At 42.1% G+C, this 144,179-nt stretch overlaps 3 protein-coding genes across 5 annotated transcripts; 2 read left to right on the top strand and 1 right to left on the bottom strand.

Moving 5' to 3' along the window:
• The first annotated feature begins 16,573 nt into the window (after positions 1-16,573).
• MAL (mal, T cell differentiation protein (MAL blood group)) lies at positions 16,574-21,067 on the top strand. 3 transcript variants are annotated; one of them, XM_072857276.1, is made up of 4 exons: positions 16,574-16,757; positions 20,270-20,437; positions 20,623-20,742; positions 20,993-21,067. In XM_072857276.1, the coding sequence occupies exons 1-4, from the start codon at positions 16,671-16,673 to the stop codon at positions 21,065-21,067; spliced, it is 450 nt and encodes a 149-aa protein (XP_072713377.1). In that variant the 5' UTR covers positions 16,574-16,670. The 3 variants fall into 3 exon arrangements, with proteins under 3 accessions (XP_072713377.1, XP_072713378.1, XP_072713379.1); XM_072857277.1 differs by lacking the exon at positions 20,623-20,742 and having other exon boundaries at positions 16,671-16,757; XM_072857278.1 differs by lacking the exons at positions 20,270-20,437; positions 20,623-20,742 and having other exon boundaries at positions 16,671-16,757.
• A 7,017-nt stretch (positions 21,068-28,084) lies between these two features.
• Positions 28,085-120,677, bottom strand: MRPS5 (mitochondrial ribosomal protein S5). Its single transcript, XM_072857275.1, has 11 exons — positions 120,533-120,677; positions 89,433-89,570; positions 72,903-73,028; positions 72,380-72,613; positions 67,282-67,316; positions 47,126-47,216; positions 45,474-45,520; positions 44,295-44,352; positions 42,090-42,152; positions 30,097-30,233; positions 28,085-28,655 (listed from the first exon to the last, which is right to left on the bottom strand). The coding sequence occupies exons 1-11, from the start codon at positions 120,591-120,593 to the stop codon at positions 28,431-28,433; spliced, it is 1,215 nt and encodes a 404-aa protein (XP_072713376.1). The 5' UTR covers positions 120,594-120,677; the 3' UTR covers positions 28,085-28,430.
• Positions 114,944-115,730, top strand: LOC140648921 (endogenous retrovirus group V member 2 Env polyprotein-like; the record flags this gene model as incomplete). Its single annotated transcript, XM_072855404.1, is given in 2 exon segments — positions 114,944-115,267; positions 115,269-115,730. Coding segments are annotated over 2 exon segments (786 nt in total), but the record flags the coding sequence as incomplete, so codon positions are not given.
• Positions 120,678-144,179: the final 23,502 nt, after the last annotated feature.

Genomic DNA, 144,179 nt, shown 5'->3' with positions numbered 1-144,179 from the left:
ACGCATTGCGGGATCCACAAAGACCACATCCTTGTGGATGCATTATTGAAGAAACATATTAATAACCAGTCACAGTGAGATAGGAAAAAATACATATCCGGAAGCCTTCTGTTAATCTCCAAAACACCCCACATATATAAATGATGATCTTTGTGGAGCACTTTGAGCTTTGCCGATTACAAGTGCAATGCAAAAGTTCAGCATTTCACCATTTCAGCAATGCATCTGAGTCCTTGAGCACTGATACGGGGAAAATACTACTCAAAACTCCCACTGATGTGCAGGGTTTGCTTCAGCTTCTTGCAGAACTGGATCATCAGTTCTTCCAGAAACAGCTCTGGAAAGCTCCCATGTTCTGGTATTTCCCAGTTTTTGATCTTGCACAGCACAGACATGTCTTTTGGCAGGGCCAAGTGTAGAACAGCCCTGAAGAAAAGCCGGGAGCAAACCCCAGCTGTCCGAGGGGTTGCCACAAAGAGCATGGCCTTTCCTCAGGGCTGAATTTAACAGTGTGACTTTATGGCAGTTTGGCTAGTAGTTACTACAGGCATGGGTGGTAGGGAAGTGTGGCCAGAAGGGCTTCTGCCAAACTGGGAAAGGATGCACAACAAAGTGGAAATCATGGATATTCTCTTCTTTTGAGAGCGCAAGCATAACTTGTGTTGAATCTTGCTAAACTCGAGGCTATTGTACCTGGAAGAGCTGGGTGGAGCTGGTTAAAACTTCCAGCCTCTTGAGAGAGAGACGCAGGTCTGGCTCTGTGGTGGAGGAGTTTAGGGCATCAGCATCCCTGTGGGAAGACACAAAATGCAACACTCACCTCTCGCCCTCCTCCCAACTGCTGGAGGTGCCTGATGAGGGCAGCAGCGGGGCCGGGCACTCAACTGTGAGGTCATCTGACATATGAATGACTGTCTCTAATGTCAGGCGTTTGTTTCTTGCCTGACCACCACAAAGGGAGAGAGAGCCCAGTTTGATAACTGTGGCCCTCACTAAACACAGATGAGAATAGGCACAACAAAAGCTGCAGGAATCCTGAAAACAAATTCTCATGCTGAACGCAATCAGGCTGGTTTCCGAAAAGGAAAGTGTGTCTGTGGTCAGAGAACGTGCACCAGCCCCACCGGCCCTGCACGGTTCACCCATGTCCCCAGAGCAACATGATTTGTCACAGCAGGATGGTGAAGAATTGATAATAAGAGGGAGGAGGAGCAAAGCAAAATTGAATCAACTTGAAAATTCATTAATTTAATTTAAAATTGAAATAATGATTTTAACTAGTGAGTTAAATTTCCACTCCCACCCACAACAGTACTCAAGAAAAGAAATTATCCAATAGTTAATGTGTATTCAGGCAACCGCAACAAAAAATGACAACAAAGTGGGGGCTGTGCGAAAGGAGCAACAAATCGGTTTCCTTCTCTGACAGCGTAACGCTTGTCAAGGGCAGGTACCTGGATGTGGGCTCCAGAACGTCTCCACACCCTCACACCTGATGTTCCTGTAAGCAGGCTAACGGAGGTTAGTCTCAATGAAATTACTGACAGCTGATGGAAAACCGCTCCCAGAGTCATGCCTGGGCTGGGATGTCCTGTTATTTCTCCGCTGACACAGTGTCCATTTCTGAGGATACCGAAAGATCGTTTAAGAAAGATACATGCCTATTAGAGGCACCTGGAGAATATGACCAAGAAGGTTTTGCAAAACATGGTCTCTGAAGAAGGATTAATCATAGGGTGAATGGAGTTGTTTAACGTCAGGAAGAGGAGGCAGAAGAGAGCTGTGTCAGGCCTTTAAATATCTAAAAGGATGCTGCAAAGAAAAAGGGAATTGACTTCTCCCTGTGCATCCGCTTGAGGACAAGGAGTAATGGACTTGAAATGAAGCAAAGGAAATGCAGTTGAGGTGTTATGGAAGGAAAATTCAGAGGCAGTTCGAAAGAGATCTATGGTATTATGAATGAAGAGAACAAGAAGAAGGAATTACGGTTTGCACCTTATAATGCAAGGAAGAGAGAACTTTAAAGGAAATTCTCAGTTGGCAGACAGAAAAGAAGCAAAGGGATGTGCTTCTTCATACCTCATGGAGTTGAGCTGTGGAATGGACTGCAGATGATGTAGGTGCCAAGGGCAGGTAGACATCCTGTGCCTTTAAAAGGCTGGACTGCCTAGTGTGAATTACAGAATCACTTAAGTCATGCGTTTCTGAGCTCTTTACTTTCCACAGTAATTAAATCTGGCCTGCCTACCTGGCAGATGTGAAAATCTCTCTGCAAGTTTGCCAGAAATGGTCTTGTGACACAAGAGGTTCTTTTTTGGAAGACTTGTGGGCAGTACCCTGAGGCTGGGCTTACCCTGAACTGAGCCCTGTTGCTCTCCTGGGGGACCCCATGTGGTCCCCAACATTTTCAGACAAATTCAGAAGCATAAGCAACTTGAAAATAAAGCCCCAGAGGTGCCTTAACCATTTCATAGTAGGTTTTCAGAAGAACCCTTCCCAAATGGGAGAGGGTGCCATTTGGAGCAAATACGCCAGTGTGCACTGTGACTCGATTCTAATGGAAGCTGGCAGGAGATATAAAGGAGATGGTACTGAACTCAGTATTGCATGTAGGAGTGAGCACATAGTGCAACTCTTACTGAATAATGACAAATTGCATGCCGAGCCATCTCTGACACATGCTGTCACACAACTGCGGCAGCAACCCAACACATCTTAGCCCTGTTTTATTAAAATCGATTGGGACCCTCTAAGGCGACAGCTGAAGAAAAGCACTTCTTATTCACCTCATTTGAAGTACAGTGTTTCAAAATACTTATGTTGAGGGGGTAAAGAATGCACCAGTCTATTTTTTCAGAGCTAATAAGCATAGATTAGGGGGTAATTTGATGCAGAGACTATGTGGTGAAAGGTTATTTTTATGTTACTTTCCACTGGTAGTAAGCAGGTTTAGAAGCTACAGGTGAGGCTGATGGGTGAAACAGAGCTTCTTCTTAGCCTTTGTAAACACCTAATTTGAGGGGATTTTAGTCAAGTACTTAGTCTCAGGAGTGTGTACTACTACAGCTCTGTCTCCTTCAGCTTACAACTCCACAAGCTTTTACCAGCTAACAGCTGGTCAGGAATCCCTGTCCTTAGGAGTTCAGTCCCAGTGGAGAGACTGGTTTGGCTCTGTCTTGGAGAAAGATGCAGCGAATCCATAAATTCAGTGGAGTTCACAGGGAGGCCAGAAGGGAGAGGACAAAGGTTTATATTGATCTGAAGTTGTAAATAAAGAGCTATATTATTTCCGTGTTCACAGAATAGGGCAAGAACTTCACAGTCCGTAGCTGTGAAGAGCTGAGCGATACGGATATAGTATCACTTGGCTTTTGCTGTGAGCTGCGGGGGGGGCAGCTCTTCTAGAAGGGGACAGAGCAGTTAAAAGAGGTGTGTTATGGTAAGTTGGATGAAACAGGTGGGCAAAACAGCCTGCCCTTTTTTGGGACTAACAAGAACGAAGTGAAGCCTTCTGCTGGAGGGAGGAAAGAGCAGAAGCCCTCGGCCACAGTGTGAGGGGTTCTCTGGGAACAGAAATGCAAGAGGCTGATTTCAGGGGGCTGTGGGTAGCTGTCTGGGTAAATTAGCAACAGAGGAAAGAAATTATCGAAACCGACATAACAGGAAGACTGAATAGCTAACCCCAATGGGTACTGACAACATGGGTCACAGACCCATGTGAAGAGTAAAGAAGAAAGGAAAGGAAAAATCAAAAGATGGAGGAGCATAAACCCTACAGACTTTTTCTTATGCTCCTACTTTTAAGGTGAAAGTCAGTGTTTGCCAGCCATTCTCAAGCTAGCTGTTGTCCACCTACAATCAGACCCTTTTCAAATATCTAGCAGCTACACAAACTCTGGGCTCACAAATGCCATAAAGAAATCTAGCAGATGTCCAAAAAATCACTCTCAGCTGTGCAGATGAACTGTCTCTCTACTTGCTTGCACAGATGAAGGAAAAGGATTCAAAAGAATGTATATAAAGTACATATTAGTGATCTGTTTTGCTTGTTGGTTGTCTACAAATGGTTCAGTTCACTGTGTTCACCATTCAGACACGATTTGTGAAATAAAGTCATCATTCTCAGCCTGGAGTTTGTTCCCTGGCAATTCATTGTGAAGATGATGGTCAAATACTCAAGCTGTAGCAGTGTCTTTTCATCAGACAGGTGGAGTATTTGACAGCACAATCATTCTTCAAAAGGTGTAGGCTTTAACTAACCAGATGAAGAGGACCCAAAACTTTGTTTTGTGCATACTGCTAGAAGCAAAGACATTGCTACAGACCCTGTTCCCCAAGGAGACATTTAGATTCCTAAAATCCTCACACTCGTTCCCGGAACTAAATCCCCCAAAGTTTCTTCAGCTTAAATTGTGATACTCCTATATTTGTTACACTTCCTTGCTTCCTCACGCACATTTCAGGAATAAACATCTATGAGATTTTAGTCTGCTGGAAATCATGTGTCATGCACTTCACCTACCTCTTCTGCTAAGAGGAGGAAGTTAACTTTCAAAGAGACTTGGCAGAATTTAAACAGACTTTTTTTCTGGTTTGACTGATTTTCGACTGGTTTTGCTAAAAAGCTGGTCTACAAGGAGAAAGTCAACTGCTACAGACCAATTCTAAGAAAACTTTTCCTGGATTGAGAGCCACCAACAAAAACAGGTCACAAGTTTGCAATGGTGTAGCAACTCCCAACAGTTTTGACAGTTGCTTTTACTAACATGCTGCTTCCCAATCAACTGTTTGCTGACAGGTTTATAGGTCTGTCACTTAGGTAAGTTTTTATAGAGATACATATTTATACCTATGTAATCTTATAGCACAAGTAATCTCACTAAAGAAGCAGGAGATAAGGTAGATGCAGCAAAAACACTCTCCAACCTTGGAAGAAGAAGTCATGAGTCCGCTGCGTGGTACTTGTGGCAGAAGGAGGTCAGCATGGACTCTGCATTTACGTGAGAAAAGGTCATGAGAAAAAAAAATGTAGAATTATCCACTTAAATCGCCTTGCTTCAATTAACAATTGGGGGAGGGGGAAAAGGAGAGCTCAAGGTCTCAATACAGGGTATTGTTGTGGTTTAACCCCAGTTGTCAACTAAGCACCACACAGTCGCTCGTTCACCTTCTCTCCAAACTGCCCCCAGTGGGATGGGGGAGAGAATCGGGAAAAAAAGTAGTAAAACCCAGGGGTTGAGATAAAGACAGTTTAATAGGACAACAGAGGAAGAGAAAATAATAATACTACTAATAATGACAATAGAATGTACAAAACAAGTGATGCACCATGCGCTTGCTCACCACCCACTGACCGATGCCCAGCCTGGCCCTGAGCAGCGATCGCTACTCCCCCGGCCAACTCCCCCAGTGTATATACTGAGCATGATGTCATATGGTATGGAATAGCCCTTTGGCCAGTTTGGGTCAGTAGATGCTTGGAATGAGAACTTGTATTATAATGCGATTCAGATGATAGCGAATGCCGCAGGGGCTAAGGATTGTTGGATTTGTACTGCCCTACCGAGAGGTAACATTCATTAACTCCCTTTGTATGGCATAGGGTCGACTCATTGGAATTGTGACAATAATACTGGGCCTGAGTCTTGGAAAAGACAAGATGGAGGATATTGTAGTTATGATAATTCAAGCTATGAGATCGGACCAAGATTCGACCTGCAGATACTAATTAGGGGAACAAAATTCCATAGCTTTGTTAGATGGTTCTTACCGTGGCTAGGAGTAAGCAAGCTAGAAAAGGCCATAGTAAATACTTCCGCAGTTCTAGAGCAGATGGAAAATTTAACCATAAATACTATAAAAAAATTTACAGACAGAAGTATCTTCCCTCAGTGAGGTTGTGTTGCAAAATCGAATGGCATTAGATTTATTGACTACCAAAGAAGGAGGTGTATGTATGATCATTAATACCAGTTGCTGTGCATATATCAATAAAGACAAACAGGTAGAAGCCGATCTAAATGCACTCTGAGAGAAAGCACAAATATTCCAGGAAGTATCTTCGGATGATACTTCATTGGGGCTTCGAGATTTATGGGATAAATTGACTTCTTGGCTTCCCAACTTTGGATGGTTGAAACAATTATTAATTGGATTGATTACTTTGGCGATTTTAGGAATATTTGTTTGTGTATTTCTTAAGTGTTTTCTTTGGTGTTACCGGAATTCAGCAGAGACATATAGTGATTGGAAAAGAAACAAGATCAGGCATCAGGTAGAAAGGGGAAAGGTATTTTACTCAGACCCTTGAAAAGGATGAACTATTATGAATTTTGCAAACGTAAAATAATTAAGGATAACACCCTTTTAGGCCTAAAAGATTTGAAATATTTTACTAGTCGTAGTTAAAGAGCCTTACTAATTTAATAGTAATTTTATTGATTTTATTGTAGTTTTTGTAATAAGCTTCGTTTCAGATGTAATAAGACTGTATATTGAGGACTGTAGCAAGTAAGCTACAAGCCCTCAAAAGAAAAGGGGGGAATGAAAGGGTTAAATCCCTGACAGTCCCTGACTAAGACCTTACTGTGATACACAGACTTGCATTTTTTTAGTTTCACTTGCATCCTCATTCTCTTTTGTTCTCTTCCCCTGCAAAGATAGTTTTGGTTACCTGCTGAGCAGAGTTGATGGTGGGACATTTCCTGTAACTTCATACCTGATAGGACTAAACAGGCCTTGAGCAAGCTCGTTAGGCTTCCTAATTAAATCACTGATAACAGGAACTCAGGAGGTTTGTGCCAAAGATAAGCACCAAAGAACTAGTTTAAATCGACCCCCTAATGACATTCTGAGGCCAAAGGACTGATGAGCTAATTCAATGACTATATATGGACAAAGAAAGCCCAAAGTTCAACTAGTGGACAACGTGAGGAAGACTATGGAAGACCACCGCGAGGGTGAAAAGACCCTAACCCTAATTTTACTGCACATGCTTGGACTATGTAAATGAATTCCAGGAACTCATCACCATAAAACTGCCCTTTTCAGGAAATCTGATGAATATGTATGATCTTTCTGTATATGAACTGATGTGTTGTGCTAACCTGGCAGAGCACTTGTGGCTGAGTGATCCCCAGCGCTGCAGTAAAGAATACCTGCTTAATAGTCATCCCGACTACTGAGTCCTGATTTGGGCTTTTCATGGCAACAAGGTGTTACATAAATACAACTCTGAGAACAAATACAACAACTCCGAGAGCAAGCACATCACCATTGTGACCAGCGACTACTAAATTAATATCATGAATGCTTATGACAAATCTGTTTTAACACACTCGGGTCAGATCTGTCGTTATCTCAACCCTTCGTGCCCCATGTTGGGTGTCACAAAAGGACTGTTGTGGTTTAACCCCAGTTGTCAACTAAGCACCACACAGTCGCTCGCTCACCCTCTCCCCCCCACCCCTGGTGGGGTGGGGGAGAGAATCGGGGATAAAAAGTAGTAAAACCCATGGGTTGAGATAAAGACAGTTTAATAGGACAACAGAGGAAGAGAAAATACTACTACTAATAATAATGACAATAGAACGTACAAAACAAGTGATGCACCGTGCAATTGCTCACCACCCGCTGACCGATGCCCAGCCTGGCCCTGAGCAGCGATCGCTACCCCCCCCCGGCCAACTCCCCCGGTGTATATACTGAGCATGACGTCATATGGTATGGAATAGCCCTTTGGCCAGTTTGGGTCAGCTGTCCTGGCTGTGCCCCCTCCCAGCTTCTTGTGCACCTGGCAGAGCAGGGGAAGCTGGAAAGTCCTTGACTAGTATAAGCACTACTTAGCAACAACTGAAACAGCAGTGTGTTATCAACACTATTCTCATACTCAATCCAAAACACAGCACTAGACCAGCTACTAGGAAAAAAATTAACGCTGTCCCAGCCAAAACCAGGACAGCATCCACCCCTTATTCTATACCATCTACGTCATGCCCAGGTTCTCCGCTTTCCAATACATTCCAGTTAATCACCACCACTTGTCCTGTCTTTTGATATATACACACAGATATCATTCCCTTAGTCTATGGGCCATCCCTCTCAAATGTCCGTTGTGTTCATTTAGTCCATGACTTTGAGCTCCATCTGTCATAACAGTCTTTCAGGGCAGGAGAGATGGTGCATGGTGTTGGATTGTTGCTTGCTGAAGCCAGGTCTGGTTCTATCACCACTGCCCTTTGCTCGGTTTCATCAAAGTTCATTCTTCATTAATCTGGGTGATTCTTACTGTAATACCATTGATATGGCATACAGCAACCATAGAAGTGATGACATACAGTATTATATAGTAATTAACATCATGCAATTCAGTTCATTGGCTATTTTCACCCAAAATCAAATCCCCTTGAGGTACACATCGGACTTCCCCATCCTTCCACGTCGCCCACCAAGTGCACCCAGGTCCTTGAGCAAAAGCAGTCCCACGAATGGGTTTACCTTTTCCTGAGGCAGGAATAATCCAGACAGTCTTCCCCAGCATATTTTTATGTGCACTACAGGGACTTTATTCCCTTCTACAGTACGTAAAAGTTATGATTGGGCAGGGCCAGCCTGATTGGCAGATCCCCTAAACTTGACTAACCAGGTGGCTTTTGCTAAAAGTGTATCCCAATGTCTGAATGTCCCAGCACCCATTGCTCTCAGTGCAGTCTTTAACAGTCCATTGCATCGTTCGATTTTCCCGGAGGCTAGAGCATGGTAGGGGATGTGGTATACCCACTCACTGCCGTGCTCTTTGGCCCAGGTGTCTGAGGTTGTTTCGGAAATGAGTCCCATTGTCTGACTCAATTCTTTCTGGGGTACCATGTCGCCATTGGACTTGCTTTTCAAGGCCCAGGAGAGTGTTCCAGGCGGTGGCATGGGGCACGGGATATGTTTCCAGCCATCCAGTGGCTGCTTCCACCACTGTAAGCACATGGCGCTTGCCTTGGCAGGTTTGTGGCGGTGTGATATAATCAATCTGCCAGGCCTGCCCGTATTTATATTTCAGCCATCGTCCTCCATACCTCAGAGGCTTTAACCGCTTAGCTTGCTTGATTGCAGCGCATGTCTCTCATTCATGGATAACCTGTGCAATAGTGTCCATGGTCAAGTCCAGCCCTCGATCACGAGCCCATCTACATGTTACATCTCTTCCTTGATGGCCTGAGGTGTCATGGGCCCACTGAGCTCTAAATAATTCACCCTTATGTTGCCAGTCCAGATCCACCTGAGCCACTTCAATCTGAGCAGCCTGATGCACCTGCTGGTTGTTTTGATGTTCTTCAGTGGCCCACCTCCTGGGTACGTGAGCATCTACGTGATGTACTTGTACAACCAGGTTCTCTACCCGGGCAGCAATATCTTGCCACAATGCAGCAGCCCAGATGGGTTTGCCTCTGCGCTGCCAGTTACTCTGCTTCCATTGCTGCAACCACCCCCATAAGGCATTTGCCACCATCCATGAGTCAGTAGAGAGACAGAGCACTGGCCACTTTTCTCATTCAGCAATATCTACAGGCAGCTGGATGGCTTCAACCTCTGCAAACTGACCTGATTCACCTTCTCCTTCAGCAGTTTCTGCGACTTGTCGTATAGGACTCTGTCCTGGATTCAGCTGAGATAGAGTTAATTTCCTTTATAGTGGCTGGTATGGGGCTATGTTTGGGATTTGTGCTGAAAACAGTGTTGATAATACAGGGATGTTTTAGTTGTTGCCGCACTGGTCAAGGACTTTCCAGCTTCCCATACTCTGCCAGGTGCAGAAGAAGCTGGGAGGGGACACAGCCAGGATAGTTGATCCAAACTGACCAAAGGGCTATTCCATACCATATGACATCATGCTCAGTATATAAAGCTGGGGAAGAAGAAGGAAGGGGGGGACGTTTGGAGTGAAGGTGTTTGTCTTCCCAAGTCACCATTAGGCATGATGGAGCCCTGCTTTCCTGGAGATGGCTGAACACCTGCCTGCCCATGGGAAGGAGTGAATGAATTCCTTGCTTTGCTTCGCTTGCGTGCGCGGCTTTTGCTCTACTTATTGAACTGTCTTTATCTCAACCCACGAGTTTTCTCACTTTCTGATTCTCTCCCCCATCCCACCGGAGGGGAGTGAGCGAGCAGCTGCGTGGTGCTTAGGTGCTGGCTAGGGCTAAACCACGACAGACTCCATACAGTAGCCTTCCACCTCCGATGCTTTCCTACAAGATGACAGGATCCATCAGTGAACAGAGTATATTGCTTCTCATTTTCGGGTAGTTTATGGGGCCTCTTCAGCATGCGTCACCTCCTCCTCTGGCGATATTCCAAAATCTTTGCCTTCTGGCCAGCCCATGATCACTTCCAAGATTCCTGGGTGACTGGGGTTTCCTATTCGAGCCCATTGTGTGATTAGTGTGACCCACTTACTCCACATAGCATGATGTGTAGCGGGGACCCTCTCTTTGAACATCCAGCCCAGCACCGGCAGTCGGGGTGCCAAGAGGAGTTGTGCTTTAGTACCAACCACTTCTGAAGCAGCTCAAACCCCTTCATATGCCGCCAGTATCTCTTTTTCAGTTGGAGTATAGCAGGCCTCGGATCTTCTGTATCCCCGACTCCAAAACCCTAAGGGTCGACCTCGACTCTCCCCTGGTGCTTTCTGCCGGAGGCTCCAGGTAGGGCCATTCTCCCCAGCTGCCATGTAGAGCGCATTTTTGACATCTTGTCCTGCCCGGATTGGCCCAAGGGCTACTGCATGAACTGTTTAATTTGTTTAATTTGTTCAAAGGCTTGTTGTTGCTCAGGGCCCCATTTGAAATCATTCTTCTTCCGGGTCACTTGGTAGAGAGGGCTTACCATCAGACTGTAATTTGGAATAGGCATTCTCCAAAAACCCACAATGCCTAAGAAAGCTTGTGTTTCCTTTTTGCTAGTTGGTGGAGACATGGCTGTTGTTTTGTTGATCACATCCATTGGGATCTGGCAATGCCCATCGGGCCATTTCATTCCAAAGAACTGGATCTCCCGTGCAAGGATCTCCCTTGGCCTTACTTTGTTTTATGGCAAAACTGGCTTTCAGGAGGATTTGGACTATTTTCTTCCCTTTCTCAAAAACTTCTGCTGCTGTATTGCCCCACATGCTGATGTCATCAAGGTATTGCAGGTGTTCTGGAGCCTCACCCTGGTCCAGTGCCATCTGGATCAGTCCATGGCAAATAGTAGGGCTGTTTCCACCCCTGGGGCAGTCGATTCCGAGTGTACTGAACACCCCTCCAAGTGAAAGCAAACTGTGGCCTGCGCTCCACTGCCAAAGGGATTGAGAAAAATGTGTTAGTGATATCAGTTGTGGCATACCACTTGGCTACCTTTGACTCCAGTTTGTATTGAAGTTCTAGCATGTCCGGCAGGGCAGCACTCAGTGGTGGCGTGACTTCATTCAGGCCACGATAGTCTACTGTTACTCTCCACTCTCCATTAGACTTTTGCACTGGCCATATGGGACTGTTAAAGGGTGAGTGAGTCTTACTGATCACTCCTTGGGTCTCCAGTTGACGAGTCAGCTTACGGATAGGAATCAGGGAGTCTCGGTTGGTGCGATATTGCCTCCGGCGCACTGTTGTGGTGGCGATCGGCACCTGTTGTTCTTCAACCCTCAGCAACCCCACAACAGAAGGGTCCTCTGAGAGACCAGGCAAGGTAGATAGCTGTTTAATTTCCTCTGTCTCCAAGGCAGCTATACCAAAAGCCCACCAGTACCCTTTTGGGTCCTTGAAATACCCTCTCCTGAGGTAGTCTATGCCAAGGATGCATGGAGCCTCCAGGCCAGTCACAATGGGGTGCTTTTGCCACTCATTCCCAGTTCGGCTCACTTCAGCCTCCAATACAGTTAACTGCTGGGATCCCCCTGTCTCTCCAGAAATACAGATGGGTTCTGCCCCTGTATAGCTTGATGTGATGATAGCCTGATAATGATGATGGCATTAGGCTACACTGTGCACTGGTGTCTACTACAGCCTTATACTTCTGTGGGTCTGATGTGACAGGCCATAGAATCCACACAGTCCAGTAAACCCAGTTGTCCCTTTCCTCCACCTGGCTGGAAGCAGGGCCCCTCTAGTTCTGGTCATAGTATTCGTTACCCACTTCCTCGTATTCTTTCCGTGGTCACGCAGGTAAAACCATAGGCTGCCCCGTGCTGTGTACCCTCTATATCCTCTCTCTTGAGCACAAGAACGTTGATGCCTAGTAGCTGAGATACTGGTCCAGGTGGAGAGGAGGACCTATCCTCTTTGAGTTGCTGGACCTCCCGGGACAGTTTCTCCACAGCTGAGACGAGGGAGGAAGAGAGACTTTCTTCATATTGCCAGAGCTGGCCAGCCAATTCATCCACCATTTGTCCCACTCTGTCTTTCTGGGTCATTACTGCCAATGGGTTGGCATACGACGACAGTGCACTCCTTACAAACTTCCGCCACGTGGGTTGTGTGCACTTGACTTGATCTGGATCTTTGGATAACTACTTGTTGTCCAGGTCATCATAAATCACCTCCAGCTCAGCTAATTCCCTCAGGTACTGGATACCTCTCTCCAGGGTGGTCCACTTGCCTGGATGACATACAACAACTTCCTTGAAGGGATACCTTTCCTTCATGCTTGACAGGAGTCACCTCCAGAGGCTGAGGACTTGTGCCCCTTTTGCAATCGCTTTGTCAATGCCCCCTTCCCTAGAAAGGCATCCCAGCTGCTTGGCTTCCTTAACCTCTAATTCCAGGCTACTGGCCCCATTATCCCAGCATCGGAGCAACCAGGTGACAATGTCCTTGCCTGGACAATGGCTGAAATCCTTTTGCATATCTCACAGCTCGCTCAGGGATAGAGACTGGGTGGTTAGTGCCGTGTTTATGAGTTCTTCCTCTCCCTCCGAGGAAGAGGAGGAACCCTCCCGACGAGTTCTTCCTCAGGGGGGAAGCGGGGAATTCTTCCTCTTCCTCCTCCTGTTCTCGTGATGGCCCTGCTTTAGAGTAGTCTGCCTCCTCACCGCCAGGGCAGTATGCTTCTTCCTCCTGCTCCCTCTTAGGAGAAAGTTCTTCACCCCTTACTAAATGAGCTGACTTTTGCTTCCAAGATTTCTTGTGTATGGAGGCGAGTGATACCGCTATGGGTTGGTTCTCTGGTTCAGCTGCAGTGCCTGTCACTGGGCTTTGGGTAGCCACAGTGCCTGCTGCCGGGCTTGGAGTAGCCGCAGTATTCTTAAATAGTTGTTTAACTCTAAGCAGGACCTGACACACACATTCAGAAGACACAGCAATAGGACCATGCTGGTTTGAACATCACAAGGATATTCAAAATTCTCAAGAGCTATTGTAATTAGCCTGGAGAGGAAGGGGAATGGTGCAGCCCTCAATTCTAAAGAAGCTGCACTGGCCACAGCCCTTGGTGATAAGAAAATTCTGGAGAGAGAAATCAAGGATTTGAAAGATGAAGTTGTACAGCTTGAAGCTTCTTTAAGTGCTGCCAAGGAACAGCTTGCACATGAAACCTTAGGGAAGGTGGATCTTGAAAACCCTTGTCAGAGTCTCACTGAGGACTTGGAATTCCGTAAAAATATGTATGAGGAGGAAATCAATGAAACGAGAAGGAAACATGATTCTGGGAAGATGGAGGTAGGTGTCTCTCCCACAGGTTGGCTCTCTGAGGAGAAAAAGTAAAAAGTGTAATTACTAATAATTTTCGAGAGATGGCTCCCGAAGTACAGAGGTGATGCCAATGCTGAGTACAAATACAAGACTGATCTCACAACCAACAATTTTATCATAGCATAAGCCAGTGTTACACAGTACAGCAAAACAATAACCTTAATCCACCTCCCAGAGGCGATAAACAGTACATACAGCAAGTAAGGTGTTGCGTAATACAACTCTGAGAACAAATACAACAACTCCGAGAGCAAGCACATCACCATTGTGACCAGCGACTACTAAATTAATATCATGAATGCTTATGACAAATCTGTTTTAACACACTCGGGTCAGATCTGTCGTTATCTCAACCCTTCGTGCCCCATGTTGGGCGCCACAAAAGGACTGTTGTGGTTTAACCCCAGTTGTCAACTACGCACCACACAGTCGCTCGCTCACCCTCTCCCCCCCACCCCTGGTGGGGTGGGGGAGAGAATCGGGGATAAAAAGTAGTAAAACCCATGGGTTGAGATAAAGACAGTTTAATAGGACAACAGAGGAAGAGAAAATACTACTACTAATAATAATGACAATAGAACGTACAAAACAAGTGAGCAATTGCACGGTGCATCACCACCCGCTGACCGATGCCCAGCCTGGCCCTGAGCAGCGATCGCTACCCCCCCCCGGCCAACTCCCCCGGTGTATATACTGAGCATGACGTCATATGGTATGGAATAGCCCTTTGGCCAGTTTGGGTCAGCTGTCCTGGCTGTGCCCCCTCCCAGCTTCTTGTGCACCTGGCAGAGCAGGGGAAGCTGGAAAGTCCTTGACTAGTATAAGCACTACTTAGCAACAACTGAAACAGCAGTGTGTTATCAACACTATTCTCATACTCAATCCAAAACACAGCACTAGACCAGCTACTAGGAAAAAAATTAACGCTGTCCCAGCCAAAACCAGGACAGGTATCCATCACACCCCTTCACAGACCCACCAACATTTGGGGTCTGTGTTTGCTCTACCACCTCACCTTCACCCTCACCCTAGACAGAGTCCAGGTCCAAAACAGACACCCACCACCTAGGGAGTCTCCCACACAGATGTAGCTGGGACTGAAAGCTGTTGGCTGCCCTCACCTTCCCTCGGCAGCCCCTTCACAGCCCCATCAACACTGGGGCTCTGTACTTGCTCTACCACCTAACCCTCACCTACCCCTCAGGCCTCTTTGAGAACCGCTGGCACGTGTCGGGCACGTCCTGCCAAGGCTGCCCAGGGACACTGCAGGTGCTCATTGTCCTTGCAATGCTTTAGAGCCCGTCCTAGCAATGACTGTTTTTCAGACAGGTTTGGTACTCCAAACCACCTGGGCTCAGGCACATGCCAGAGGATCCTTCTCTTTCTGGTCATGTTCTTGTGCATGTTGTATAAAATAAGGTGGGGAGGTCCCTAAAGTGGGGACCACCCCCCTCACTTAATCTGCTTATTAAAAGCATTTGCCCAGTTCTTCTGATTTTGCAGCCTCCTCCAGCCATCTGCCCCACCGCTTCCTCTGTAAGGGAAAGTTTTCCCACTGTCTTCCTTTCTTGCACTTGATGCCCCCAGTCTCCCTGTGGCCCTTGGATTCAGAGCAGGTATTTCTTCTTTTCCTCCCTGCAGAGCTCTCCCCATTTCCTCCTGCCTGCCAGTCTGCTGCAAAATGAACCCATCATGCCCCCAGCCAGAAGGAACTGCACCAACGGTGCAGATGCCACCATTATTCCAACCTAGCTGGCTCATGTAGCCTTGCCACCACACTCAGTGCTGCCCAGGGCACCCCATTCCTGCCCTAGGGCTGGCACACCAGCTGCTGCAGTCACAGAGAGCAAAGCCACAATGCAATGGCAGCTGTGAGGAGGCTGGCTGGAGGCTCTGGGCCAGAGCTGACGGTGGCCATTATTGGAGCCACATGTGCCAGGCATGTGGGGCTGGGAACAAGGCAGTCCTACCTCCTGCTCCAGACCCTGCACCAAAGCCTTGTGCATGGGAGCAGGTGCAGAAGAGCAAGCACCATATACAGGGCCTGGCCAAAATGGGCACTTCTTCCATGGGTCACTGGTCCACAGCAATGTGCATTGCCACATTGCTCTTTTTATTTTCCTGATGTTTCATGTCTTTGGTCTTAGCTTCCAGAGTTGTATGGTTTTACTGGTTTTACCAAGTGAGCGTGTTAAAATGCTCCATATAATGATGAGAGGAATGACTCACTCCCATGGACTCCGGACTAAAACAAAGCAAAAAAAAAAAAGGAAGCCAAATGGCTTGGGAAATCTCATTGGTTTAGGTAATTTTTCTTACCTTGGCACAGCCAATCTCCTTCTGAGACAATGGAAGTGGTTTGCTCTGCAATTCGACTGCCCTTGTCTTGGGATGCATCTCCATCTGTGAGACATTTCTCAGCCCTGCTCTTTGCCAGTAGCTGGCATGTCCTGGCTTGCTCTGGCTGCCAGCTGCCCTTGTGTCTGCTGCTGTGGCCAGCTCATATGGGTGGGGGACAAGCTGACTTACTATGCAAATAGAGGGGATGAGAGGCTGCCCAGCCTGGATGGGTACAGGTTTTCCCTACTGCCCTCCGATGTAAGCCAGTGCCACTCACCACCGCTCAAGGACTTGCCCTGCGTGCTCACCTTGTGTAGAGACAGCTCTGCTCAAAATGCCTCAGGGCTGCCCACATCTCCTGAAAACCTCCTGTGCGGCTCCCATCAGCCACCAAGCGACCCCTGGTCGCAGGGTTTGGCCACACCTGTGCCATTCACAGCTGTCTTCACCTGCCAGCAGGAAGGAAGGAAGGAGGAAGAAAGGAGGGAGGGAGGAAGAAAGGAGGGAGGGAGGGAGGGAGGGAGGGAAGAAGGAAGAGCAGGAAGAAGGGGAGGGAAGGAGGCTGCATTTGGCAGCTGGAGCCAGAGCAGCTGACAGTCACCGTGGGAGAGGCTTGCAATGTCCTCCTCAACTTCCACCACTTCTTTGCCCAGTGGCCTGGCTGTCCTGACAACTTTACCAGATGTGCTCTTTATTCCTGAAATCGTGAGTGCTGGCTTTTCCCTGGGGAGGGCAGATGCTGCTTGTGGGGCATCCAGCACACTTCATGCTGCAGGTGTCTGAGGGATGAGACCTGACACAAAGTACGTGGTTCAGGAACCCTGCCAGGTCCCTGAGCCACAAGGGTCTGGAGGCAGCCCCTGATGCCTAGCTCACTCTCAAAGAAAACCACAAGCCCTAAGCTGGGGACTCTGAAGCTCTCCTTTAGTCTGCAGGGCATTTCTGTGGTGCCTCTGAAAACCTTTTGTAATTTCCTGCCTAACGAAGTTGAAGGGGTTTCTGGTGGGTTTAAACTAGGTTGCCAAATTGAGACAATTAATTAATTGGAAGATTATTTTAGCAGCTGATACAGGCAGAGGATAAACTGCTTGCTTAAAGCAGGGGGTAAAGGATAGCTGAGGTAATTGTTTGCAGCAGTAAAGAGCCTAGGCTGCCAAAGCTGTACTGCTCCACGGCGATGTTCCTGAGCTGGAGGTGCAGAGTGCTGGACCTGGGTGTGTGGAAAACAGTGGGTGAGCAAAGAGTGAACAAACACCTTGTAACTTCTTCCCATTTGTAATTTCATTGAGCAGGAGAAGGTCATAATCTTAATGGGTTTGGCACAGGTGATTCAAAGCAGTTGCTGTGAGCACTGGCTAGAAGATGGAAAGTTTCAACTAGAACCTTTTTCCTGTGTCCTCTGCCCCTGCCCATGAAACCTGCTCTTCTCACAACAGTTTGAGAGACTTTCTCCAAAGCCTGAGCACTTTCATCCAGCATTGAGGGGTTTGGTGAGTGTGGTAGGATGGCACTCAGATTACTTCATGCTAAAAACTTCTGCTTTGCCATCTGGGACCAAATCCTTCCCTATCACCCAACTCAGTCCACACTCCTGGGATTTACAGCATTCACTTCATTCTCCTAGTGATAGCAGTCAAGCAAAGAGGAATTGGGTTAAAGAAGGCATTACCGATGTGTGGAGAAAGGCTTTGCTTCAGCTCCGCCAAATATGCTCTGGGGATTTGGTCTCTGTGCCCAGGCCCTGAGAGCAAGGTCCAGGTTTCCTGCAGCTGCATGAAGGAGGGTGCAAAGTCCCTGTGGAGGTTCTGGCTGGACAGACATCTGCCAGCCACCCCTGCCACTGGGTTGTGTTAGTCTAGGTGCTGAGTGTGCTGTTGGCCTCGGCATGCTCACGGTACTGGCTGTGCCTTGAACTGTTTGTTTGTAATTCCTGTCTCCAGGGGATTTGGCAAGGCAGCTTGCTTAATGAGACAAAAATAAGCACCCTATCCTTTGGTTTGGGTAAGACCTGGAAATGTGCATCCTAAAGGCTCAGGAACTACCCGGGAAAGACAAATGCTGCACAACCGGATTTCTCCATCTCCAGAGGTGCATGACTCTAGGTTGAGCAGCTGTATTATCTCTGCTGTGTACAAAGGAGACGGCTGCCTTGAATCACAGCATTCAGAAGGGTAAAGAGTTTCTCAGTCCTTAGTGGAATCTGAGGTTGCCTGCAGTGGGTTAATAGGGTAAGTACAAAAAAAAAATTTGGCAATTCAAATGCTAAGACAGTTGTGAAAATGCCAGAAGGTCCTGCCTGCAACTCAGATGATTGCCACATCTGGATGGGCTGGTTAAGAACTACCATTTTTATTCTGTGAGGCTGAGTTTAATTCTTGTAATCTATTTTATTTGAAGAGCTTTCTGCATGTATGGACAGCCAGGCCTATGTGGAAAAGCTGACACAAGCTCAAAACAGATAGGTTTGCGGTGTAAGAGGCTATTTAAAAGATAAGTTTTTCTTAGACTGCTGTCCCCAACCTGCTGTGGGTTGTTATTGAAAGCCTCTTGACCCTTTCCTCATTTTTATGAGTCCGCTGAACAGCAGCACCACAAAACCAAAGCCAGTAATGAAACCATGTCAAACATGCTTGCCTGAGTGAGAAATCACATCCTGCAGAAAGGAGAGATGGAGAGTGGTAAGAAATGAGAAGTGATACTCCTTCCCCCAACCTCATACCTCACCCCAGTTTTGTTGCATTTTAATGGAGCAACTGTAAGGTTTTCTCCAGGATCTTAAGCTGCAGTGCACCCATAGTGTCACCACATGAATTATTACAGGGACTGGATTAATGTTCAAGTGTCAGTCTTTGGTTGTTACAAGAGGCACCAAAACAGCAGCACTCTGGACCACCTGTTTTCACTCAGGTATTTGCAAGGTCTCTACCACATCATTGATTTAATGTACCAATTTGCTTAATGTAACCAATGAATTTTCTGACAACTGTGGGGTGGCACAAATGATGTGACATTTTCTAAATATTGTAAATCAGAAACTTTTTTTCCACTTGCAAAATGCCTCCAAGGAAATGGAAATGCCAGGATTTGTACGAGCTGGCCCTTGGACGCTGGCAAAGGCTGGCCTGGGATACGCTGGCAACCAGAATGGTCTTAGAGTCAGTGAGGCTCTCTTGCCTCTCCAGAGGTAAGAGAGCCTGCAAATCCAAGACCAGTCAGTGATGAGCGATAGCTCCCCACAGCAGCACCAATCTCCGCACAGTGTGGGTTCAGCTGAGGAGCTCTTCATCGTAGGATGCTGCATAGACTACACTTTGCGCAGGTTCAAGAAACAACTGGGCTGACTTGTAGCAGAGAAAAGCTGCTGAGTGCATTTTAGTGCAAAGACACCACTTGCAGCTCGGACGCTCTGCAGCATTGGACATCGTGCTCTCATTCTCTTGTGTAGGAATCTGCTGGTGGAGAAAGGATGGAGCCTAGATATAGCTGTCCTTGTGTTCCCCACCCCACCAGAAAACCCATAGCAACCTCCCAAGGCTGGCTGAGAAGAATGGGGTCCCACCTGCCACTGGACCAGCAGCTGGTGCCTTGCACAGCTCCAGTGTAGCCAATGAAGGATGACCCAAATAGCTGGAAGAGCAATACAAGCCCCTCCTTTACAGGAGGAGCTGGGAGCCTCAACCTTATTTCCCCTACCTCAGAGAGGAAAACTGGCCATATTACCTCTCTTCAAACTGTTCTCTCTCCTTTCAGGGTGACGTTTGCACGTGGCCTTCATTAAGGCCACGTCTGTGGCCTTCACGATGCCACATGTCTGTGCTGTTTGTACATGTGAGCTGGGTTTGACAACACTCCTTTCAGGGATCTGCCACTCTGGGTGTGGAGCAAACATGCCCTACTGAAATAAGCCTCCCTGTACATCAAAACCAGCCTTCAGAAATGTCTGAACCAGCCTTCTGATCACACTGATGTGGAGAGGGCGTGAATGGCAGTGACACCAGGAGGCAGGACTACAGGCAAGACTTTTTTTGGGTCAAGATCAGAGGCAGATGCTCCCAGCTAAATACCCAGTTTCAAGTGGAGGCTGGGGAAAAACTCAAAGGCATCCCTGGGCTATTGCCATGTGCAATGCTAGTGCCAGAGCTGTGCATGGCTTTTGGCTCTGCTCTGGATAAACCAATTTATCCCATGCTTGCCTTCTCTCCCACTTTCACTTGCAGACCTTTGGGGGCCTTGTCTGGATCCTGGTGGCATCCTCGAAGGTCCCATCACCCATCCTGCAAGGCTGGGTGATGTTTGTCTCTGTGTTCTGCTTCGTCATGTCCACCACCCTCCTGTGCCTCTACATCTGTGGGGCGCATGGGGGCAGCAGCTCTTGGGTCGCCTTGGTAAGTGGATGTGACAAACCTCAGGGCCTCTCCCCTCCCTGGTATCACTGGTAGACAATTGTCTCCTTTGCTGCTACTGCACTCCACATTGCAGGCTGGGGCTTGCTTGTGTGGGTTCCTTTTTTTTTTTTCCCTTCGTAGTGTGGTGCCTCCTTGGAAATAACTGTGTGATCCTTGTTTCTTAGGATGTTATCTGCCAGGAGACAGCAGCTCTGTTCTACCTCAGTGCTGCCATGTTGGAAGCTTACTTCACCTTATCGTCTACCAACCCTCTGATAATCTACCAGGAGAACGTTGCTGCTGTGGTGAGTGCCTGGCAAGCAGGGGAAGGAAGGTGAGGAGGTGACTGTGGAGCAGCCTCAAGGGCAAATCTTTACTTGCACCAACCATTCAGGGAGGGGGGAGAGAGAAACTAGTCCTAGTCCTACTACGCATGAATGTCTCCAAACATGCAAGAGTCAATAGAAATATAATGCATCACAAGCTGTTTGCTCAGTGCAGGAACTCATACCATATAATAAAAAGTTAACTGGCTGATGTGTTTTTCCATTGTAGGTATTTGCATTCTTAGCTACCCTGATGTACGTGATCCATAAGGTGTACTCGCTCCTGCGATGGAAATCATCCTAAGAGCCTCCCCTTGCAAGTGTGTCTTCTGGTCACCCCATGAACACGAAAGTTGTTAAACAACTGCAGTTTCTAGGCTGGGTTTGGGTTTTGGTTTTTAATGTATATACTATAAACAAGCAGCTTTTTATGTGGGACCATGGCAATGAAGACAAAGAGCCTGCCAGAGAAAGCACAATCAGTTTCCTTTCAGTCTCTTCTGGGTTGGGTACAGTTTGATGCTGGTAATTTGGGCCCAAATAGAAAAACATCCAGCTTTAAAAAGAATAATATAGTTGGGTTCAAAGTGCTAAAATCTTCCTGAACCACACCTTTATGCCTCCAGGGCAGTTATTGCTATCAGGGGAAGCCTGAACAACCAGCACTAAGGAGCAGGAGTATGAAACCAGGTCATTTTAATTGGTGCCTGTCCATGTAAACCTGTTTCCCTCCCTAAACCTGCTGTGCCAAAAGAACATTTTCATGCAGTTTCTGGAAATGTCATCTCTGACTTGTGATGAGAAATGGGGACAATATTTAACTTGCCTTGGGTAATATGAGTTATTGCAACCCCTGAAGAGTATTGCTGATTATGAGGCACAACCATAATGCCAGGAATTACTGCTGTCTTTAATCCCCCTACAAAATACAATTTAGAAGGTGTGCAGTAGACTGTAGAAGTGTATGGATGATTAGAATAACACCTTGAATAAGCAGAGGCAATCAGCTCTTGTATTTGGTGCACGACTGCTCTCACATACACCAGCACTATGTTGCTAATAAGATGGGTTTGCTGTGATTTTGCAAATAGACAAGAGCCATTCCTGCTATTTTCCCTTTGCTGCACAGAGGTACACAGCCCTGCACAGCCTCAGGAGCACTGCACTGTAACAGGGCAATGCCTAAAGGAGGAGGCACAGGCTTGGGCATGAATGAGAGGGCTTTTCTGGCAAGGGAAGCCTGTGGGGCTCTGTAGCCAGGGCCAGGAGCTAAACCATCTTAGGTTAATCTCTGTGATGATGTTCATCTGAATGCTCAAATTACTCCAGAGTGTTAACTTGAGTGAGTGTACTGGTTTTGGCTGGGATAGAGTTAATTTTCTTCATAGTAGCTAGTATGGGGCTATGGTTTGGATTTGTGCTGAAAACAGTGTTGATAATACAGGGATGTTTTGGTTACTGCTGAGCAGTGCTTGCACAGAGTCAAGGCCTTTCCTGCTTCTCACCTCACCCCACCCCACCAGTGAGTAGGCTGGGGGTGCACAAGGAGCTGGGAGGGGACACAGCTGGGACAGCTGACCCCAGCTGACCAAAGGGATATCCCATGCCATACAATGCCATGCTCAGCATATAAAGCTGGGGGAAACAAGGAGGAAGAGGGGACATTTGGAGTTGTGGCATTTGTCTTCCCAAGTAACCGTTATGCATGATGGAGCCCTGCTTTCCTGGAGATGGCTGAACACCTGCCTGCCCATGGGAAGGAGTGAATGAATTCCTTGTTTTGCTTTGCTTGCGTGCGTGGCTTTTGCTTTACTTATTAAACCATCTTTATCTCAACCCACGAGTTTTCTCACTTTTACCCTTCCGATTCTCTCCCCCATCCCACTGCGGGGAGTGAGCGAGCAGCTGCATGGTGCTTTAGTTGCTGGCTGGGGTTAAACAATGACAGTGAGTTAATTTAAATGGGGTTGAGACCCAAGAAGGGGTGTTTTCACATGTTAGAAGTGCCTAATAAACAGTGGTACCAAATTAGCCCTTCCAGCTTGTGGGGCTAAAAATGCTTCCATTTTGAGTCCAAAGTTCCTGGATAATAACAAGGACTGGAGAATGGAAGGGAAAAAAAAGTTGACTTGGAGACACCTCTGTTGCTTCAGATCCAGGGGAGACTTTTGAGCTGTGACCATGGGTTTAGGTTGAAGCTTTTTAATTGCAATGTGAGGAAAACATTTGATTTTTTTTTCTTGTTTTTTTCTTGCTGAAAACCAGCCTGACCTGTTTTGCTTGTGTTAGTGTGACAAAAGCAAGCTGATTGCAACAGAGGTGGAAAAAGAAACCCCTTTTTGGAGCAGGGAGGGAACTCACAGCCACTTTGGACAATGGCACTTGGTTCTAAAGGTTTAATATGCACCTGTTGAAACTGGTTTCAACATCACGTCATCGGGGGGGGGGGGGGGGGGCAGGGTTTGGTGCCCAGATTTGCCCTGCTTCTATTAATGCCCCTGAATTTAGCATTAAAACACAAAAGACACCTTTCTGTTTGGGTTTGTTTACAAAGGCAGACATTTGTGGTCATACCCTGGACCCTGGGATGCGGTATCTCTGTCCTCCTTCTGCACCCAGGTGTGGCCAGCGCCTCTGCGCCAAGCCGTGCTGTCTGTCCCCTCACATCCATGTTCCTATGTCTTGTGGCTGTCACGTTTGCAGCCTATGTCTTGGCAGGGCTCCCATCCCTCCTCCCCAGTTCTTTCTGCCTTGCTTTGCCCTTTGCTTCTCCCTTCCCTGCCACACACCAGTTTACACCAGTCTGCACTAGTTCACCTGCTTGTCCCTTTCCTTCTGGCCCCACCTGGTTTGCTGAGATACCTCCCCCCCAGCATTAGCATAACTTTGCTGTAAAACAGCACTGGAAAAAACCAGCCAGGTGCTGCTGGCATGGGAGTGCTCATCAGCCCCAGTGCAGCTAGGGAGTGGGCTGAGACAAGGTTGTGGACGTGGCATTGGAAGGGAGGCCCTGTGGCCTCAGTGTAACCCTGGGCCAAGTCTTTGCCTGGGGAGGACTGGGCAGAGAAAAGGGCCATCACAGGGTCAAGAGCATCCAAATTAATTGATACAAAGCAGTGCTGCAACTTTGAAACCCTCCCAGTGTGGCCCCAACTTCAATCCCATGCAGCTGAACAGCTTGCAGGTGAATGAGGTGTCCCTGTTTGGCAGAGGGCTGCTGGGCCCCAGCGTAGGACAGTGACACAGTGAGGTATGGCTTTGTTGCACCAGGCTGCTGAATTGTACCTGTCAGGTGCCAGGTGAGTTGCAGCAACATGCATGTTCCCTGCATGGTGGAAAGAAGAGAAAAAAAAGAGAAAATGAAAATGAAAAAATCACCCTGAGGTCTCCATTGCCCATCATGCCCAGCCCTCCTATTGTCTCAATACAGCCGTGAAGCCCCACATATGCCCTGGAAGCTGGGCAGCCCAAGGTAGCTGCCTGGAAAATAGCATGTCTCAATGCTTCTGAAGGGAAAGATGCTGCCCAGACCTCAGAGAATCTCCCAGGACCTACAAACCACCTACCATATGTGCACCAGGTCTCATCCCCACAGAGACCCCGGAGATAGCATTGGGCTGAGAATTCACTGTCACCCCACCGGAAACATTGGGCATGATGAACACAACAGGCTTGATCCTTCTCCCGTGGAGATACTTGTCTGGGTTAAATTGCATGTTAGCATGGCTCCCCAGAATGTGAGACAGCTAGCTCTGCTGAGTGCTGCTTGCACATGGTTGGCCCTTGTAGTTTGTTGAACACAAGGCACCTGCAGTTCTTGCCTGCATAGCTGCTCCCAGCCTGGTCCAATATATGGGGCTGCTCCATCCCAGGCTCTGCATTTGCTCAGACATTTCCAGATCCCCCCAGACTGGCACCTGATCTCCAACAGCATCCTCCTCATGCCATTTCATTCATCCTCTCCATCCCTTGCAGATGTAGCTAAATGGAGCAGCCCATTTAGAAAGCCACAAATCAGCCCTTTTTTCAGAGCACTTACAAGTCCCATCACACTGTTGAAACCAGTAGGCCTATTGCATCTGCATATCCACCACCAGCTTTCAACTGGTAGTGTAACTGGAGTTTCCATCTCCGCTCTTCTCCTCCGGCTTCCTCAGCAAAACAAGGTCTGCAGGCATCTACTCTAGAGAGCAGGTAATTAGACTTTAGTTAAAACAAACTATCCACTTGAAGGCAGTCAAAACCTCAGCTCCTGTGATAAAAGCAAGATTACAGACATATCATTCATTAACTATGCCCAGATTGTAATCTTGGTTGCTCTTGCTTAATTAAATAGCTTCTTAACAATGTTAGCTGGTCCCCAAATATTTGTATATTGGATACCTTGGCTCCAGTGATGCAATGAGTTAGAAGCACTTCCATCTTCTCTTGAATTGCAGAAGAATTTGCTTTGTCTGAAAGCAAAGAAACTTAATAGAAGATTATGGCCAGCTCCATGGACAATGCAGGAGTTTCTGATGTTTCTTATTTTACAGACAGCTTTATCTGTGAGTGATGAGCAAACTGAATGCTGGGTAAAACATCTATACAAGCATCTATATTAATATGACCAAACTTGTGAAAATGGGAAAACCACAAAAGATTACTTCTATGGAGGGATCAAAGCTCCAGATGGGTCTGTGGCAGAGCCTGATTCATGGCCAGCTCAGTCTGCCTCCCCCTCTCCTGACTCAGCTATGGTCCATTCCCCACTTCTGATCTTTGCACCAAGACCACGGCCCCCTCCAGCTCCTTCGTCTCGCTTGTGCTTACAGAATCAAGCACTGAAACCCCATTTGCTTTGAGGACAGGGACGGAAATGCCTTATTCCTGATTCATGGAAATGCTCAAACATGAGTTATTCTCCTGTGGGTCTGAGAAGAGCTCTAAACCTCCTCCAGAGAGCAGAGGCAAGGCAGAGGAGTCCTGTTCCCTCATGGGAGCAGATGCAAGTATAGCTAGTGTGCACACCTCAGGGAAAGAGGGAGATTGGTGGTTACTACATTACTTTCTTTAACTTCTGAAAAGGCAAATGACATTCATCCTACCACTTCCTTACCTTGCAGCTCCTCATTTCTACTAGCACACAAGGTGGACCTGCAAGACTTGTGTGGATGCTCTTGGAGGCACCAGCCAGAAATCAGACGCTTCCCAGTGCTTCGGCTGATGGAGAAAAGATCCACTGAGAACGATGTGTTGTTTTACCCTGCACTAACACTGAGAATATAAATTACTGAGTGACCAAGAAGGGTTCAAGGGAGATGTCTGTTTGCAGATCTCTACTCACAAAAGACAGGCTGGGACCCTTGTGCCAAGTGATGACCTATGCACCTCACAAGCCGGGAAAATGTGGCGTGAGATCTGTTTGGGTTGCACAAGGAACAGTGTTCAGGTCCAGGTCAGCTGGGGAGAGATGGACTTTACAACTTGCTCTGCTTTCGGTGCTGCTAGCTAAGGACCTGTCCCTACAGCTTGTCTTTCTTCAGCCCTTCCCAAGATCACACAAAGGCCTGCCCAATTCTGCCATCTCATCCCACTACACAGATGGGGCATTGCTGGAGACCTTGAGATCAACCACATACCCAATTTTTGTGCAGCAGTGGCCTTGTATGATCTTCTGTGGCACCATCACCATTCTTAGGCCAGAATATGGGTGGCTTCTCCATATGTGTTGGGTGAGGAAATGCAAGAAGTGCAAGGAAGCAGCAGGAGATCTCCAAGTGTAGATGCAATCACCTGCTACTGACACGCACCTTATTCCTGATTCTGAGAAGAGAGAAAATGCTGGCATGATCCATCTGCTCACTGCAACACAGGGAAGCAAATGACAAACAGCTGATACAATTAGTCACTTTAGGCTCTCTACTACCCAAGAGGAGGCTGTTTTGGGTCAGTGGCAGCGCCAACTCACTTCAGCTCACTGTTTCTGCAAGGACAGAGGCAAACTGAAGGTCATCTAAATGCAGCAAGGTTTGATTCCTTTAGCCCAGGTTTATTCATTCTTGATTTTGCTCAACAGTAAGATGCAAGCTAAATGTGAGCATGCATTCTCGAACAGTAGTTTAATATGCTGCTTACAAGAAAGTTTGCAAACTGAACACTTTGCAATCCTATTGAAGGTGGATTTAGATTGAGCTGGCAAACAGGAATAAAGCCTTCAGCCAACTGCTCAGCAGGCATGGCCTTTGAATTAGAATCTTCATTACCAGAGTGAGATACAACTCAATTAAATTCACCATGCCTGTTTGTATACACGTGACTGCTGTCTTTAGAAACCTGCATTGAAATCAATGCAAAATATTGCTCTGAAATGTCTTTAACATCAGAACTTCAAATGTAAATTCCCAGGCTGGTCTTGAAGTATTTCTAAGGTATCTTCTCCTGTACTAACAAAACAGGTGGTACAAGCACCTTTTAGCACACAGAGAAATGCCACAACAAGCACTCACAGACTGGGAGGCACAGAAGTTAACTCCTGATTTGTTTTATAGCCTGGATTGCTCTAATACTTTGTGATAAAACATTGTTTTGGTTCAGTTCCACTGTTTCTTTTGCCATGTCCAAGACAAAAACATGGAGTTGCCAGGTAGAGCATGTGGATGCAGAGTCTGTTTATCTTCTGGTGGGACTTGCGTGATGGATTCTCCAAGCAGTGAGTTAATCTCGCATCTAGTACGTACCTCTGTGTGGTTCAGTTGAAGATCTGCTACATGAAGGGGTTTACTCCATCTCCAGTCAGAGGCTGGTGTGTATCATGGACTTTCTCTTTCTTCTTTAATCCTCTGACAGCTGTAGCACTTTCTGAGTTCTGGGTAGGGTCCAAGACTCTAATGTGCTCAATTGTACCAAATTGGCAGGAAATGAAGTTAGGTATTATCCCAGCACACGTGCAGAGGAGCATACCGTAAGAAAGGCTGTATTGCAGGTTTTGGACTGGACTTCCAACACCAGTCAAAACACTGCAACATCCCACAGGAGACTGTGGGGTGGCTGTCCTCAGATATTTGGGCTCTGCATCATTTGGGGAACTCCCCAACTTGCATGAATAGTGTTTGCACAACTCTAGCTGTTGCCCACCATCACCTTGCCCCCCCCCCCCAAGATACACAACTTCTACTTTCTGACTTCACAGTTCCCCCACCATAGTGAGTGAGCCTAGGGAGGGAGATAGACAGTGCACACATTAACTCCCACTACTGCTGCTTGCTTCAAGATCTTCCAGACATTGGCATTTTGCAAAAAAGACCCCAGCAAACCCATACTGAACTAATTCTGAGGATTCTTTATTGCTTTCACAATCTTATCTTTTCAGTAGTTTCCCAAGAGCTTGTGAAAGAAACATGGGGTCTGTTGATTAAACATCATCTTCAGGAATCGAGTAAACACATGCTTGAAGTCAAAGTTATGTTCACTGGCTGTTTCCACCTGAATGTCCCTAGTCAAACAGTGGTCAGAAGAATTGTGGGAAAGCAAACAGTGTTACTGAATGGTAGCAATGGGAGCAGCAATATGAATGGCATGAGAGAGCTACTGGTGCCCTCTGAAATGTAAGCCTAGACAACCTGTCCATTTGGGCTGGTCTTTCCCAGTTGCATCTCTGAGCAGAAGAGACAGAGGGACTGAAGTTTTTACCATACTGTCCGTCTGACATTCGCCCAGGGAGATTTCTTCATTCCCTGAGCTTCTTTCACCTCACTCCATTCCAGCTTTGTGTCTGGAACCTCATCTTCAGGCTCGGGATGCTCGCAGACAGCCCCCTCAGGCAGTGCCACGACGATGGGCAGAGGACCCTGCTCCTCCCGGAACTCCACTACATAGAGGCTCTTCTGGTTTGCTAACTGTTGGTGAGTCTCCTGGGAGTAGGAAAGAGAAAAGATAATCAAAGCAATCATGCCTGTTGGTTTACTTCAGGTCAAACTCTACATGGTATATGAGGTAGGAAAAAAAAGTAATTTACTAATAAACAATTTAAACACTGCGTAAATTAAATGACTCGTCAGGCTCATCCTCATGGGTTTCAAACGAGCTAACTGCATAAGCAGCAGGAATTCAGGTAGCTAGATTGCAGATATACTAGCATTATAATGTCATCCTAGAGGAACTTGCTTCTAGACAGGATCTGTCCAGAAGAGGCCCATCCTACTAATAAGGATGCACGTTGGCATGTTAGTAACGTGCAGTAATGTTTTTATGTCTTTATATGAATATAAATTTTGCTTTGACAACAGTAAAGTGCTTATTATTGCCCTGACAGGTAATATTAGCTAATATAATGATATGAATTTAACATTATTTTCAACTATACCTCTTCCTTGCATAAAAGTTGTTTTGTTAACACTCAGATTTTACAGAATAAATGTCTACTGGGAACAGGAAATTTTTCCCATTCAGGGCAGTCAAGAAAATATATCAAGTGCACATCTCTCAAAGCAATAATCTATACAGCAGGCCCTTCTTCTATTCTTCTATTCATTCTGTGGAAGACTTCTCAGAGATGATGCATTGAAAATATATGACAGACTTCCTCAACTCTGATTAACTTCAGATACTGATAAGCATCTGTAACTATCTCATTAGGCAAAGAGGATCATAACACCCTCCCTTCCTGAGGCTAAACTGAAAAAGTTGGCTAGGGTGGGGTGACAGATTTGACAACTATAGCTTTGCAGGGCTATACTGGGAATGTAAGCAGCTAAATCCTGGCAGCTACCCAGACTCTATGACCAAATGAGGTAATCATGAATTTCCAAAGGACTGACTCATCCTAAAGCTGGTGTTCAAAGAAGTCAGATGAAATGCTACATGTTGGATCTTTCCATCAACTACAGACAGCTGGCTCAGACAGAGACATCTCCGTTGTGAGCACTTTGAATTAGAGGAAATGATAACACCCCCCTGACTTATTTCAGAGATCTTAATTATACTAGCAATAGAAGCAGCTGTGACATTTGGTCCTTAGGCAATGAAAACTTAGAATGCAGACAAACAAGTAGCAGCAACCAAAGCTGGGCCACAACTTCCTCTGCCCATGATTTTTCAAATGTCACCAAAAATACTACAAATGAATGCCCAGAAATTCAGATGTCCCCTGGAGGCACTTGGCTGTGGAACAGGTAGAGTTACATACAGCTGTTTCTGACTGGACAACTTCATACAACTGCTGAGGAATTACCCACATTGATCTTTGGAAAATTACTTCATTTTAAGCCTAGAATACAAACTGTTTGACCACAAACTATTACAGTATCAAACCCATTCTGTCCCTTGACCTAAAACCACTAGAGTGCAATCTACCTGTTGTGTCAAGCCTTTAAAGAGAGCTCTGGTAATGTTAATCAAGTTTTTGGATCCAGAAACCTTGGCGTACATGTCTTTAATGCCAATTAGTTTGCAGATGGTGATGATAGCTCGGTGGCAACGAAGACCATACCCTGGGGAAAAAAAATTATAAATTAGCATTATGTGATTATTTGTAAGCATACAACTTAGCTAAGGAAGAAGAGAGAACTAAGACCTCTTCTTAATTATTTTTATTACCTAGCATGTTAGAAGACATTATATCTTAAAAATGGCAAAACCATTCCGGGAAGACCATTATTCCCAGTCTTTTCAGCCATGCTAACATAAAGATCATGTTTTTTTAAATACTAAATATACTTTACTTAACATATTGCAAAACCAAATGAAAACGTCACCACCTATAATCTCAAAACATAAAACCATAAAAATGCAACCTGAAGAATTGTTTAATGCCACAGGTTTGGGTAGTATTCTTTAGAATACTAAGTACCATTGGCAGCTTTAGAAGACTCTTCCACAAACATAACCCACCACCCTGGGAACATTAACCAAACAAAAGGCAATTTCTTTCTCACACTCAGCAGAAAAATAACAGTCAAGTACTTCCCAAAACTAACAACAACAACAACAATAATAATAATAATAATGATAATAGCAGCAGAGAAGCAAGGCAACAAGTTTACTTAAAAGAGTATTAAAAAGAAGCCATTACAAGGGGAGAGGATCTAAATGTAACTGGACCCCAACCAAGACTGTCTCTTATAAAAAGCAATACCTACATAGCTTCAAAACTGCTTTCTTTGCAATTTTACATGACCAACTGCTGAATGACAGCTTCAGTAACTCCTAATGATGGTAAATCTGACTTTAAAGTCCTGGTTCATATACATGATGGAGGCATTTAAACTGGTCTCCTATGGTGAAGTTACTGCTCAAAATAACTGGTATGGTCAAGCACTGCTGTCCTTTGGGCTTCCTTCCAGAAGGAACCTGCAGTAGAAGCAATGTCAGTGTCTCTCACTTCCAGGGAGATTGCTGCTGGATGAGAGGCCTACAGTACCTTCCTAAAGCCTGAGATTGTGTTCAAGACCTCTATCAGACACAGAGCAGGCAGAGAAATTTGGGAGGGAAGGAAAAGGGAAGTCCAAGTAAGTCTGTGGGCAATAATGCTCCAACAGAAAAGTCTGGTCTAAACGCAGAGCTGCTGGGAAAGAGGGTGAGTGCCCACTGGCACTGGTGTCTCTTGCTGCTCACAGGCCTTAGGGTAGCCAAATAAAACCTACCACATTTTTATTTTATTCAGCTCTTGGTAGGCAAAGCTTTGAGCAGTGAAACTGGGACTGAAGGTGCCTGCAAACTGAGGTAGGCACCACTGCACCCACCTATACCAAATTCACACTTTGCAGTTGATATCCAAAATGTGAACCTGTTACTTGCCTCCTGACTCAGCAACAGCAATTCACCAGCTTCACAGTCTATGCAAAATATAACAACCACTAACCACCAGCCACAAAAAAATTATGCTTGTCCTCTTCAGATTACAAAAGCTAGCAGAATGCTATGCAATACCAAGAGAGTAAGACAGCACAGATTATCAAGGTACTGCGCAGAGACATCACTTCCTTCCTCCTGGCCCAGCAACTGGCATGAATTACACTTCGTTATTACATTAGTGGCACAATGTGAAGGACGGAATGGAAATAAAGGAGGTAACAGACTCCTCAGAGCTAAAACTACATTGGAAAGACAGTAAAATACTCTCTATATTTCTAGTAAAAACAATTATTTTAATCAAGCTTAAAGAACAAATGAGTGTTGTGACACTCATTTGCTTTCAACATACTGTTCAAAGATCATCGAAAAAAGTTTGTGTGTGTCTGTGGAAACCACAGGCCAAATTACAAAAGCTTGTACAACTTGAAATTTGTAGGTGAGTGGGGAGGAGAGACAAACATATTTCAAAATCCACAAACACAACAGACGTTTGCATGTTATCTGCATCCATCTCCATCATAGAGTGTTGTATTAGCTCCAACGCATACTTATAGTACATTAGCATTAATTGCAAATGGTTTCTTAGACTTGCCAGATTTTAATGAAGGAGTTATTTTTCAAGGAGTCGAATTTTGCCCTCTCACTCCCCAGAGAGATTTGTTTCATGTGGCCTAGCTCTATTAATCTTTAAAAATTGGTTTGTGATAGTTCTAATGTATCTTACTTAAAAGCTGAAAACCCAGGTTATTGATTAGTCCACTCTGTAGGACAGTCTTACTGCTGAGTAAATGAGGAAAAAAAAAAAATCTATTCCAGTGCTGCATGTTTTATTGTGCCAATATGTCCCTTTTTCTTTTAACTTCTAATTAGAAAAGAACCTATAACCATCCAAAGCCATTTGTTCTGCCATTTGAGAAAATACTGTTTTCTGTGCTACAAGACAAAGTCAAGTTTTAGACATAATTATATGTGAATGACCTCTGAAAGGCTGTTTGTCACAGTTGCATTTTCAGCATTTAATTTCTGGTGTTTTTATTGTTGCTTTTCTCCCATCTCATCTCAATCAGGTTTCTGCAGATTGTTAATACATGAAACTCAGAAGCCAGCACACTAGTCCATCAGTCACTGAACAAAATTTATTCCAAACACAAAAGGAAAGGATTCCAACTGCAAACTCCAGCTGTGGAGACAAAGCTGTGCTCAGACGTTTTTAACTTGTGTGTGGCACTCACACTGCCTTACTGTGGTTTAATTCAATGAGGCCTATTATATAAGAGAACAGGGTCATTTAAATGTAAGAAATTTTCTCACACAGAAAAATATATAAAGGTAACCAGAAGAACTATTTAAAATGTGTCCTTCCTATAAACTAACACAAGCTGTTATGGGCAATCTACATTAGATTTTCTGGGTAGCTACTAACAAGAGTTTAGAAATAGAACAACCACTTTAAATCCACACTAAAGGACTACTCTGAGTTAAGTTCACATTCACATGTTCACACTACATTACTTTTTTAACTTGGATTTTCACTTGTCTAATATGTAATCCTGACTATGTGATGGGGTTTTTCTCCTCTTTGCAGGTATTAGGAATAAATTCAAGAAAGGAACATTTAAGTATAACAGTAACTTTACCTTTTGTACTAAAACATTAGGCTTTGTTGCGATCATTTGTTTAGATAGCTGCCTGAGTCCTCTGGACAGGAACTGGAAATAAACTTCCAGCTGTAATTATGCAAAGCGACAGGCTTCAGCATACATAACTGTACAGCTGTAATGCCATCAGAAAACAGAAGGAATCTTTTATACTTTAAGTGAAGACAGTCTACATACGCCATGGTCTAAATGTGAAAACTATGAATAATTTCTTATACCTATTAATTACAGCTACAGGGTATCAGTGCTGGGCTTCACAGCCACATAAGTGTATTTGACAAACTGTTTTTGCATTTCCCCTTATTAATTCACATTACGAACTAATTTACACTACTTAGAGATGTATCAATGTGGCTAGCAGAGTAGTCTCATGACTACTTTAACTGTAAAATCAAGTCAGAGATGAAGATTAAGAACTGTCCACACTCCAAAAGGTTGCATATTCTGCAGCACAAGCAAGCAATACCCCCAGTAGTTTCCATCCCGCTGGCACGCGTTAGAAACAGGAGTGATCTGGAATGGTGGCAGATACGAAGCCCAGAGCCTGCCTCAAGTTAAATTGTGTTCTCTAGTATGTCCACAAGTCATTTAATTGTTCTAAAATTACAGACAGCTCCTGCTGCTGCTATGAATCCTTCCCTTAGAGTTTAACACAAAAGCCTGCTAGGGACTAAGGTAAAATCAGCAAGAGCTTTATCTATACCATCCCTAAAAACTCAATTTTGCATAGACATATAATGTTACAGCTTGTTTTCAGGTCAAGAGCACATAATGAAGTCTCTCTCTCTCTCACACACACATATATATACAATTGATCTAGAAAATTTTACACACTGATCTATCGTTACACTTCTTAATAAGGCCAATGATGCCTGCTGCCCAGAGCACATTGGACATACGCACAATTTTTTCTTAGACAACATCAAACCTGTTTCAGGAAATGCACAGTCTAGTTCCATCAGTTATAAAACAGGGAAAATATTAATTAAGTGGAAAAGTGTTTCCCGGTTTTTGGACAATATTTGCATATACGTGAATGTGTTGTGTAACTGAAAAGGCTAGCAAGATACTCAGACAAGGCAAAGCACTGGCCAAAACTAGCAGCAACAAGCTACCAAGGCTAAGGTGCTAGTGTGACAGAACTGGACTTGTATTCTGACACAGTTTGGCAAGATACTCTCACAAAAAAAAGAAGGAAATAAGAGCCAAGCAAAATCATAATTAAAGTATGCATCCCCATTACCAGCAGTCTGCTGTCAGGCCAAGAGCATTTTCCAGATAGGATCCTGCTGTGGATTTGTTATGGCTTTACTACCTGCAAGTATCTTCATTAACAACTTGGATGGAAGAACAGAGATTGAAAAAAATGGGTTGAGGACATCATCTTGGGAAAGGCTGCAAGCGTATGGGTGGTCAGAAGGAAAAGTCAATGCAGGTCTGACAAACTGGAGACACAGTTTGAAACCAAAACACCAAAATTCAACAAAGACATATGCAGAGTGCTTTGCTGAGAAATCAAAAGCACAAGTACAAAATAGAGGAGACTGACTAAACAGCAACAGAAAAAGGATCTGGGGATTATAATGGACCACAAAATACCCCCCAGAGATCAACAGAATTATCCTGCTGCAGCACATTTGAAGCCTAGAACAAAATGCACACTATATATGTTTTTCCATATGGTGTTCATATGTGTGAAATGTTGCTCATTGGTGTTAAAACAGCTTTAAGAGGCCTAGACCCCACCAGCAGTGTGGACACAAGCAGAGTCCAGTAGAATGGCAAGTGCAGCCTCTGGGGAAGGTGAACAATGGAAGCTAGCGACTTCTAGCACCAAGAGGAGGGCTCCAGCTCCACCTAAAGGCTTGCCACTATGAAACAGGTTCACTGCCCTCAAGGATGAGGAGAAGTCCGATGTCTTTTCAAGCAAAGCATCTGGGCCAACTGACCCTGAACAATGCAAGACCACTGGGAGGAAGCAGTGACTGATCACAATGGGCAACTCCCTGCTGTGGGGAAGAGGCACCCATCTACTGACCTGACCTGTCATCTACAGAAGTTTGCTGCTTGCCAGGGGCCTGGATCCCAGATGTTGTGGAGAGACTGCTGAAGCTTGTCCAACCCTCTATTGCCCCTTGCTGTTCTTCCATGAGGGCACTAATGATACTGCCAGGAGCAAGCTGGAGAGTATCAAAAGCAACTACAGAGCTCTGGGGGCGATAGTCAGGGGCATGGGGGCCCAGGCAGTGTTCTCCTCAACTCTGCCAAGAAAGAAAAAGGGTGTAAGGGGAAGGGCACTGATAATGCAGGTCAAAAATTGGTTGTGGAGGTGGTGTCGGCAACAGGGTTTTGGTTTCTGACAATGGGACCTTGTTTGAGGATCAATGTGTGTTTGGGAGAGATGGGATCCACCTTGCTAAGTGGGGCAAAGGTATCTTTGCCAGTAGAATGGCTGACCTGGTAAGGATGGCTTTACACTAGGAATAACAGAGGAGGGAGAGTTATCAGCAGCCCTCGAGGGTGTGACAGACAGGGTCAACAAACAAAGGGTCTGGAGTGATGTGAACGAAAGGGAAAGCAAAAATCATCAAAACAGGGCTTGAGTGGGGTCACCTCCAGCATTTGCATGTAAGCCAGGAAGTGTCTGCAAGGCACTGTTAAGGGAAAAGTGCTTTCTGGGAAATCAGCACGCTAAGGTGCCTCTCTGAAGTACCTGTACACTAATGCATGCAGCATGGAGAATAAACATGAGGAATTTAGAGATCTGTGTGCAGTTGCAGGTCTATGGTCTTGTTGAAATCACAGAGGTGGTGGATGGCTAACATGAATGGAGTGCTGCAGTGGAGGTATAGAGGGTCTTTAGAAAGGACAGGTTGGGAAGACAAGGAGGTGGAGTTGCCCTTTACGTGAGAAAATAGCTGGAATGTGTGGAGATCTGCTCTGCTCTGGGGATGGATGATGAGCCAACTGAGAGCTTATGGGCAAGGATGAAAAAGCAGACCAATATGAGTGACATTGTAGGGCATGTCTGTCTGCTAAAGGACACCTGATCAGGAAGAACAAGTGGATGGGGCCTTCTACAGACAGAATGAGCCTCATGTTCACAGGCCCTGGTCTTCATGGAGGACTTCAACCACCCCAACAGATGCAGGAGAAACAATACAGAAGGGCATAAGCAATCCAGGAGATACCTGGAGTGCATTGATGACAACTTCCTGGCTCAAGTGACAGAGAAGCCAACAAGGAAAGGTGCTCTGCTGGACCTCATACTCACAAACAAGGAAGGGCTTGTTAGGGATGTGAAGGTTGAAGGCAGCCTTGGCTCTTCAAGGATCTGTTTGGAAGAGACCTGTGGAATAAGACCCTGCAGGGAAGAGGAGCCCAAGAAAGCCGGTCATATTCAAGGATCACCTCCTCTAAGCTCAGGAGTGGTCCATCCTAACAAGCAGGAAGTCAGGCAAAAATGCCAGTAGGCCTGCATGGATGAACAAGATGCTCCTGGCAAAACTCAAACATAAAAAGAAGATGCAAGCAGTGACAGTGGCAAAAGGAAGACGAGGAAAAATGTGGGCTCACTGCGGAATGGGGCAGGGGACCTGGTGACACAGGACATGGAAAAGGCTGAGGTACTGGAGGATCCAGGGAACTACAGGCTAGTCAGCCTCACCTATATCCCTGGGAAGCTGATGCAACAACTAATCCTAGAAACCATTTCCAGGCACATGACATACAAGAAGGTGATCAGGAGTAGTCAGCATGGATTCACCAGGGGGAAGTCACGCTTGACCAACCTTATAACCTTCTGTGATAAAATGGAGAGCTGTGGATATTATCTGTCTTGACTTCAGCAAGGCTTTTGACACTATGTCCTGTAAGATCCCCACAGAGAAGCTGATGAAGTACGGGCTGGATGAGCAGACAGTGAGGTAGACAGAAAACTGGCTGAACAACCGGGCCCAGAGGGTGGTAATCAGTGGCATGAACTCTGGAGGCCAGTAACTAGTGGTGTACCCCAGGGGTCAATACTGGGCCCAATCGTGTTCAACATCTTCACTAATCATCTGGACGGTGGGGCAGAGTGTACCCTCAAGCAAGTTTGCTGCTGATACAAAACTGGGAGGAGTGTCTGATACACCAGAGGGTCGTACTGCCATCCAGAGGGACCTTGACAGGCTGGAGAAATGGGCTGACAGGAACCTCATGAAGTTCAACAAGGGGAAGTGCAAAAGTCCTGCAGCCAGGGAGGAAGTGCATGCACCAATACATCTTGGGGGCCAAACAGCTGGAAAGCAGCTTGGCAGAAAAGGGCCTGGGTGATCCTGGTGGCCACCAAGTTGACCATGAGCCAGCAATGTGCCCTTGCAGCAAAAAAGGCCAACAGCATCCTGGGCTGCTTTAGAAGGACTGTTGCCAGCGGGTTGAGGGAGGTGATCCTTCCCCTCTATACTCAGAACTGGTGAGACACACCTGGAGCACTGCATCCAGTTCTGGGCTCCCCAGTACAAGAGAGATACGGGCATAATGGATAGAGTCCAGCAAAGGGCCATGAAGATGATTAAGGGACTAGAGCATTTCTTATATCAGGAAAGGCTGAGAGAGCTGGGACTGTTTATCCTGGAGAAGAGAAGGCTCAGGGGTATCTTATCAATATATATGAATACCTGAAGGGAGGGTGCAAAGAGGACGGAGCCAGGCTCCTCTCAGTGGTGCCCAGTGACAGGACACGAGGACAAACTGAAAGACAGGAAGTACCATTTGAACATCAGGAAACACTTTGTCACAGTGAGGGTGACAAGCACTGGTGCAGGTTGCCCTTAGGAGCTGTGGAGTCTCTGTCCTTGGAGATATTCAAAAGCTGTCTGGACACGGTCCTGGGCAGCTTGCTCTGTGTCACCCTGCTTGAGCAGGTGGTTGGACAATACAAGTCCCAGAAGTCCCTTCCAACCTCAACCATTCTGTGATATGCAATTTTTATTGTGTAAGTTGAATAGAAAAGCCTCACTGGGTAGGGCAACAGTAGTATGTCAGCTACAAAAGGATCTCTCCTGGGAAAAAGAGAAGGTAGTGGAGAGGGAGTTTGTTTCTCGAATCTAATAAAAAAATGGAAATAAATTAGGACAACAGTCTGGTGACGTAAAATTAATCATAAGGTGACCCTGATTTTTCTTGCTTCTGAGGTTCATGAATGTAACGTGTCAGATGAGGTGGGAAGGTATGTCTTATTCTATGTTCCACTACAAGAAAATAACAACATCTAATGCGAACCCTCCTTTACCATTTAACAGTAATAGCATTATTTCTTTGTACGTGCATGGTCAAATGTGTAGTTCAGTTGTGCTACTCCTGCTCCGTGCATATTTTTCATTCATTATATTGAAGGCTAAACTGAAGTTTCTTTTAAGTGGTTATCTTAAACATTATAGCCCAATTACCTAATTTACCACCTTCAGAGCTCCTTAAATGCAGAAAAACTGCAGAAACATAAATGATAAGACAGTCTGACTCCATACCTGTTAACTTGTAAAGATTTTTCTAAGCCCATGCTATCACTTTACTGTCACACTGATTAAAAAAAAAACCTCGTCCCAGAATCAAAATGTCATCTATCTAATAAAAACTGTGTTGAAGCTTCATAGCATTTTTAGATGCTTTCAAAATACATTCGTAACTCTGAACATGAATAATTATATTCTTGTATTACTAATGTGACAGTGCAGAACAAGAATACCAGATACACAAAATCAAATAGTATGTCCAAAGTGTCAATGCTTCAGCTTACTCAAAGGTTGCAGAAATTGATGAATTAAGTAGTTGAACATGACAGTGTTCTGACTAGAAAATTATCCCAAGTTTCTGACTTATAAGCTAATCATTAAGCGCTCTTGCAGTTTAGATCTTATAATAATGAAACTAAAGTGACTTACAAAGAACTAGCCATGTAAATGAATTAGTTTCCTACTTGTATATTAAAATTAGAGGACCAATTAAGAGTGCTCAGCAGCAAACTAAATCTGTTTTCTATAGAACAGCAGCTACCTTTATTTGTCCTGAAAGCAAAGTTAGGCTAAACAATTAAAATCAAACCTTTGTACTAACTCAAAAGATTCATGCAAAGTTAGACCTCAAAAGGTCTAACTCAAAAGATTCATGCAAAGAAATGACCTCATGTCATCATTGCAGGTCTTCAAAACAGAAAGACCCCAGAAGGTAAAATGGATCATACTGAAAACTGCAATGCATTAGAGATAAGCTAACCTTTAGCTCCCCAAACTACCTCATGTGTTAAAACTTTTTTATGTTGCAATGCTGAAGAACATGACAGCAGCTTACAAGGTTGCTCTGGCTGTATCCCTGTTGTTGTAAATGACTGGCAAAGCACATATTGCAACAGCTCTGAAGGTGAGGAAAGGGATAGCAGGAAGTCAGCAACGTGTCTTCAAAAGGTCACTGTTCATGTGGAAGCTATTAGAGACAGCACACACACAACTGGGACAATGTGTGGTAAGTTGTGTATCTCTTCAGCTAAAGCTGGGAAGGCAACACAGTCATGGCCCTCTGTCAGTTTCCAGTCCAATAACAAAATCTGTGCTGTGTCTTGCTGGTGCAGAACTGTTGACACTCGACATGCTGAGCTGCCATACTTCACAACTATTGACAGTGATTTAGTATCACTGTGGACTGAAAGTATTTTTAATTGCACGTACTTCCAATGGACTGGTAGCTGTAAGGGTATGTCAAAGGAGCGTGACAAGAACATACAGGGACACAAACATGACTGGCAAATGATAAGGGAGGCAGTGATGAGAACCAAAGCTGGTCAGCCACACTAATTGATGAGAGTATGTGAAAGTGTGACACTGCTTATTCTAGTGAGGTTATCTGATTGGAGACCTTGTCAATTGGGAAACTAAGGGAAAAGGGGGAAATCAGAAAAAAAAATATACAGAGACACAGACCTGACAAAACAAACATAGAGACAATGACAAGAAACAAACATCGCCACTAATTGATGGGCTATCAAGAAACTACAGGTGCCACTTTCAGGAAGATCTACCTGGACTTTGCAACTGGTAAGACTATAAATCAGGGGAGACCTGGACTGGGAGGGGTGTGAGAATCGATAGTGCTATACAAAGCCATCAGTGGATGGAGCAGGCCCATGAGTCACAGCCTGCCTGCCAGGTGGTGGCTGCTGGGGGAGCAGAACATCTGCATCTTCCCCAGTCCTGGTGTGCATGAGGTGTCCATGTGTTTTCACTAGTAAACTTTTAAGCTGGACTAGCTGGTGAGTAGGGGGACCTCAGGTCTGGGCTGGGATATCAGGCAGTCCGGGGATCCACGCTCGTATACCCAGGGGGACTTGTACACATGGAGTGCATGAGGGACAAGTGTGTGAGTGCATGTGTGTTCGCTAGTAAGCATCAAGCTGGACCAGCCAGCGAGTAGGGGACCTGTGAAGCAGGTAAGAGGGCCCAGAATCTCGGCAGGGGTGCTGGGCGGACAGAAGGGCTGTGCTGGTATTCAAGGGATCTGCAAATGTGTCTGTGCTTGTGAACATGGAGAGTGATGTGTGTGCCTGCACTAGTGATCTTCTATCTCTGCCAGCCGAAGAGGAGGAGGGGAGTTGGCTGTCTGTGTTTATGTTTATGTGAGTCCTGCATGTAGGTGCTGTTGAAGGCCATGCCTTGTCTGTGGCCAGCCATGTCAGCGTTCTGTGTGTGTCCGTGTGTCTCTGGCATGCATACTCAGCTTCGCTACTGGCTGAACCTGCAAACGGGAAAGTGACAGCTGCATCCCTCATCCTGGGCAGGGGCCCTGGGTCCCTGGGCACCAGGCTGGCCTCCAGTGGTTGGGCAGGAGGGTCCTGGGCTGAAGCGGCTGGAGGAGGCAGCTGCACATCTAACATCACTTAACAGTAGCTTTGTGGAAGAACAGACCTGTGAGCTGCGAGCTACCAGGCATGGACTCACTACTACTCACATCTAACCTACAGGAGTCTAAAGAAGCATTTGCCTGTACTACAACTGCAATCAAAGTGAAGAACAGCTTGCAAAGATGGATAAATGACAACTACTACTGTGTAACATGCTACTGTGTAACAACGAGATGGTCTTTGTGCTGGTATGGTGCACAACAGGAAGCCAGGGTAGATAATCCCTCTAGTTTCCACACTGAGAGCTCCTGATTTTAGGGAAAATAAAGCAGTAATGGTCTCGAGGAAGTAGCAGACTGGATGCTGTCCTGGCTCCAGCTCATGACCACAGGTAGTCTGAAGTCATGTTGAGGGAGGGTATCTGCCCATGCTACCCCAGTATGGGTTTAGGAGGGACAGACACACAGATGCGGCTTGCACTCCCACTACTGCACATTAAACTACATCTGAATCTTGTCTTGAAAACAGCGATTAAAAATCACTGAAAAATAATGGAATGAGCCTATCACTTCTCCAAAGCATGCGTGGGGCATATAGTGGGAAAAAAACCTGCAGGGTTCTTCTAAAGGCCTTTGCCTCCAACATCTATGCTAGATTAGACTTTTCCACATCTAGGTAATTTAGGGCAGAAGGAACTACACCTAGGAAGCACGAAAGATAACCAGGAAGAGAGCTCCCACCAGTGTAAGAGGGTCAAACCCCAATTTACAATAACAAAGCCATGTCATCAACAGTAGGTATTGCTAATAAAAAATAATTTATCAACTTCAACATTTAAAACATGGTAGACTAGCACCAAATGATCCATCTCTGAAGTAAATAGACACTGCACAAATATAACATCAAATAAATACCAGTCAGTAATTAATAAAATGTCAAAATTTCCAGGCAGCTTTAATTACCTTTGTTTTGCTTCTTCATGCGGATGGTTGTGCTTTTAAATTTCACTGTAATGTCATGGTAAACTAGAGGGGAGAAAAAAAAGTCATTACAGCTAAATTCTTCCTTCTAGAAAAGCTTTAGCTCAGCACTTTTAAGCAGTACCTTTGTTTTTCAGAACTGTGAATGGGAAGTCGGTTTTACTCTCCTCTGAGTTCTTTAAAGAGAAGGTTTAATTTAGGTGAATTTCTGGAATAGATTAGGAATGTTTACACATCTATGAATACTATGTTACTATTGTATACAAAACCAAGCTTCACTTGAAAAATATGAAGTGTCTGCAGGCCTCCAATGATCCTCATTTAGCTTTGAAGTGAGCTCATTTACCACTTGAATTTAACCTTCTTCCTCATACTCAGATTTTTCTAATAATTCAGCTTTTAACCTAAGATTTCCCCACAGGCTTCGCCGTTCTTGGATTTTCCATGCAGGATATTTACCATTCCAGTCTTCCTGCTTCTCTCTGCTTCAAAAGGAACCCCAAACTCATATCCTCTGATGGGTGGCTGTTAAATACATCTGATTCAGTGGCTCAGTCTGCATAGTGGATTCTAGCACTGCAGTCAAGATGGCTCAGAGAGGATCTCTATGTTAAGTAGAATGGAAAGCATGGTGGAAACACCACCGGCTTTTAATCAAATCCCCAATCTGTTAGTGTAAAATAATAATGCTCAAGGAATAGACTCATGAGGATAAGTGCAGTTTTATATTTGTAAGCTGCAATTTTATTATACTGAACATTTATCTACACAATGACTTGGTTAAATATTCATATACTCTGTAAGGTACTATCTTTCAAAATTTTTCTGAAAGATTAACTGAATATTTGGTATACTGGTACCAGGTCTGACATCAGAGAGGACTTGTATGGTATTAAACTGAGTTAACAAAAAGCTACCATGAAACATCAGACTGACTTCTCCAGCCCACATTCTCCCCAGCTGCTGGGCTTTGTCAGTACACGTGGATTGAGCCAACAGGGAATCATCTCTGACATAGAAAAGGGAAAAGCACAGAGGAGTTCACTGTAGAGAAGAGATGCCCAGACAGTATCTGACTTCCTTAACTCAAATTCTGCCAGCAGAGATCTAATCTTGCTATTACCCCCTCCCCCCGCCCCCATTTTTAAAGAGCCTGAAATACTATGCATTAAGTATCCAAATTTTAAACGTGGCAAAGGCAGCAGACTAGAAGGGAGATAAATCTCTCAATATTTTAACAACAACATCTTGTATTATGTAATTTTAACTTTTCTTCGTGGACCTTCCTACAACTGTTGATACAAACCTGAGTGAAAGTAAAGAATAAACCACATATTAATTCCAGGTGGTGGTGATTTATTTTACACCGGATTGACAGACTATGTACTCTGACATTACACTGTCTAGCTAAAACAGTCTAGGGCTAAGATTCCATACAGCATGCTGAAGAAACAAAATAATGCACAAAGAATAATAATACAATTATTGTGGTTTAACCCCAGCTGGCAACTAAGCACCACACAGCCGCTCGCTCACTCTCCCTCCCCCGCGCCCCAGTGGGATGGTGGAGAGAACTGGAAGAGTAAGTGAGAACACTTATGGGTTCAGATAAGAACAGTTTAATAATTTAATAACAATAATAATAATAATGAAGAAAATAACAGTGAGAAATAAAACCCAAGAAAGACAAGTGATGCAAATGAAAAACAATTGCTCACCACCAACTGACCGATGCCCAGCCTGTCCCCGAGCAGCGATCGCTACCCCCCAGCCAACTCCCCCCAGTTTATACACTGAGCATGACGTCATATGGTATGGAATAGCCCTTTGGCCAGTTTGGGTCAGCTGTCCTGGCTGTGCCCCCTCCCAGCTTCTTGTGCACCTGGCGGAGCATGGGAAGCTGAAAAGTCCTTGACTAGTGTAAACATTACTTAGCAACAAGTAAAACATCAGCGTGTTAGTTATCAATATTATTCTCATACTAAAATCCAAAAGACAGCACTATACCAGCTACTAGGAAGAAAATTAACTCTATCCCAGCCAAAACCAGGACAACAATGCATCAGATCAGAAAGGTTTTAGTTAACATATTTTTATGCTTTTCAACTAGTTGCAACCAGTTGGGGTTGGTACATTCAGAACTTATTCAAAGTTAAAGAAGGAGTCTAAAAAAATCATAATACTTACTCGTGTGGTTCTGATACAGCTCTATAAAATGTAAGCAGCGTATTGCTTTATTCTTTGCCTAGGGAATAAAAGCAGAAAACATTTTTTCTTGAACTTTTCTGCAAAGTATTTGAAATTTACAATTGTTCAGTTAACTAGACAGAAAAAAAGCAAGAAAGAAAACTTAGAAAAAGATGTTTGCCACATCTAAACCATTTACTTTTTGGAAATGAAAATGTTCTCTTTAAAGAACTGCTTTCTCCTAACAGATATAATATTTAAAAAGATTTCTCAATATAGTAACAACTTTATCAAACTGTGTGTATTTTAGCATTGCTACTTTGATAGCTTAGTTGAGCATTACAACACAAACTAGATTAATGTAGATGGACAAGTAACATTTTGAAGTCTAAAGGAGCCTTAATAAGGTCATTATGCATGTGTAAGAGAAAAATTCCTACACACTAACTGTATAAGCAGATTGTATGCTATATAGATATTGGAAACAAGTGAGCAAGGGGGGATAAGTATAGGCCATAGAAAAGGGAGTAGAAAGAAAACAGAGTGCATTAACAGAATCGCATTGCAGGGCAACCTCATTATGTGTGTCCAAAGAGCAACGAAGCTGGTGAAGGGTCTAGAGCATAAGTCTTATGAGGAGCGGCTGAGAGAGCTGGGGTTGTTTAGCATGGAGAAAAGGAGGCTCAGGGAAGACCTTATTGCTCTCTACAACTACCTGAAAGGAGGTTGTAGAGAGGTGGGGGTCGGTCTCTTCTCCCAAGTAGCAAGAGATAGGATGAAAGGAAACAGCCTCAAGTTGCACCAGGGGAGGTTTAGATTGGATATTAGGAAAAAATTCTTCACTGAGAGGGTCATCAAGCACCAAAACAGGCTGCCCAGGGAAGTGATTGAGTCACCATCCCTGGAGGTATTTAAAAGACGTGTAGATGTGGTACTTAGGGACACAGTTTAGTGGTGGACTTGGCAGTGTTAGGTGAATGGTTGGACTCGATGATCTTAAAGGTCTTTTCCCACCTAAATGTTTTTATGATTCTATGACTATTTGTATCAAGATGGACAGATCATGTACATGGACTTAGTTCTTTGCATAGACTACAAAACATACTGATTTAAAAAAAAAAGTGTAAGTATGAATTATTTGTGCTTTTCATCAAGCAACAAATAATTCAATCAACATACTTTCCGTAAAGCATTCATCCTGTCACCTGCTTTCCCCATTGCAAAACCTGCAAGACAGAAAAGAGTCATTTTATTACTAAGAAATACATGAGGCAGGGCCTTCAGAAAGCAAAGGGGGAAAAACCAGAGAACTTCACAACCACGTTTAGTACCTATTATTTTCATTCCATTGCATCCTCAGAAAATGGTCCAGAGAAAACCACAGAAACCATAGAAAGTAACAGTTTAGGAGTTATGAATAGCTAACAATTGGATGCCAATTGCTTGTTGTCAAATGAAAACAAATAAGGCTTAATTTATTTCTTTTGTGTATTTGTCTGAACTTGCTCCAAACAATTGAATACTGGTGACTGCTTCAGCAAAAAAAAGTCCAGTCTTCTGCTTAAAAAAAACGAAAGGAAGGAAGAAAAAAAAGGAAGCTGATGCAGATATATCAACTACGTCTGTACAAAGAGTAGCTCCAAGACCCTAGAAGCAAAGGTGACTGGGTTTCTATTAGTGAAACAGAAAATATGAAAAAAAGGTTTAACAGAATAGTGCATTTGCAAAAAATGCATGCCTGTAGAACAGAGAAAAAAACAAGACTGCCAGTTTACAAACTGCTACCTAAGTCTCTCTGAACCCTCAGACCTACTCCTATTTACCAGGTGAACTGTGGTAGCAATGAAGAGATTTCACAGCAGTCTTGGAGTATTTGCAGTCAGCTCAGAGCAGGGCATCAACTGACTATGGAATGAATAAGAGGATGTGACAACAGTTTTTACAAACTCTGTAGTCCAACAATGTCAAGGTAGATTGAATTAAAATCATTTAACTTCAAATCAGCAGATCTAGCTTTTTTGGTCCTTTGATGTTTCTGTTGTGTCAGCTGGGGCTGTGGGTTACTTGTATCCAAAAATCAATGGGACTGGACCCATGGGCCAACACTGACTCACTACTTTCATGCAGACATTACAGGCGAAATGGGCTGGAAGACGTCTAGGAAAGAAATACTATCCTGACTGTTGTGGTGCTACAAGCAAAGAGGATATGACTACAAGCCTGGAGGCCGCTGTGGAAGAAGCAGACAGTCAAGGGTAGTCTGCACCTTTTGCAGGTGCCCGGTTCTTTTCTTTGACTTGAGAGTAAACAACTACACTCTGCAGCTAGGTGCCTAAGGCTAGGTGACACAAATGCAGATATGCATGGCTGAATACTTTCAGGCTTTGATTTTTTTTTTAATATAAACAGTATCTACAGTAAAAAGAAACAAGTGTGTACAGGAAAGCATAGACGATCCCTTCTGGTAGGATCTACCAGTGGTTAGTTCTATCACTCTGGAGTTAAATAAAAAAATGTTTTTACCACTGGATAATATATGCTCCAAATCCAATCACATACTACTACTTTTCCCAATTTCTTTTTTTATACAAAACAAAGTGTCCAAATGAATACACATATAATTTGATTATAAAGCTTACTTTTATAGATGAAACTCAAAATTCTTACAGGTATTTCAATATTGCCCAGTGGAAAAAAGGGTAAATTTTCTTTCCTTTTTTTTTTTTTTTTTTAAAAAGTATAAAAAGTCCCTTTAAATCACCATGCCTCCCAAAGTCCTTTTACAAACAATGATTAATTTGGCATCTTTTACATACAGTAAACACACATACCTGCAGCCCCTTTACCATTTCCAATAGCTACTAAGGCACGTATTGATTTTTTTCTGCCTTCCTTTGCCTTCATACAAAACACGTTTTTCACCTGAAGAAAAAAACCACAAAGCATCTTGTTATGGCACAGTCCAACTGTATTTTTTCTTTTTTAAGAGAGTCAGTTTACCAAGAAGGACTTAGAGGTCTGTGATGAAACCTTACAATATATACTGGTTTTGCCAATTGGTATCATCTGCAGTGGGACACTGGCTTCAAGGCATTAAATACGTAAAGGCTGCTAAAAACCCATACTCAGACACAGAAGAAGTTACCTCAGTACAATTTAATTAAAATACCCCCTCTGTTGTGTTTAGCTGCACAACAGATAATGCTCTAATGCCACTAGCTTCATATGTGATTTCAATCATGATGAAAAATATGGAAAAAAATGAAAGTGACATTAATATCTCACTGCCCCCCCTCACAGTTTAACACATTCTAGAAGCACTCTCAGGAATTGCTCAAGGCATGTTGTTGCTTTACACGAGTTAAAACATAGGATTGAAATCTAGTTGCAGACTGCAGAAGGCAGTCTCATTACTGAGATGACAGCTGCTAAAAAGAAGACTTCATTTAAGAGAGGGGAAGAAGAAAACAGTATTTTATTCCTGGAACTAGAAATGCTTACAGAAACTCTGCAAGAAATTCAAGCAGAGATGCAAGAAAGCTATTTAGTTTGGAGTGGGGCGACACAACAACAATTGGGGAGACAGGTGGCCTTATGGTTAGCATTCTGGAAATCTAAATTTGCTTCTGCCTCTCCTGCAGACTCCCCTATGTGACTATAGGTAAGTTCACTGCTTTATAGTCTCCCACCTTAAATGGTCTAATATATCATCTGAGATCCTTTGTCCATCTAGCTCCTGTTCTAGTTTCCTTGGTTTTGTTTATATATTAAAATATGTTTATTTAAATACAGACACATATTTTTACATATAGTTTATATACTGTATATACTATACAAACTATATAAAATATAAAAATACAATATAATATATGATATATATAAAAATATATATACATATAAAATAACATACTGGATATTGCTTGACTGTGTTAATATCTGTGTCTCAGAATTACCAGTCAAAAGATACAATTTACTTCATGGTTCATTTCTCCCCTTCCTCTCACATACATCAGGGTCTACTGTCTTGAAGCTTCAATATGATTTCCATAAATTATAATTACAGTTAAATTAAACATGCATTGTTAATACATGAATTAAGCAGTGCTCTGCCCTTTTCCCTATAAGTAATTCTTCAGTAAGCTAGTCTGGTTGTAGCAGATTACTATAGATTAGATTACTATAGATACTGTAGATTACTATAAAATACTTGGTCATGGCATAAACGTTCTTACTGAAATTCACAAAAAACCCCCAAACCACCAAACCAAAAAAATTCCACTGACATCACTAGGCACAGATTAGGAATGAGTGCTTCTGAAAAATTCCACCTTGCTTTCATTAAAATAAAGATGCTGTTAAATTCAAGGTGCACATACATTCTAGAGAGCACTTCGAAGAAGTATCAGCTTTCCTAATTGCTTATTCCACACTATTTTTCTTTCTGCAATCTTATTGCCTACAAGAACAAGCTAAAAAACCAAGCCCCATAAGATGAAAGTGCCTGTGGAAATAGGCTATTTACAGAAAATGCAAAATAATGATGAAAGAAAGAAAAGAGAGTGAAGTAGTGTGATCTCTCCAGGAGCATCAAGAGCATACTATTTTTGCTTTGCACATACTTCTGTCTTCCATTGCCAATCTGAATTAAGTACTTGTAAAAAAAAAAAGTTGGCATGCATATTGTCAAAAATAAAGGGTGCGATGTTTGTAGAATCTACTCAAAAATTATTCTTCTCCCTTTCCAAAAGGTGGCAATAAAGACACATGCAATGAGCTTCTCCAGAAGACTTCCTAAAACTGCACTTGTCAGCAGTTTCTGAGCAGCTTTGAAGGAAAATGTGTCCAGTCATGCATCACAATCAGTGCTATTGCATCTCTCCTGAAACGCTGTGAAGGCCTTTCAAGCTTAATGATGTGCACAGGCAGCCATGACTGCTGGAACAACAGGGTCCTTAGATTCTCCCCGCCACAGTCCCATGCCTCCTTACATCAAAGCAAAGCAGTGCTCTTCTGGAGTGCATTCAGCAATGCTTCCCTTCCATCTTGGAAATAAAGCATGCAGCTGAAAGCCTATCATTAAACTGCACTGGAATTAATTAATACACAATGAACAACGTGCCACTTTTAAAACAGCATGACCTCTGAAAAGTGACTGAAACTAAGACACAATTACCCCTATTTACTAGATTGCCACTCACGCCAGATTTAAAGCCATTTTTTAAAATTTGAAAACAGATGCATGCTCAACCTTAATCACAGTGTACCTCAAATTGACTGTATCCCTGCATCCATTATCCAGTGATGATAATGCAAATTCAGCTTGCTTTTGAGAGCTGAGGGAAGAACAGCGTCTCCCAAATACAAAATGAAACCACCTCAAACATTTATTAAGAGGAGAAATGGCAAGCAACAGTTTCAAAGGTGGAGTTGAAAGTATGGAAATAGGCAATAGAGACAGGCTGGTAAAGGTTATTGTGACTGCAAGTACTTCTCAGCTGTGGCACTGTTAGCAAAAGGTAAAAACCCAACACTTCCCTAGAGGTTTTGTTCTTGTAAAAGCAGAATGAATGACAGGCCAAACTGACTGCCCTTGGAAACCCCTCCTTTCTAGAAATCACATTCTAGTCATGATTTTTAGGAACCTGCCACCTATAGGCCACACTCTTGACACTGCTATTCTTTTACTGCTGTTATGCAGAGGAAAGTGTCTGCACAGGCTGATCCCCTCATGGCATAAGGTCCTCTGGTCCCAATACTTCTCTAAGGTACAAGGTGAGATGAGATAAAATGAGAGCAGTGTGCAATGCTGAAAGAAAAGCACTTCCATGCAAGTGAGCCTAGAGAGGTTCAGGGACATAGCTAAAAGGCTTGGGAAGCCAGTTACCCAAAAGAATTGAGCAATAAACTTGTAAACAAAAAATCAAGCCCATGTTAGCTAGATCATGTCCGTATCAGCCTTCTCTTCTCTGCAAAAAGCACTAACGGCAGAGCAGATTTGTACCACAGTGACAGAACATCTCCCCGTTGTAACTTAAACCCACCGTACCTAAAGATCAGAAATTGCACAAGCTAGCTGGAGGGCAGAAGCAGTATTGCTAACAAGTGACAAGGGTGTCATACGGTTTCCCTAAAAGTGTGCAAACAGTGGGCAGTAGCAAGGGCAGTGCTTGAGGAGAAGGCAAATTAGTCTGTCTTCTGCTATGATTACTAAGATGTAACCTCAAGAACAGCTAGCTAGTGAATTTATCAGTCCATACTGATGTTTAATGTAAGTGTTAGTGAGGGCTGAATTCAGTAGCTCAACAGAGGCAAGGCTGCCATAGCTCCATGCTCCCAGGTCCAGCAAGTAGCAAGGTGTTAAGGGATGGTAGGAGTGGACACCACCTCTCACAGCTCCAGGCCCAGGACTTTGTCCCGCCTGGCCACTAGAGACCACCCCAGCCAGGCTGAGGGACGTGGCTACAGGTTCAAAAAGTAGCAAAGCCGAGTATGTATCCCAGAGACAACACATGCAGGACACTGACATGTCCAGTTACAGTCTGTCACAGAAAAGGCACTGCCTTAAACAGCACCTATGTATAGGACCTGCATAAAACTTAAGTATAGACAGCCACATCCCCTTCCTTCTCTTCAGCTGGTAGAGACTGAAGTTCACTAGTGCAGGCCCATACACACTATTCTCTAGATTCACGAGCACATGCACATTTCCAGATCCCCCAACTACTAGCATGGCCCCTCTGTCCATGATACCACTGCCTAGCCCTCTTACCTGCTTCATGGATCTTCGACTTGCCAGCTGGTCCAACTTGGTCCTCACTAGCAAACACGCAGCACTCACACACTCGTCTCAAAGGCACTCCACATTCACAGGTCCCCCTGAATACAAGCAACTGGTCCTCTGCTTGCCTGAACCCATGTCTGGACCTCAGGCTTCCTACTTGCTGGCTAGTCCAGCTTGAAGTTTGCTAGTAAATTACACCTACCCCTCCAAAAAAACATCAGGTTTGGGGAAGATACAGACCCTCACCACCCTGCTGCCTCCAGAGCAGCTGGCACCAGGCAGACAGGCTTTGACCCATGGTCCTGCCCCAGGCACCAGCACTGAGCCCCTGACTTGCTTCACTCACCCTGGTCCCTTCCAGTAGCTGATTTTCAGGACACAACACCATTCCTGCACCAATGGCTGGTGGCAAAGACCCTCACCTGCTCCAGTAGCTTGCACTGAGACCCCACTCACTCTGGTTGCTGACAGAAGTCAGGGGTGCCCACACCCCCAGTTTGATTGCAGTTGCTGGCAGCAATTTCACTGCCACTAGTCCCCTCCTGTAGCTGGCACTCTGGGCTCAAATTTTGTAGGACCCTCCCCAGATCCAGCAAGCTATGGCCCCTCCAAATACTTATGGTAGGACCCTCACTTCTTCCAGTAGCTGACACCACAGGCCACAGGGCATCCACACTCCCGGTCTGACTCCAGTTGCTGGCTCAGTGTCCACTCAACACCAGTGCCCCCAGGAAGTCCTTGCACTTAGTCCTTGCAGACCTCTCTCTCTCCCCCCCCCCAAAGAGTGAGATAAGACAGAGAGATAATTATGAAAAGATTTAGTAAGAAGATAAGACTGTGGTGATCAGGTGCAGAGCTCAGTCAGACAAGCGTAGGGACTGGCCCCATCTTAAATGCAGACAGCCCCTTTACACTCCTCCTTTCTGTCTATTCCTCCTTTGTTCCTCCCTGACCCTTTTCACTGCACATTCTTTCACCAGTTTGCACAGTTCCAGTGACACCCCTCCAACATCCTTAACCCTCAGGTTTGCATCCTTATCAGTTGCAAAGTACTGGTTTGCCTGCAGCTTTTTGATAGCCCACCAATGAGTGTGACTGACAAGGTTTGTTTCTTTGTTTTGCCCCCATTATGTCTGTTTGTCAGGTTTATGTCTCCGTATATTTTGCTTACAGCTTCCCCCTTTCCTTGGTATCCCACTGGACCTCTAACAGATAATCTTAATGAAATAAATATTCTCACATTCCACATACCCTTAGCAACTAGTGTGGCTGACCAGGTTTGGTTCTCATTACTGCCTGCCTTATTGTTTGTCGGTTAGATTTGTGTCTCTGTATGTTCTCTTTTATGGCTTCTCCCTTATTATCCCCTTTTTACATGGAAAAGGTCCTTAACCATGCACCCTTAAAGAAGGAGATGTATGCTTAAAGATGTACCTCTCTCCATCCATGTACCCTTAAAGAAAACTGGGAATGCAATCCCAGCAGGCACAGATATAAACACACCTATACAACACATATATGCATATATACACAGCAAGCCCTGCAGATCAACACAAACAGAAATGAACAGCACTCACACAAACATCAACAGCACTAATAGCCTCATCTTGTTCCTCTCTCTGGCTGATTAGGATAAAGGTCCATTAGTGGGAAATATATGTACTCCAGTTGCTGGCACTTAGACCCCCCCACACATGCACATGCACACAGTAAAGAAGAGTCCCTAGCCCAAGAAAAGAGTTAGAAATTGAGTTTATTAAGAAGTCAGGACAGACTGTACTGATCAGACACAGGTGACGGCTAGACAAGCATAGTGACCAGCCCTGCTTACATGGGAGCCACCCTTTCTATCCCCTTATCCCTCTATTTTCGCACACTTGTTCCTCCCCGAATCACCTAGATCCCTCCCTTGCTCTCCCTTTGGTTCCTGCCCTAGACATCCCATAAGTCTGATGTAATACTGAAATACTCTTCCCCTGCATTCCACAATGTGTCCCCTACCCCTTTGCAGTACCCCCTCACCCCCGACTGTGGGGTGCTCTGGAGAGACTCATCTTGATACACGTAACCCCTGAACCATGGGGCTGAGGCTATCCCAGTACAGCCCCACGAGGAGCCAAACAGGGTGTCTTTTTCTCTGAGTCTGTAATTTTGGTTCCCCTGCCTGCCTCTGTGCTCCTCTGGTCTGTGCAGATGAGCCACCGATGCGTTATGGCTCTCCTGTGATGGTCCTGGGAGGAGTGCCAGCAGGGCATTACTTGGGTTCCTCTACCTGCTATTGCCTCTGCGTGCCTTTGTGTGTGGGCAGACAGGCCTTTTATCACATACCCTAACAGTCAGTACTCTCCCCATCTTGGGCATCAGTAGAATAAATAAAGTACTTCTCTCTTGAAGAATTTGATTCAGTAGCTACAGCCTCTGAGAAGCAGGAAGATTAGAACCAGCCATCTTGTTCACAGTGCATCCATCCTCCAAGGATACAGTAAGTGGAGAAACTGCAATGGAGAAAATAATCTGGACTCCTACCCCTGTCATGGTTTAACCCCAGTCAACAACTAAGCACCACACAGCTGCTCGCTCACCCTCCCCACCCCGTGGGATGGGGGAGAGAATCGGAAGGGCAAAGTAAGAAAACTCATAGGTTGAGATAAGAGCAGTTTAATAACTGAAATAAATAATAATAATAATAATAATAATGAAGAAGAAGAAAAGGAAAACCAACAAAAGAGAGAGAGAGGAACAAAACCCAGGAAAAAAAAGTGATGCAACCACTCACCACCCGCTGACCGATGCCCATCCCATCCCCAAGCAGCAATCGCTACCCCCCAGCCAACTCTCCCCAGTTTATACACTGAGCATGACATCATATGGTATGGAATAGCCCTTTGGCTAGTTTGGGTCAGCTGTCCTGGCTGTGCCCCCTCCCAGCTTCTTGTGCACCTGGCAGAGCATGGGAAGCTGGAAAGTCCTTGACTTAGTATAAACACTGCTTAGCATCAACTAAAACATCAGTGTGTTATCACATTATTCTCATGCTAAATCCAAAACACAGCACTATACCAGCTACTAGGAAGAAAATTAACTCTGCCCCAGCCAAAACCAGGACAACCCTTCACTCAACAAAACAGAAGAAAGTTTTTGACCAGATACTTGAAGTGTTTTTCATATAGGCTGACTCATCAGAGCTCAGGGATAAACCCCAAGTGCAGTTCTCATCCAAATTAGTAATGAGCCCAATCTGCAGAGAAACTATTGACTAAACCATGTTTAGTGCTGATAGTTTTCCCCTGTCACATGTGTGAAACTCTCTCTTTTATAACTCACTAGGAAAAATAACATAGCTCAAATACCCTATTGACACAGCGTGCGTCTAAATAGTACAGCTCACATCTAAGTACAGATCCTTTGGACTAACCCCACAATAATGCATGCTCAAAGCCACACTACATCTGAAATGGCTTTGTTTCCTTTTCAAAGGATGACCCATAATCATGCCAAATTATAATTCACTTAAAAGCTTCTGAATGTTCCAAATGCCAATTATTTCATCCATACAGGCTGACAGGTAAAAGAGTTAAAAAGATTTAATTATTTAATCAACAGAACCAGTTGAAGGTAGCATCCCTAAACTCTAAAGGCAGGCCAAAACTCTTGAGAACTCCAAGTATATCAGAAATAAATTCTAGTGCACAGCTCTGACCTCTCGTTCTTTCCTGTGATAGGTTGTTTCAGGTGCTATCTTAAAAACTGTCTGAAATTTTCATTCTCAGTCTAAAGACACTGTCAGTATCATCCAGGGAACAGAAAACTTCCCCATAGTTCTAAAAGCAAAAACTAGAGCTCCAATACCCCAAAAGTACTTTTGAGCCAACATCTCATTTGAAGTAAATTATTACTCATAATGGGGGCAAAGAAAAGTACTCTATTACTCAGAGAGAACCCTGCATACCATGTAATTTTTCAGTCAAGGCTGTCAAACAGTGGATCTCAGACACTGTAATTTCATGCAGCATTTCCTTTCCACAAGCCTTTATTGCATCCTTTTCAAAAACAATAGCTAGAAAACAATTTCCAATGACTTATAAAAAGAAACAAACATTTAGACTGTGCATTAAGGAATATTCTTTCTGTTACAAGTAGCAAGTATACCAAGATTAATTGTGTGGTCTTAAAACAAACACATACTCCTGGGTTTTTTGCTACTTTGTGGAAAGTTGAAACTATGGCCTTATATTCTATTAACAACCCCCTGCTGCACCTAGACAATTTATTTTTGTTTAGTGGATGCAGAACCAATGACTATAGAGTGGTACTCTATAGTGATATTCCCTACAGATAAGTCTCTACAGTTGCATGCACTTTTGTGACAATACATTTAGAAATACTTAAGACAAGGTCCTTCATAACATTTTGACCCAACAAAACTTTGTTTTTCTGAATTCACCCCTGCTTTCCACATGCCAACATAAAGCTACTATTCCTAAGGCAAGTCAATTCTCCGTGGCTTGGTAAAGAAAGCCTAGTGGTTCCTAGTATCACCATCCCTGAACAGTCCCAGAACAGAATGATAGTCCCCACACTACCAACCTTCTCTACTGCCCCATTGATATTTGCCAAGGGCTGGATTCAGATGATTAAATAAGTACAGGTGACATTCAACTGCAAGAACATAAACCTTGAAACTTCTGCTAATCTCTTCCAGCTAGGAATAATGACTGTTCACCCTACTCCTGCTCCGATTTTGGTTAACACACAGCTCATGCTAAGGCCTGATGTATGCTAGGAGCAGCTCCATTAGGTCAAAGTGAGGGCAACGTGTAGGCAAACACCATGGCCAGGAAGGGCCAAAGGTCATTATGCAGCCACTGCCACCGGCAGCTTGCTGTCCCCTGCAGCCATTGATCCGACAGTTTCTGCAGAATCCTCTAACTCACGGCAATGGTACAGACCAAACTTCCAAGCTGGATGGTATAAATATGTCAGCTTACCCAAAAAGATTTTGAAGTGGATCCAACAGCAGCTGGAAAGCTGAGGCTTTCATGCATCCTGGTGTGATACAGGGGTTGCCCGCACACTGACAGAGGAGGAAGGATGAGCACTCTTGCTGTTTGTTTGGCAACTATTTTGCTCACAGATGCGTGAGTTACCAGTTGCGAGTTACGATTTATGAATTAGAGAACTTTTGAGTTAGAAACCTCATGAATTAAGTGATGAACTAGGGAATTCACATTAGACTAGTCAGTCCAAAGGGGACTGAGTGCCTGTTTGATGTGTTTGTTTTCCTTCCTAGTAAGCTCAAAAATAAAGCTTAATTTACAGAGTATGTTGTTGTACAGAGTACAGAGCCCTGTAAATTTGAGCGATCCAAACGGACCGTGACAAGCACACCTTGCTTCTCCAAAGTGCCATACAACAGTTGAGGTAAATGCTGCATCCTAACAGGTCTAAGACAATCAAAACAAGCATGCTTGAATCCAGCTGAATGTCTGAAGAAAACAATGGAAGAACAAGTAAATGATCAGACTCACTTGACCACCAGCTTTAAGAAATTACAGGTTTTGCATGAATTCTTGGCACATCAGGACTCGGATATGAACTGCCGATACTATGATACAACTCTGTGAAGCATACCCAATCTCAAGTCAATTCAACTAAGAATAAAGTCTGTAAAGAATACTACTGGAGGTAACATGCAAAAAAAGAGAGAGAACATTTACGTGAGAGCCTAGAATCTAGCTTCATTTACTGCACACAATCTTGATTATAAGACAAAAGTATTTCTTCTCAAAGGCTTTCTGTAGACTTCATCACTAACTTAATTCCTGGGAAAATATAATCTGTATGCTTTTCAGAATATCCACTCAATTATCCACTTAATGCAATTTACTTTGATTGATTCTATGTAAGGAAGAACCAGTTAGTCATTTTTACTATGCAAGTGTTAAAAAAGATCTCTTTTGTTCTCTCTTCTTCCCTCCCTTCCCACGCTCTTAGTAAAAACAAACAAACAAAAATGACACAAACACCCAAAAGAAAAAGGTCCACATACATACAGTTTTACCTACAACATAAGAAAGAATAGGAGATAACCCTGAACTAAAATAGCAACATAAAATGATTTTGTATTTCAAGGACTAAAAAAAGGTAATACCAACATCCCAGTACCCAGCTCATGATATATGAAGCTCTGTATATAAACCAAAGCACCAGTGTACTTATATCTGCAGAGAGCAGCTTTTGCTTTAAGGATAGTATCAGTGTCTTTATGTTGCTGCCTTTTGCACCATTTCCCTGTACAAATTGAGTGTATTGCTTGACCTGAACTTCTTCAGCAAGTCTATACCTTTCTGTAATTTAACACTCAAACACAAATAAAGGGGGTTTTTTTGTTTAAAAATGACAGTACTATATCCTAACCATCTGGCTGAAAAAGGGAACTATTCTGATACTGGAAAGATTGCACCGACCCAGTTACAATGGGGCCATGCTTGCACAAAATTGTTCAAGTAAAGTTATCTTTATTAGAAACAGGTAACGAAAACAAAAAAGCATGAACATAATAGTAAGTGACCAAAAGGCAGAGTGTTCACAACTGGCAGAGGGCAACTTCAGTGTTGGACAAAAAACCAGAGATCTGACTTTTGCAAAGGGCATTATTTGTAACTTTATCTTCTCCCTTAGAAAGCTCCCCTTCGTGAAAGATTGAAAGGGCCACTAACCTCATGTTATGTGCTTTCAGGCCTTACTGATTATTAGGTCTCACTTTCTAATTTTGATTGCACTACAAGGCAAATACTATCATAAGACAGGATATCATGTAGGCTACTTTTTTTACTATGTTACCATGTTGATTTTGGAGAAAAATAGAAGAAAAATTCATCTGAGGATGGATGCTACACGAAATAAAGCCTTCCAATTAAAATAAGAATGGTATATGTCAACTACAGCTGTAAATTTCAATTACCATTGTTATTACATTATGTTAAACAACAGTAAATACTACCACCAGTTCTATTCACAGAAATTCTTCTTATGTGTAACATATGAGCAAAACAGGAAATGTGCCTTCAGGTTGGCAGGGAACGAAAGAAACAGGTAGCCCAAGTCACCTACTCTTAAGCAACGCAATAGTCTATAGGAAAGCCAGAAACAAAAACAATAGGCAGTCCCTGCTGCTGTCCCTTAACACTCACTCAAGCTAGCTTTTTCTCTATGACAACTTTAGCTCTAGTTTACATGAAAATCTGACCTTGTCTGTACTCTATTCTACAAGCAGGAAAAAAATCAAGTTAGCTTTTCTGTTTCTACATTATAAGAAAACACTTTAATAAGCAATTTATCTCTTTTAGCAAGGGAGCACAGCCTTTTTAGTAGCATAATCACAACAGAGAGGGGCTTTTGTATCTTTGTTCATAAGACAGTCCTTTAAAAATGGCTTTCAATTTCTTGCTGCAAAGTATAATTTCCCAGCAAACATTACTTTAATATCCTGTACTGTTGTGAAGATAAAGATAATGGAAAAGACATACAGAAATAGCATCATGTGTGCCATCTATTTAAAATAAGAATGCTAAAAAAGATCTGTTTATTTCAAAACTTGTACCTGTTATCAGAAAATTATAGGACTCAATTATCTTGGGTTCACTGCTGGCTTTGAATATAGAAGTTTTTGCTGCTGCCGCTGTTTTTCTGCAAAAAACACTCCTCTCTCTCAGTTCACATTGGTGGCAATCTCATATAAGAGTAGAACCCCTGCCTGCTTCTAAAAGCTTTTTTATTATTCAGATATAATAAAGCATTGAAAGATTTCTATAGCACATGGAAGCATTGCACAGCAACTTATTTTGTTGTTTAATTTAGTGAATTTGACTGTAAATAATTCTGCCAGCACAGAATGGCCACCTTTAGTAAATACCTACTGTAGTATCCAAACTGACAGTCACTTCTGACATGTTGAAGTAGCAAAACAACAGCCACTTTTCTCCAATGTGCCCTTTCAATTAACTGAAAGCACTGCCAAGTGCAGGGCTCATTAAGAAAAATCACTTCTTTTATGAGCAGTACCCACGCAATTCAACTATTATAAGTTGACTTCCAACACAGACACGGCTAAAGGCTACCTGGTCTAAATGGCCTTTGCTACATCAGAGTCAAAGCCCAGCGTGCCCAGTCCACTCCAAAAACTCATTTCTTAAAGGAGCTTTAACAAATTGTGTGGGGTTTCCAAAACCCACCACAACAATCTACTGTGTGTACAGCTACTCCTGATCTAAGAGAAGCCAAAAAAAATAGAGAAGGGTGTTCTTATTCTTCAGAATCTCTAATGAAACTGCACACGTGTGGTTTTAAACCTGAGAATAATAGATCAATTTTGCATGTTAAAATAAGAATGCATAAGAAGTGTATGGTGCAATTCAGGACATCTCATTAATGCTCATGCAAACATTCACTTTTGTTGCATTTATCATTCTCAGCATAATCCCTAAAATACTATTAAATGGGAATTTGGTATGTAAATAGATCAGATGATCCACTTAAATATGATCACATGATCACCAGCTTTTTTTCCATTAATACCATCCTTTAAAAGCTGTTTTGAGGAAGTCTAGACGCATGCACACCAGCATGTGCAATAAGGTATAGAAGCATGCAACCCATTTATTATTGCAACAAACCACCTGTGAAATGTCACAGTGCAAGTTAGCTACTCATTTTATTTTCTATCATCTCTAGGCACCAATGACAAATCTGACAAGAATATATTAGAGATACTTGAGAAAACAGAAAAAATCTTGATACCAAACTCGTTTGCATAGGTTTATATTCATGTCTGTTTAGATATACATGAGCATTAAATATGAACTGCCAGTGAAGGTCAGATCCTTTGATAAATGTTATCTTAGGATTGAGACTGAATACACTCATTAATGGAAAAGATACCCCTCATTAACTTTGATTTCATTTGTTCTTGTGCATACCAGTACTACTTCACACATTCTGTTGAAGACTCTGAAAAGTCAAAGTTGATCTTAAATAGCAATTTAGTTTTAAAATAAATAGTGAACATATCCAAAGAATAAAATAGCTTTGTCAAGATAACAGAAGGGACCCTACAAATACTCATCTTACTCTAAGGCCTAAGTGCTGGAATATTAAAAACTTAAAAATGAAAAAAAATGATGATAACTTAATTCAGGAAAAAAATGACTCAGGCAGCAAGGCAAAGAAAGGTCTATAAAAAAAGTTTAAAGACGATTGACAAAAAAAACTGAAAAAGAAACTATTTTTCATCTGCAAGGATGTTATCATCACTTGGAGCAGCAGATCCTGGAAAGTGATTTTGCTCAACATCTTCATCATCACCATAAAAGAGCACTACCGAGTAGCACAGACATCTAAGACAATGTCCGCATAATGCTGTTTCAGGGCAAACAGAACATGAGGAAGAAACATGAGCTCAGTGATGGAGGGATTCACTACATTTAGGGGGAGAGGGGACTCTAGAAACGAGGAGAAGGAAGGAAATATATTTTTAACTCAGGCAAGACATTTGCTAGAGCCCTTTGGAAGTTCCAACAGGACAGCATTGTTCTCAAATGCATCTGAAACAGAAAGAGAACAGTTCAAATGCTGCAGATATATACACACATATATATATATATATATATATGGACTAGATTACAGACTACTCCCAGCTGCTGCCAGGGAGGAAAGCATTCCTCTTCTCTCCCATCACATATACTGAGAATAGTACAGACCTACTTTCACCTCATGATAGTGTCAGATGAATACTCTTTGGCAGCTGAGTGCATATCTTTGAAGGTAAATCTGCCCTAACCTTAATAATTATGGTACTTACAAAGTAAAATAAAGTGGAGTGCACAAAGATGTCTACAGATTAAATGAAATGCACCTGAAAAGTCTTAAAGAATCACAGGTAAATGGGTTAGAAAGTTACTGATTTTGTCTCCCCACCCTCTCTTGACAGATTTATCTAACTTGTTTTTAAAAACCTCCAGTGACAGACATCCCATATACTCCCAGACAATCCATTCTAGTATTCAACTTTCCATTTGCAACTCATTCTTTACATCTAAATTTCCCTTGCTCATTATTTAAATCCATTGCTTCTTATCCTTATCACAGCAGACATGTAAAACAGCTTATTCCTTCCCCTTTCGGAGGATTTTTTAAAATGTATAAACCAACTCATGACTTTTAATTTTCCAACCTGACATTACAATGCAACATCATTGTTTTCCATGTCTCAGCAGATATTCAAAACCACTGCAACAAGCAAGGATTTTGATACATAGGATTAATCTAGAAATCACTCAAGCTGCTGGATGGATTCCCAACTGATGGCTGTCACAGCAAAATGCAGGAAGATAATCAAGGACAAAGAAACCCATTTGCTCATTTATCAGGACAGAAGAGAACCCTCAGAGGCTCTTCTGGAGTACAGCTGCCAGTCAACTCAACTTCTGACTTGCTTGATTATTCTTTTAACTTTCAGACAAGGAGCTGTTACGAATCAGGCTATTCTGTTTAAGGAAATGTTTCTCATAATCCGTCTCTCCCAATTAAATAGACTTAAAGTAACTCACTTTCCAATAGTTTATGCTCGTACACAGTTTAAAAGAAATGAATGCTGCTCTCAGTTATATTAACTTTGTTCTTGCACCCTGTACACATTATTTACTAGTTACTCAAGGCCATTTAAAAGGTATATTATTTTAATTCTGGCAAAATCTTACCTACTCTGGCCCCATATATTTCAATTAAGACAATGGATAGACTCCTATTACCACATCAAATACAACACTAAAATTCTCAAATGTTGGTGAGAATAATTTCTGAATAAAACATTTCTTCATGGAAAGTACCTCACCAAGGAATGGCAAAACAATTTCAAACAAAAGGCAGTTGACCATCATTCCAAAGACAGGTGCCACAAGCAATGCCAGGGAGTTGAGAGCTAAAAACAAAAGGACAGAAAACTGTTTCTTGTCTTCACATGAGAGATGTGGTTCACAGTTGATATTCAGTACTTCTGGTTCCACCCTTTATCCTAAGCCTCTAAATAAGGCACCATGTAAGAGTATTATTATTAAAGCACACTACTTATTTCCCTAACTTGAAGTATCTGCTTTTTTCTCAGAAGAGACACTGATGGAAACTAGATACTGATGTAGCTTTAAGGTCTCTTGCACATCTCGCATCCTACTCCTAAACCTATGCAGTCTTGTGTTGCAGTGAACCCTGCAAAACTGGCAGATAAAGGGACTCTCTGCTCTATACACTTGGTCCTGTTCTGGACTGGGACATGTCCATCTCCTTCCCTCTTTGACTACAATCTCATTTAAAGGGCAACTTTTTCCTTTCTCTCCAAACCAAGTAAACACTTGATTTCACAGTTCTTTAGGCAGCAGTTCTGATTTTATTGTCAAAGGACTGGTTCACTTTTTTGTGTCTCAAAAAGGGAGATGTCTGGCCATGTTCCAAGAAAAATGCAATCAGACATAAGGTCTGGCAAGAAAATCAATGTTTGGCATTTATAGCTTGCTTCAAGATATGCAGTGCAGAAGAAAGCTGCAGCCTCAAAGAGATTAAAATCTGAATATGATATTTTACTATGACCACAATGCAAAATCTTGAGACAGAATAACACTCTTCAAGTGCATCCTACTAATTAAGAACATGATATTCCTTGCCAGTTTTGTCAGACAAAGGATTTAAAAAAGGATTTGCATGAATGAAAAACAGCTGTTCCAACAATATATGACAGTGCATGGTAGTGGACAGAGGGAGTGTGATCCTTTCCAAAAAGGCCGTCACTAGTGAACTTTGGTAGTGGAACACAAGATGATATGGTATGAGTGAACTAAATAGAAACTCAAACACAGATACTTTGGAACAAATACCTTGTCTGGACACAGGTACAATATGATATTGGCTAAAAATACAGGCAATGTTTCACAGACCTGTTTGGTAAGTGAAGCTGTAGTAATGACAAGAGTAAAGTGATGAACAGTCATCTCTACCCATTTAAAATTGTGTAACAACTCAATGGACAGTCACTTCATTTTATAGTGATAAAAGGGTGTCAACATTCATATTAAGCAAAGAGACCTGATATGCATCTATCACAGAATGTGTATTGACTCAGGTTAATACCTTGGCTCTCAGATCATGGTTAGAAATGAGAGAAGTCTCTTTTTCAAAGCAGTAGCTAGACTAGTATAGTTTTTCAATAATAAAGCAGTTAAATATTAATTGCAAATCAAAGTTCTGATGATAATGCTGAAAGGAACATAAATCTGATAAGCAATTTCATCTGTAGGTAAGAAAATAACACAAGACCGTTCTAAAATGACAAATTTACACAACTGGTCATAGCCAGCACAGGTTCACGAGGGGAAAGTCCTATCTAACCAACTTAATTTCCTTTTATGACAAGGTCACTCATCTAGTTGACCAAGGGAAGCCAGTAGATGTGGGTTTTGGGATTTTAGCAAAGCTTTTGATATTGTCTCTCACAGTATCCTTCTGGACAAAATGTCCAGCATACAGCTAGACAAGTCCATAATACATTGGGTTAACAACTGGCTGACGGGGAGGGCTCAAAGAGTTATAGTAAATGGGGTTACATCAGGCTGGCGGCCAGTCACCAGTGGGGTTCCCCAGGGCTCAATTTTAGGGCCAGTGCTCTTCAATGTTTTTATAAATGATCTGGATGCAGGAATTGAATGTACATTAAGTTTGCCGATCATACTAAACTAGGAGGAGCTGTGGACTCCCTCAAGGGTAGAGAGGCCTTACAGAGAGATCTGGATAGACTAGAGAGCTGGGCAATCACCAACCATACGACATTTAACAAAAGCAAGTGACAGATTCTCCACCTGGGATGGGGTAATCCTGGTTATATATAAAAACTGGGGGACGAGAGGCTGGAGAGCAGCCCCATGGAAAGAGATCTGGGGGTTTGGGTTGATGGCAAGTTGAATATAAGTCAGCAGTGTGCCCTGGCAGCCAAAAGGGCCAACTGTGCCCTGGGGTGCATCAAGCACAGCATAGCTAGCCAGTCAAGGGACGTGATTGTCCCACTCTACACTGCACTGGTGCGGCCCCACCTCGAGTACTGTGTACAGTTTTGGGCACCTCAATATAAGAAGGACATCAAACTGTGTGTCCAGAGAAGGGCGACCAAGATGGTGAAAGGCCTTGAGGGCAAGACTTACGAGGAGCAGCTGAGGTCCTTGGTTTGTTCAGCTTGGAGATGAGAAGGCTGAGGGGTGACCTCATCACAGCCTACAACCTCCTCAAGGGGGGCAGCAGATGGGGAGGTGCTGATCTCCTCTGTCTAGTGACCAGTGATAGGACACGTGGAAATGGTATGAAGCTGCATCAGGGGAAGTTCAGGTTGGACATTAGGAAAAGGTTCTTCACTGAGAGGGTGGCTGGTCACTGGAACAGGCTCCCCAGAGAAGTGGTCAAGGCACCAAGCCTGTCAGAGTTCAAGGAGTGTCTGGATGATGCTCTTAGTCATATGGTTTAGTTTTAGGTAGTCCTGCAAGGAGCAGGGAGTTGGACTTGATGATCGTTATGGGTCTCTTCCAACTGAAGATATTCTATGATTCAATGATTCTCATTACTTTACACACAAAGCTACTGGGTTGATTGATGCACCATAGTATTTGTATATTCTATGATCCAATGATTCTCATTATTTTACAGACAAAGATACTGGGTTGATTTACACACCATAGTATTTGATAAATTACATTTAAAAAGGTTTAATTTAATTTATCAAAGCATAATGCAAATTTTGACAAAAAGTCCTTAGGAATTCATTTAGTCTGTGAGAGTTCAGTGGCAGTTACTGGAGGCTCAGACTCTTCCACTCTGGGTGCCCAATTACGCAAAGGAAGTCACCTTACAGCAGCTGTTTCCAGAATGGCAGCACTCTCTCACAACCACCTCTGCAGAATGCTCCACAAGGATGGCTTCCTCCACCCTGCAGCTGACCTGAGGAGTCACAGGGACAGTCTCCTGCTTTGTGGAGCTCCACAGACTGGTGAGGTAGGCTTCAGGGCACGAGGATCAGAACATGGCTCTAAGATCTCACCCCACCAAAAAGTGCTACAGATAACACTGAATTTCTCCCAGCCCCTTCTCCTTCACCAGTAAGACCAATACTTACGGACAAGAAAGACTTGGACAAATCTTGGGCTTTCTGATACCCCCAGCTGGAAGTGGTCGATTTGCCGCACTGTAGAGGATTTTGCTTTCTAGTGCATCAATCATTTTAGTAAATATCAAGTCCTTTTAACACATTAGGTATTTAAATAAATAAATAAATAAATTTGATATTTCAGTTGTCTAAAAACCAAACTTCTGCACACATATAGAGTTGGAAATGACTTGGCACTGCTACCACAAGTTTCACTAAAATTACAACACAAGTAGAAGAGAAGGGAACATGCAAAGATATAGAGCAAATAATTGTTCTCACTTCCAGAGTTGCTCCCTTTCTGGATGATGTGTATCACCTGATTCTGGACTGGGAGCAAATGTATCACAATAAATCAATTTATTTCTGAAGTCATGATTCCCCCAGCAATGCTTATACTAGTTCTATGGTTTCCATAGCAACTAATGTATTTGAAATGAAAGAAAAACTAATAAGATAAATGGGAAGCATAAAATATCTTGCAACAGTGTGGCTGTCTGTAGCACTAATTGATAATGGTCTGCTTTGGAATGAGTTGCAAGTTGTCATTTCAGTAATGGCTTTTCCATAGAGAAGTAACATTGGTCCACATATCTGCATTACTAACACTTTACATTTCACCAGTACAAAATTATTACCAATGCATTACCTTGTTTTCAAAGCAAAATTGACCTTTATCATATTTGAAATAAGTATCTTCTCTGACCACATTCTGAGTGGTGTTTCTGTTGAAATCATTAAGAATTTGGGTCACTAAAGAACTTTTTTGGGGTAGCTTTAAGGACCTTACCCTTTAGCTTGAAGTTTTGCTGTCAGTCAGCAAACATCTTGAGTGACATGGATTTAGTAGTCAGCTAGTATAACTTCACACCAACCAAGGGATTGTACACAGCCAATTACACATTAGAAAGCTACTGTATGTTTAAAAAAGGTGACAACATCATGAAATGTAAGAGATTAAATATTTTTAAATCTCTGTAGCTTCTTAACTTACCACAACAAAATTATTCTAAGGTGATTCACTGATTTTATTTAATACCTAGGACATGCAGAATGCATTTCAGCACATATACTGTTCTTTAAAATATTCCACACTTCCCTTAAGAAGCCCTAGTCAGCCAGGCACAGAGTTCAAGAGTACAGAGAATAATTCTATGAAGTCCAACCAGAAGTAAATTCACGAGATAAGCATGTGGGAGTCAACCTCATTATGTGCAAACAGAGACAGCAGGATTTACAGCATATATTAGATCTTATTTACTAAAAACCAGAAACAAGGAAAATACCAGAACACAGACATCTTTTGTCAGTTACTAGTCTTGATTGACAGATATTTTTAAAGTGAGATGATGCAACACAATCTGTTTAGAAATGAGGGTGGAAACAAGACTTGCATTAGTCCAGTCATAACCGTCATCCTTACTCTGCCAATAAGCACAAAGTTAAATGATATAAAAATATGAATGGGAAATTTTGTCAGAATATTTTTCCCAGAAGATACAAATATCATAGGTTAAGACATCTACGACGAGTATTTTATTACTTGAGACACACACAAAATGGGATCTTCATCCCACTCACTCTCTGCCCTGTGCTGCCGCTCCCCCCCTTTAATTAATTATTTATTTTACAAGCAGAATTATACAACTTCCTACTTGTAGTTTTGTCTGAGAAATAACCGTAACACTTTACTAGGTTCCTTTTTATGGTTGTATGTATTAAAACTTTACCTGCAGGCGTTTGCCATTTCAGAGTTGCTCAAAACCACCTTTGAATTAGGTATTATTTGCTCAACAGAGAAGATAAGGCCTCAGTGAAAAGAATGACAGATTATGTCATGCAGTTGAAACAGAATACCAGATTAATTCCTATTGCTATAAGATTGAGTTAGCAAAGACTGGCTAAATAATTGCAAGCTCAATATAAAATACTAATAATTATTTAAAGTCCTTGAAAAGATTTGTAATGCTTACCTCAATGACCCTTGTTTCAAAATCTTCATAAGTTTCTGTTGGGAGAAAAATAGAGTATTACATTTCCTTGTATTACTTACCTATCAGCACAGCTCCCTGTAGGTGGTATAATTTAAAAAGGACACAATTTTTATGTAACTATCATTTATGAATTAATCTCAGCAGGAAGTAGAAAAGGTAAGAATAATTTGAATAAAAGTATCTAAAATGAACTTTATTAGTTGCTTCCTTTTAAAAAGACCTCAAATATGTTTTTTTACTTGACTTCATTCATTCAACCTCTTTTAGAATAAGGTCAGTGAAAAAAATGCATATAGCTCTTATTTATGAAGCATAGGGTGTTTTTTTTTCATTTCTTCAGTAAAATCAACATATGTGAAGAAAACTAGGTTAAAAAAAATCCAGTTAAAACGGTAACTTCCCAGAAAGTGTAATACTACTCTTGTTATAATTACAACACAGATCCTGTTATAATTAAGAGATGACAACTGTGAAATAGATTCATTGTGCTCTATTAGGGACCCGAACCTCCAATTGCAATCAATATCTCATCTTTTTAAGTACCATACATACAAGGAAGTAAGATGGAAACAGTCTCCAAAGACTGTCCAACCTAAATAACCAGAGTAGCACAAAGGAAGAAAAATAATCATTTTTTTAAATGGTAAAGCAAGACATACAAATTTAACTGCTTTGTTTGAACATCACACAGAAAGCAAAGCTGACAGAAAAACTGAGACATCCTCATAGCCTGTTGAATATTTTGATCACAAGCTAAGCTATATATCCTCTCCAAATTAAATGTGAAACTTTCTTTTGGAAATCACTGCAACTCACCACTTACACTGAAGCATTTTTGTTAAATTATATCTGATACTCTTCTTCCTAATACTTTCCAACTGCAGAAATGCTATGAAAAATAACTATCCACAGTGTGTTATGAAAACAATGTTTTGGGTTTTCACTGGCTGGCAGTGTAAACTGCCTTCTTCCTTAAACACTGCTCTAAAACTGTAAATGAACCCCAAATTTCATATACACTGAGTAAAGGCTATAAATGGTTAAAAAATAAAAAGGTAAATCACCAAATGGGTCACTTCCATCATGGCTAAACTATTACTCAATATTGTTCAGAATATTCTGAAACTTGTATTAGGCAATCAACAGGGATTCAAAAAAATTGGAAGTATTTCTTGATACATATTTCTGTGAAATTCCAGAAAGGGGAGGGGAAGGATAAAACAAAACAATACATAGCCACTTCAAATAATCAAGAATCACATAGCCAGACTTTTTTTTCTCTTTCAATGTCAAATTCTGCCTGAAAAAATGTCTTTGCAATCAAAGACAATTACAGCACCATTTATTTTGTCTAGTAAAGTTAAGGTGTCTAGTAACAGTTAAGGTTGCATTGTAAAATAAAGATCACTTCTACGTCACATCTGTGTTCAAGTATTTTCATCACAGTGGTAATGAAACACTGAACACAGAGCTCTGCTGAGGTGAACATTACATATTCAGCTCTAAGTGCCGAACATATTCTTTTCACTGCACAGAAAGTTAATAAGTTTCTGCTCTGTCATTAGAAGGGACTTCAAAGAAGTAAGATGTTTTTGAAATGTCTTACAACCTTGTGGGGGAGGAAAGAGCAAGAATACTGGAAAGCTCTGGGCATGACATGGGCATCTACACGTACTGCCTCCAAAGACAGTAAGTCAAATGAGAGAGCACAGAACCATGCAAACAGCAGCCCAGTCAGATCTTATATCCCTGACACACGCTGTAAGAAAAGTCATCAAGCAAATCCCTTAGGCTTGGCTTTCAGCTGTTCCACCAGAATTTCTCAAAATCCATTTTATAGAAGCAGGCAAAAATGCTGCAAATCACAACATGAATCATACTGCCAAAAATAACCCATTTTCTCTGAGTTTCTGTTTCAAAACCTGGGAACCACACAAACACCTGAATATAAATTGCAAATATATTTGTTTCCTTTTATCTAATTGAGAGCATACTGATAATTGATCTATATTTTGATACAGATACATTTTCCACAAGTAGTATCTTATTATCAGTTTGGTTGTGGAAAAAACCCTACTGACTTTGAAAACAATTGACAATGGAGTAAAATGCAACATCTTGGTATAAGAAGCAGAATAGATAAGAGATCCTTCCAACCTCCTGCCTTTCCAATTTATCTCATGAACAAGAGCATTTCAGTATAACATAGAAGACCAGTGTTAATTAAAGCATGTAATACTTATTTTATTTGGTGTAGTCACAGTGAGATTCTGGAGAAAGGCCTGGGAGCTGAAAACAGTATAATGGTGAAGAACTGGGGACTCATTCCTTCACCAAACATTGCTTTATCATTTACACATAACCTCCAAGATGATTATAAACATGATCATCTTGGCACAATTTAGAGATCTGTTAGTCTACAAGAAGTAGACTTCTAGCTCACAGTAGAGCACATGAATGCCAACAGGCACTCTGTTCCCTCTCTGAAGACTCTTCAGTTGCATAGAAACACTGTAAACTTGGAAGAAAAATAATTTTATTTCCAACTGAAAAATACTGTTCTTTCTCTACTCCTAGCTAGCACAATAAGTAAAGGTATAATGGAAGAAGATCCCCCCTGAAAGAATGAAGCATATAAAATCACAGTATGTCCCCAATTATTTTTTTTTTAACATATTGGTCAATTTGAAACAAATTTGTCAGATGTTGAAGGCTAACAACATCGAGGTTTCTACAAACTTCCTGTACCTGTTTTCATTAGAAAATATGAATGCTGATGAAGGGAAGCTGCAGCATATGCTCAACCTCCAATTATTACTAGAGAATCTAATACCAGAATACTAGGAAGGGCTGAACTGCAGAATCTCCATCAGAACTCATGCTTGTTTAGACACCAGGGAATCCAGCCACACCATAGCCCCAGGACAAAGGTATTCATTGGGTTTGGTGGTTTCAGGTCTATTCCATCTACCACCTTGACAGTGCTTTGCATGCAGTGCATTTGCACACAGCCAATGTCCCAGTACCTCTGCAATATCATTAATTCTCTGAATAAAAAGATGCTGAAAGAACTATGGGGATCCGAAAATCCCCGCAATTTTTAACAGATTAAAACGAAATTAGTGTATAGTAATCAGAAACTGCTTTTTCTCAAGCACATTTATAATACAAGCTGGCTGTTTCATTTTCCTATTTGATTGTAGTATCCTTTCCTCTTTTTGATAGAACTTAACCTGACTACTACAGCCTCCACACAGCCAACTTTAATGCAAGTAATCAACGTAGTATCAGGCAAAAGCAAAATCAAGGAAAATGCCAGAAGCCAAAATTCATACATGCATAAATGTTGTTTGCAACAGCTGCCACTTCTTTTAATGGAATAAATTACTTGAAAATATATTTGAATGCAAAAACAACATAGTCTTGTGTTCAAATTATGGAACTAGAACCATGAAATTTTCTTGACTTTCTCTATATTCCACCACTGACTTATGGGGAATTTGGAACAATTCATTAATTTCTCAAATCTTCTATTTTTCAGTTCTAAGATTCAGTGACAGGCTGCCAAGTCCATTGTCACGTGACTGCCTTCCATGGAATATTTGCTTTCAAGGTACTAAAATGAAATGCATGGAAGTAAATATAGGAAAACTTTCATTTGTATACTGTAGAATTGCTAGAATAGAATGAATTGCTCTTAAAATTGAAGACAACAAAAAAAATACTTGAAGAGATTGGCAGGCAAGCTCTCCTTAAATTCACAAAGTAAACCTGAGGGAAACAGTGTATCTCAGACTCTACAGCAACAGAAGCCAGAAATAATCTATACCAGCTACAGGAATGGAAAACCTGGGAAGGGAACAGGGAAGTAGTAGATAGCAACAACAGCATGAATTTATAAAGCAGAAAGCTACAAAAATGCCAGCGTAACTTCAATCTACACAGACAAAGGCATTAGATCACACTGGAAAGATAATGCTCTCACTACCTTATGGCTTGGTTCAAAGCATGCCTGAATTTTTAATTAATGTCCAATAGAATGTAACCAGAAAATATTAACAGACAGAAAGAAATTAATAAACAAACACCAGGCAGACTGGGGATCAAAGGTGAGTGCAAGAAGATCAGACAACAATATAATTGTGATTCTATGCACATTTTTGTTGACTTGCTGCAACATATGTTCCAAGATCCAAGCTTGCACTGGGAGATCATACTCCTGAACAAAGAGAGCTCCAAAAACATGAACAAGCTTAACTGTTCCAATGCCTGGAGTCTGCAACAAGCCTGAAACAACAGTGCTAGAAAACATCTTTCTTAGCTCATCTTACTATAAAAGCCTACAAAAAGATGACAATAAACATACAAGCATCATTAAGTGCTTCACAAGAAAAACTCAGCTGAATATCAGTAACAACTCATTTTCATATTTAATTAGTTGAAAAGGATTAGGCTTCTAAATGTTAAACAAAGCTACTATAGAATTTCTAGTGGTTTGAATAACAGCACTGTAAAAAAAGTTAAGGTCACCTCTCCACTCTACGTATAGGACTTCTAGTTTCACTATGATATTTAACTAGGCAGCAAATAAATAAATAAATAAAACAACTTCTATTAGCTACATTCAAACTACATCATCTTTAAGAACATTTCATTATATGAACTAGGAAAAAAAGCATGATTTATCCCACAGGATCCTTTAAGAAACTACAAAAAAACATGGCTGTATTTCATATTCAAGACAATTGATGTTGAACACAGAAAAATATTTCCATACTTCAAGACTCCCATAACAGTCTACAACATAATACAGTAATGTATGACTCTGTAATACAGTATAACATCATGCAGTCTACAACATAATATAATACTCTAACAGCTGTATTAAACTAAGCAGTGATTTAACTTGTGTTAATACAACTTGTTCTTTGATTTAGCTGCCTTGTTTCATGTATGGGCATATAAGACAGAAGTATAAAATCAATCTTCAATCACAGGAAAAGTCTGGATCTCACTTTCTCCAAGTGCCTTACCAGAAAGGCTAAGTAAGACTAAGATAGATATTCAGTTTTCTTACCTCCATTAGGACCTGGGTCAGGAGGATCCAGAATGACACCTCCCCAACACTTTCCACTCCATCCTCCCTCTCTCTTAACTTTTATTTTTCTTTTCTTCTCCCATATATCTCTCTGCTGAACAATTTCAGACTGAATTCTCTCTCGTTCTTCTTTTTTTCGTTGAGTAACTGCCTGGACTCTACCACTTTGTATCACAGGAGCATTAAGACCAGGCCAGAGGAAACCAGAACGTCCTTAAAAATAACAGAGAAAAATTATGTTTTATGCCAAATTAGGACTGAAACTCTGGAAAAATGCAATAAAATGGAAGGTTCTCACATATTTCAAGTGCATTTTATGATACAGAATTTGTATTTAAAAACCAAGAATAACATTAAACAACCCTATCAGGATTTTTTTTTAAATACCTCAAGCAGTTCTGACACCAAGAAATTAACAGCAATTTGTCAATTTATTAAATCAAGAAACACTATACACAAAAAGGTCAAGACATGTCTTCAGCCCCTTATTTGTGAAATCTACCTTCACCAATCTCCTGGCCTTTATTGAGATTCTTCCTTAGCTTCTTCTTCCTTCTCTTTCCTCTTCCTTTCTTTACTCCTACACCAGTCTCTGCCAAAGCTCCTTTCCATAGCTCATCAGCTGTCACTGAAATAAAAAAGCTTTCATAAGTAACATACAAGTACAGCTTATACTGGAAACTGAAGCTGATCAAAAAAACCCTTGAAACGTTAACCCTTGCTTGATCTTTGCTGGGATTTAAACTGTAGGATTACTGCCTTGCTAAGAAAGTGATTTCCTACTGTGTGTATATGTATCTGGTGCAGAGATGTGCCTCTACTCCTGATGATTGCAATCGGATAGACACACAGCCAGGTGCATGGTTTTTAAAAGGATTTTCAAAATCTATTTAAAGGCAAACATTCCTAACCAGTAACCAGTAAGGTATTAATTCCCAGGTCATCGAAAGAAAATAATTCATTAGTAACTTGGAGCAGCAATGCCTGTAAGCACTTATCCAAGGACAAATATCAATGACAGTCGAGTTGAATCACTCCTAAAAACATCCAAGGGTTATCCTGCTGTAAAAAGCCACAAAACATAATAAGTTAACCAACAACATAAATCTGCTGCTGTTCTCATGTTCTGACAAAATACAAGGTCTCCCTTATTGCTTGTATAAATGCAAAGGAATGCAATGAGGAAGGAACGTAAGACACTTTAAACAGCCTCATCACAGAGCTCAGGCTTCGGTCAGGCCTCCTTACTCAGTGGCTGTGTACAAGACATCCACTGTCTTAAGATGTTTCACCCAATATATGAAAGCATGACTTAGGAAGCACATATTTGGTAGTTAACTTCAAACTACTGTTTCCCCAACTGATGGAAATAGAGGATATCCCCATAACTTAGACAAAAACAAACTACACCAGTGAAGAAGACACCACAGACAATATTTCATCCTGTTAGTCCAGACAAGAAGGCTATCACCACAGAATACACAAGTGTCACCACTGTTATATTTGCAGATTAATGCTATTATATGTTTCATCCAGGGTCAATGTTACTATGGCAGTTTAAATCTCTTGTCTTCTCTGATTAGAAACTGATTTTTTAATTTAAAGTAGACCAAAAAAGTGAGTAAATACTTTTTAACCAGGGGAATTAAAATAACTATGCTCAAATTGCTACAGTTTCCCAACAGCAATTCATCCTTGTTAGATTAATGCATGTGAGAGATCCTGTCCCACAGACTGGCAAACGCATTGGAACTGCTATGTTGACAACACAGTGAGGGACAGGAGCTATCCAGGATATCTAGAGGTACTGCTAAGTGCCCAGGTTTATTTTTGTGTTGAATAAGTTTGTATATAGTGTCAAGGTGGCTCTTCCAAAGGTATGACACCCATCTTTTCAGTCGAAAATCCTTTTCAAAGTGGGATGCATAACTGTGATTCTTTTTTGAGAAGTACAATCCTGAATCAAGTGATCAAATCTCAATACATTGGAAAGCAAGCATACAAGGAAGGACACACAAGACTACAAGTCCAGGAAGCTACAAAATAGTATTCCCTCAAGATGGGCAAGAGCAGAATGGCTTAGAAGGTCACTACATACCCAAATAACACATTGTACAAACAGTATAATAAGCCCAAGTATGTAATACAGATTTCGTCTATATTACAGACAAGTGGAAATTGTGTATTATAGACAAGGAGAAATGCACATGGATTGCACATAACAGCAACATTTATCACACTTCTTATATGCTGTGAGGCAAGAATTATATTTGCTCCTGGTTAGGCTTTAGTCCCTGTAAAAAAGAAATTTCTGAAATCTGAAATAATCTGAAATAACACTCTTTTTTCTAGACATTCAAGTGAACCCTAATGTCCAGAGGTTTATAGTTAAAAAAATCCCACAAACAGTAACTGTATCAAATGGCTTGAAAACAGTGTCTGAACTGTCAGCCACTAAAAAAATTTGCAGCTGATTACAACAAACTGATGCATGTAGCTGTGTGCTAAATGCAAAAAAAAAAAAACTTTTTCGCCTGCACAGAACTCATCAAAAAGAAAAACTTCATTGCTGACTCAGCATGTTCCTTACAATAAAAGCCAAACTGTGATAAGTACTAGACTGTCTACAAGTAGTGAATATTACCCTAAGATAACACTGCATTAAGGTTCAGTATAGAAAAAGACTGGTGGCACGTAGGTAACGCATGATGCAGCTTTTCATGTTCTAAAGTGGACTACAGGACTATTGCATGAGTTAGAAAGTTGATGATCAATCATGTTAAGCTTCTCAGCTTATTGAGAAAACACTGTGTAACTAGCAATTTATTTTTTTTATGATAATCCTGCTAGCCTGGAAACATGGAATTACAATAAAGGTATTTACATTTTTCTTTGCAAGGTTATTTTTATGCTGGAACAATTCCCCAGTCTACTGCAGTTTGTGTGTTCTCCCAAAGGGTCATAACAGCTACAAAGGAGGCTGCAGAGGGGCAGCAACAAGCAGTTGAGAGACAAGAACAGGGAGCTCTTGAGCTGGTAATACACTCAAAAAAACTGCAGCACCTTGAGCTGTATTCTAACTATCTGTATGATAAGATCACTTAATCCCAATAGAGGAAGGTAGCAAAAGTCACAGAGTAAGGAGATTGTTTTGTACCAAAGGAGACCAGTCAATGCCAACAGATCCAGCAAGATGAGGTCAGACTGAGTCAAGTTTTGGCCTCAAGCACCGTAAAAATTCTGACAAAATTAGAACCAGAGGAAAACGTCACATTTGGTACCAAAGCGCAGTTCATCTAATCAGTCTATAATAATATCATCATGTGTTTGGAAAGCAGCTGAATTTAATGAAACACATCAGAAGCCTGCAGGCTACAAAGTTGAGAGTTCTTTATAAGATGGCACAATGATTTCACAATGATTTTAAGACAAAGTGACAAGAATGGAATATGGAAGGGATAGGCTGCAGTCAAGAAGATTACAATGGTGGGGACATTGCTTACGACAGACAGACAACACAGCAGCGAAGAAAATAAAAATCTGACCACAAGAAAGGTCAATCTGACTTGGCAGCAAACCACCAAGATGATTGGAGAGCATATACATAGGTAGGAGAAACGTCTTGTAGTGGAGGAAATAACCCCAAAGAGAAATAAGGATCGCTGTACGGCTTTTCACATATGCAGAAATGCTCTGAAATGAAGACAGTACAGTAGGTATGCAGTCTCTTAGTGATTTGTGGCCTTACCTTTATTTTGCCTTTGTAAAATGGGAGGCTGCATGCATTCCTCCAGAGCTAAAATAGACCCAGTCATAAAAGCCACCACACATTACTAGTCAGTTACCAAAAAGCACATAGCTACTAACTGAAAAAAATAAAAGAAAATGTGTCATGTATAAGATTTTATTTTATGGCCTAGAATAAGATCCACTATTGAATTTTGCTGAAAGCATGCTTTATGCAAGCTGATCGCTAACAACCGCTAATAATAAGTTTGTATGACACCACTCCATTTTGCTTAATCTATGTAGAAGGTGTTTGTAATATTTTGAAAGGGATTTAGTTTTGTATCTTTTTATACTATCCCTGAATTTCAAGAACCAGACAGCCCTAGTGCTTACTTCAGAGGAAGATATTAGACCACACCTCAGTAACTCACAAGTATTACCAAAAAGACTTACTGTAAACTATATCAGAAAACAGTATCATAGATCCTGATAAACTGAGATTAAAAGCAGATTTCTTTGCCTCCTGCAAGATGAGTTCCCAGCTTGCTTAGAATATAAACTACAAAGAAAAACAAACAGCAGTTAAGTTGGAAAACTAAAGGGAGTAAAAGGAGAAGACAGAATCAACTTGTAGGCTCACTTCTTCCACTTACAAGCAACTTTTCCTTAAGCTTTTTGATGACAAATAGCCTTGTGGCAGCACACAGCAGAGATTCAAATACATTAATATTAATGACATAATAAAAAGACTAATGAACATGTTGATTATAATCTGCTTCTTTCAATGCACTGTTGCCCACTAATGCCATTACATCTATGCATCTGTATTACCTTAAGGAACTTAGGAAGGTCTTTTCAATCACTGACATTCTCTTCTGGGTTTCAGCTTGGAACACATACTTTCATTAGCAGATGAATTCTAAAAAGGTATGATATTTCAACCTCTTTCCTTCTCCAGACACCAATAGTTTTGCCACTATCTCCAAACAAAAACAGGATTTGGAATAAATACTTCACACACTTGAAACATGAAAGAGCACCTGCAAAGGGAATGTGCTGTTTACATATTCCGTTACAAATTGCACGATAAATTACACAGTCTAGACTCAGATGCTTAATAACCACAAGGAGACAGTTTTTCTCGGAGGCAAGCCTCACAAACCTCACTATACTCAAGTGCAGAGGGCATTTCCTTGACCTTGTCTTCTCTGCAAAAACATGCGTACCCATCTACAGAAAAGAGAATGCACTCGTCAGATCATTTATATGGGTTCAAAAGCAGCCAAACAAATTCACAGAAGAAAAAGCCACCTAGAGCTATAAATTCAAACAACAGTCATCCAATTCTTACTTTCTTCCCATAGCATCAACTGCTGTTGGAGACAGGATGCTCAGTTAGGCGGACATTTGGTCTTCTGAGGCAAGGTTTTTCTCATATTCTAGAAGTTCATTTTTAACTTATTCCTCTACAACACTACTGTAAGGTATAGTTTTCATATTCAGTATCTGTTAGTTTTGAAAGACGTTTCTGAAAAAACAGTATGGATTCCATAAGTTCTTAGAAAACACACACGTTTCTATCACCTCACCACAACTGGAAGCACTGAGGACTGATTAAGAATAGGCCAAGCATTAAACAGGTATGAAAAGCAAATGATGTGCCTGCCCTCAGAGCTGGTCTCTAGGTATAGCTGAAATAGGATGAGAATAGGGAAAACAATATGTCACTTATTTGTACAACTTCACCTTTAAGAGGTTCCAGTTGTAGAACAAGACGTCATTGTATAAGATGTTAAAAACAAATCCATACTCACTCTTCTGTTCTCTGACATGGTTGTACTTTCAAAAGTGTACTGTTATAGCTAACATTTTAAGGATGTGCCTCTCCTTGAGAGGTTGAATAGATTTCAACTATTCAACAACTATTCAAATAGTTGTTGAATATATAACAACTATTCAACTGTATATTAGACAGTGAAAAGTCTGTTAATGTCCCAGACAGCTTATAAACAAATTCTTCACTACTGAGAATTGCATTTCAGTATTTGTTCTGAATGGGCAAAGCCAAGAGAGAGAGGTCATTCTGTCAGTGTTCGTGAACAATTAGTATTAAGTCACCCTTCTAAAGCAGCATGTGCTGAGAGTCCAGAAAGATAATGAATTTAATCTTTATAACACTTTGATTATATAAATAGTATCTAATACTGGTATTAAGGTGAACACAGTAATCCACTCACTTTTAAATTACACAAGTTCTCAGTGATAACTCCACTGCCAATAAATCGATATCCCATCAAATAAGAATTTTTAACATGGCATTGAACTGACATGATGAAACTAAATTATTAAGCAGTCTCATCACTGAGGTACAGGCAGAGCTGGATTATTCCCATTAAATTCGGTTTTATGATCTCTCCAAAAAAGACAACTGCAACCCTGTCTCATCAGAGCTAACTAAAACAGTCTACAGAGTTCTAAACATTAGGCTTTCCTTGTAAAATGACAGCTTTCTGCAGAAGCCTGGAAAGCCCAATAGCAGTTAATGTATTGACTTTTAACCTACACTTCTGTTATTTTTGATAACAGATCACAACAACATTTTAGCATTCTTTCACCAATTTAACCAAAACCAATTATCAAGGCTCCAAAGCCAAAGAGAACTATGGTCAGATGCTTCCTCCATTTGTAAAATGGAAGACAGCAATGACTAAACTGCTGTTCAGAAATCTTATCGAAACTCTCAAACTTCTGGTGAAGCTACACATCCAGTAACAGCCACCTTTCAGTAGAACCGATTGATGCATAAACCTGCTAGTTTGGTGAAGTACACCATTAAATGAATCCTCAGTCACATGCCAGGGTGCTGTATCACTGTAAAATTGAAAGTGCTATACTTCATTTAAGCTGCATTTTGCTGATGACCTCAGAAAATTAATCACTCTAACACTGCCCTTGTAAGTTATGTACATTTCCATTATGGGAAATAATTAAAATTTACAATTAAGAAATTTTTAGGAACCACTGTTTAAATCACATCAATCTACAAAATGTCCCAATAAGATGCCTCTATGTATTAAGTTTGGTACTTTGGGTTCCATTCACAATTTCCATGCTAAACAAGGGGTTTTTTTATAATTTCATGGCTACTACACAATCACCAGATGTCCAGAATCAATTACTGAAGAGAAAGACAAATATGCCAATTCAGGAAAAATGTTATATAGAGAAAACAGAGAACACAGACAAACGCTCTGCACATTGAGCTTGTTTCCAAGTGGCCATCAGAACTCTTCACCCTAAAAGCAATGCTTCTTTTCTTCTGATAGGTTGTGGGCAGCATTTTAACTGTGCATCTCTTGTAAAAATTCTGCAACTGTACATTCAACATGTAGCTGTTCACAGTATTTCAACAGTTAAAGCAGCACTGGACATTACGCTGATACTGCAAGTACACCATTCGAGATATTTAAGGATCACTCACCACAGTGAAGATGTACTTAACAGACAGCATCAGCCCCAGTGCTGCAGCACCTAAACAAGAACAATGTTCTCTAGCTGTACACTGTCATGGTGGAAAGCTCTCCATCTGGACTTCTGAAGCACTTTTTCTCCTGCTAGGCACAGTAATCTTGAGAATAGTAGGTATCTCATTTCTGAGGCTCTGATCTTAAGCTTTAACTAAATAGAAAGACAGCCTGAAAAATTCACAATCATTTGCAGTCTTAAGCATGTATATGGTTTATCTTCCATTAGTTTTCCTCTCTCCTTGTATAACTATAGCTTCCTGAAGCTTCAATTTTGACTATATAATTAGCCAAAAAACTCAGACTATTTCTGATTATATATGGTTTTATTAGGAAACAAAGCAGCATATGGACACCGCAAAACATAATGAACAAGCTAAGACAAAGGCACTGAAACAATGCTTAAAATTATTCGAAGAATTACCTCAGAATAAAGAAAACAAAATTAAAACATGACTCCCAAAACATTCAATCCACCCTCCCCACCGGATCTAAGTTAAGTCACTAAATTTGAATTTATGAAAATATATTGTTGCTTCTACTCTAGTGTCACCTTGTATACTTTAGTGAAATTCAACTCCCCATCTTCAATACTGTACAAGGAGTGAAATACACTAGAACTGCAGATTCACAGAAAAATTTACATTATAAGGGACTTCAGGAGGTCCTTGATCTAATCCCACACTCAAAGCAGAGCCGACCTCAAAGCTAAATTCAGCTTCAAGATTATGTGAGGATGACCAGAGACTTGCTCAGTCATATTTTGAATATCCCTAGTAATAGAAATTCTACAACCTCTCTGGGCCCTCACCCTGGTCCAGTGTTAGACCACCCTCACGATGAAAAATTTTTTCTACTGTGCAACCAGCATTTTCCTTTAGCTAACTTGTGTTCACTGGCCTTTGCTGTTTGCCTATACACCTCAGAGAAGTGTGTCTCTGTCTTCTTTAGAAACATAAAATAATTTAGGTTTGAAGGGACCACAGGATTTCACTGACTCCAATCTCTAGCTCAAGCATGGCTACCTCCAACTTGCTCAGAAGCACCTCATGATACAAAAGCTAAGATATCAATTTTATAACTAAATCTTATTTATGCACCTGAAGAAGCAAATTGATTTACATGTACAATCAGGTTGCCAAGAGACCACTTGCACAAAGAACCTAGCCTAGAACTCCTGTAACAGAACTGGGAAGAGAACAAGATTTTCTCAGCAACCTCATGTAAGTAGAAAAAATTCCTTCCTTTCCATGTTAGGGAAGCAAGGAATAAAAAAACAGTGCCTTCACTCTCAAAATTTCAGAGCCAAGGTGAGAACAGTAGCCTAAACCTGGGTCTATAATAAAAACTTCAATACTCAGGCAACCACTGGTATGACTGCCACAGCAAGACTTCCAGTGGCAACATATGCTAGAATAGCATTTCAATCCCAAATTCCAGGTTCCCTATTAAGGCATCTATTCCCTAATACGGCATATAAACTGCATATACAGGTTGCAGCTTACAGACAAAAGTACAGTACAAAAAACATCTAAGCTGAAAACTGCTAGCAACATGTAAAAAGCCTATTTTCCATGTACATTAGGCCTACAAAGGCAAAAATCACGATGAAGTAGAAACAAAAAAACCAAGAACCACTATAAGTTAAAGAGACTTCAGATTTTTAATAAACTCACATCCATCAATGAGACAGGAAGAACAAGAGCAACAAAAGTAGCTCTCTTTTTTTATTCCTTTGCAAGCACATTATGAAATAGTATATTTCAAATAACTGAGCATACAGTTTTTTTCTCTATCAGTCAACAACAACCGATCAGGTCATTAAGTGACCCAAAGTTAAAAACAGATTAAAAGAAACCTTTGTTTTTGATACAAACTAACACTTAGAATTCTTAATTCATATTAATACTAAATCTATTTTGATTTAAAAGAAATTTCCTTGAAGGAGTCAGGGCCATCCACTAATATGAATTTGCCAGCTGTTTAAATATAGTAGAATGACTGTAGAATGACTGTAGACTGTAGAATGACTTGTAAATAGTGCTTGTATTTAGCTACCCACAGCCAGCATGGTGGATAAATGTGTAGTATCTTACACACACTAGCTGATGAGATAATTTTCACATTTTAAAGTTTGTATAAGAGAAATCTGAACTTCAGGTCAATTACAGCCTACCTCATGTGACTGCGCAAGTATGGCATGGCAAGAAAAAACTGGTAGTAGTGATAGCTGCCAATGTAATGGGTACTCGATCCAGCAGCTGCCTGAAGACTTTACAAGTGGAGTGAGGTAGATGTAGCTGGCTCAGGACAGGAGAGAGAAGGCAAAGGAAGTGATGGTGATTCTTACATTCAAAGGACAAGATCCTTTAACTTAATTTAGTAGTTAAGACACTTATCTAGAATCTGCAGACCCAAACGCTACTTGATTTGAAGGACTTAAGTGCAAGCTCTTGCACCTCGGTCGGGGCAACCCCCAGTATCAATATAGGTAGAGGGATGAAGAGATTGAGAGCAGCCCTGCGGAGAAGGACTTGGGAGTATTGGTACATGAAAAACTGGACATAAGCCGGCAATGTGCGCCCACAGCCCAGAAAGCCAACTGTATCCTGGGCTGCTGTCCTGGTTTTGGCTGGGATAGAGTTAATTTTTTTCCTAGTAGCTGGTCTAGTGCTGTGTTTTGGATTGAGTATGAGAATAGTGTTGATAACACACTGCTGTTTCAGTTGTTGCTAAGTAGTGCTTATACTAGTCAAGGACTTTCCAGCTTCCCCTGCTCTGCCAGGTGCACAAGAAGCTGGGAGGGGGCACAGCCAGGACAGCTGACCCAAACTGGCAAAAGGGCTATTCCATACCATATGACGTCATGCTCAGTATATACACCGGGGGAGTTGGCCGGGGGGGTAGCGATCGCTGCTCAGGGCCAGGCTGGGCATCAGTCAGCAGGTGGTGAGTGGCTGCATCACTTGTTTTTTTTTCCTGGGTTTTGTTTCTCTCTCTCTCTCTCTTATTGTTCTCCTTTTTGTTACAATTTTTTTTTTTAAAATTGTTAAACTGTTTTTTTAAATTGTTAAACTCAACCCACAAGTTTTCCTACCTTTGGCCTTTCGATTCTATCCCCCATCCCACGGCAGGGAGGGTGAGTGAGCGGCTGTGTGGTACTTAGTTGCTGACTGAAGCTAAACCAGGACAGCTGCATAAAGGGAAGCGTAGCCAGCACGTCAAGGAAGGTGATTCTGCCCCTCTACTCTGCTCTGGTGAGACCCCACCTGGAGCACTGCATCCAGCTCTGGAGTCCTCAGCACAGGAAAGACATGGACCTGTTGGAGCATGTCCAGAGGAGGGCCCCAAAAATGGTCAGAGGGATGGAACACCTCTCCTATGAGGAAAGGTTGAGAGAGTTGGGGTTGGTTAGCCTGGAGAAGAGAAGGCTCCAGGCAGACCTTATTGCAGCCTTTCAATACTTAAAGGGGCTTCATAAGAAAGATGGGGACAGACTTTTTAGTAAGGCCTGTAGCAATAGGACGAGGGGTAATGGTTCTAAACTAAAGGAGGGTAGATTTAGACTAGATATAAGGAATAAATTTTTTACGATGAGGGTGGTCAAACACTGGAACAGGTTTACCAGAAAATTTGTAGATGTTCCACCCCTGGAAACATTCAAGGTCAGGTTGGATGGGGCTCTGAGCAACCTGATCTAGTTGGAAGATGTCCCTGCAGTAGGGGGGTGGACTAGATGACCTTTAAAGGTCCCTTCCAACCCAAACCATTCTATGATTCTACAACTTCAACTTTGGTTTCCCATTTTCTGCAAGTATATATGTGTCTCTGTTTTTTCACAAATTCCATTCCAAAAAATCACCCCCCAAAAACCCCTTTCTGTTTCCAGCCCTCTCCCCATCAGTATTTAAAAGATTCCTAGGACAGAGGCTGGCACGGAGCAGGCTACATGAACTACTCTAGCCATCTAAGATGTGGCAATGAACTGCAATTTAAATCACTTGGTTCAGGAAAAGTGTATACAGCTCAACTGTATTTTTAAATCTGGGCCTTACAACGTTTTACCTTCTCTCTCCACAGTCTTATAAAATATGCCTAATAACAATATACTTAACTACAAAGCATTTAAGATAAAGGTGCTAGGCAAAAATGTACACAGAGCAGCTGTCTTAAGAGCAAAACCTACAACTCATTTCAGTGGCTGAACATGAATCAAACATGAAGCAAATTATTTAGATGTCACTTTTAATTGCACATATGTAACATTTAATTTCAGGCACAATACTTACTAGTGGCTGGAAGCACTCTCACCGTTACATGAAATATCCAATTCCAGAAGAAAAGAAGTGAACCATCCAAAACAAAGATGGAGTCTGATTTTATAACCCTTCATAATCTTCAATTGAACTCATATACTGTTCAAAAACTGTCAGCTCAGTCCATACCATCAGTTATTCCTGACAAGCTATGTTTCTAATGCAGCACTTTCCTGTTAGTTTTAAAAGTGGAATCTTTAATTCTGAGACTTACTCAGCCTGTTTAAAGATACTTATAGAAACTATTTAACTCTTTTAATAGGTTGAATCGTATCCTCCACAATTCAAAAGGGAATATTGTTCAGATGGTAATACAAATAGATCTATTTATGAGAGAAAAATGGAACAATGGCATACTAATATTGGATGGATTACTTATAATACGCAAGATTCTAAAGCAGTTTTGTCAAAATCAGTGTGTTCATCCCAAATGAGAACTGCCCTTGCTACTTCCTTTATCTCTGAACTGCAGCTGTCTGCCATCATGTGACATCACAGTTTCTTGATTCCCTGTCTAATCCCAGTCCACAAGCAGAAAAGCATGGATCTATAAGAAATGAGATATAGTGCTGGATTACTCTCAAGTTTCCTAAGTGACCACACTCAAAACATTGTTTTCTTCAACTGCAAAAGAGACCCCTTACATTCTAAATGGAAGTGTATGATACATATCTAATATTGAGCTCTGTGAAAGGTAATGAGAAGATAAAAAACTCTCCCCCTCCCTCCAAGTGATGCCTTAAAAAAAAGGGCTGCTTTAGCAAAATACATGTTCCTCTTTGCAACTCTGCCTCAACCCTCTTATGATGTCATCTTCTGAGGATATTATCTGTTAGTTCTACAGGGCTTTTATTCAAACCTAGGAAGTAGTGAAGAATATAAAGCATTCAGTCTAGACAGCCTACTACTGAGACACTCAAAATTAATTTGGATAGCAGGTGTATCTAACTGAGGAACTGTAAGAATCTGGACATCAAAAATGTCTCAGAAAGACAAGGTCTACTGCAAGACCATAAAGAAGAACCTGAGGCCATATAAGAGAGTAGTACCATGGGACAGATATAAGATGGTTTTAGATAAACTTCACAGACTAAAAATTAGAACTGTCCATACAGGAAATGTTTCCACTGAAAACTTAAGCTCATTTCTACTTCTCACTGCTAGCTGGATTTCCACAATAGTGAAACAGGAAAAAACCTCATCTACTAACAAACTTTCTGGCTTCTGTTCATTTTTGCTAATACAAGGCTGAAGCTCTAGGGGCTATCTGCTTAATCATAGAAGTTTAATAATATCATTAAAAAATGCAAAAGTTCTCATTATGTGGATTGCAGAAAAGAATTAGTTTAGGTGTGTCTGCAAATTTGTTGGCAGCAAAAGATGTCTTTATAATCTAACTATTATTCCCATAGGACAGCATGGGAAAGTTTTGGGCAACTTCCCCAAAACCAGAAACAAATCTATTGCATTATGATAGCACAAAACAACCTCTGGAGCTGGAAAATATTATTCTGAAAGATGCATTCATACTGCTACACAGACACATTGAATAACTCCACTTAACTGCAAACCTTGAGCACACTTTCACAGTGCACTTAGCATTAGCATTCACATTTATTAAAACTGGCAGTTTAACACAATGTCAGCAGGAAATTGTAGACATGGTATTTTCAGGTTAATCACAATTCAAGTCGTGAATAAATCCAGCTACAAACACAGTCATTAACAGACTAAAAACTTCTTATCTTAAACAAAGAACCCAAACTGCTATAAATTATCCTGACGAACATCTGAGAAATTGTATTTTTTTCTTCATAACATCTTATTAAAAAAACAAGACCTTAACTTAGCTAATAATGCTGTTGTAAATGCTACTACCTTTTGAAGGTTGCTTTGATTATTAAAGCTTTCATTCGCAGCTTATTTTTTTTAATAACAAGTATTACGAAGCTGGCCTCAGTGTCACCAGAGGGATATGGAGAACAGAGATTTCAGTGAGGTTTGCAAACTAAACACCATTGGCCTGGTTCATTTCCTCAAAACAAAACAAAAAAACCACAGAGGCCTAATGCCTTCACAAAAGTTACACTGCACAGTAACAAATTTAAACCCAATAAAATAGGCCCCCCGCTTAAGTACAATTAACTGTAAGGCATTTAATATTCACTTCCCTTTTTCTGACTAAAAACAATTAACCAACTATTCTTCGACACACATGCACACACAGGCATCCCCCTTGTAATAGGAAAAAAAAAAAAGGCAAGCAGTTGTATATTTGGAGCTCTTTACATCCTTTTTCTGAAACATCAAAACTTTTCCTAAGTTACTACTGACAATGACAAGTGGTAACTCAGTAATTAGTTATCCGGAGTGTTCATACATGAGGAAAAATTATTTAAAAAAAAAATCATATTTTCACTATGATTCTCAAATTAGAAACAGCAGAAAAAATTAACAATTTAATCCAAAGAAAACTCACATAGGACTACAAAAATGTAATATAAAATGTAATTAAGGAGCAGGCTTTCAGGAATTGATGTTTCCAATAAAGAACATAAACACAGAGATTTATACTGAGTACAATTGCTTCCAGTATGCAAAGCCTCTAGAGACAAAACGTGTTACTCTGAGTATGACTATATTGTTGGTCAAAATGATTCTCCCTTGATTGTTACAATCTAGTTCTATAACCTCTGAAAAATCATCATATTCCTTATTCTGTTATTCTAACCTAAGAGGAAACATCACCTAGCAACAGAGAAATTAAGTTCTTCTTTTAATTTGTTCCCAAGGGTAGCTAATGGAATTAATACTGTGAGTAGGAAAGCATAATTTTTATATAGTTCCAGTATCAAATAGAAGTTCTTTATTCTCACATACACTTGGATACACAACAGATGTTGAGAAAATTATGGTTGCTGGTTTGGATGATTGGGGTCGAAGATAACTCATGTGGCTGGGAGACAGCCAAGTTGTTTCAGTATTCATGACATATCTGTGTACCTCTGCTGCCTTCAACTCAGTTCTGTGGCTATCAAATTTAAACAGTCTATATCACACATTCTCCTCTTCTACAGGTCAGACAGATACATACTTCTTCCATCAAACATATAGCACTTTCTCTCAATGTTTCTCAACAACTGATGCTTAAGCATCTGTTCAGAAAGTCTGGATTGGTAGGATTTCCTAGACTGTGTGCCTGCACATAAGAGCACGTAAATGTACTGAGAGGTAAGGAAAACAGATCTGCCTGCCCTATCCTCTCAGACAAAAGTTGGACTGAAACAGGCACAAGCAAGACATTATCTGCAAATACTATGTCTATTGAGACACATTCAGAGGAAGTTATTTTTTTTAAACACGATCTGAAAAACGCCAGGCCCTTCCACATCTCTAAACAAGCATGTGAAATTGTTAAGTTAATGGAAATTGAAGTGCTTCCCATAGTGGGGAGGGTGGAAAGGGCAAAGGAGGGAGGGATAGAAGCTAAGCCTGGAATAACAAGATCATTTTAAATTACTTAATTACAAACTCATTGAAATATGTCATTGGACAAGAATAAACCCCTCTGTATGTTTCTGTTAGAGTTGCAGGAGACAGCTATCTGGGTAAGGATCACAAACTGCCTAGGACAATTGCAATTCCTTCTATTTAAATGAGTTAAACTGGGTTTAATAGTTAAGTTGAAGGTACAGATGACCCTACTAAAAAGAGCATGTTAATATTTTTATCATAACTTATCATAAGTATGATGGAAGAGAAGTAAACCTTCACTAATGAGACAGAAAAGTATAGTCACCTTTCTCAGTCACAAAGGACTGTCATTTGGTTGACATTTCACTTGAAAATTGTTTCACATAAAATGGTCATATCTTCATTTTTAATGTTACCACTTCTGAAGCAACTGCACTGCTAGAGGATATGAGTGATTTATACTGTTAATATCTACCTCATTTGAATTTTGAAGATTTTATTTTTTACTTCTGTAAGAGAAACTGTTCTTAGAGTAACTGTACTTTGAAATATAAAACCTTCAGTCTTCCAAATTTGATGGCTACTGTCTCTGTTGAATACATAAAGGAGGTACACTGAAATTCTTCCAAGTTGTTACATCTTATTAATGAAGCCAATAGTTTTAGGTAGTTTGCCTAAATACAACTTGTTTAAAATTTTATTAAGTCAAACAACAGGGATGCCATCACAACAAACATCTTTAATTGTCATCTAACAAACATTTTTAGTTAAGTCATCTAACAGGACAGATGGCAAAATTCCTGGTAAAACAGACCTCATCTAGACTTCGTGAATATGAACGTAAGCATAATTAAGGAAACACCTAACCTACAAATTGTAATCACATTACAAACACTTGCAGTGCTATATTTTAAATTTAAGATAAACAAAATAACAACAGTGCTTAGCTTCTTACATATTCTTATCTTGTGAATGCTTGGGTGCCTAAGAAAAAGTTCTAAATGAATTTTTCCTGGAGTTGGCATCCTTAGAAAGCCTTTACCAGGCACAGCCTCTTGTTCACACTGCAACCTTTTGCAGGTCTTTTGAGACCTCTCTACCCTCAGTTGTTTGAAATCAGTCAACGGTCAAAGTTTACTGGATAAGACAGTCAGGCAGCATGACTGCTTAAACCCCATTTCTTTAGCAAATGTAAAGAAAGCAAATACAATATTCTGCTACTCCAATGTTGAGAAGAGTAGGAAGAAACCACCAGTTCTGAAAGGCTAATTTTGCAAAGCTGTTATATTCTATGGATTATAAAGAACCAAAGAACTTTGACTCTCAAACTGCTGCAGTTATCTCCTCCAGAGATTACATTCTTACTATTACTTCTCTTCCCCTATGGGATAGGATAACGAACCATGAAACAAGTGGAACGGCCCCTCAGCTACCTCAGTTCACACTCCCAAGTGTGAATTTAAACAGCCATCATTTCTCAATTATGTTAAGCATGTGTGTAATACCTTTCAGGACTGGAGGAAAATACTGCAGCTGGCCAGACAATTAGCAGGACATTATCAACAGTTTTTGTTTAACACATTATTGTATTTTAGTTATTTCATTTTTGGGACAGCACAGCTTGAACAGTATGTCTTGCCTATGGCTCAAAAATCATTTGGAAAATAAACACACAATTTGTGTTCTCACTAAAGGACTAAGAAACAGAGGGGAAGGTGTTTCCCCCTTCCATCCAATAACATACATTAGATGGATTCACTGTGACATAAATCAAACCCTTGCTTGCTATTAAAAGATAATAAACTGACCTTGTGCATGCACTTCTGTCAATAGCTGTAGTTACAACTATAATCTTAGGAGATATGTAACTAGAGTAGATACAAAAAGTTATTATACATAGATTTTCATGACTGTATCTCTCCAAAGCAAAATTTTCTTTCCTTCTTCTGTTTACTACAGATAATAATTTTAATCCAATTTGACACTTACACGTATTGAAGAAACTGCTTTGTCTGCATTGCTCAACTGTCACTTTCCAGGGGGCAGAAATGGAACACCGTGTCTGGAAAGCCCACGCCAGGCTAGAATATGAACAGCAACTCCCTTTCACTGGCGCAGAAGCAAACCCTGAGAATGAAGACAGAAAGCTGTTTAAATACAGCAAGCACATTTTCTTCTTTAAAACAGCCTTTCCTGCAAATATACACACCAGAAGAAAAAACAGTAATATTTACTCATATAGCTTAGTTTCCAAAGGGAATCAGACTTGAACCTTCTGTCTTGAAGCGTAAAGCAAGTTGCAGAAGGGAGGGGGAAATACTGCAATAGAAAATGTCACAAAGAGAATAAGGCTAGAAGGCTTCTAACATATTGCTGATAGAGTGAGACTGCACCCTCAAAAAGTAGAAATATTGTTCTAGTAGCAAAACGTGCAATAATGTTCCTGGACACAATCAAAACTGATAAATAAACACATCGTTAAATACTTTGTGCTATGAAAACCAAATCTGAAATCAGCCCAATAATCCTGTTCAATATCTTCACTAATCATCTGGACAGTGGGGCAGAGTGTACCCTCAAGCAAGTTTGCTGCTGATACAAAACTGGGAGGAGTGTCTGATACACCAGAGGGTCATACTGCCATCCAGAGGGACCTTGACAGGCTGGAGAAATGGGCTGACAGGAACCTCATGAAGTTCAACAAGGGGAAGTGCAAAAGTCCTGCAGCCAGGGAGGAAGTGCATGCACCAATACATCTTGGGGGCCAAACAGCTGGAAAGCAGCTTGGCAGAAAAGGGCCTGGGTGATCCTGGTGGCCACCAAGTTGACCATAAGCCAGCAATGTGCCCTTGCAGCAAAAAAGGCCAACAGCATCCTGGGCTGCTTTAGAAGGACTGTTGCCAGTGGGTTGAGGGAGGTGATCCTTCCCCTCTATACTCAGAACTGGTGAGACACACCTGGAGCACTGTGTCCAGTTCTGGGCTCCCCAGTACGAGAGTGACGTGGACATACTAGAGAATTCGATGTTAGGAAAAGGTTCTTCACTGAGAGGGTGGTTGGTCACTTGAACAGGCTCCCCACAGAAGTGGTCATGGCATCAAGCCTGTCAGAGTTCAAGGAGTGTCTGGACGATGGTCTTAGTCATATGGTTTAGTTTTAGGTAGTCCTGTGAGGAATAGGGAGTTGGACTTGATGATTCTTATGAGTCACTTCCAACTTCAGATATTCTATGATTCTATGAGAAAGTCCAGCAAAGGGTCACGAAGATTATTAAGGGGCTGGAGCACTTCTCATAAGAGGAGAGTCTGAGAGAGCTGGGACCATTTAGCCTGGAGAAAAGCAGGCTCAGGAGTGATCCTACCTATGTATATAAACATCTGAAGGGAGGGTATAAAGAAGACTGAGCCAGGCTCTTCTCATTGGTGCCCAGTGATAGGACAAGAGGCAATGGGCGTAAATTTAAGAACACAAAATTCCATCTGAACATAAGAAAACATTTTCTTTTATTCTCAGCTGAATATGGTCCTGGGTAATCTACTCTAGTTGATCCCGCTCTGAGCAGGGAAGGTGCACTAGATGATCTCCAGAGGCTTCCAACCTCAACTATTCTGTGATTCTGCAAATTCATTAACCCAACTTACTCTGGCATCCTGAAATGTACCTCTAAAAGTACCTTCCCCATTGGCCCTCTGGATTTGATTATTACAAAGCTAGCCAATTACACATGCTCTTATCTCCAGAACAGATTACTGCAATATAGCATACATGGTGGTGCATTTTCTGCCAGGTGGCTCAGAACACAGAAAGGTTGCTACTCTATTAGCCAAAGGGAGCATGTTATAACTGCTAAGGCTCAGGTGCTTCCCTACAACAATGAAAGCAAGATATACTTTCATTTATTGACCAGCACAGAGAGGTGGTTCTTCAGAAGGAATCTGTATTTTTCCTACTTATATAATCAATCAATCCAAACAGTATGCATATTCAACAAGCTAAAAAGGGCTGTACTGTCTTGAAATCAATTATTCAACATGTTATTCAGAAAATAGTAATTTTTTTAAAAAAAATTTTAATCTGCTTCTTCCTAAACTACATTTAAATTCAATCTTTTCAGCTAGATTTTAAAAGCAGAAAATAATCATGACTTTTGTCATGTTCTGTTATCATCCAGGATCAATAAAACAAAAATCAATTTTTTTAAGTCAGGACAATAGCTCCTTCTAGGCAAATAACAGTCAGTTCAGTTAACTGGGGTAATGTAGCAGGAAGTTCTAAAAAATTCCTCTCAAAGTAGTCTTCAAATGTAAATTTATCATCATTTATTCCTATGAAAAGTTAAAGTTGACAATAAAACTCCATTATGAAAATTTTGTGAAAAACTATTAATTTTCACAAAATAAAAAGTAGTCTAGAAACAAAAAAGCAAAAAATAGGAATAGAAGATTCTTAAATATCTGGTTAAATTAACAGAGAACGCAGAACATATCACTTAGTCATACTATGTGACACGTACAAACAATATGCTAGTCACTACTCTTCTACACGCAACACTTCCTTTCACTTCAAACTGCTACTGCACAAGTCACTCCTAATACGAACTACATAGACAATGTTAATGATAACTCTATAAGCACACACAATTTTTAGGCTGTTTTGTGTTTTTAATATGCATTTAATGACAAACTGTTAATCTACAAGATTAAATTAACAGTTCATCTGAGAATAATTTTCACAAAAATTACGTGACGTATTAATCTATTTTTTGGAATGGCATGCAATTAAAGAAGTTATTTTTTAAAAAATAACATGTATCTACAACTAATTTAAAATTGCACTGTGTAGCAGTATTTATAATTTCCCTTGTTGCACGCTTTAATTGCCTACAGCTGGAAAGTGCTTCAAAATAACTTGCAAAATCTAATCCTATCTTCTTCATGCACTTACAAATTTTGTCATACCTAAAACATGACTTGAAGAGGCACACTTTTCCCCACTTCACATACTTCCTGTTGGCCTATAAATGATCTTTTCACATACATGAGCACATCTACTGATAATTTCCTTGAACAAGCTTCTTTTAATACAAAGACTTAGTAACTCCTAGTTCTTAACGCCTTTTTGAGAAAAATGAGAAAAAAAAAATGTGGACATTTATGAACAGATGTATTGGTTCAGGCTAGTGGCCTAAGCAGCTCAGTATTCTGTCCCCAGTAAGCACTATGAACAGCTGCCTGGGGAAGAGTAAAAAGTGAACAAATATGTACAATACTGTCCTCCTTTGTATTTCCTCAGTCTCTGACTACTTTCAGTACAGGTGATTTCCTCAGAACCATGAGACATCTTGCATCCACAACACTCCTTGGTAAGGAGTTCCACACATCTACTACTCACCTCACTCTACTACATAATGAACCAGATGCTTTTTATTATTATTATTTGCAGCCTGTCTTTTATTAGCTCCATGGCCTAGTTGTCAGATTGGAAGAGAAAGTAAATTCCTATCCACTCCACATGTGATCTAGCAGGCTTCTCCCATACTTCCCCAGGAAGCCTTTTCCAGGTTGAGAAGTCCCAGACAACTCAGCTGTTGCTATGGTATGTCTGGTCACCCTTCTCCCGTTCGTATCAGTCTTCTCCAGTTGTCTTTCGGATATGAAGGGATTTAGAACTTCATCACTTTATCTACACTAATTAATTCACCACTTTATTGCCCATTCACTCAATCTTTGGTAACTCTCCAGTCAGTCTTTCTTTTCTACTTTAAATAACTTAGTACCACCACCAAAATTAACTACCTTGCTGCTCAACCCCTCTTCCAGTGAGCTTATGAACATGCTAACAAGTACAGATGTTTATGGAACTCCACTGGTGATCTCCTCTGACAAGAGAGCTCCAACACCCTTCCTGACCTTTCAGCAAATTATTTAAACACACCAGGATCTCCTCTCATATCCCACATCTGCCAGACTTCTTAAACGTCTGTGGTGAGGGACTCTGATAAAAGCTATTTGGAAATCATGCTTGTAGTGCATTCACTGGATCACCATTATCCTACTGAATCTCTCAGAAAAACCAACAAACACACCCAAGCTCTAAGAGATTTGTAAGGTTGAATTTTCCATTACTAAAGGCGTGCATAATCTTTTTATTGACATTTACTCTGCAAGCTTTTTTTAAAAGATTGGTGCCACATTTACCACCTTCCACACTTCAGGTACCAAAGCAATTTCAAAGGGGAGGTTACACACTCTTACTAGTGTCCTAGTTTTGGCTGGGATAGAGTTAATTTTCTTCCTAGTAGCTGGTATAGTGCTGTGTTTTGGATTGAGTATGAGAATAACATTGATAACACACCGATATTTTAGTTGTTGCTAAGTAATGTTTATGCTAGTCAAGGACTTTTCAGCTTCCCATGCTCTGCCAGGTGCACGAGAAGCTGGGAGGGGACACAGACAAGACAGTTCATCCAAACCGGCCAAAGGGCTATTCCATACCATATGACGTCATGCTCAGTATATACACTGGGGGGAGTTGCCGGGGAGCAGCGATCGCTGCTCAGTGACTGGCTGGGCATCACTCCGCGGGTGGTGAGTGGTTGCATAATTTCCTCCCCCCCCTCAGTTTTGCTCCTCTCTCTCTTTTGTTGTTTTCCTTTTCATTACAATTTATTAATATTATTAGAATATATATTTTTCTCCCCAATTATTAAACTGTTATCTCAGCCCACAAGTTTTCTTACTTTTGCCCTTCCGATTCTCTCCCCCATCCCACCGGGGGGGGGGAGGGTGAGTGAGTGGCTGTGTGGTGCTTAGTTGCCGGCTGGGGTTAAACCATGACAACTAGCAATTCATCTTTTTCATCCTGGAGTTCTCTTAGAATTCTTTTGTGAAAAGTTTCTGATTCTGCTAATGATCATCGTATAGATTTGTCCCATAACCTCTTTCAGAGTTATTTTAATTTCAGAAATATCCGCTAACTCTCACCACCATCACCATCAAGGGGTACCATACAGAAATCTCTTGTTTCTTTTTCCAGTGAATAATGATGCAAAAAATTAATTTAGCTTCCCTGCCTTGACAACTCTAAGTGCTCCTCTTATATCCTGTTTGCTAAACTGGCTCTGCAGACATTCACTTTGAGTTATCTATTGGAGCAACACTTTATTAGCTAAAACAAGATAAGTAACTGGTCAACATTCAGAGCATCAGGAACAACACTAATTGTCTGGACTAGGCTCAAACATACATTAAAAAGTTACAGTGAGAAAGTCATTGCTTTGTTTGAATTGGTCATCTGCACTTCTAGCAGCGGAGGTGTTGGTTTCTTTCACAGTTCTGTAATACAAAAGCATATTCTAAATTCTCTGCCTAAGAAACAATACATTCATTTGGAAAACAAAACGTAAGAGCATTAGACAATTTACTTATCAAAAATATTTGCAATGCAATTTGCTTTTGGCTGTTTGTTTTACTCCTACTTTCATTAGCAAAAAAAAGCTCCACACTTTAAATACCATCACCTTCTGAAATTATGATGGAAATCCGAAAAAAGTCTATGAAGAGGCAATAAAGTCAGGACAAAATGACAAGAGTAAGAAGAATCAAGAGACAGTGGAATCAGATGAATAACTGCTGCAGAGATAAAATTCTGACAGAATGGCTGAGGCACAGAAGAGGAGAAAAAGTCAAATGTCAGAAAAAGAAGCAGCCAAATAAACACTGGTGTGATAGAAAAAGGTCAGAAGACCTTCAACTGATCTCAAGAAGTCTGGCAATACAAAATTATTTTTAAAAAGTACTACTGTAACCGAAGTAGTTAATTGATAACTTTTGTAATCAAGGGGGGGGGGGGGGGAGAATAACATAGAATAGAGCACAATAAATCATGGTTATGAACAATGCTGCTATGTTCCCAGTACAGCCCCAGCCCATCTTGACAATAGGTCGAGGACTAGCTGACCTACTAGAACAGTTGGTTTGTACTAGAATAGGGTAGCCAAGCATCAATCATATTGTTAGAAACCATGGACCATGGAGAGGGAAATGGGTTACATCAGCCAGGTGGGATTGCGCATGTGCAGAAAAAGGGGTCAACAAGGGGACACACCTGCACGACCACCAGAGACCACCGGAGACCCCCGTAGAAGCCCCTCGGAGCTCTATGACGCATGCGTAATGACCACGTGAATATGATAATTAGTTCTGGGAAATAGAATGAATATGCATGATCATTCCGGGAAATTTGATGTATATGTATGTGATTGAAGAATATAAGTTTTGGTTGATGCGAACTGTGGTATGCACGCTAGGAGGAGCGATCCCCCGTGCATCCAGCGCTGCAATAAAGAATGCCTGCTTCTTAATACTACATTGGTGTTAAGGAGTTTGATTCCTGATTTCGGTGACAGTTTTGGCGACCCAGATGGGACTTTGCTTCTGAATTTCGATGGATCTGAGGGATTGCAGGATCTCCAGCCAGCACCGAGGGATTCTCGGGGAGAACCTCCGATCCCTGGACCGAAGAATTCTGAGCAAGATCCCCTAGAACAAGGTAATAAGGCATTCTTTTAACGGGTAACAGAACTTTAGGTAGGACGTGGGTTAGAGTCCCACTTTGAGCAATACGTGGGGTTACAGTCCCACTTTAGGTAGGACATGGGTTAGAGTCCCACCAAAGGTAGGACGTGGGTTAGAGTCCCACCAAGCCTGCTCGTAAGGCGCGGCGAAAGCTACGCAGGGTTGGGCTAAGAGGTACCTCGGTTGGTAAGTCTCTGCTAGGCGAAAGCCTGTGGAGCGGGGCCCAAGGGGGAGTCTTCGACGGGGGGTTGAAGTCTCCAAGGTTGGGATTTCTGGCAGGGGGCTGGAATCCCAGAGAGAGCTCCAACATGGGTTGGGGTCCCTCTGACTAGTGCTTGTGATAGTGCACAATCACAACCACTAGTCGTTTGGGAGATGGGTACATTTCCGAGTAAGAAACCCATCCCACAAAGAACACCTTTGGGATGTATTTTAAAGCATTGGAAAGATCTGGGGGGGTGATCCTTTGACTCGGAAACAATTAATTGAATATTGCAATCATTGGTGGCCAATGTATACTTTGGAAGGTGGGGAGAAATGGCCAAAGAATAGTCCATCGCAATATAATACCATCTTGCAATTAATGCTATTTTGTAAAAGGGAAGGAAAGTGGGATGAGATGGCATATGTGGATTTGTTTTTTACACTGCGAAATCATCTGGAGTGGCAGAAACAGTGTGAGATACATCCACAAAATTCAAGGATAATGGCTTTGAAGGGGGAAAAATCTGATGGGGATTCGAGAAAGTGCTGCCCTACTTGCAGTATTAGTAAAAGATGTTTAAAACATAGATCCGAGGAAGATGATATTGATTTCTTGGTTGCACCCTACCGGAGATGGGGAAATTATCGAGGGGATCACATCTTGGAGGCTGATAATGCTTCTGCTCCTCCTACAGAAGGGGAAGCAGAGGGATTTAGCCCGATTTCAGGAAGGACACGAGGAAGGAGAGGAGAGGCTGGACCAGCTTTTCTCCAAGCCCCTCTTCGAGAGGCAGTGGGGAATGATGGTCCGGTGGTGGTAAAAGTCCCTTTCTCGATAACTGATTTAAGATCATGGAAAGAAACCGCAGGCATCTATCAGGAGGATCCCAAAAGGGTAGCCAAGGTGGTTGAAACAATAATTAGAACACAAGATCCTGATTGGAATGATTTACAAGTAACATTGGATACTTTAGTTGATGATACTGAAAAGAAAATGGTATTACATACTGCTAGAAAACAGGTGGAGGGAGCACATGCTAATGGGGATTTACAGGGAACGGTGGACCAGAATTTTCCATCTGCAAATCCTGAGTGGGACCCTAATCAACCGGGACCCAGAGGAATGCTAACTAGATATCAGAAGTGGATTTTATTCGGAGTTAGACATGCTATGCCAAAAGCGATAAATTGGTCAAAAATTTATGAAGTAAGACAAGACTTAAATGAGTCCCCTTCAGCCTTTATGGAAAGACTGAAGGTGACTGCTAGAAAATATACTAATTTGGACCCAGACAAACCAGAAGAAGCGATACAATTGGCTTCCATATTTATGGGTCAATCGGCCCCGGACATTAGAAAGAAACTTCAGAAATTGGAGGGACCTGAATCTAGAGATTTGGGCAAAATGCTTGAAATAGCTTGGACTGTATATAATAACAGAGAAAAAGAAAAAGAAATGAGGCAAGCAAGAAGGGATGGAAAATTACTGGTGGTTCTGACTGAAAATAATAGGAGAGGTAGAGGAAGAGGACGAGGGATGAATATTGGTGAAAGGAGATTTGAAAGGAGGGTAACTCCCAGATCGGCAGAAGATCAATGCGCTATCTGTAAGGGGTGTGGGCATTGGAAAAGGGAATGTCCCAAATTGAGAGAATTAGATCCTTCGCTACAGGCAATTAAGTTGATGACTTTGGACGATGAATCATGAAGGAGACCAGGGGAATCAACCCCAGCTGAACCCCTGGTTACACTGAGGCTAGGGAATGAAGAAATAGAATTTTTGATAGATACAGGGGCTACTTATTCGGTATTAAATACATGTAAAGGGAGACTTAGTCAGGAATCAGTAGATGTTGTTGGTGCGACAGGGCAAAAGGAAAACCGACCCTTTTTAAAACCGTTAAAATTTAAATTGGGAAAACAGTGGGTAACTCACCAGTTTTTGTACATGCCAGAATGTCCGTTACCTTTGCTAGGACGAGATTTATTAAGTAAATTAGAGGCAGAAATAACTTTTAAAGATGGGGAGATCAAATTACTAGTACCAGAATCAAAAGCCATGAAGGCAAGAATGTTTATGTTACAGGATTCCCCTAATGAAGAACGGATTCCAGAAGAAGTAGAGAGTGCTGTAACCCCTTTGGTATGGGCAAGTGGAGTTCCAGGGCGATCTAAATTGGCAGAGCCAGTAAAAGTGACTTTAAAACCTGGAGCCAAGCCAGTAAGACAAAAACAATACCCTATTAAGTGGGAGGCTCGAAAGGGGTTGGAGAGGTTAATTATAAAATTTTTAGAATATGGGCTTTTAGTAGAATGTGAGTCTGAATTTAATACTCCTATATTACCGGTCAGGAAATCAGGAAGCAAAGATTATTGGATAGTCCAGGATTTAAGGGCTATAAATCAAATAGTTCAAGATATACACCCAGTAGTGGCTAATCCATACACTTTGCTGACTGCTTTGAAAGAGAAACATAGATGGTTTACTGTACTGGATTTAAAGGATGCCTTTTTCTGCATACCTCTGGATATAGAAAGTCAAAACATATTTGCCTTCAAGTGGGAAAGCCCTGCTACAGGACGGAAGATGCAATTGACATGGACTGTACTTCCACAAGGATTTAAAAATAGCCCTACAATATTTGGGAATCAATTGGCAAAGGAATTAGAGGTATGGAAAAGACAGAATCAAGGAGAAGGTGTATTGTTGCAGTATGTGGATGACATTTTGGTAGCAGCAGAAAGCAAAGAAAAATGTTTTGAGATGACTATTAGTCTTTTGAATTTCCTGGGCCAGGGAGGATATAGAGTCTCCAGAAACAAGGCTCAAATCGGGAAAGAAGCAGTAATTTATTTGGGATTTGAGATATCTCAAGGACAGAGACAACTAGGGAGTGAAAGAAAAGAAGCCATTTGTCAAATTCCTGAACCTAATAGTACAAAGGAACTTAGAGCCTTTTTGGGTATGATCGGATGGTGTCGACTTTGGATCCTGAATTATGGGCTATATGTGAAACCATTATATGAAGCCCTAAAAGAATCCAAAGATCAGTATCTGACTTGGACACCTGAATGTCAGAAGTCATTCAGAGAACTTAAAAAGGCATTAATGATGGCCCCTGCATTAGGTTTACCTGATCTAACCAAACCTTTTGAGCTATTTGTGCATGAAAGGCAACACCTGGCCCTTGGAGTGTTGACGCAACGGTTGGGATCCTGGAAGCGGCCGGTGGGGTATTTCTCTAAGCAACTTGACAACGTGAGTAAAGGATGGCCAGGATGCTTGCGTGCTGTGGCAGCAACAGTATTGCTGATTCAAGAAGCTCGAAAATTGACTATGGGCCAAAAGATAATAGTATATGTACCACATAGGGTAATGACTGTTTTGGAGCAAAAGGGGGGTCATTGGTTATCCCCTAGCAGAATGTTGAAATATCAGGTTGTTCTACTGGAACAAGATGATGTGGAATTAAAAACTACAGCAATTGCAAACCCGGCCATGCTTTTATCGACGGAAAATCCTATGGGGAATTTAGAACATGATTGCCTGCTAACTATTGAGCAAGTCTATTCTAGCAGACCGGATCTGAAGGATGAATCGTTGCCTAATCCTGATCTGGAACTGTTTACGGATGGAAGCAGCTTTGTGCAAGAAGGAAGACGAATGGCTGGTTATGCTGTCGTCACCACCAACAAGATATTAGAGTCAGGGACACTGCCTGCAAATACCTCGGCGCAGAAAGCAGAATTAATGGCATTAAAGCAGGCTCTACGGATGGCAGAAGGAAAAAGGGTAAACATATGGACTGATTCCAAATATGCGTTTGGTGTGATTCATGCTCATGGAGCTATCTGGAAAGAGAGAGTACTGCTATCGGCCCAGGGATCACCGATAAAGCATAAAGAGGAGATTCTCCAACTTCTGGAAGATGTGCAGAAACCAAAGGAGGTGGCGGTAATGCATTGTAAGGCTCACCAATTTGGACAGACGGCTGTAAATATAGGTAACCGACTGGCGGATAAAGCTGCAAAAGAGGCTGCAGAGCGAGGTATCCTTGCACTAGTACCAGTAAAACAGATGAAATTCCCAAATTTGAAGCCAAAATATAATAAATTGGATGAACAATTGGCAGAACAATTAGAAGCATCTCAAAATACAGAAGGGTGGTGGGTAACACCAGAAAAACAGGTAATAGTGACCCCGCAAGTTATGTTAGAACTTGCAAGGGAAAGGCATGAGCAAACACATTGGGGTGTAGATGCTATGGTTTCTAGTTTAAAACCATCTGTGGTATGTGTAGGGATGACAGGAATAATTAAATCAGTAATAGCTAAGTGTCCAATTTGCCTTAAAAATAATCCCTTGAATCAAAGGAAAGCACCCTTGGGAGTTACGAAACAGGGTAATTCCCCAGGGGATTACTGGCAGGTTGATTTTTCTGAGTTACCTAGACAAAGTGGATATAAGTACTTATTGGTACTAATTGATACGTTTTCTGGATGGACGGAGGCTTTTCCTTGTCGCACTAACAAAGCAAGAGAAGTGGTTAAAATATTGCTAAAAGAAATAATACCAAGATTTGGGGTACCAATAGGCATGTCTTCGGATAGAGGACCCCATTTTATAGCAGAAGTAGTTCAACAAGTGAGCAGAATCTTAGGAATACAGTGGGATTTACATACTCCCTGGAGACCACGGTCAAGTGGGAAAACTGAAAGAATGAATCAGACATTGAAGAGACAAATTAGTAAAATCTGTCAAGAGGTGTCTTTAAAATGGCCACAGGCCTTACCATTAGCTCTTTTAAGGATTAGGATTCAACCAAGATCTAGGGATGGTATAAGTCCATACGAAATCTTGTATGGCAAACTTTACCAGACTCCTCTAATCCCAGGGGATATGAAAGTGGTGGGGGAAACGGATTTAAAAGTGTATTTGATTTCTCTAGGAAAGACCCTCAAAGCACTTCGGAAGTACATTGTGCTGACTAGATCGCTTGCCTTGGATACACCTGTACATCAGTATCAGCCGGGTGACTTGGTGTATATAAGAACTTGGAATTCTGAACCATTGCAGGAGAAGTGGAAAGGACCCTTCCAAGTACTGTTAACAACCTATACTGCAGTTAAAGTGGAAGGGGTGGAACCGTGCATACATTATACTCGAGTGAAGAGGGCTCCTTCCTGGAAGATTATCAATAGGGACCCCAAGACTGCTAAGTTGACTTTAAAATATGTTTAAACAAAGGAGTTACTATCATGGAATGGGAGGGGCATGGATTTTGATCTGGAAACTGATGATGATGGGAGCATTGTTTGGAATAAGGGAAGACAGATCAGAAGTGAGGGCGGAAAGGGGGGATCCATTGTCAATAGAAGCAGAACAATTAATATACCTCCCAAGAAACACCCCAGAAGATAATTTGATGGTGGGGTTAATAAAAGAATTTGCTAACTTACAGAATATAACCCAGATAACTGCATGCCTCCCAATTCCAAGAGCGGTGGGTGAATCAATCCCATGGGGAATTTTGACAACAAATTTGAGTAGTGAAAAATCCAACAATGACAGTGCTTCTTGTGAGCAAGTTCCCGTTGTTGGATGGCAAGAGCAAATAAAATATGTCAAAAAGAAATGGAAAACCCCTGGGAATAGAGCAGATTGTGAAAAACTATGAAATTATGTTTTCATTAAGGTAGGGAGATATCACAATGTAGGTTGGTGTTCTTATGATGAGCCAATTAGGAAGAATGTCAGTCGAATTATTATGGAATGGAAATGTAAAGAGACTAACCGAACCGAACGAGAGATGGTTTTATGGGAATCAGTATGGTCAATGGCTATCTTATCACAATTTCAGTATATGGCTAACGCCTCTTGGTGTTTTACTTGGGATGGAATGACCTTTGCGGCTTTTCCATCAGTTAATGACAAGGGGAGTACATCCCGAGAAAAAGAGAGTATTGTATTTTGGTGGAATTGTAAAAAGATATATAATTGTAGTACAGTTAGTAAAGCAATTCAGAATGTTCCACCTCTGGCCGCCGCATTGAAATATGGATGTTTATGTAGAGGACTTAGAAGTGATTTACAATTAACTGATGCATATAAGCCCAAGAGAGGGACAATATTCAGTTGTAGAAAATCTACAATCCAGAGTCCAGGACACTTAGTTTTGGCAATGAGTGATGGAACCTGGTCCACTCATTTACAATTGGATGGGAAGGTAAAACAAATTACTCTGGGGATGCCAACATTATGTCCAATTTGGAAGGAAGCTCCTTTTAAAGGAAGCTTGGAAAATTTAAAATTGGAACGGATAAAGAGATCACAAATAGATGATAATGCAGAATGGAATGAACCTTCAACTGGAGTAAAAATTGGATGGGCTCTGGAGTCTCTGTTGACCCCCTTATCAACTTATAAGAATAAAGCCTGGTTGTATAAATTAACTGGTCAAGTAGAAAGATTGGCTAATGTAACCAGGAAAGGATTTAAACAACTAAACTTGCAGTTACAAGCAACCTTGAGGATGACTTTGCAAAATCGGATGGCCTTGGATATGCTCTTATTAAAGGAACATGGACTTTGTGGGTACTTGAGAGAGAGAATAGACCATTGTTGTATACACATCCCAAATGTCACTCAGGATGTTGAGCATGATTTGGATTTACTGGGACAAATAGAAAAGGATACTCAAGAAATGCAACATGATATGCAGGAGAGTTGGCTCGACAAAATTTTTAGTGGATTGGGATGGAACTTTAGCTCCTGGATAAAGTCCTTAATTAGCACTGGACTACTATTATTGATAATATTTTTGATACTATCACTTATTTACTACTGTTTAAAGAAAGAACTCACTAGCAGAACTACTTTCAATCAGATGATTGTACAAACAGTGGCTAAAAGACCGGATTTAAGTGATTCAGTGACAACGCTCCCACCATCATATAGTGAAGGATAGATCATTGAATTGTTGTAGATTCCAATTGTTATTAGCTAAGGAAATAATGAACTAGCATATAGTGAAATTTTTAAGATGGAAGTACTGAAAAGATTATTATTTCAAAACTTCCAAAGGGGGGAAATGTAACCGAAGTAGTTAATTGATGACTTTTGTAATCAAGGGGGGGGGAGAATCACATAGAATAGAGCACAATAAATCATGGTTATGAACAATGCTGCTATGTTCCCAGTACAGCCCCAGCCCATCTTGACAATAGGTCGAGGACTAGCTGACCTACTAGAACAGTTGGTTTGTACTAGAATAGGGTAGCCAAGCATCAATCATATTGTTAGAAACCATGGACCATGGAGAGGGAAATGGGTTACATCAGCCAGGTGGGATTGCGCATGTGCAGAAAAAGGGGTCAACAAGGGGACACACCTGCACGACCACCAGAGACCACCGGAGACCCCCGTAGAAGCCCCTCGGAGCTCTATGATGCATGCGTAATGACCACGTGAATATGATAATTAGTTCTGGGAAATAGAATGAATATGCATGATCATTCCGGGAAATTTGATGTATATGTATGTGATTGAAGAATATAAGTTTTGGTTGATGCGAACTGTGGTATGCACGCTAGGAGGAGCGATCCCCCGTGCATCCAGCGCTGCAATAAAGAATGCCTGCTTCTTAATACTACATTGGTGTTAAGGAGTTTGATTCCCAATTTCGGTGACACTACAACATCCGACTATTACAATTCATAACAGAAGTTGTTAAAGCCCAGAGTGAGATCCTGGCTTCACTGAAACTAGTGACAAATCTCCTATTTTCTCTAAGGATTCAATCTTTTTTAAAGTGAGACTTCAAATCTTTTTTAAGACTGGCAGCAAGAGAATACCAGTTCTAAGCCAGCAATCAAAATTATATGTCTAGGAAAACCCAGGGCCTGTGTTGACCATATTCTGGACACTGAGAGATGAGTGAGATGGGTCAGAGATGGGTCTCTGAACTGCAGCAGGACAAGAGGGAGGAGGAAGACATGGGAAAAAAACAAACAAATCCACTGAAAGGGTTAAATCCCTGACAATCCCTGACTAAGACACAGACTTGCATTTTTTTAGTTTCACTCACATCCTTGTTCTCTTTTGTTCTCTTCCCCTGCAAAGATAGTTTTGGTTACCTGCTGAGCAGAGTTGATGGTGGGACATTTCCTGTAACTTCATACCTGATAGGACTAAACAGGCCTTGAGCAAGCTCGTTAGGCTTCCTAATTAAATCACTGATAACAGGAACTCAGGAGGTTTGTGCCAAAGATAAGCACCAAAGAACTAGTTTAAATCGACCCCCTAATGACATTCTGAGGCCAAAGGACTGATGAGCTAATTCAATGACTATATATGGACAAAGAAAGCCCAAAGTTCAACTAGTGGACAACATGAGGAAGACTATGGAAGACCACCAGGAGGGTGAAAAGACCCTAACCCTAATTTTACTGCGCATGCTTGGACTATGTAAATGAATTCCAGGAACTCATCACCATAAAACTGCCCTTTTCAGGAAATCTGATGAATATGTATGATCTTTCTGTATATGAACTGATGTGTTGTGCTAACCTGGCGGAGCAATCCCCAGTGCTGCCCAGCGCTGCAATAAAGAATACCTGCTTAATAGTCATCCTGACTATTGAGTCCTGATTTCGGCTTTTCACGGCAACAATTTGGCACCCCAGATGGGACCCGCTCTGCTTGGCTGCAGGACCCGGTGAGAACAGGACTCCCTAGGGTACCCCCGGGATTTCCCGGAGGGACTCCTCGCCTCAATCAGATCACTGCGAGAGCAGACAAGTACCATCTAAAGGAAAAAAGGTATTCTTTAAATCTTTCTAGTTTTCTGTTTTGGAATTTGGGAGTGGTCATTTGGAAGGTTCTCGTAAGTCGTAGGAGACGTCCTACGCTGAGCGCCATATACCAGGCTACTAGTGCCTGAGGGTATACATTTGGTATTTAGTACGTTGGTACAGGCACGGGTTAAGCCTTGTACTTCTGCAATAACGTGCCTTTTGGTATTGGTACACTTATGAAACCCGCATGAGTTTGTACTGTTGTAACCAGATGTAACCAAAATTATTAGTTTGTTCTTTTGTAAATAAGCAACATAGAGATAGGAGCGGGGTAGGCAATGCTTTAATATTGTGTTTGTACACTTATGGCTATGGATATGCTACTATGCCCAAAGACAATTGGACAAGGAGTACTATGGACATGCTGCTATGTTCCCAGTACAGCCCCAGCCCATCTTGACAAAGAGTCGAGGACTAGCTGACCTACTAGAACAGTTGGTTTGTACTAGAATAGCAATAGGGGTAGCCAAGCATCAATCATATTGTTAGGGACCACGCACCATGAAGAAGGGGAGCAAGTTACATAAGCAAGGTGGGATTGCGCATGTCCAGAAGAAGGCGTCAACTAAAGGACACACCTGTACGACCACCCAGGACCACCAGAGACCCCCACGGAAGCCCCTCGGAGCTCAAGGACGCATGCGTAATGACCACGCAAATATGATAATTAGTTCCAGGAAATAGAATGAATATGCATGATCATTCCGGGAAATTTGATGCGTATGTATGTAACTGGACAATATAAGTTTCAGCTGATGTAACCTGCGGTATGCACGCTAGGTGGAACGATCCCCCGTGCATCCGGCGCCGTAATAAAGAATGCCTGCTTCTTAATACTACATTGGTGTTAAGGAGTTTGATTCCCGATTTCGGTGACAGTTTTGGCACCCCAGATGGGACCCTGCTTCTGAATTTCAACGGATCCGAGGGATTGCAGGATCTCCAGCCGGCACCGAGGGATTCTCGGGGAGAACCTCTGATCCCCGGACCGAAGAATTCTGAGCAAGATCCCCTAGAACAAGGTAATAAGGCATTCTTTTAACGGGTAACAGAACTTTAGGTAGGACGTGGGTTAGAGTCCCACTTTGAGCAATATGTGGGGTTACAGTCCCACTTTAGGTAGGACATGGGTTAGAGTCACACCAAAGGTAGGACGTGGGTTAGAGTCCCACCAAGCCTGCTCGTAAGGCGCGGCGAAAGCTACGCAGGGTTGGGCTAAGAGGTACCTTGGTTGGTAAGTCTCTGCTAGGCGAAAGCCTGTGGAGCGGGGCCCAAGGGGGAGTCTTCGACGGGGGGTTGAAGTCTCCAAGGTTGGGATTTCTGGCAGGGGGCTGGAATCCCAGAGGGAGCTCCAACATGGGTTGGGGTCCCTCTGACTAGTGCTTGTGATAGTGCACAATCACAACCACTAGTCGTTTGGGAGATGGGTACATTTCCGAGCAAGAAACCCATCCCACAAAGAACACCTTTGGGATATATTTTAAAACACTGGAAAGATCTGGGGGGTGATCCTTTGACTCGGAAACAATTAATTGAATATTGCAATCATTGGTGGCCAATGTATACTTTGGAAGGTGGGGAGAAATGGCCAAAGAATAGTCCATCGCAATATAATACCATCTTGCAATTAATATTATTTTGCAAAAGGGAAGGTAAATGAGATGAAATAGCTTATGAGGTATTTATTTTTGCTTTGCGAAATCATCTGGAGTGGCAAAAACAGTGTGGGATTATCCAGTAAAATTTTATGGTATTGACTTTGGAAAAAAACAGGGAAAGAATAAGAGTTTAAGATTATGTTGCTCTGCCTGTAGCATTGGAAAAGGGAATGTCCCAAAGTAAGAGAATTGGATCTTTCGCTACAGGCAATTAAGTTGATGACTCTGAATGATGAGGACTGAAGGAGACCAGGGGAGTCAAACCCAGCTGAACACCTGGTTACATTAAAGCTGAGGAATGATGAAGTAGAATTTTTAGTTGATACAGGGGTAACATATTCGGTATTAAATATATGCAAAGGGGGGTTTAGTCATAAAACTATAAGTGTTGTTGGGGGAGCAGGGTGGAAGAAAATCGGCCGTTTTTACAACCTTTGAAATTCAAATTGGGAAAGCAATGGGTAACTCATCAATTTTTGTATATGCCAGAATGTCCATCATCTTTGTTAGGAAGAGATATATTGAGTAAATTGAATGCACAAAATAATTTTTAAAAATGGGGAGACTCACCTGTTAATACCTGAATCAAAAGCTGTGGAAGCGAGAATTTTTATGTTACAGAACACACCAAGACCGAAGGAAGAAATTCCTGCAGAAGTAGAGGATGCAGTAACACCCTTGGTATGGGCTAGTGGAATTCCAGGTCGGTCTAAATTGGCAGAACCAGTAAAGGTTGTTCTAAAATCTGGAACTAAACCGGTAAGACAAAACAGTATCCTATCAAGTGGGAAGCTAGAAAGGGGTTGGAAGAATTAATAACGAAATGTTTGAATTATGCATTATTGATAGAGTGTGAATCAGAATATAATACCCTGATATTGCTAGTGAAAAAGCAGAATGGCAAGGAATATAGGTCAGTTCAAGATTTAAGAGCCATAAATCAGATTGTTTAAGACATTCACCCAGTAGTAGCTAACACATATACTTTGCTGACATCCTTAAAAGAAAAACATAAGTGGTTTACTGTACTTGATCTCAAGGATGCTTTCTTCTGCATGCCTCTAGACAAAGATATCCAGGCATATTTGCCTTTGAATGGGAAAGCCCCACCACTGGATGCAAGACACAACTCACCTGGACAGTGCTAACTCAAGGGTTCAAAAATAGTCCTACAATATTTGGTAATCAGTTGGCAAAGGAATTGGAAGTGTGGAAAAAAGAATAATATTGCAGTATGTAGATGACATTTTGATAGCAGCAGAGACTCGGGAAGACTGTTTACAAGTGACCATCAGCTTGTTGAACTTTTTGGGACAAGCAGGATAGCGAGTATCAAAAAGCAAGGCCCAGATTGGGAAAGAGACTGTGATATATTTAGGCTTTGAAATTTTGCAAGGACAAAGAAGATTGGGAGCAGGCAGAAAGGAAGCAATTTGTCAAGTTCCAGAACCCAGAACGATACGGGAATTGCAGACATTTTTGAGTATGGTCGGGTGGTGTCAATTGTGGATCCTCAATTATGCAGCTTTGAAAGGATCCCAGGAGAATTACCTGTTGTGGACACCTGAGTGTCGGACAGCTTTTAAAAATCTGAAGGCTTTGATGTCTGCACCTGTGATAGGACTCTCAGATTTAGCAAAGCCTTTTGAATTGTTTGTACATGAGTGATAACATCTTGCTTTGGGTGTGTTGACTCAAAAATTAGGAACTTGGAAACGGGCCATTGGGGATTTTTCTAAGCAATTGGATAATGTCAGCAAGGGATGGCCTGGATGTTTGCGAGCTGTGGCAGCAACTGTACTCTTAATCCGAGAAGCAAGGAAATTAACCATGGGGCAGAAAATTACGGTTTATGTCCCACGTATGGTAACTTCTGTCTCGGAGCAAAAAGGGGGGCAATGGCAGTCCCCAAGCCGCATGCTTAAATACCAGGTCACTCTCTTGGAACAGGATGATGTGGAACTTAAAACTACAACAGCAGCGAACCCAGCAATGTTTTTGAGCTCAGAAATGGGTGAGTCTTTACACCATGATTGTTTGCAAACTATTGAACAGGTATATTCTAGCAGACAGGACCTGAAGGATGAATCGTTGCCTAATCCTGATTTGGAGCTGTTTATGGATGGAAGCAGCTTTGTCCGAGATGGAAAACGGATGGCGGGGTATGCAGTGGTTACCACCACCCCAAGTGATGAAAGCTGAAGCTCTCCCTGTGAATACATCAGCACAGAAAGCAGATTCACACACATGGAGCTATCTGGAAGGAAAGAGGACTGTTGTCAGCTCAGGAAGAAATTCTTCAACTCCTCCAGGACATCCAGCAGCCCAAGGAAGTAGTGGTAATGCATTGTAAAGCACATCAATTTGGACAAACCGTGGTAAATGTGGGCAACCGATTGGCTGATAAAACTGCTAGAAAGGCAGTGGAGCAAAGCATCCTTGCCCTGGTACCAGTAAAACAGGTAAAACTTCCAACCCCGAAACCAAATTATCGTAAATTGGATAGATTATTGGCAGAACAGTTCAGAGTAGTAGAAAATGAGGTGGGTAACATCCACCTGGCAAGTCATAGTTACCCCACAAATAATGATAAAATAGTAGAGGAAAAAAGAGATAAACACATGGGGGAATTGAAGTGATGATTGTGGATTTACAGAAATCAAGATTGCTGTGTGCACATCCCAAATGTTACAGCTGCTTTGAATGAACAAATAGATGACATGAAGAGGGTGGCACAGCAGACTCAAGGTTTAAGGATTGAAATGCAAACGAATTGGTTAGGCCAAATTTTGGAACGTTTTGGATTTCCTCTTAAAAGATGGATAACTGAGTTGTTACAGACATTAATCATTTTGATTACAGTTGTTTTGGTGATTTGTTTGGTTTATCAATGTTTAAAGAAAATGTTGACACAGAAATCAGCGATGAAGCATGGTACACCAATGCCAGGAGAGAAGCCACCTGCTTATGTTGAGATATGAAAGATTAAGAGTGGAAGTATTGAAAAGATGATTATTTCAAAACTTCCAAAGGGGGGAAATGTAACCAGATGTAACCAAAATGATTAGTTTGTTCTTTTGTAAATAAGCAACATAGAGATAGGAGCGGGGTAGGCAATGCTTTAATATTGTGTTTGTACACCTATGGCTATGGATATGCTACTATGCCCAAAGACAATTGGACAAGGAGTACTATGGACATGCTGCTATGTTCCCAGTACAGCCCCAGCCCATCTTGACAAAGAGTCGAGGGTAGTTAGAATAATTGGTTTGTGTTAAGCGTGCCAAATCATTTTTAGGGACCACGCACCATGAAGAAGGGGAGCAAGTTACATAAGCAAGGTGGGATTGCGCATGTCCAGAAGAAGGCGTCAACTAAAGGACACACCTGTACGACCACCCAGGACCACCAGAGACCCCCACGGAAGCCCCTCGGAGCTCAAGGACGCATGCGTAATGACCACGCAAATATGATAATTAGTTCCAGGAAATAGAATGAATATGCATGATCATTCCGGGAAATTTGATGCGTATGTATGTAACTGGACAATATAAGTTTCAGCTGATGTAACCTGCGGTATGCATGCTAGGTGGAACGATCCCCCATGCATCCGGCGCCATAATAAAGAATGCCTGCTTCTTAATACTACATTGGTGTTAAGGAGTTTGATTCCCGATTTCGGTGACACTGTTGGCAGTACGGATTTACTGGCACCAAACTCGGATATTGGTTTATTGATATTGAATTTGGGTATATTCGTTAGGCACTGCAAAATCGGCAACTAAGTGTGAATGAGCTGAGTTAACTCTGGTGTGACTGGTGAGTGACTGAGACACGGTGTGACTGCAAAGTGAGTGTAGAAAACCTGGAGACCTGTGTGTCTCATCCTGAAAATGAACGTGAACCACTTTTCCTCGTAAACTGTTTTATTTGTGACCAAAATTCATGGGTTGTATTTGGATGAGATATTCAATGTGAGAATTGTGGAACGTGGTCAGAGTGGGAGGATAAAGCGCGACAAGTTGAGGTTATTAAAATAATCTGTGGGAGAATAATGGAAGTACAGAATCAATAAGGTAGAAGGGGGGGACAGCAAAGTGGTGGTATTGTAAAGAAAAGCCCCCTAGGATGTATCTTAGCACACTGGAAAGAGATAGGGGGACAACCAGGTGGGAGTGTGAATAAGAAAACTATAATCAAATATTTTAATCAGTGGTGTCCCCTGTACAAATTAGAAGATGGTGAAAAATGGCCCTTTAAATTATAATACTATATTGTAGTTAATGTTGTTCTTACGGAGAGAAGGAAAATGGGATGAGGTTACGTATGCGGATATGTTTTTTTTACTTTGCGGAATCGCCCGGAGTGGCAGAAGGACTGTGGTGTTAACCTCCCGCCGCATGGAGGCAGCCTTGGAACAGAGAGGAATGGTGAATAGAGGAGGATTTAGAGGATGAGGAAGGGGAAGGCCCTCTGGAAGTGGAGGAGGACTGGGGAACGTATTGGGAAAGAATCAATGTGCGTATTGTCGAGAGGAAGGACACTGGAGGAGCGAATGTCCAAGACTCAAAGGAACCCCGCAAATCTTGACTGCTGGAGCAGAGGCCAATTGTTGGGGGCCTGGGGAATCTACCCTAGCGGATCCACTGGTTAAGATACGGCTGGGGAGACAAGAGGAAGAAGTAGAATTCTTAGTAGACACAGATGCTTCTTTCTCTGTTTTAAATCAAGAACCGATACCTGTGAGTAAAGACTTTGTGACTGTAGTGGGAGCTACTGGCCAACAGGAAAAGGTGTTCTTTCTAAACCCCCTCAATTTTAAAGATTTACACCCTGTGGTGGCTAATCCTTATACTTTACTTACTAAATTATGAAATAATCAAGTATGGTTTACAGTATTAGATTTGAAAGATGCATTCTTCTGCTTGCCTCTGGCCAAGGAGAGCCAAAACCTATTGGCATTTGAATGGGAAAGTCCTACTACTGGTAGGAAAACCCAACTTACCTGGACAGTGTTACCCCAAGGTTTTAAGAACAGTCCAACCATCTTTGGGAACCAATTAGCACGAGAACTTGAGACATGGGGTCCTCCCTCCAGAGACAGAACTCTTCTACAGTATGTGGATGACTTATTAATAGCAACTGAAACAACATCTGATTGTATTCAATGGACTATTAATTTGTTGAACTTCTGGGGACTGAATGGGTATCGAGTCTCTCAACAGAAAGCTCAGATGGTGCGACAGCAAGTAACCTACCTTGGATATGAGCTATCTGGAGGACAATGAGAATTAGGAACGGAACAAAAAGAAGCCATCTGCAGAACCCCCCTCCCTCAAACGGTAATGGAACTCAGGACCTTCTTGGGAACGGCAGGTTGGTGTCGATTATGGATTTACAATTATGGAATAATAGTAAAACTTTTGTATGAACTTTTGAAAAACAATCCCACTCAATTGATTTGGTCCAGAGAAGCTCAAAATGCGTTCAAAACGCTTAAAAAGGAACTGATGAAGGCCCCGGCCCTGGGCTTACCTGATGTTACTAAACCCTTCTGGCTGTTTTCCCATGAAAAAAAAGGTGTAGCTATGGGAGTCCTAGCTCAATGACTGGGACTCTACAAAAGAGCTGTGGCCTACTTTTCTAAGCAGCTGGACAAAGTAAGCAAAGGGTGGCCAGGGTGCCTACGAGCTGTGGCAGCTGTAGTACTAAATATCCAAGAGGCCCGGAAATTTACCTTAGGCCAAAAAATCACAGTGCTGGTTTCACACACAGTATCAGCCGTACTAGAACAAAAAGGAAATCATTGGCTTTCTCCATCCCGATTTTCACAATATGAGGCTATTCTAGTTGAACCAGACAATGTTAGTATTGAAGTGGCTAATGTTACGAACCCAGCTTCTTTCCTCAGTGGAGTGACATCTGAATCATTGATACATGACTGTTTGGAAACCGTAGAGACTGTATGTTCTAGCAGACCAGATTTAAAAGAAGAACCCCTGGAAGATGCACAAGACTCCTGGTTCACGGACGGAAGCAGCTTCGTCCGACGAGGTATTCGAAAGGCTGGGTACGCGGTGACAACAGCAAACAAAGTAATTGAATCTCAATCATTACCTGCTGGAACATCGGCTCAAAAGGCTGAAATTATTGCCCTGACATTAAATTATTGGCAAAAGGGAAAAAGATAAATATATGGACAGACTCCAAATATGCCTTTGGAGTTGTCCACGCTCACGGAGCAATTTGGAAGGAACGAGGACTACTAACTGCACAAGAAAGACAGATCAAGCATGCTGAGGAAATCCTTCACCTATTAGAAGCAGTCCAATTGCCAACCAAAGTTGCCATCATGCACTGCCGAGGACACCTGAAGGGTAACACTGACCAGGAAAAATGGTAATAGGTTGGCTGATTATGAGGCTAAACAGGCAGCGGAGAGAATGCAGAAGATTTTAACCTTAATTCTAGATAATAGAAGTAGGAGTCTAGGTGACCAAGAAAATGTTGAATATTCTAGGGCTGATAACGAATTAATAGACGATATGGGAAGGCAGGTTCCCTCCAAAGGATGGGCCCACTTGAGTGATGGCAGGATTATAATTCCTGCCAAACAGGTATGGGGAGTTGTTAAAGAAGAACACAATAAGACACATTGGGGAGCAGATTCCCTGTATAAATTTTTAAAACAAAAATTAATAGGGAGAAATTTGTATACTACAGTTCGACAGGTGACTCAGCAATGTGAAATATGTTTGAAAAATAATCCCAATACAGGTAACCGGGCACAATTAGGAAGTATTGGGAGAGGAAATGTACCAGGGGACCACTGGCAAATTGATTTCTCTGAACTTCCAAGAAAAGGGGGTACAGATACTTATTGGTACTTACAGACACCTTTTCCGGATGGCCAGAGGCATTCCCTTGTAGGACAAACAAAGCAAGAGAAGTAACTAAGGTATTATTAAATTAAATAATACCTCGATTCAGGGTACCTACGGTCATTTCATCAGATAAGGGGTACACATTTTTGTGCAGAAGTAGTGCAACAGGTCAGCAAGCTATTAGGAATCGACTGGCAATTACACACACCCTACAGACCACAAGCCAGCAGGCAAGTAAAACAACAGATAGCTAAAATATCTCAAGAAGCAAACGTATATTGGTATCAAGCACTACCTATTGCACTACTTCGGATACGTGTAAAACCTAGGGCCAAAGAAAATCTGAGCCCTTTTGAGATACTATATGGGAGGCCATATCAGGCCAAATATCAAGGGGAAGATCTGAATCATCTGGGAAATTATTATTTACAAAATTATGTTATATCGTTAAGGAAAACAATTGGAAAAGATTAATAAGAATGTTTTGGGAACCAGAGCAAAAGGGTTAGATCACCCAATCCACCCATTTAGCCCTGGAGATTGGGTTTATGTTAAGAATTTTTCAGGTGACCCATTGGAGGAGAAGTGTTGCTAAGAAGTGTTGCAGGTGTTGCTAACCTCTTTCACTGCAATCAAGATTAAAGAGCAGACAGCTTGGATCCATTACTCCTGAGTAAAGAAAGCTTCTGAACTGTGATGGATCATCGCAAGTGTTGGAGATTTGAAATTACGGTTACAACAATAACTTTACTGACTTTAAGCTTATCAGTACATGCTTGGAACAAGAACTTGTATTATAATGCGATTCAGATGCTAGCGAATGCTGCAGGGGCTAAGGATTGTTGGATTTGTACTGCCCTACCGAGAGGCAACATGAGACTCCCTTTGTATGGCATAGGGTCGATTCATTGGAATTGTGACAATAATACTTGGCCTGAGTCTTGGAAAAGACAAGATGGAGGATATTGTAGTTATGATAATTCAAGCTATGAGATCGGACCAAGATTCGAACTGCAGATACTAGATAATAACACCCAGATTCTAGTTAGCAATAATAGTTGCCTATGGAAGGCAAGATCCAATAATTGTCTGTGCTGCCCCCCCGATACAAAATATCGTAACTGTTCCTGTAGGAACGGGTGGAATGATTATTGGATCAACAAGACTGCGGTAGAAGTAGGAACTTGGAATTTGATGGGCTTGAACATGAAACCTATAGCCCTACCAAGTGGGATGCCAGTAGAAAAACACCGGTTGGATGGGTAAGCAAAGGATCATTTTACGGAGCTAATCTCACAGCCACCGATGGACCCTGAAAACTACCCAACTGGTATTGGTGGCTGTGTGGTGATGGTATCACCAGAAAGCAACTCCCTGCAGGATGGAAGGGAATGTGTACCATAGGTCATTTAGTTAGTCAGGATCGAATATATAATCAGTCCCAAATACCTAGGGGTATTTTGAGAACGTCCTGGAAATGGGCTAAGCGAGAAGACAACCCACTTGTAATTAGGGGAACAAAATTCCATAGCTTTGTTAGATGGTTCTTACCGTGGCTAGGAGTAAGCAAGCTAGAAAAGGCCATAGTAAATATTTCCGCAGTTCTAGAGCAGATGGAAAATTTAACCATAAATACTATAAAAAAATTTACAGACAGAAGTATCTTCCCTCAGTGAGGTTGTGTTGCAAAATCGAATGGCATTAGATTTATTGACTACCAAAGAAGGAGGTGTATGTATGATCATTAATACCAGTTGCTGTGCATATATCAATAAAGACAAACAGGTAGAAGCCGATCTAAATGCACTCTGGGAGAAAGCACAAATATTCCAGGAAGTATCTTCGGATGATACTTCATTGGGGCTTCGAGATTTATGGGATAAATTGACTTCTTGGCTTCCCAACTTTGGATGGTTGAAACAATTATTAATTGGATTGATTACTTTGGCGATTTTAGGAATATTTGTTTGTGTATTTCTTAAGTGTTTTCTTTGGTGTTACCGGAATTCAGCAGAGACATATAGTGATTGGAAAAGAAACAAGATCAGGCATCAGGTAGAAAGGGGAAGGTATTTTACTCAGACCCTTGAAAAGGATGAAATATTATGAATTTTGCAAACGTAAAATAATTAAGGATAACACCCTTTTAGGCCTAAAAGATTTGAAATATTTTACTAGTCATAGTTAAAGAGCCTTACTAATTTAATAGTAATTTTATTGATTTTATTGTAGTTTTTGTAATAAGCTTCGTTTCAGATGTAATAAGACTGTATATTGAGGACTGTAGCAAGTAAGCTACAAGCCCTCAAAAAGAAAAGGGGGGAATGAAATCCCCAGTGCTGCCCAGCGCTGCAATAAAGAATACCTGCTTAATAGTCATCCCGACTATTGAGTTCTGATTTTGGCTTTTCACAGCAACACCACATTATTCCCAAAGTCTGAAACATTGAGTGCTGACATTTAATAAAGTATACCCACAGACTTCTGTATACATACTGCTATCAAGGGAATAGATACTTTGAAAGGAGAGCAAAGAATAAAACTACTTATGGAATGTAAACAGCTTGAAATGTCACATCTCAATAAAACAAATAAAGCATTTTGACATGTAAGTATGTACAGTTAATGCATCATATCCTCCATACATCCTGCAAACACCCGTGATGGGATTTTTATTTAAAATATAAAATCTCTCTTACAATAAGCTATTCAAAACTGAATCGTTTGTAAAAGCAAGACAGGTCATGAATGCTGGACTGATGTCTTGCCACCAGCAAAAGACACATTAACAAAGCAGAAAAAAAACCCCATGCTTACTATATTTAAGTCATGCTCTGCACTAACAAAATTAACTCCTCAAGAGATACTTACTTCACTGCTACAAACATTACAATTAAAACCCTGCACTGACTTTTAAGTGTTGTCCTTTGCTGGCTAAATATAAAGTTTTATACAAGTATAAATACACATATATTCAGCACTAAAAATTCACTTAACAAAACAGATATAAAACCATTTCATTCTTCTCATAAGATGCAACAGAAGAATGAATCTCAAGATAGGTGGAAAAGTAAATCTAATGGGTTAACAGTCTTATTTCTGCAAACTTTAAAACCCTAACAGTTTTCCTGCTAACACTTACCCTAGTTCATACACAAGTCTACTACTTTACTGTACCCATTTCATTGTAACTTTCCTAATCTTTTTTTCAGTTACATACTAGTTTAACATGCCACCTTTAGGAGATTTACACACAGGGTGCAGCACCTGTCACCACACACAATGCCCAAAACTGGCATTCATTGCCATTTGCTTGGCATATCACCTAACATTCTGAAAGACAGCAAGCATGCTGAACACCCACATATTTACTTTACCAGTGAATGCAGTGTACAGCAAGTCTGAGCGCTATTTTTAAAAAAAAAAAAACAATTAGCAACAATTTAATAATCCCCTCTACTCCTGTAATTATTTTCCACAGGAATTAAATACTGAAAACTGTTCTTACCCAGTTCCGTACCTGAGAGAAAGAAACAGTGCATGAAGTTGGTTTCAGCAGTGAAAACTGCAATGTAAAAAAATTTTAAGAGCGAGCCATCAGGATCCTTATCGTGTGGTTATAATTAGAACTTTGGAAAAATTGCCCAAGTATAGTTCCAGACATACACATGGGAGGCTCTAGGCTGAAATAATCATGACATTCTGAAAAGGTTTGTGTACAAGAAAACAGAGATGTTCTGATTAAATTCCAAATTGCAGTTCTGAAGATATCAAGCACTGTTAACTTAGCCTCTAATGGGCAATGAAGTTTTTTTTTTTTTGCCTGGTTTTTCTGTTTAACATTTTGCTTGCTGCTTTTTATTCAAATGAAACTGTTATGCACAGAAATAACGCATTCATACAAACAATCACAACAGGAAAGACACTTCACAATTCTTACTATTTTTTTCATATCACCTCATAAGCGCTCAAGAAAGGCCCATGTAGTAATGAAATCTTTGCACTGATACAAACTGCTTTTTAAAAAACCCTCCAGCTACCATGGAAAAATTTGGATGCAAACAACTTAATTTCTCAAGCTAAAAACCATGCATTTAAGATCACAGCACATCAAACGGGTCACTATGTACCTGGGCTAAGCATGGAATACAAAGGTAATCAAATCAGAAAGAGTTAGATGGTCACACCTGAAAAAAACCACAGATTATTTTAATAAATTATTTAGGAGCACTTGCCACCTTTTACTTTTCCTGGTCTACTTGGAAGAAATATTTTTTTTTCAGGATATACTCTGTTACTAGACAGTGAAATTGTTTCCCTCCACCAAGGAAACACCACTGGCCTGCTTTCAAACCTCCCTGAATGCTCAGGCTTTAATTGCATTTTGACTATAGAATGGGCATCACTTCATTAGAGATTGTCCTGAGGAAGAAAAGAGACCAGAAATAATAATTAACTGCTTAGATTTATTTTTTTTTTTTAGGAGCAGAGGCAAGGAAGTTTTTAGAGGACTGTAAAAGCTAAAAACAGCTAGAGAACCTTTATTTTGCCTTTGATAGTGGGGAAGAAAGAAGGGACATCCTCTGCTGAAAGCAAAAAACATGCCCAGCTTCCAGGTGTTCAAATACCAAGCTTGAATATACTTTTGCCAATGTAATCTGGCCTTTCTTCCCACCTCAGTCACCAGCTTTCCCTGGAGAACACACATAATTAATGTAGTTCATGATAACTTCTGCCTAGAACACTTAAGTGCATACAAGCTACCTAGGCTGGGTATAGCATTCTGAGATACATTCACCAAGATTTATTAGCAGGGTACATAGCTGATGGCATATAACTCTAATGATGGAAGTCACTTTGGAGGAAAAGTGAAAACAAAAGGAGACAGAAAGACATAACGTGTCACAAGCAGTCTCCGGTGCTGCAGATTATTTACCCCCCATAAGAATTTCCCACAGTACATATATACTTTTCATCAGGTCCCTTTTAGACTCCTCACTGTGTACATGTAGGCTGGCTGGCTGTTAAGCATTGTGAAGGCATGTCATGGCATCCCTTAATGAATCCAAAACCTACAACCCAGAGGAAAGCAAAGGGAAGAAGAGAAGTTTTTCCTGCTCCTGCCAGTTGCTACCCAGGAGAATGCACCAAACACTACTGGGACTCACAGCTGCAAGGCCATAAGGACAACAGTATGAGAACAAGGAGAGAATACTGCCCCAAAGGCTCTGCAACAGTGCCAGGGCAGCTTGGGTGAAAAGGGACAGAGCTGCTGAAAGGCAAGCAGCAAAGTTGCAAGTGGAGGGCACTTAGCAATACAAAAGACTAAGGTACCCCTAGCACTGCTATAACTGCACCTATACTGCCTTAAGCTTGCGTCAAAACCTCAGTAGTATTCACTGCTTAGAAACACTGTATAATGAAAAGACTTTAATTTTCTCTTATGAGAAGGATGCAGGTCAAAAAAAAAAATATATAAAAATTAACTATATATTCAGCAAATATCACCCAGCAGAAAATTTCAGTTATACAGTATAACAATTTTCGCAATCTCCTAACCACAATTTTTGAAAGACAGATCTGAACTCTGATCCTTAGTGGAAACAATATACATGTTCTCCCTTCCTCCTAAGTATACTTTAACCTCTACTGGGAAAAATAACACATTTAAGTTCTGAAAAGTGACTGCAAAGGATTAAAATCCAGAAAAAAATGGCTACTGAAGAATTAGAGAAGTCTAGAAAACAAACTCAGATTCCTATCAATTAAAAATGTCCAGGAAGACATAAGAGAAGAAAGGTAAAAAGAATGGGAAGAAAACAATATTTGAACTAAAAACCAAACCACCTCACTCCATTATCTTAAGGAATACATTACTGCCCAAGTTACTCTGATGGGATAATAGATGACTGATACAGATTTCAAAAGGCACAGCTGACCTGCCCCAAACCCTGTAACAATGAGCGAGATCTGCATGCCTAAAGCCCATTTATGATTTGAAGTACATGTTTACTGCATGTGAAGAAAGAAATATGGAAACTGCTAAGTAGTGACAACAGCAACCTTGTCCACTGATGACAATGCAATTGTAAAGCTAGTTATTTCATAAGGTATTTATCACACTTCCTGTCCTGGAGAAGAACAACACGTACAAGACCAACTAGGTTCACACTACCTAGTAAAATACAGGCTTTAAAAAAAAGTAACATTTGTTTAGAAAGTCCCATTAGCATTGTTTAGATATAAAACAGAATTCATATCTAGCTCTTGTAGGACCCAGGATACAGAGCAGCTCATGCTCCTCTGTTGTGTTGTTTTCAAGCTAATCACTAGCCATTTAATACTGTGGCACAGTAACCATTATTAAGTCTCACAGATGGAGCCGAGTCCAACAAACAGTAAAGCACTTTTTCCACACTGAAATTAATACAATAGATGGAAAATCAGTGCAAGGGCTTATAAAATATAAGTAGACATATGTAGAGACACCCACATATGACAACGACCAGCCGCCTCTGAAGCGCAGACACACTCTTGATCTTCCTCTGTCCCCCCAGCAGCCCTGCCGGTATAACCCCAGAGCAGGCAAGCAGCAGGTCGCAGGGAGAACAGGTTGCCCTTACAACGAAGAGCTCTTACCAGGTCTTGCTCCAGATCTCTGGGAACGCGGCAGTGACACAGCATACTCACCTTCCGCGCTCACGTGCATACACACGTATGTATGTATATACGTGCACCACCACCACCACCACCACACCCCCCCCCCGCCGGACTGCGGGGAACCGCTCAGAGCCCTGCCTCCCGCGGTAACTGCCCGGACCGACCCGTTGCCACGGGAGACGAGCCCGCAAGCGATTACCGCCTCCCCTCCCCGAGGAGGCACCCCCAGTACCCCTGCCCTCCCTCATCACCTCGCCACGCCACTCGGAAGGCACCATAAGCGTACGCCCGGCCGATCGCCATCGCCGCCATGGTGACCCCTTCACCCGCTCCCAGCCACCGTACTTAGCTGCCCTCCGCACTGCCCTATGAGAAAGCGAAGGCAGCGAGAGAACGGCTTGGGGGAAAACTAGGGCGGAGCGGCGAGAACCAACGGCTAACACTCGGCTGAAGCCTTACTGAAACTCTCCCACCGTCCTGGCCCCTTCCCGCGAGCAGCTGCATAGCTAACGGTCCAACAGGCAAGCAGCCAGACAGGCCCGCAGCAGAGGTCCGTCGCAGGACCCCAACGGTCGCCGAGGCGCTGCCCTACGTTGGCGTGGGACTGCCCGCCCCCCAGGGGCGGAGCCAGGCGGCGGCTGCCCTCAACGCCGGGACGGCAGGTGGGCGGGCGATGCGGGCCGGCGGCCTTCTGCTGTCCGGCACGGCCCGGGCGAGGTCTTCGGTAAGGGAGGTGAAGTAAATAGCTGTCCGCTGTTACCTCTGCATTTCTTGCCCTCGCAACCGCCGGTGCCGGCAGCGGTGGGGGTGGGCTATGGATGCAGCTGGAGGCTCATCGGTGCGGTGCTGCGCTGGGGCTGGTGCCGGGCGCTGCCCGAAACCAAAGCTGGCATGAACACCAGGGCGGCAGCTCTGCCTGGAGCTCGTATGGCATTCCTAGGAGTTATAATCTCTTTGTCGGTGGCTCCATTCCCCTTTCACACACCTGAGGTGCTGTGGGCTGTGCAGTGTTCCTCGTGGATGGGGGCTCGGTTACATGAGGTGTCTCCTCACAGACAACTGTTTCCTAGTGGCTCTGCATTGCTGGTCAGAGTGGCAGCCAAGGCATGCTTGCTGTTCCGAGAATGCTGGTGGCCATTTGGTCCAAAGGGGCAGGTGAGCTCCAGCAGAAGCTGTTTCCTGCACAGGTGAACTTTGCCTGTGGCTTAGAAGGCTCCCCTCTTCTTGACAATAACGCTGTCAAATACATCTTGCAGTCTCCCCACAGCTCTTTTATTCCCCCGAACTGCAGCAACTTAGGCACCACATGCACTTTAGGAACTGCTCAAGACCCTGAACTCACTCGTGCAGCAAGTGTAACAACAAGACCTGGCAGTTCAGTATGCTGCACACACCTTACACCCTTTGGTGTACCCTTAGGGCGGGAACCATCTCCTACTCTCCTGCACGGTGCCTACCGCTGTGGCTATGAGGCATTATTATACCAAGAATGAAAAGGCAGAATGCTATGGGATGAATTCTTGCTTTTTCATAACAGTTCTTGGGGCAGGGAAAACTTTGCTGGAAGTGATTCACAGCAGCTTTTTTTCTCTCTTATTTTTCTTCCTCCTGTGCAGCAAAGCCAGTGGAGTTATTGGTCTGACTGCCCTCTTCTGCAATACAGGCATTTTCATATACTGCATTACCATTCTTCTTCCTGATGTACTAGTTCCAGTATTAAAGACTACAGTGCTAACAAATAGCTTAATTTGCATTAGTGAGCAGATGCAGACAACCTGCAATGTGTTCAGTATTTGTCATACATTCAACATGTAACATGGCTGCTTTGTACCTTATGGAACAAAAATACACTGAGAAGCTGTAAAGAAGAATATCCTGTAATGTGCTGACAGACCAGCTTCTGGCAGAAAATTGATGCAAGACATAATCTTTTAAACAGGATTTTTATCTTATTTTCAGGCACTTTAAATATGCCCATTCTCACAGCACTAAGATACCACATATTTCAGGACGTAACCCTGACAGTGTCACTAAGGATAAAACCAATTAGTCTCTCATAAATTCCTGCAGATATGTTCACTGCGGTATTTATTTCCAGTTCTTCCTTTTGGAAGTAATTGTGTCACATAGAGAAATAAACTCTCTTTTATTTATGCACTGGGTGATCTAATGGAAATGCCACTTTCTGTGCATTATTTACTGGAGGGAAAGAATTTGCCTTGTACAAATTTGTTACATAGAAAAAAAATTGCAGCCAGTGAAATGGCTGTTTAGCAACTGTACCTTGTCACACTGCTACAGCTGATCAATGCCAGCAGTGTAAGGGTGAGTATATTTTGTCTTGTGTCAGTGGGAATTGGTTTATGCACTAGCCAGTCTCTCAGTATGCTGCACAGACTACAAAAGGTGGAGAAAAAGTAATATGCAGTCCTGAAAGCCAGTTCCTGGAGTTCACTACTGATCATTCAGCTTCAAGATCCAACTCGAAGACAAATTTCCTCCTTTCTGAGAGTTGTTTTTACAATTATCCCCCCCCCCCCCCCAATGGACCTACATTTTAAGAAAAGACTTCCCAAAAGGCTAAATCATCTTGGAGCAAAACCTTCCAAGTCTGAAAAGTTAACTAAGTTCTGAATTGACTCAGAATGGTTTTAGGGTTTGGGGGGCTTGGGGGTTTCACTTAGACCCTCTTAAAAATACTGGTTCCATTCACTCTGAACTATTATTATCTTACCTGGTTGAACCCCAAATTCTCTCCCTAGAACTGGAAATAGCATGCTAAGTCTCCCCGTGTGCCGTGAGCTCCACAGAGACTCAAGTAGCCTGCAAAAGTCCTTGTGTTAGGGCTGGGGCCCCAGAAAAGCACGTACTGCTGGTGCTTGGATGCTGTGCAAGAAGCTGGTGTGGGTGATGCCATGAGAACCTAGAGAGAAAGCAGATGACCTGAGCCATTGGTAGCACCTGGTTAGTGCCAGCATGGCACTGTCGTGGCAGGCAGGAAAGGATGTACACATGGTGGGGAAAAGGAACCAGAAGGATGATCAGCCCGGAAGGGGGAACAACTGGTTGTTAAAACACCATGGTGCAGCCACTATTCTCCCTGTGGCGAGAAACTAAGGTGGAAAACGCCCCACTCTGCAGGTGTGGGGGCTGGTGCTTTTAGTATCCTGTGAGATATCCTGCACTCCTGTGAGACGCACATCTGGTCTGTCTAGCACTGGAATACTTTCAGCAAAGTGATGTTATCAGCTATTTCTTTGCTGTCTCAGGGTAGAGGAAAATTCCATCGTATCTGATAACCTACCAGAACTGAAAACAATTACAGTAAGCCTACTGTCTGGGCATGCTGTAATTTACATTTTGGAGCAAACCTTATTTGCTCCAATTTTTTCACCAATGATTACTATTTTACTTGGCAGTAAAATAGATTTGAACCAGTATTAGTCATTGATATGTGAACAGTGCTGCCACTGGGAGGGACAGCAATGCAGGCTGATAATGGACCATTCAAAGGCAGGCTGCCTGCTCCCATGAAGGATGAATAGTGCACTCTAACTCCAGCAGACACAAATTTCAGAGGAGATGTGATTTTGATTAGGGTTTTTCTATCTTTGAATAATAACAAAATCTCTATCTAGCTCATCAGCAAGACTGATAATTTTTAACAACTGATAACATAAACACTGTTTTTTTGCCTGGCTCATTGCCTGTAAATATCTGTTGTTTAAAGTTACTCCCCAATGTATGCTTTCCCATTGTAAAAGCAATGTATGTCAACTAAATGCATTACATTGCTTTGGCTCTTCCTTCATAGGAACTTCAGATGTGCAAGAAGAAACATCTCCAAACAAGAGGAGCTCTGAGACCTAGTGGAGTCAGAAGGACTTCACTCACTTTGGGTCAGCTTCAGCAGGGAATAGGCTGGTGTCTTGAACAGTTTCTGATAAACAAGTTTCCAAAATGGCAGAACTGGCTGTTTGGCATAGACACTCCACTGTCCCAGGGAAAATCAGCCAGACCTTGCTCCCAGGGCTCAAGGTGAGGTGAGACAGCACAGGCAGTTGTGGATGGTCTTGTAATGTGGAAGCCTCAGGAGTATTTAGCTGTTTAGCAACTAATGCTAAGAAATGCATTTTTAAAAAGGATTAGGAAGATCCTCCAGTTGTGGTGGAAACAGCTGTGTACCAGGGAACAGTAAACCTCTCCAGGTAGAGGATGTATAAGCTTTTGTACCCTTCTTACCTGCCTGGGCCACTGGATAGTGAGGAACCAGGGAGCTTTCAGCCCAGGTGCTCACCTTGATCCCAGGCCTTGGTGGCACATGGAAAGGGCCCCATTCCCAGCTTCCTTGCTAAGGGCCAAATCAGCCCCGCTCTGCAAACATGATAGCCAGTTGCCAGTGTTGCCTAGGGGAGGGTTGCCAAGAGAAAGCATAATATATTATAAATTGAAACCTGCACTTTAATGGTTTGCTTTTGTACATGTTGGAGACTGACAAGCACTGTCAAGGATCCTGTTTCAGGAAGGTGTCATTAAAGATGCCAGAGCAAGGCCATCAGCAGTATCCATGAGGGCACACCTGCCAGATTGCTGCTGCCTTTTACTACCAGAGTGTTTTTAGGGTTTCTGCCAAAACCTCGTGTTTCTCCTCAGCCAGTCAGGAGTAACTGTGGCACACCATTTCCCAGGTGGTCACTCCTTTGCTCTGTGCCAGCAAAATCAGCTATTTGCTTCACAAATGCTACCCTTCTGCTCCTGCCTGCAGTTTGTGGGGTGTTTCATTTCCTCCTCTGCTGTGCCAGTCTGTGGAGACTCCCATGCTGTAAAACCCCAGTATCGCTACAGATGCGTATCTCTGGGACCAAAGATCAGCTGCCAAGGAGAGTGACAAAGACAATACAGCTCTTTGCTAATCTAGACATGCTGCACAGCTACTGAAATCAGACAGCTTTCAGTAATTTGAAATCTTCAATGGGTGTTTAAAACACCCACTCACTGAATTGTATTCAGAAACATTCCTGGCTTCGTCAATATTCTCTCTCCGCTTGTCTGCCTCTCCCCCTCTTTTTTTAGTCCATGGGTCTCACACTTGGCTGATCACTTGTTTTCTTCAACGGTTCTAGGTGCTTGACTTTTCTTATTATTTGGGCATAAGCATCAGTTTTATGGAGGAGGTGACACGTGAATCCCAGGTGTCCGCATTATCAGGGATATGCATGATGGAGTTATAGCAGCTGTAGGGATGCTGCATTTAACAACATTGTGTGATGTGGCACTAGGTGAAACCCTTTCTTCTCCCCAATACAAAATTATACCAACATAGGTATCTATCTAGAGCAATTGCTGCTTGCTCTGCCCGGTTACTCTTCCACTTTTGATATGTAGGTGGTCAGCATGGGCCTTGCAACTGCTGGTTGTGCTCAGAGTCAAGCAGGGAAATAAGCAGGTGCAGGGGCCATTCATAACAGTTAACATGCAATTGCACAGCAGTATTGCTAATGAAGCCAAAAGAAATGTCATAAACAGACTTGCAGTTCTGAAGGTGCCTGGGTATTTCTACCATTGCTGTTATGAGTCTTTCAGCAATGACATTCCTTGGTATTTAATTGTTTTGAGATGGCATCTCTGAGTCCCAAAAGTCACTGCACAGCTCTTAGCAGAGCAATGTGAAACCAGCATGTAGCTGATTGAAAAGCTTAATGTGACTACTGCCATCATTTCTCGAGTGTTGCTGAGGTACAGTGTTACAAGCTACACATCAATAACCTGCCAAAGTGAAAGCTGGAAATAGATTGAGGCTTTCCTGTGGCCAGCTCCATTAAGGTATACTGAATTCCAAGCAGGGCAGAAGATAATTTACATGCCTCTTGAAATAGATGGTTACTGCCAGGCACCTGGTTTGAAGGCTGTGCAATCAGAAAAGTAGTCAATCAGTTATACAGAGCAATAAACATGTATGTAAAGCAGGGTCTGGCAGGCCCAGAAGGCTGCTGAAAGATACCTCTCAGCCATGGTAACGTTCATCTGACAGTACTGCTCCATCTTTTAAAGAAATACACATTTCCACTGAGATTTAAGTATTATTGCCACCTGGCATCAAATGCATCATAGTTGATTTCTGTATGGCAGCAGCCGGAGATACAGGAGTAGTAAACAAAGCAACTGTTCAACTCTTCACATTATTTATGTGTTCTCCTTCCCATTTCTGGCAGTAACAAACCATGCTCCACCTGTCTCACATGGATTATTTGCTAAGCAGAAGGCTGCTATCTCCAAAAACCAGCTGCTAACACTCAGATGCACAGTGGACTCTGGCTCTGAAGAGCTGCCACTGGACTCCATACTAGCAGCATGGTTGAGGGACATGGCCACTTGCTCTGGCAGTGACAGCACACTTGAACAATCCAGGGTCTTAGCAACAAATCCATCGTCACTATTGTGCTGGCATGAGCAGAATCCAAGAGCAGGAACTCACGGGGGGTCTGTCACACCAGGCTTCACTACAGGTCTTCAGCACTTGACTTCCCCAAGAGCTGATGTGAAATAGAGGGTGCAGTGAGAAATCATACAGGAACAGCAGCTGCAGTTAAGCTGGACACTCACATCTGCAGACCTCCTCTTGCAAAGACTGTCTTGCTAGGGCCACTGTCACGTGGCAGCAGGAAATGAAATAAAGCTGCAAGCTCTTGTTTGCATGCTCAGATCCCTGCCTCCATCTGCCACATGAGTATAAACAACAAAGAACAGAACAGGCAACTTCAGTACTGGTCATCCTGAAAGATATCAGTTGCCCCAAAGGAAGGCAGAAATTCTGTACAGGACTACCAGCTACCAGCACTAAATCTACAGGGTCTAAACTGGAATTGCTCCTTTGACTATTTGGGGTCTTTGTTTTCTTTCTTTAGAAACACTGTACTTAAAGAACTAAGAGCAAGTAATGCAGTGTTTGTCGTTGAGTCACCCCATACACATCTTTTATTGATATGGTTTAATGATGCATGCCAGACCAACAGATCATTTATTTACCTGCAGTATCTCAATTTTTGCAATTAATCCAGGACCCCCAGGACAGCTTTCTGTTGCATATGCTGAGGTTGTTAAATAAGCTCTAGCAGTCAGTGCTGGGAATACAGGTGACACAGTGCCAGCAGGAAAAGACAACTTAAAGAGTTCTCACCCAGCCTGTGCTTAGTCACTTGGTTTTGCCTCTTTCCTGTGCTGGTGGCAAGGTTGCATTATGAGCTGGGGAACTTACTGACACACAGATCATCATCTTTTGGGCTTCTGTCCAGGGCTGTACTGCCATCTGGCAGCCAAGTGTCTTGTGTTCAGTTGCTTCCTATCTGCATGACTCATCTGAACAACACCCAGCTTGACTTAGGTGCCAAAGGTTAATTCATGAGATGATAGCAAATGTAGTGAAGAACCAAGCAAAAAGTCAACTTTCATGTCAGCTGCTGCCATTAGTAGCACAAAATGAAGAGCCTGGAGTGCTAAGAGCTGGTACTGGGGGACTCGTTCTTTCACAGCAACAATGAGAGCTAGGCTGCCTTGTCTTCCAAGGACCCCAGTGTCTTCCCAGAAGCCACTCAGGGTCTGTAGAAATCAGTCCTAATAAGAGACATGTTGCCAGGGACTTGGACATCTCTAGGGAATGTCAAGAAGCCAAAGGACACATTATGAATAACAGGGACTAGAAGTTATGGCTCAGAAAATGGATGCTTTCAGGCACAAAGTAAATATTCATTTTGCTTGAGAGAACATTTAAAAGATTAAAATATACTGTCATCTCCTCTTTAAACTACATTTCTAGAGAAAAGAGGTGATGAGATTTTCTTTTTTCCCTCCCTGACATGTCAGAGTATGAGGAAATTTAAAACTAATGCAACACTCAAAAAAATTAAAAAAAACCTAAACCTCTGTCTGCAGGTCCTATGAACTGGTGGAGGTGATCTGGGCCAGGGCAGCTGAGCTGCTTTATGCCAGGGTCTGAAATACAGAACAAACAAAGGCAGAATAGATGTAAGTCTGGTCTGCACTGTCTGCCTCGGCCATCTCAGCATCTGGAGGGGAATCTCAGACCCTTCTCTCTTGGGCATGATAAGTAAGCATGATCATGCTGTAAAAGAGGACGTGAAGAGCTACCCTGCCAGTGCCGACTTCAGCACCTCCAATTCCCTGCAGAGCAGGCAAAAAGTCTTTCTGTCCCTTGCTCCTGGAAGCACCCAGGGAAAGTGCTAACATGAACAGCAGCTGAGTCCCTCTGGACTTGGCCACCCCCACCACTCAAGTGCCATTCACTTTCAGGGACTTAATAGGGCCTGTATTGCATATTGGGTTTATGTGGCAAGGTTTTGGTAGGGGAGGGGCTGCAGGGGTGGCTTCTGTGAGAAGACACCAGAAGCTGTCCCCATGTCAGACAGAGCTAGTTCCAGCTGCTGGCCAAAGCTGAGCCCATCAGTGACGTTGGTAGCACCTCTGTGATAACATATTTAAGAAAGGATAAAAAATGCTTCGCAACAGCAGCTGGTAGAGAGGAGTGAGAAAATGTGAGAGAAACAGCCCTGCAGACACCAAGGTCAGTGGAAGGAGGGGGAGGGTGTGCTCCAGGCATTGGAGCAGAGGTTCCCCTGCAGCTCATGGTGAAGACCATGGTGATGCAGGCTGACCATGGTGATGCAGTTTGACCATGGAGGTCCACAGTGGAGCAGATATCCACCCTGCAGGCTGTGGCAGACCCCATGCCAGAGCAGGTGGATGTGCCCTGAAGGAAGCTGTGACCCTGTGGAGAGCCCACACCAGAGCAGGCTTCTTGCAGGAACTGTGGCCTGTGGAGAAAAGCCCATACAGGAGCAGGTTTTCTGGCAGGACCTGTGACCCCACTGGGGACCCATGCTGGAGCAGTCTGTTCCTGAAGGACTGCACACAGTGGAAAGGACCATGCTGGAGCAGTTCATGAAGAACTGCAGCCTGTGGGAAGGACCCATGTTGAAGAAGGTCGTGAAGGACTGGGTTACACACTGGAGGAGGGGGCCCCATGCTGGAGCAGGGGAAAAGCGTGAGGAGGAAGGAGTGGCAGAGACAAAGTGTTATGAACTTTGTCTCTGCCGCAACCACCATTCCCTGTCCCCCTGCGCTGCTCGGGGGAAGGAGGTTAGAAAAGAAGTGGAGCCCATGAAGAACAGAGGGGTGGGGGGTAGGTGCCTTTAGATTTGTTCTTATTTCTCATTATCCTGCCCTGTTATTAATTGGCAATAAATTTAACTTCCCCAAGTCGAGTCTGTTTTCCCTGTGATGGTAATTAGTAAGTGATCTCCCTGTCCTTACCTCGACCCATAAGCTTTTCATTGTATTTTTCTCTCCCTGTCCTGTTGAGGAAGGAGAGTGATAGAGCAGCTTGGTAGGCACCTGGCGACCAGCCGAGGTCAACCACAGGGCCACTCAGCAGGGCTGGATGCAGTCTGGGACATGGGATTAGGAAATACTTCCAAGTCATAGCCCAGGCATGCACAAGGCACACTTACATCCCCACAATCAAACACAATGATGGATGAGAGCTGCCAAAAAGCCTGGCAGCTGGCTTTGGGAGAGGAGGCTGGTGAGATGGGCTCCCATGAGGCACCTGTCTCTGCAATGAAATGGACTGGGGAAGATTCACAGCAGGGCCAGAAAGCTGCAACATTTCTAACACAGTCTGCTGATGTGTTCCTCCTTCTTTTTATTGCTCCCTACTTCTCTGTGTTTTCCACTTTTTGTCTCTAATGCTGGTTTACCCAAACCATGAGGTAGTATTCCTGGAGGGACCCTGGCTGATGCTGTGATATGTTTTCATGGGCTGGGACCTCTAGGTAATTAGAGACTGACGGGAAATCAGTGGAACAACTTCACAGCCACATCCTTTCAAGATGTGATCTAAGTAATTGTACAAAAATTGAGAACTAGTATCTTCACATACATAATGCATGCTTTGATTTTCTGCTTGCTTGGCATACTTCTGAAAAAAACATTGAAATATTCCATCAACAAATGAAGATTTCAGCAGCAGCCTGAGATAGCACGCTTAAGGAGAAGAAAGCAAAGCATGTGAGATACTAGATTTTCCTGAAGTCAAGTCCTTTTCTGCTCCTGTTCATGTGACAGATCCTGACCTATGAACAGTCCAACCCACTGATGAGGGCCTGAAGGCAAAGGTGATGTCTGGGCTAGTTGTGGACAATGCTGTCTAGGCAGCTTAACTAACAACAGCAGCACGTCCTGAAGGCACAGCTGGAAGCATGCCCACAACAAGAAATCACCGCTGAGGCCAATGAAAGAGCCAAACTACAAGGCAGAAACTTTATGTTTGTAGTGGGCTTCAGGAAAAAAAGAACAGTTTTTGGAAGCCCAAAGAAGAGGAGCTACAGTCTCCTAAGAAAGAGGTTTAATTTCCATGTTGAGAAATTTCATTGGAACTCCAACGTCAGTTAAAGTAATATTTTTTTTGCAGTGTCTATTGCCAGTAATAAAATAACAACTTACAGTAGCTTTGCCCTCCCACTCCACCCCACCCCAAGTAAAGCCTCAATTTGAATTAGCTACAGTGAATCATTTAAAAAATATTGCATAGAAAGTTGCTTGAGCATTTGTAAATAATTGAAAGATATGTTTTTTAGCAGTGTGTTTGGGGTGCCCTGCTCCAGAACACTACCCATGGATTGCTATTAGCACAGAGGGCCAAATCTTTCACTGATGGGAAATGGCATAGCCCCATTAACCCCACAGATTACATTGACCACACTGCTTCACCTCCTTCCTCCTGCCTTAGGGAAACACTGTCTGGTTTGCCCAACAAAGGATACTTCAGCCTCAGAGGGAAAAACTAAAAGATAATAATAACCAAATCAAGTATAATATATCAAGTCCATGGTCTGCAGTCGATGCAGGTCTTTGCATGCGACTCAGGGTGTGCAAATGCTTCCATTTTACAAGGGAAGAAATGGTAGAGAGGTGTAAATGCCCATGGAGTCCCATGGCATAAGTGCCATGGAGTAGTTCAAGACCATTAACTGGAGCTAACATTTTGAGAGCTTCAGGGCTTGAAGTGCAGGATAAACCCTGGCAAGAAAGTATGGCCTTTAGGCCAGATGGCCTATGATGTGACTATCTATCATTTAGCAAAGAATAGAAGTCTTCCCTGATGAAGGCACATTGTGTCCTCAAGCATCCTATTTCCAAGCAATAGCAAATCTGTGCAGAGCTCTTTGTTCAGCCCCTATCTTTGGGCAATTTCAAAGGATTCCCAGAAGAAACAACCACCATGGAAAAAAGTCCTAGTCATTGTGTGGTCATGCTCCAGAAGCAAACAGGGAGTTTTGTTCTTTTTTCTTGGTTAGCCATTGAGAAAACATGGTTATATATCCTTGCAAGGGCGTTAAGCTGAACACTTGACTTCAGAAACTAGCAATTCCTTGCCAAGGGAAATGAACTGAGGGCCTTTGGCATTTGGGAAGCCAAGAGCAAAAGCTGGGATTTTATTTTATTTTTTTATTTGCCTGATATGTTGTCTTCAGTGTGTGAAAGGCACATGGAGGAATATCTGTTCCCTATCAGGGTAGGAGAGGATAAACCCTTAGACTGAGTCTTTACTTGACAAACATTATCAGGAGATGGAGATCAGAACTGATTATGGAGGTCTCAAAGGCCTTATAAGGAACCAGGTGTCCCAGCCCTCTTGTCCATCAGTAAAAAAGGTGTATCAAAAATTGTTTCGAGAATCTTCCTCTGCTTCCTATGTGTGGCAGGTATGCTTCACCACCCCCCTCCTCCCCCCCCCCCATGCTTTTAGCATGGCGATCACTGGCTTTTTGTGCCTTTTGTGCTCTGCCGTGCCCCCAGGCACGCACACACCTCGGCAGGGGGAGCAGGAGAGGCAGGACCCCTTGGTCACCAGACAGGGTCCACAGCCAGTGAGGTGCCTTGGCTCGGAGAAGCTTCTAGATCATGACCAATTATGACCACAGCTCAGATCCGACCCAGGGTATCAATGGAGCGCTGCCGGAGACCCCGTTGGAGTGTGGTCTTCTCGTAGCAGCGGGCCTGTGTTCGGGACCTCTCCCCTCACGTTGGGACGCTGCCTGAGGAAACTTCCTGGGATTGAGTGAGTGATTTCTTCTGGATATATCCTTGAGTGAACCTTCACCCCCCCGCCCTCCGGGTGAGCAATTATATCTTCCTGGTACCCACGAGAGGCGGGGAGGGGAGAGAGGGAGGGAGGGAGAGGGTTTCCCCCTTTGTGAGTGAAAAGAGCTAAAATCCCCAAAGACAAAAAGAAATGCTGTAAATATGTTTCCTTTTAGTTACCCTTTCACAGATAATTTGGCCTAGCCTGTCAGTATTGTTGGCCTTAAGTAAGGAAGCTTAGATAGTAGAATTGCTAACGAGCATTCTTTATTTGAAGGAAACCTATGTATGGTCTTTCCCCCCTCCTAACAATAATGATTCAAGTAAGAATACTTTGCCTGTGTTAAATCCTTGGTTAGCTTAGATAGTTACAATGTAGATAGATAAAAAGGAATTCTTCAGGCCCTGTGTCCTTGGAAAGGGGGGATAAGGAGAAACTACACAAGAACCAACTGGTTTTGGATATGCAAGGAAGGTATGAGCAAGACAAAGATGGACTGAGCATGCATAAAGACAAAGTTCAGTCAGCGGCCAGAGTGATGAAGACTACCGACTTCCTCCAGCGACCACCAGAGGATCCCTAACGACCACCTAAGGACTTAAGTACGCATGCGTCCGAGACACTTACATATATTAATGAGTTCCAAGAAATCTCATGTCTATATAAATTAATCTTATGAATATGTATGATTTAGCAATATAGAATCTCTGCGATTCTGCTTGTTTGTCAGAGCACTTATGGTGGAGCGATCCCCAGTGCTGCCCAGCGCTGTAATAAAGGATGCCTGCTTAATAGTAACTCCGTTGCTATTGGGTTTTATTTCGGGAACACTCTGAAACTCCGATTCGCCTTCTGGGAGATTCGGATTTTAAAGGGTAGTCTCCACGAATTTTGTTTCAGCTTTGGTGAGCCAGATGGGACCCTCTCTGTCCAGGTGCACAAGTCCCTGAGTCGGAGACTCCCTTGGCCAGCCCCAGAGACTTCTCTGGAGGGATTCCCCGATTCAGCAGATCCATGCGGGGATAGACAAGGACCACTGGTAAGAAAGGCATTCTTTTTGAGTTTTGGGACCAGTCATTTGAAGCTACTCATAAGTTGCGGTTTGTGAGAACCTCGCCGGGTGGCATACAAATTGCATGTACGATTCGTACTGGCTGTTTGGTTGGTATGCTGCATGATTTGTATTGAACATTTGGTTAGTACGGTCGTTTGTTTGTGCATTTGTATCTGATTTTGATTTACATATGCGTATGTGATATATGTGTATGTCTGGCATACGCATATTTGAAAATCTCTGTTTACTCTATGTCGACATTTACTGTCTGGGGATAGTAGTTGTTATGTGTAAGTGTTTGTGTTCTAGTTTTTGTTTTTGTCCTTGTGTTGTATAAATTTAGAATGGGGAACCAGCAAGGCGGAATTTTGAAAAAGAGTGCTTTGGGCTGCATTATGGCTCACTGGAAAGATATTGGGGAAGCACCTGGAGGGAGTGTGAATCGTAAAACCTTGATGAAATATTGTAATCAGTGGTGGCTTTTATGTAAGTTAGAAGATGGAGAAAAAAGGCCTTTTGAACGGAACTTTGAAGTATAACACTTTGTTGCAACTCATGTTATTTTTGCAGCAAGAAAGAAAATGGGATGAGGTGGTTTATGCAGATAGGTTTTTCACTCTGCGGAATCACCCTGAGTGGCAGAAAGAGTGTGGAATTAATTTGGCACCCCAGGACCCTATGTTCTTGGTGATAGAAAAGGAGAGAAATAAGCAAAATGAGATATTGAAAAGGTGTTGTTCAGCATGTAGCATTGGACAGTTGGTTTGAAAGTTGTTTCGCAGAATGAAAGGTTAGAGGATGTGGATGCAGTATTTAGTGAACCAGAGAAACAGATGGTTGTGAAAGCAGCTAGAGCTCAGGTACAGGCTCTGGTGCTAGCTGGGACTCTGCTGGGAACAGTGGATAATCATGTTCCAATTACCAATCCTGGCTGGGACCCTAACCAGATGGGAACCAGGGATTTACTAGTGTGGTACAGGGAATGGATTGTGTACGGAATAAGAAATGCTGTCCCAAAATCAGTAAATTGGTCTAAACTGTTTGAGATAAAACAAGATAAAAAGGAGTCGCCTACTGACTTTTTGAATCGGCTAAAGGAAGGAATGCAGAAATACCCTACTTCCCAAGAAGGTAAAAGTCAACTAATATTTCTGGTTTTGGGACAGTCGGTTGATGATATTAGAAGGAAATTACAGAAAGTGCAAGGGGCAGATGCAAGGGACTTGGAAAAGTTATTGGAAATAGGAATAGAGATAGTCAAAAGGAAAAACAAATGGGTAAAACAATTGCTAATGCTACAGTAGCTGCTTTGTGCACCGTAGAAGGTCAGACACCCCCTCGGAGCAACACCAATGAGGAAAGAGGAGTTATGAGAAGTGGTGCAAGTGCCCCACTTAGAGGGAATAGAGGAAATCAACCCCTCTTGAAAGATCAGTGCGCCTATTGTAAACAACTGGGGCATTGGAAAAAAGATTGCCCGAGATTGGGCAAATCGGTGACAGTAGCCAACACAGAAGAAAATTGACAGGGACCAGGGGAATCTTCCCTAGCGGAACCCTTGGTAAAAATTCAGCTAGGGAAAGAAGAAAAACCTGTAGAATTTTTAATAGATACAGGTGCCACATTTTCAGTATTAAATCAGACTTTATTGTCCGTGAGTAAACAAACTATTAACATTGTGGGACCAACAGGGTGGGTTGAGAGGGTGTTCTTTCTAAGACCATTGAAATTTGAAATTGGGAAAAGTGTAGAGATTCATAAATTCCTCTACCTGCCTGAAGCTCCTAGACCACTTTTGGGAAGGGACTTATTCGAACAATTGAATGCCGAAATAAGATTTAAAGATGGGGAAATCAAATTTAAAATACCAGAAGAAAACCACATTGAAATTTTAAGTTTGGCTCTCACTGAACCCCAAGTTAGAGAAGAAGAAATTATGCAGGAAATAAAAGACCAGGTCTACCCAGGAGTACGGGCCTCGGGAATACCTGGAAAAGCTAAGAATGCGGAATTGGTTGTTGTTAAACTCAAAGAAGGAGCACAACCCATTGGGGTAAAACAATATCCTTTGAAATTGGAAGATAGACAAGGAGTGAAAAGTATTATAGAAGAATTTATAAAATTCGGATTATTGACTGAATGCTCCTCAGAGTATAACACTCCCATTCTGCTTGTCAAAAAGCCTGATGGCAAAACCTACCGATTGGTACAAGACCTACGGGCAATAAATCAGATAGTTGAAGATTTGCACCTGGTAGTGGCAAACCCATACACTTTATTGACCAGTTTAAAAGAAACCTATGAATGGTTCACAGTACTAGATCTGAAAGATGCATTCTTTTGCCTCACCTTGCCCCTGAAAGCTGCAACTTATTTGCCTTTGAATGGGAAAACCCTGATTCAGGACGGAAAAACACTCCAACTAACCTGGACAGTGTTACCTCAAGGATTTAAGAATAGCCTCACAATTTTTGGAAATCAATTGGCTAAAGAATTAGAGGTCTGGGAAAGGCGTCCAGGAAATGGTATTCTTTTGCAATATGTGGATGATATTTTGGTAGCTACGGAAAAGAAGAAGAATGTAAGGAATGGACTGTGAGTTTGTTAAATTTTCTTGGACTAAGTGGTTATCGAGTATCGTTGCAGAAAGTCCAGATCTCGAAAAAAGAAGTAATCTGCTTGGGATTTGTGATTTCTAAAGGACAGAGACAGCTCGGGAATGACCGAAAGGAAGCCATCTGCAGGACCCCAGAACCGACCACGGTAAAAGAGCTGCGAACCTTTCTGGGAATGACAGGTTGGTGTCGATTATGGATTTATAATTATGGACTTTTAGTTAAACCCTTGTACGAACTGTTGAAAAATAGTCAGACACAGTTAACATGGACTGATGAAGCCAAGAGGGCGTTCAAAGAATTGAAATTGGAATTAATGAGAGCTCCAGCTTTGGGCCTGCCAGACATAACAAAGCCCTTCTGGTTGTTCTCGTATGAGAGACAAGGAGTGGCTTTGGGAATTCTAGCCCAGAGGCTGGGTCCTTATAAACGAGCAGTAGCATATTTTTCCAAACAATTGGATGAGGTTAGTAAAGGATGGCCAGGATGCCTTCGGGCGGTCGCCGCTATTGTTTTTATCATTCAAGAAGCTTGAAAATTTACTTTGGGACAAAAGATGGTTGTGCATACTTCCCATGCTTTAAGTTCCATTTTGGAACAAAAAGGAGGACATTGGCTGTCACCATCAAGGTTTCTGAAGTATCAAGCAGTCCTGATGGAACAGGACGATATAGAAATCGTTACATCTGCTGTTATTAACCCCGCTTCTTTTCTAAGTAATAAGCAGGAAATGAAGACTGTTGTACGTGATTGTATAGAAACCATTGGGACCGTATACGCAAGCAGGCCTGATCTGAAGGACGAGCCACTGGAAGAAGCTGACCACACTTGGTATACCGACGGGAGTTGTTTTGTAAAGAATGGAGTTCAAATGGCAGGATATGCTGTGACCTCCACAAATCAGGTGGTGGAAGCTAAGTCACTCCCTAAGGGCACATCTGCACAACGAGCCGAAATAGTTGCCTTAGTGAGAGTACTGGAGCTTGCCAAAGGATTGCAAGTGAATATATGGACAGATTCAAAATATGCCTTTGGCATAGTTCATGCTCATGGAGCAATTTGGAAGGAGCGAGGACTCTTAACTGCTCAAGGGAACTTTTAGAGGCTGTGCAACTTCCATCAGCAGTGGCAATTATGCACTGCAAAGGACATCAGAAAGGTAACACTGACAGGGAAGTGGGAAATAAACTGGCTGATTATGAGGCAAGGCAAGCAGTGGAACATGGTGAGATATTAAGTTTAATTCCTGAAAAATCTTTGCCACTACCTGAATCAGTTGAATATGATGAAAAGGATCAGAAGTTAATTACTGACTTAGAGGCTGAACTTGGCCTATCAGGATGGGCAGTGTTAAAAGATAACAGGATAATAATCCCCTTTAGACTATTGTGGGCACTGACAAAGACTGAACATGATAAAACTCACTGGAAAACTGAAGAGCAGATAGTGGCTAGAAATTTGTTTCAAACTGTGAAAAGTGTGGTTGATAGGTGCGAGACGTTTAAAAAACAACCCAAAGGTAGAAAATCGTGTAAAATTTGGAAGCATAGGCAAAGGAAATGTTCCAGGTCAAAATTGGCAAATAGACTTTTTGGAGCTCCCTAGAAAAGGGGGGTATAGGTATCTGTTGGTGTTAACCGATACCTACTCTGGATGGCCTGAAGCTCTCCCTTGCAGAACAAATAAAGCCCGAGAAGTAACAAAAGTTTTATTAAGAGAAGTTATTCCTAGGTTTGGAGTGCCAGAAGTGATCTCCTCTGACAGAGGGCCACACTTCGTGTCACAGGCAGTTCAGCAAGCTAGTAAATTTTTAGAAATTAATTGTAAATTGCATACAGCCTACTGCCCACAAGCAAGTGGACAGGTAGAGAAAATGAACCACATGATAAAAACACAGTTGAGCAAAATTTGTCAGGAAACCAACTTGAGAGAGGATCAGGCCCTCCCAATTGCATTATTGAGACTTCGAACTAAGCCAAGGACTAAAGAGAAATTGAGTCCCTTTGAGATTTTATATGGGAGACCATTTCAAACCAGGTATCGAGGGCAAGATCTCACCCAAGTAGGGGAAATTAGCTTACAGCAATATCTAATAGCATTAGGAAAACACTTACAAGAAATAAATAAATTAGTAGTATCTACCAGAGCGTGGGGTTTAGATTCTCCAGTGCACTTGTTTAAACCTGGGGACTGGGTTTATGTTAAAAATATTTCAGGTGACCCTCTTGAAGAGAAATGGAGTGGCCCTTTTCAAGTTCTGCTCACAACCTACACTGCAGTTAAGCTTGAGAAGCACGCCGCATGGATCCACTATTCGAGAATTAAGAAAGCACCTAGTGGACCATGGAAATCTCAGCCTACGGGACCAACGTCCGTAAGATTGACCCGAAATTAGTTTTACTGATGCTGCTATGCGCTTGTTTACTAGTGTGTAAAAGTCTATGTGAAGAGGATGCTAACAATTTAATGTTAGAGCTCATTCAAGGATTTGGTAAAATGCGAAATTTGACAAGCGTAACTGCTTGCCTCCCAATTCCTCAATCTGCAGGCCAACCTATCCCATGGGGAATCATACCTGTGAATTTGACAATGCTAGAATATTACGACAAAATGACCCAAGAATTGAACAAGGCTGGAGTAAGATACTATTTAGACCAGAAAGAAGACTGCAGGGATAGAGTTTTGAATGTACTACAAGATCCAGTGACCATAGGAAACAAAACTATAATTGCTAAACCAAGAGGAGGAAAATGCCCTAAAGGTTATAGCAAAAAGGACTTTGGCTTTGTATCAGGAGGAGGAACTGCCGTGGGTAAACTAGTAATGTGTATTTTTGATTCAATTCAAAAAGGGAAAAAGGTGAAATCACCTGAACGTGAGAAACTTAGACAGCCTCCCAAAACTTGGGTTAAGTCAGTAGAGGGATTTTGGAAGTATATAGGAAATAACGCCTGGTGCATTGATTGGAGTATGAAGCCAATGTTTGATATTAGTAGGACAAATTGGAAGCGCCCCACAAAGGTAAATTAGTCTTTCCACTCTGGAATTACAGCAGAACTGCGCTCAAAATCATTCCCAAGAATGTAGGCAAAAGATTCCTTCTCCTGGCTACACTGTGTGGGTAACATCAGATGGATGTTGGACCACTCGATTGAAACTAGAACCAATAGGGAGACAAGTAACCCTAGGACTTCTGACACTCTGCCCAACTTGGAAGCCAAGTCCAATTAAAACCACTTATTGGGGAAAAGTGAAACGAGAACCAGAAGGTGATTCATGGGCAGGGCCTACCTCTGCTGTGGAATTCAGCTGGGGAATTCAAAGGTTTTTTGCTACCAGGGTTAATGGCATCAGAAAATAGAATACTGATAGATAATTTGACGAGGCAAGTAGAGGCACTATCACGAGCTACCCAGAAAGGGTTTCAAATTATTAACAGGCAGGTTCAAGCAAATACTAAGATGACCATACAGAATAGGTTAGCATTAGATTTACTATTGATTTACTATTGGGTATGTGGATACTTAAAATTAGATACAGAACATTGTTGTGTCCACATACCCAATATGACTGATGATTTGCAAAGACAGTTAGATGAGATGAAAAGAGTAGCAGAAGATGGTAAAGCTGTCCGAGAGACTGCAGAAAATAATTGGCTAAATAAAATTCTGCAAACCCTAGTAGGATGGTCACTGAAGGGATGACTGGCTACATTATTAGAAGGGCTAATTGTTATGACAATAATTGTTATCATCCTTGCTATTTGTGTTGGCTGTGTGAAACGAACAATTGAAAAAAATATGTGGAAGTAATAATGACTTTTAATTTAGAACCTTTGTAAAAGAATTTATGAAGTTTAAAGAAATGGGGGGAATAAAAAGAGCTAAAATCCCCAAAGACAAAAAGAAATGTTGTAAATATCTTGGTTGCTAAATGTTTCCTTTTAGTTTCCCTTTCGCAGATAATTTAGCCTAGCATGCCAGTATTGTTGGCCTTAAGTAAGGAAGCTTAGATAGTAGAATTGATAATGAGCATTCTTTATTTGAAGGAAACCTACATATGGTCTTTCCCCCCCCTAACAATAATCATTAGAGTAAGAATGCTTTGCCTGTGTTAAATCCTTGGTTAGCTTAGATAGTTATAATGTAGATAGATAAAAAGGAATTCTGCAGGCCCTGTGTCCTTGGCAAGGGGGGATAAGGAGAAACTACACAAGAACCAACTGGTTTTGGATATGCAAGGAAGGTATGAGCAAGACAAAGATGGACTGAGCATGCGTAAAGACAAAGTTCAGTCAGTGGCCAGAGTGATGAAGACTACTGACTTCCTCCAGCGACCACCAGAGGATCCCTAACGACCACCTAAGGACTTAAGTACGCATGCGTCCGAGACACTTACATATATTAATGAGTTCCAAGAAATCTCATGTCTATATAAATTAATCTTATGAATATGTATGATTTAGCAATATAGAATCTCTGCGATTCTGCTTGTTTGTCAGAGCACTTATGGTGGAGCGATCCCCAGTGCTGCCCAGCGCTGTAATAAAGGATGCCTGCTTAATAGTAACTCCGTTGCTATTGGGTTTTATTTCGGGAACACTCTGAAACTCCGATTCGCCTTCTGGGAGATTCGGATTTTAAAGGGTAGTCTCCACGAATGTTGCTTCATGAGTGAGTGTGTGTGCGCACTTTGGATCATCATTCTTGTGTGTGTTGACATGTAGTAACAATACCCCGACTGACACCTTGAACCTGTTATGTGTTAAATGTTATCGGAGTGTTGATTGATTCCGGTTTACCCCTGTTTCTCGTTGGTTTCTGTTGTGTGGTTTTGGCTGTTTTGTGAAATAAAGTTGTTTGAGTTTGTCCCTTATTTGAGTTAGTTTTAGTGTACCTCTGTGACACTATGAATGAGACAGTCCCAGACATCCATTGCAGCAGAGAAAATGAAAACAAAAATATGTTAATGCTAGAGACTTAAAACCTTAAAGACTCAAAGGGTTACTTAAATATATCACTAGTTTCAAACCCAGTGGACCTTCTGCTATATCACCAGGAGTGAAATAAAAAAAATGAACACTGCTGAGAAGTTAAACCATTGCTCTGTTTAAATTTATCCTGAAGAGAATGCATTTTTTTAAGGCTGGTTTAATTATCAGACCAGCCAGGAACAACAAAGGAGTAGAAAAATTAGTTATCCAAGCTGCTAGCAAAAACCTGCTCCAGACATTGTGAGAATGGCAGGCGTTGACCTATAACAGGTTCACAAGAAGTTCTTGAACTATAGGCCTGTCATGCAGAACTGGCAAAACGTTTGTAGTGCTGGTGAAAGCCCAGAAAAACATGGGGAAAACCATGACCTGGCAGGGATGAGCAGTGCAAGCATCATAAGGAAAATAGACCATCTCTCTCACTTCCTAAAATCATTTGAGCTAGCTGATGAAATGGAGACTGTTGCAAAGGAAGCAACTGGAGCCAGACTCAGTAAAAGGTAAGGGCATCTCTGTGGACTCATGAGGATCTCAGATATTGTATCTCGTGATGCTGTTTTGAAATCAACATCAGACCTTTTGCTTGAGTTTAAGCACTCCTTACTAGATGATCTTTAAGGCAGAGATGGGGCATACATCTGCCTAGCGCTGGCATCATATGGCTCTGGAAGCACTTGGAGTGATCACTACCATATTCAGATGGCAGCGGGTTCCTGCCTGAAAGCAGCAAATAGTCAGTTCAAGATCTCTGGCAACCTCCAGAGGTTCTCTATTTTGCCTCAGGTGCTTATTTAAGCTGTGTATCTCTCAGCAGCTATATGAGATTGACTTGAATCAGCTGTTCAGGGATGTAAATGCTTCAGGGTAAGCAGGGAGTAACACTCTCATTCAGCCTGCGTTGAGGCCCCTCCTCACTCTGTCACTTCACCTACTCAAGGGGTGCGCAGCACTAGCTGGCTGACATCCACCGTCTTGCAGAAATGCTGCAGAGGACTTCACTGTGCTCCCAAAGCCAAAGTGTGGTTGGTCCATGCAAATGCCTGCAGTTGCCAAGCAAACCTGTCGCCTCTCATAAAAATAAAATCCAGGTCAAACCTGTTTCCCAGAAGACCCTGTTGACAGCCACTAATTATTAATCTAATCCACGTTATCCCAATCTCCTCTTTGTCTCTCCATTATTTTTGCTATATCTGATAACACTTACCAGGTCACTCCACTCACCATCTGCACATGTGCAAAATGTTAGCATATCCCAGACTTCGGAAACTCCTCCACTGTTTCCAGATTTGCTCCTGCAGGAACCAGATCTAGTTGGAACAGCTCTCAGAGTGTTTGCTTGTGTTGAGGGGAGTTGGACTAAATGATCTCCTGAGGTCCTAGGCAAAATTGCTTTCTTTCCAATTGAAATTATTCTAGTATTAGTTAAGAATGAACATCAGTGAGCTGGATTGTCTCCTCAGCTGTTGTTTTTGGACCTGTGGATACAAATGATTGGGGCCTACTGATCAAAATGTGTTTGTCTGTAATAAACACGAAATATTTCTGCCTGCTCTGATACGTGAACAATCTCCTGATCCATTCCAAAGACAGCCAAGGCAAAAATGCAGTTTGAGTGAATGTGCATTTTCTCCACCATAGTTAATAAGTTCCATTCCCTGGCATTTGGTCTACTCCATCACTACAATCTGTCTTTTATTCACTGTTCTCATAGACCTCGTTTCTTGTTTTCTTAAACCCTGCCAATCCTAGCCATGCACACATTGTAATGTCTTATTCTTATTGACTGCTTTCTCTGTACAACTTTTTCAAGTTTTTATGCAGTTTTTAATTTTTAAAAATTTATTATTATTATTATTTTTCTTTGATGCCTTCATATTCCACCTAAGCAGAAGGGTTTGGCCTAAAGTTTTCACTGGCCAGAGCTGCGGTACCAGTGTGCCAAATAGTATATTATGTGATTGCTGGTGTGAGCACTACTCTTTGATCATAACCAGGCTGTAATGATCTTTGATCTTACGATCTTTGGATCATAACCAGGCGTTAATCCCTGGGTCCTGCGCCTGCACTAACTTCCATCACAATTGCTGATACAGCTGAGAAAGGAAGTACAAAACAGCAGCGTCTTTGCCTTACTCACTTTTAGTTTCTGTAATTGTACTTTCAGGATATTTTACTTCTGGTCTCACCAACACCTGCAGTATTTGTCTCCTGAAACAAAGGAGGCTTTTTTCCATGCATTGCAGATTAGTGCTACAGGGGCAAATTCACCCTGCCTTGGGACAGAAGCGCTGCTTACCCTGCCTAGCCTGTCAGTGCCTTCAACTTCTCCCACCACCCCCTTTGCCCAAAGAGCAGGCAGGGGCTGCACAGTCTCCACTACTGACACTCTCACAGGGAACGGCAAGACCAAAAGGTCTATCCTTGGGATGAAAGCAAGAAACCACAAATGGAAGTACTGGCTGAGAGGGTAATGAGCAGATGTCGTGGTTTAAACCCAGTCAGCAACTAAGCACCACACAGCAGCTCACTCACCAACCCCCCCACCCAGGTGGGATGGGGGAGAGAATTGGAAAAAAAGTAAACCCCGTGGGTTGAGATAAAGACAGTTTAATAGGACAGCAGAGGAAGAGAAAATAATAATAAAAGAATGTACAAAACAAATTATGCACAATGCAATTGCTCACCACCCACTCATTGATCTCCCTGAGCAGTGATCGCTGCTCCCCGGCCAGCTCCCCTCAGTTTATATACTGAGCATGACAACATATGGTATGGAATAGCCCTTTGGCCAGTTTGGGTCAGCTGTCCTGGCTGTGCCCCTTCCCAGCTTCTTGTGCACCTGGCAGAGCATGGGAAGCTGAAAAGTTCTTGACTAGTGTAAGCATTACTTAGCAACAACTAAAACATGAGTGTGTTATCAATGTTATTCTCATACTCAATCCAAAACACAGCACTATACCAGCTACTAGGAAGAAAATTAACTCTATCCCAGCTGAAACCAGGACAGCAGGGAACCGATTCCTGTTTCTGCTCCTACTGTGAGTCCACCAGCAAGGCTGTAGGAGCCTCTACAACT

This window comes from Ciconia boyciana, chromosome 3, assembly GCF_034638445.1.
Source record: "Ciconia boyciana chromosome 3, ASM3463844v1, whole genome shotgun sequence".
In the NCBI taxonomy this organism is placed as follows: domain Eukaryota; kingdom Metazoa; phylum Chordata; class Aves; order Ciconiiformes; family Ciconiidae; genus Ciconia; species Ciconia boyciana.
Note: the sequence above shows the minus strand (reverse complement) of the source record. Positions and strands in the feature narration are given on the sequence as shown.

Coding starts and splice junctions, on each gene's coding strand:
- MAL (XM_072857276.1), top strand. CDS start 16,671: ATGTCCTCCTCAACTTCCACCACTTCTTTGCCCAGTGGCCTGGCTGTC. Junction 20,438..20,622: donor GCAGCTCTTGGGTCGCCTTG/GTAAGTGGATGT, acceptor CTTGTTTCTTAG/GATGTTATCTGCCAGGAGAC. Junction 20,743..20,992: donor AGGAGAACGTTGCTGCTGTG/GTGAGTGCCTGG, acceptor TTTCCATTGTAG/GTATTTGCATTCTTAGCTAC.
- MRPS5 (XM_072857275.1), bottom strand. CDS start 120,593: ATGGCGGCGATGGCGATCGGCCGGGCGTACGCTTATGGTGCCTTCCGA. Junction 67,317..72,379: donor TGACCCAGGTCCTAATGGAG/GTAAGAAAACTG, acceptor TTCTCCCAACAG/AAACTTATGAAGATTTTGAA. Junction 47,217..67,281: donor TTGAAACAAGGGTCATTGAG/GTAAGCATTACA, acceptor TTTTTTCTTCAG/GTGAAAAACGTGTTTTGTAT.